Here is a 138,930-nt window from a genome sequence, read left to right on the forward strand (position 1 = left end):
TTGCACACTGATCCTTAACCGTGTGTTTATCTTGGCTTGCAGGAGAGACCCAGCTTGCTGCGGACAGTCCGGCAGCAGAAGCCGGGACAGAGGGGGACAAGCCTCCCCGCACAAGCGCGGCGACCTTGCAAGGTAATCACCCAGAACTCCCTTGCGCTCATCGTGGGGTACCCCATCTTAGCTTCGAATACTCATTCTACTCTTGTCGCAGGTCCCGGTGCGCCCACCACGGGGGCAGACGACACTATGATCGACCTCACCTCTGACGTCGAGGACGCAGAGCTGAGGGACGAGCCAGAAGTGGCTCCCGTGCCAAGCCCTGCCGCCCTAGATTTGACAGTGGTGGCATCCACCGCCGCTACTGGAATGGGCTCAACGGCGCATCCCCGGCCCCACAGGCCAGAGGCGCGGACCCCGCAGCTGCTCAGTAGGAGGCGACTCCTGCTGGGGGCGTGGCCCCCCCACCAGACCCGCAACCCACTGGCACGGGTGCGGAGGAGGACGTGGCTGGGGAGCAGCAGGCGGCTCCCCTACAAGGGGACGATGCTCCCCCCCGGCCAGACCATGGCAGCGGGGGTCTCGTCCTCGTCTGCCGCTACTTCCAGCCCAGACCCGCCTGGCTCGGCAGGCCAAGGACGAGGCCGCAACGCCGGTTGTCCCCGAGGCAGAGCTCCCCTGGCAACTGGAGGCCCAACGCGCCGAGCACCAGCAAGTACTAGACTCGCTGGCCGTGGCGCGGGAGAAGGCCAACAAGGAGCACGAGGAGGTGCTCACAACAGCTCAGGCTCGCCTGAACGAGAAGAGTGAGCTGGTCAGCAGCTACTCCTCCCAGCTCCAGGCGCTGCGCACGAAGGTGGAGGAGCAGGCCAAGGCCATAGAGGACGCGACAGCGGCATTGGCACGGCGGGAGAAGGAGCTCAACTCCGCCAAGGAGAGGAGCGCCCATCTCGAGTCCGAATTGTCCACCGCCCGGGGTGAGCTCGTCAAGATGGGCGAGGACAACGTGGGCAAGGCCAAGGAGATCGTGCGGATCACGGATCCCCTCCGCAAGGCCAAGCATGCGGTGGCGTTGGCGCACGGCAACCACGAGAGGTTGGCGGAGTAGCGGCGGAGGAAGACCGAGAGGCTGCACGAGATCGCCCAGGCCGTACGCGAGCTGCTGTCGAGGTTCGAGCTGCAAGCGGCGAAGGTGGACGGTACGAACGTCAACACCCTGATTCCGTTCTTCTCCGACATGGTGGGGAAGCTCGGGGCGCTAGACGTGTGGATCTCCAAGTTCTGCGACGGGGAGATAGCGTCGTGCGCTAGGGAGATTGCCGAGACAATCCTCCCCTGGGTGCACTACCACCACCCCGACTTCCCCTTCGAGACGCTGCTGGACGCGTGGTCGGACAGCGAAGACGGCCCGTCCCACACCAGGGCGGTAAGCAGATTCGTCGAAGAAGTCGTGGAGCGGATGCAGAGGAAGCCGGAGCCGGAGCCCCCAGCGGAAGCCCCCGGCAACCAGCCGTCTTAGTCCCCTGCAAGCTTTGTTTTGATTTTGCTTCCTGCAAGTGGCGTTTGGCGCCATTAAACAATTATGGTTCTATTATTCCATGTAATCATTTGCTACTTCTAGAATTTCGTTTTCTGGTTCTACTCGGTACTTGCTCCTGGAATTGATTCGCGGGGTGGATCCTCCAACCCTCGTGTGTCGCGCTTTGTGTTGCCGGGGACTCGCACGCTACCCACGTAACCAGATCAGGGACCCGAGACGGACCCGCGGTGCCAACCTGGGGCCAAGTAGCAGTGGCAAGCCACTCCGCTTGCAGGTTAGCTACTCCCAAGCACGCGCCTATGGGACGGATCCACAAGCCACATGAGGAGCGCACTCCCCCCGCAAACGTCCTTCTAACAATCCAGCCACACGCCAGACCCGACCCACACCAACGAGCCAGCGTTGAGTATTAGAAAGCTAGGCGCCTAGGATAATGCACTTAGCTGTCTGTTCTCATGTTGAACGTATCAGTTCTGCACTTGGAACGCCTGCTGGAGGGGTGCGGCAAGGACGCTGGGGCAACCCTCGCCTTGGAACTGCCTGCTGGAGGGATGTGGCAAGGCCACGGTGGCAGTGCACCCATCGGCATTGAGCACGGATGGCATGCACCACCACCGTGTCTCTGTGGCCTCCCTCGCCTTTGTAGAAGTCTCCTTAGCTTTGCGCTGAGTTGCTCCGTGGCCACCATGCCCTTTTGTAGGCACGGCGAAGAATCCTGCCACCGTGCGCGCCGAGCCTCCATGGCACACGTGGCGACACCCTCCTGCGGTAAGAACCTTGATGCGGTCGCCATGCACCAGTGGCTACCCGCTAGACGACATGGCCCGTGAGTACTCCACGAGTATCATAGTGTGTCTGACCCCTAACTTTATCCTGCACGTCAGATCCTTACCAAGCCCGAGATGCTGCAAAAAAAATTGAAATGCATGAAAAAAGGTACAGCACAGATAGCCCTCCTGCCTCCCACAAAAAAAGGTACATCACAGATAGCCCTCCTGCCTCCCACAAAAAAAGGTACATCACAGATAGCCCTCCTGCCTCCCAGCCCCCGGGCACAGAAGGGTCGATACCAAACTTGGGTGTGAGCACTCTCCTACTCCCAAGACGCAGCTGCTGCGTGGTGCGCATTGCGGGGAACCTGCAACGGCACGACCCCGTGCCGAAGTGATCCGGCAACGGGATTTTTGTTTTCAAGGCTCCGGCAGCCCCCTACTCACAGCCAAGGATGGAAAGAGACTTCTGTGCACCTAGAGCAGGAGACAGAAGAAAAAACACGCAATAAACGAATCAACTTGAAATTCAGAGGAAAACACTTATCTTTATTCACAGAAACTAGCGGATTACAATCGGGGTTGCCCGGCTACGCTAGTTCGAGAGGCATGCTACAGCAGCATCACCCGTTGGTTAGGCTCCGCCGCTTCACGGATAGAACTTGTGCAAGTGCTCAAGATTCCAGCTGTTTTGCACCGGCAAGCCTTCTTTGGTTTCCAGCCGGACAGCCCCCGGCTTGGTCACCTGCACTACCCGGAAGGGGCCCTCCTATTTCGGAGCCAACTTGTTCCCGGCCTTCGTTCCCTTATCTGGTCCAGGACAAGGTCTCCGACCTCGAGCTCCCGGGTACGGACCCGTCTGTCATGATAACGGCGGAGCCCCTGCTGATAGCGCGCAGCTCGTACAGCAGCCCGGCATCGAAGTTCTTCGATGAAGTTAAGATCGTCAATCCTCTGCTCGTGTTAGCTATGCTTGCGCGCGTACTCGAGGGGATCTATGCTTGAGCTCGAGGGTCAGCACCGTTTCTGCCCCGTAGACAAGGGCAAAAGGAGTTTCACTCGTTGCCCGGCTAGGTGTGGTCCTGATCGACCACAGCACGGGCTGGAGTTCTTCAACCCAGTGTTTCCCGTGGCCTTTGAGTTTTTTAAAGGTTCTGTCCGTTGCTCCTCGGGTGAGCAACAGAGGCGAAGTGGATCTTGGTGCCCATGCCCTCGCAGTATGCTTGGAACACGGCGCTGGTAAATTGTGTGCCATTATCGGTGATGATGCCGTTAGAAACACCAAACCGGCACACAATGCTCTTGAAGAATTTGATGGCCGCCTGAGCGGTCACCTTCCGCACTGGTTCCAGTTCTACCCACTTGGAGAACTTGTCGATGGCCACGAGTAAATACTCGTAGCCGCCAACCGCTCTCGGCAACTTGCCGACGATGTCCAGCCCCCAGACCGCGAACGACCAGGAGGATGGAATGACTTGCAGGGCTTGTGCCGACTTATTACTCTTCTTTGAATGGAACTGGCATGCCTCGCACGTCTTGACTAGTTGCTCAGCATCGGCTAGCGCTGCAGGCCAGTAGAAGCCGTGCCGAAAAGCCTTGCCGGCTAGAGCCCGGGAGGCCACATGGTGCGAGCATGTGCCTTGGTGTATGTCTTCCAGAAGTGCGCGCCCTTCATCTTGGGGCCCGCAGAGGAGCTTTACCCCATTTGCTTGCCTCCGATAGAGATCTCCGTCTACCAGAGCGTACATCTTGGCTTGCCGGGCTACGCGCTTCGTGGCAACGTCGTCTTAAGGGAGGGCCTCCCCCTTGAGGTAGCGGCGATGTCCACCGCCCAAGGAGGGGTTTCCCTGCTCATGCATGCCGCCACATCGGTGGCATGGACCCCTGCCGCTGCGGGGTTTCCTTCGGTTGCCGGGGGGGCTTCCCCGGCAGCCGGCTTGGGAGTGACTGAAGGCACAGTCTGCCTGTGCCAGAACACTCCTTCCGGGACTTTCCGGCGCTCTGCTGCCCACTTGGACAGTTCATCAGCCGCGAAGTTGTCCTTGCGCTTGATGTGCTTGAATCGCAAACCCTTGAACTTGCGTTCTAGCTTGCGGACTTCATCCACGTACGGTGCCATCTGCGGGCAGTCGTAGTCCTTGTTAACCTGGTTGATCACAAGTTGGGAATCCCCGCGAACAACCAGGCGCTTGATCTCGAGGGCGATCGCCGCCCGCAACCCGGCGAGCAACCCCTCGTACTCAGCCGTGTTGTTGGTGGAGTTGGGGAAGTCAAGTTGGATGGTGAATTTCAACTGGTCGCCCGTGGGTGACTCGATGACGACTCCGGCGCCAGCCCCCTGCAGGCTGAACGCGCAGTCGAAGTACATGATCCAATGGCCTTCATCCATCTTGCCGGGCAGGCTGGTCTCCGGCTCCTCTTCTTCTATGCCCGTTGAGGTCCACTCTGCAACGAAATCTGCCAGAGCGGCACTCTTGATACTCTTGGTATTCGTGAAGTGCAGATCAAACTCTGACAACTCCATCCTCCACTCGGCCATCCTCCCGGTGGCTTCACCGTTGGTGAGGGCCCGCTTGAGGCAGAACCCGGACACCACCGTGATGCGGTGCGCCTGGAAGTAATGGCGCAGCTTGCATGATGCAAGCAGAATCCCCAGCAAGAGCTTCTGTACTTGCGGGTACCGCATGCGGGCCTCGCGCAGCACTGTGCTGACGAGCTACACAGGGTGTTGCACAAGCCGCTTGCGTGATGTCGACGCCGCCGGCTCGAGGGCGGTTCCCGGGCCCGAGGCGGTTGCCGGGGCTTACTCAGCCCCCGGGAGATCTTCTTCTCTCTCGGCAACAAGCACCGAGCTGACCACTTGGTCAGTCGCCGCTAGGTAGAGCAGCAGCGGATCGCCCCGCTTGGGGGCGACGAGGATCGGCGGCGACTTCAAGTACCGCTTCAGGTCCTGGAACACCGTCTCAGCCTCGGGGGTCCAATCAATTGGGCCCTTTTCTTCATTACCTTGAAGAAAGGCAAGGTGCGTTCGGCCAGCCTTGAAATGAAACGCCCCAGCGCGGCTACACAGCCGTTGAGGCGCTGGACGTCCTTCACCCTGCGGGGAGCCTCCATCTTCTCGATAGCTTCTATCTTCTTTGGGTTTGCCTGAATCCCCCTATGTGAAACCAAGAAGCGCAGAAGCTGCCCCGAGTCTACATCAAATATGCATTTCTCAGGGTTCAACTTGAGCTTAATCCTGCGGAGATTATCAAACGTCTCCCGCAAGTCATCAATAAGCGAGTCCCCGCGCTTCGACTTGATGACGATATCATCCATGTAGGCCTCAACGTTTCGGCCTAGCTAGGGTCCCAAACACTCGCGCAATGCACGCTGGAATGTTGAGCCCGCGTTCTTCAACCCAAAAGGCATGCACGTGTAGCAGTAGCAGCCAACCGGGGTGATGAACGCCATTTTTTCCTCGTCCTCGACTGCCATCTTGATCTGATGGTAGCCGGAAAAAGCATCCAAAAAGCACAACAAATCACAACTGGCAGTGGAATCTACTATTTGATCAATGTGAGGTACGGGGAAAGGGTCTTTTTATCGCACCAGTGGCACCCGAGGTACCACCGTTGCGCGACGTGTGGGCTTCGTCTCCGAGTTCCCGGGAGGGTCTCATCTCGGGCTGCAGCCACGAGCAGCCCGGCAAGCTACCAGCCTGGAAGGGCTAGCGGGGCTTCGGGGAATATTCCCGTCGGGACACCTCCCGGGAAGCCACTTGCCGGGAGGGGGTTCCCAGATGTGGTCAGGCCTGGGCGCCTCCCGGGAAGCCACTTGCCGGGAGGGGGTTCCCGGATGTGGTCAGGCCTGGGCGCCTCCCGGGAAGCCACTTGCCGGGAGGGGGTTTACCGGGCACAGGCTCCCGTCGTGAGGGCGGAGCCAAGCAGGCAGAGCAGCGGCGCCATGCGGGCACGTGCCAGGCGTCGAGTGCACAGTCTCGCCAGGGCAAGGAGTGAGGCGCACGGCGCATTAAATGAGCCGACAGGAGGGAAGTTACCCGTCTAGTCAGGTAAACAGTGGCTATCCAGGGCTAGTTCTTAAGCCTTAGACCCCTATCGAGGGTTCGCAAAAGAAGGGTTCCCACAAGCGCAGCGTGAAGCAGGTTCTCGCTGTAGACTCGGAGGCTCCTTTCGCGAGGCCTGCAAAGAAGGCCTCGCCGGGTGGCGGGTCTGGTGGCAAGCAGGGTGATGCGCCCCGCTGCCCCATCCACAGCAACTCCACCCACGACACGCAAGACAGTCGCATCCTGCAGGGAATCAAGCAGCGGCGCGAACAGCGCCATGAGGAGCGCCGCGCTGCTGGTGCCTGCTTCAACTGCGGCGACATTGGGCATCTCTGCCGAGATTGCCCGAACGACCCCAGAGCGGGGCCGAGGCCTGCCGACGGCGGTGCCGGCAGGGACGAACCCTAGGGGGGACGCGGCCAGGCCCGTGCGGGCAGGGAGCTCCCTCCCCGGGGTCGCGACAAGGCTCGCGCTGAGGAGCAGCGCTTGTCCGATTGCACTGGCGGCGACGAGCCGGGCTTCCAGGAGCCTCGCGGCGTCACCTGCATCCATGGATGTGTGCCTCACCATGGATGTGTGCACGCTGTTGCCGGACGCGGAGCCGCAGCACCCGCTGAGGTGGTCGCACGTGCCGATCACCTTCAGCGCTGATGATCACGCAGCGCGGCAGCTGGGTTCAGGGGTAATTCCCTTCGTCGTCTCACCGATCATCAGCAACATGACGGTGACCAAGGTGCTGGTGGACAACAGAGCGGGGCTTAACCTCTTGTCCGCTAGGCTGGTGGAGAAACTCCAGTTGCCGGTGGAGCAGCTGAAGCCCACCGACCCGTTCCGGGGGGTGAACCCCGGGATCGTGCGCCCTCTGGGGCGCATCACGCTGCCGGTAACCTTCGAGTCCCGGGAAGCGTTCAGGACCGAACACATAGTGTTCGACGTGGCGCACACCCCGTTACCCTACAACGGAATCCTTGGTCGGCAGGCGCAGATCAAATTCATGGCGGCTACGCATGGCGCCTACGGCGTGATGAAGATGCCGTCCGTGTATGGAGTTCTCTCCATCAGGTGCGACCTCAAGGACGCGGCCTGGTGCGTGGGCGAGGTCGTCAAGGCCCCGCCGTAGCTGACGTCGGCGACGAAGATGTTGCCGGAGACGACAGCTCGCCGGGCGATGCCCCGGCAACTAAGAAGGCCCACGCTACCCCACAAGAGCTTGTCAGGGGAAGTGCAGGCTCGAGCTCATGCCCCGGCAAGGGCCAGAAGCTCTGGGAGGAGGCCGCCAAGGTGAAGAAGCTTCCCCTCCAAGCCAGCAACAAGGAACGCACCGTTACCGTCGGTGCGAACCTTACTGCCGAGTAGGAAAGCGCCCTCATCACTTTTCTCAGGGAGAATGCCGACGTGTTCGCTTGGGAGCCGTCGGATATTCCCGGAGTCCTTAGGGAGGTGATTGAGCATCGGCTCGCGGTGCGCCGGACGCCTGCCTCGTCAAGCAGAAGATTCGTCGGCAAGCACAAGAGCGTAAAGATTTCATCAAGTAGGAGGTGGACAAGCTCAAGGCTGCCGGGGCTATGAGGGAAGTTCTGTACCCCACTTGGTTAGCTAACCCTGTAGTAGTACCTAAAGCAGTGAACAGGCTTCGCATGTGCGTAAATTTTACTGATCTTAATCGTGCATGTCCCAAGGATCCCTTCCCTGTACCCCGCATTGATCAAATAGTTGATTCTACTGCTGGCTGTGACTTGCTGAGTTTTCTAGATGCTTTTTCCGGCTACCATCAAATTAAGATGGCGGTCGAGGACGAGCAAAAAACAACGTTCATCACCCCGGTCGGCTGCTATAGTTATACATGCATGCCTTTCGGGTTGAAGAACGCGGGCTCAACATTTCAGCGCACGCTGCGCGAATGTTTGGGACCCCAGCTAGGCCGCAACACGGAGGCCTACATGGACGACATCGTCATCAAATCGAAGCGCGGGGACTCGCTGATTGATGACCTGCGGGAAACATTTGATAACCTCCACAGGATCAAGCTCAAGCTGAATCCCGAGAAGTGCACCTTCAGTGTGGACTCGGGTCAGCTTCTGGGTTTCTTGGTTTCACACATGGGGATACAAGCCAACCCGAGCAAGATAGAAGCCATCGAGAAAATGGAGGCTCCCCGCAAGGTGAAGGATGTCCAGCGCCTCAACGGCTGCGTTGCCGCGTTGGGCCGCTTCATCTCAAGGCTGGGGGAACGCGCCCTGCCTTTCTTTAAGGTGATGAAGAAGAAGGGTCCAGTTGACTGGACTCTCGAGGCTGAAGCGGCATTCCGGGAACTCAAACAGTACCTGAGGTCGCCGCCCGTCCTCGTCGCCCCCAAGCCGGGCGAGCCACTGCTACTCTACCTAGTGGCGACTGACCAGGTGGTCAGCTCGGTGCTGGTTGCCGAGAGGGAGGAAAATGTTCCAGGGACTGAGGCTGCGGGGCAGGGGGCTAAGCGGCCCCTAGCAACCGCCTCGGACCTAGGGACCACCCCCGAGCCGGCAGCTCCTGCACCGCGTAAGCGATTAGTGCAGCACGCGGTGTACTTCGTTAGCACGGTGCTACGCGACGCGCGAGCGAGGTACCCACAAGTGCAGAAGCTCCTCTTGGGGATTCTCCTTGTGTCCCGCATGCTGCGCCATTACTTGCTGGCGCACCGCGTCACGGTGGTGTCGGGGTTTTTCCTTGAGCGAGCCCTCACCAACCGTGAAGCCACCAAGAGGGTGGCTGAATGGAGGATGGAGCTATCGGAGTTTGACCTCCACTTCACCGACTCCAAGAGCGTCAAGAGTGCGGCTCAGGTGGACTTCGTCGCCGAGTGGACATCGACGAACGCCGAAGAGGAGGAGACGGAGACCAGCCTGCCCGGTAAGCTGGACGAAGGCCACTGGGTCCTCTACTTCGACGGCGCGTTCAGTCTCCAAGGAGCTGGCGCCGGGGTCGTCATCGAGTCACTGACAGGAGACCAGTTGAGGTTCGTTGTTCAACTCGATTTCCTGAACTCCACCAACAACACGGCGGAGTACGAGGGCTTGCTCGCCGGGTTACGGGCAGCAATCACCCTCGACATCAAGCGCCTGATTGTTCGCGGGGACTCTCAGCTCGTCATCAACCAGGTGAACAAGGACTACGACTGCCCGCAGATGGCGCCGTACGTGGAGGAAGTACGCAAGCTAGAACGCAAGTTCAAGGGTTTGCGGTTCGAGCACGTCAAGCGATAACTTTGCTGTTGACGAGCTGGCCAAGATGGCAGCAGAGCGCCGGAAGTCCCCGGCGGGGGTGTTCTGCCAGAAGCAAGTGGCTCCTTCAGTCGCCCCCGAGCCGGTCACCGGGGACGCCCCTCCGGCGACCGAAGGAACCCCCGCAACAGCAGGTGTCCATGCCGCTGACGTATCAGCATGCGTAGGAAGGGAGACCCCTCCTTGATCGATGGAGATTGCCCGCTACCTGAAGGAGGGGGCCCTCCCGGAGGATGATGCCGCCGTAGAACGAGTGGCCCGGCAAACCAAGATGTACGCCGTGGTGGACGGGAACCTCTACCGCAGGCGTGCAAATGGAGTCAAGCTCATCTGCGTGCCGCAAGACGAAGGGCGCGTGCTGCTGGATGAGATACACCAAGGCACATGCTCCCACCATGTGGCCTCCCGAACGCTGGCTGGCAAGGCGTTTCAGCACGGCTTTTACTGGCCCACGGCCCTGGCCGACGCGAAGCAGCTGGTGAAGACGTGCGAAGCATGCCAGTTCCACTCGAAGAAGAGCAACCAGCCAACGCAGGCCCTACACGTCATCCCCTCTTCGTGGCCGTTCGCGGTCTGGGGGCTCGATATTGTCGGCAAGCTACTGAGAGCAGTTGGTGGTTACAAATATTTGTTCGTGGCCATCGACAAGTTCTCCAAGTGGTGGAAGTGGAACCAGTGCAGAAGGTGACCGCCCAGGCGGCCATCAAGTTTTTCAAAAGCATTGTGTGCGGGTTTGGTGTGCCTAACGGCATCATCACCGACAACGGCACGCAGTTCACGAGCGCGGTGTTCCAGTCCTACTGCGAGGTTATGGGCACCAAGTTGCACTTCGCGTCCTTTGCTCACCCAAGGAATAACAGGCAGGCAGAGCGAGCCAACGCAGAAGTGTTGCGGGGGCTCAAGATGAGAACCTTTGACAAGCTTAAAGGCCACGGGAAACACTGGGTTGAAGAACTCCAGCCCGTGCTGTGGTCAATCAGGACCACACCTAGTCTGGCAACGGGCGAATTTCCTTTTTCCCTTGTCTACGGGGCAGAAGCGGTGCTGCCCCTCGAGCTCAAGCACGGATCTCCCCGAGTACGCGCGTACGGCAACACCAGCCAACACGAGCAAAGGGTGGACGATCTAAACTTCATCGAAGAGCTTCGATGCCGGGCTGCTGTGCGAGCCACGTGCTACCAGCAGGGACTCCATCGTTATCACGACAAACGAGTCCGTCCCCGGGGGCTCGAGAGCGGAGACCTTGTCCTGCGCCGGATACAAGGAACGAAGGCCGGGAACAAGTTGACTCCGAAATGGGAGGGCCCCTTCCGGGTAGTCCAGGTGACCAGACCGGGGGCTGTCCGGCTGAAAACCGAAGATGGCTTGCCTCTCGAACTAGTGTAGCCGGGCAGCCCTCGTGTGTAAACCACTAGTTATTGTGAATAAAGATAAGTGTTTCTTTCCCGAACTTCAAAGTTGCCTCGTTTATTTGTGTGTCTCCCCCATCTTCTGTCTCCTGCTTTTGGTGCACGGAAGTGTCTTTCCATACTTGGTTGTGAGAGGGGCCTGCTGGAGCCTCGAAAACAAAAACCCCGTTGCCGGATCGCTCCGACATGGGACATGCAGTTGCCGGGTTCCCCGCAACGTGCAGCACGGGACGTGCAGTTGCCGGGCTCCCCGCAACGTGCACCCCGCAGCCGTTGTGGCTGGGAAATAGAATGCTCACATCCAAGTTTGGCTTCAACCCTTCCGTGCCCGGGGGCTGGGAGGCAGGAGATTACTCATGTTGCTTTCTCTATTTTCGTGAATTTCGAAAAAAAATTGCAGCACCTCGGGCCTGGTAAGAATCAAATCTGCAGGAAAACGTGGAATCTTGCGCACGGGTCGTGGCATGTAGCAGTGCCTTGTGGTGCGGAACGACCGTGCCATGAGGGACTCACCGCACTCCGAGGCTCTTGACTCAGGAGGGGGCCGCCACGTGTGCCACAGCAACTTGGCAAGCAAAGTGGCGAAGACTGCACCACACTTAAAGGGGAGGGGTGCCACAAGTGCCGCCCTGATCTGTCACGCGCGGTGGCAAGCCCTTCCCCCGTGCCTATAAAAAGCGCGCCCCAGCCATGGAACGGCTCAGAGCGAAGCCAAGAAAGGGGCTGTTAAGGCGGGCGGTGCCGCGGAGGCGCGATGGTGGTGCATAACATCAGCGCCTAGCGTCGTCGGGTGCATTGCCATCGCGCCCTTGCCGCATCACCCCACCGAGCCCACTTCGAGGGGCGTCGCAGAGACACGGTGGTAGTGCATGCCATCAGCGCTCCGCGCCGACGGGTGCACTGTCACCATGCCCTTGCCGCACCTCCTCTAGCGAGCAGCTCCTGGGCGAGGGCTGCCACGGAGGCACTGTGGTGGTGCATGCCATCGGCGCTCGGTGCCGACGGGTGCACTACCGCAGTGCCCCTGCCGCATCCCTCCAGAGGACATCTCTGTAAGGAGCAGGGGTTGCCCCGGAGACACTATGGTGGTGCATGCCATCGGCGCCCTGCACCGACGGGTGCACTACCATAATGTCCCTGCCACCTCCCTCTAGAGAGCGCCTCTACAGGCGCCATCACAACGTCCTCGCGACAACCCTCGAGCAGTTTCGCTCCCAAGCAGCGAGGGCTGCTATGGGGACATCGTGGCGTCCTTGCCGCCCGCGCTCGGCGATGGTGGCGAGGAAGCCACGATGTCTCTGTTGCGCCCCTCAGGTAGATCTTCTCCCTTGGAAGGCTGCTGTGGGGACGCCGCGGCGTCCTCGTCGCCCTCGTTCAGCGGCGGTGCCGAGGAAGCCACGACGTCCCTGCCGCATCCCTTGGAACGAGCTCTTCCGGAGGCAAGGGTTGCCGCGGCGGCACGGCGGTAGCATCGTTGTCGGCACTTGACGCCGGCGGCGATCCTGCCGCAGCTTCCCCGCCGCATCCCTTTACCAGGCATCTGCAAAGGCGGCAAACCAGGAGTGCACCTCCGACGAACGCTTCAAGCGTAAGACTGAACGAAAAGCTAAGTACTGACACCTAAATGGCAAACCCACTAAGAACTGAACGTAATTGAACGCCGCGTCGCCAAGTGTGGCCCCGGAACCCGTGCGTGGCCGGAGTGTTAGAAGGACGCTTGCGGGGGGAGTGCGCTCCCCGTGTGGCTCCTGGGTCCGTCTTGGGAGGGCATGGCTTGGAGTAGTTACCCCACAAGTGGAGTGGCTCGCCGCTACCGCTTGGCCCCAGGTCGGCACCGCGGGTCCGTCCAAGGTCCCTGGTCCGGTCAAGGGTGAGGCGTGCGAGTCCCCGGCAACACAAGGTGCAGCACGCAAAGGCTAAGGAAGCTGCCCCGTGAGGCAGCCCCGGGAGCAAAGAACAAGAATTGAGCAAATTAAAGAGCTTGATCAACTACGTACTGGACGATTACATGAACTAATGGGAGTGTAATTGTTTAAACGGCGCCAAGCGCCACACTTGCAGGGACAAAAACATCGGAAAGTAGCAAGGACGGCTGGGGGCCACGGCAACTAGTGGCCGGCGTCTTCTGCCGGGGGCTCCGGGGATGGCTCGGGGTCCGGCTTCCGTTGCATCCGCTCGACCACCTCGTCGATGAACCCGCGCACCGCTTGGGTGTGCGTGGGCTCGTCCTCGCTGTCCGACCAGACGTCCAGCAGGTACTTGAAGGGAAACCCCGGGTCCCGGAGGTGTATCCTCGGGAGGATTGTCCCGGCAATATCCCGGGCGCAGTTGGCAACCTCGTTAGCGTCGTACTGGGCGATCCAGACGTCGAGAGCTCCAAGCTTCCCTAGCAGGTCGGAGAAGAAGGGGATCAAGGTTGAGACGTCAGTGCCGTCCACCGCCGGGGCCTGCAGCTCGAACCGGGGCAGCAAGTCGCGCAGCGCCTCGACGATCTTGAGCAGCTTCTCGGTCTCTATCTGCCGCTGCCTGATCTGTGTGCCATGGTGGAGCCAGGCATCGTACGCGGCCTTCTTGGCCTTGCGGAGGTTGTCCCCCAACGCCGCAAGCTCCGCGGTCTTGACCACGATGTCATTGCCAGCCTTGGCAAGCTCTTCCCGGACGGCGGCCAGCTCGGTTTTGAGCTTGTCCATCCTGTCCTTGGCGGAGCCAAACTGGATCTCATGCCGGGCCGCTACTCCCACCGCGTCTTCGGTGGCCTTGATCTGCACCTCCAGCTTGACGCGAAGGCCCTGAATCTTGCCGCGGTAATTGGCGATCAGGTCGCTTTTCTCATCCAGCCGGGCCTGGGCTGCTGCGAGCACCTCGGCGTGCTCCTTCTTGGTCGCCTCGAGGGTTGCCGCCAGCGAGTCTAGCGCCCCCTGAAGCTCCGTGCGCTGAGCCTCCGGCTGCCGGTGGAGTTCAGCCTTCAGGACGATCGGTTCCTCGGCATCCTCCAGGGCTTGCCGGGCAAGGCGCTCCTCCTCTCTGGCGAGGCGAGTCTCCTTGCGCAGCCGGGAAAGCTCTTGCCGCTCCCTCTCCACAGCTTCCCGCACCTTGTCAAGTTGGCTCTTGGCGATGGCGTGGTGCTCCCTCACCTCGTTGAAAGAGGTGACGAAGGCTTGCTGTTGGTCCCTGACGGCGTCCAGGAACCGATGCCCTCACTCGAAGATGCTCGGATCCCAGGTGATGAGATTCCAAGCCACCCCGGCAAGGGTGCCGAGGTCGGTGTTGGGGAAGGCAGCCGAGGACGACGAAGCCCCCGCTGCCATTGTAGGGCTGTGCGGGGGGTCGTCTGCTTGCCCCGGGGGATCCTGTCGCCCGTCCCCGGCAGCCTCTCTTCACCCGCGCCCGGGGACCCCTGGGCTGGAGAAGCCAAGTGCCCCCGGCAGGAACCGTCACCTGTCGGGCGGCAGGCGAATCCACGCTAGCCGCGTCTGCGGCTGCTGGCGCGTCGCCGAGTGCGGTCCCAGTGGTGACGGTGGCCACCGCTGCTGCCGTGGCCGGCGCCGCCGGGCTTGGTGCGGGAGCCGATGTCGGCTCCTCTACCGCCCCCGTGATCTCGACATCAGGGTCGAGGTCAACCATGGTTGCGCCCGCCCCCGACGCGGGCGCGTTTGGGCCTGCAGCAACAAGGAGTGTGAGGATCGACAAGTAAAAGAGTTATCGGAAGCGGACAAGGGTAGCCGGGGCGGTTACCTTGCATGGTAGATGGACTTGCGAGGAGGTGTAACATCCCAAAATTTCAAACCTTTACATGTGCATTGCATCCATGAGCATCATGCCACAATTGCATGTTTGAATTCAAATTTGAATCACAAAAGGCTTTAAAAGATTTTGTTTACGCCTAATTGAGCCTTGGATTTTCAAACCATTAAAGTTATATATAAGGGGTTTATTGCACATATGAGCTATCCCATAACTTTGGGATAATTATTTGGAGTTGAAAAAGTATTTTATTTAAATGGATATATAGCCCTAAGGGCATTTATAGGGCAAATGTATTTTTATATATTTTATTTTGAAGAGAAACTACTTCCAAAAGTTGTATCATGGTAGAACAAGATTTTACAAATTTTCTAGAATTCATTTGGACCAATTTGGAGTTCAAACTCAAAAGATATCAAAGAAATGGGAAAAACAGAAAAAGAAAAGGTCTAAAAGAAAAAAAAAAGGGGTAAACGGACCGGCCCGGCCGAATTGGGCCGAACCGGCCCAACTCCCCCGCGCGCGCCACAGCCCAGCCGGCCCCAGCCGCCCGCTCGCGCGCGCCCGAGCCACCGACAGGTGGGGCCCAACTGCCGGGGTCGTCCCCTACCTCGGGCAGGCGCCCGAAATCGCGCCGCCGTCCCCGCGCGTGACCGCCGCGCGCCATCACCGGGATCCGCCCCTCCCGACCTTCCCGAACCGAGCCGCTCGCGTCCCTTTAAAGCCCCGGCTTCCCCCTTCTTTTCCCCTCTGTTTGCCCGCACCCGCACGCGCCCACGCCGCCGGTTTTCGTCGCCGGAGTTCGCCCGCGCCGCCGCCGTTCTCGCGCCGCGCCGACCACGCTGGTGAGCCCTCGCGCGCGAGTCTTCAAATTTCCGGAGCCCCTCGCGCTTGCGCACGTTTTGACACGCTCGATTTGTTGTTTGATGCACCGTAGCGCCGCCCCCGTCACCGCCCGAAGCTTCGCCGGAGCCCGCGCTCGCCGCCCGCTCGTCTCCGACCTCGGCGAGGCCCCCGACCTCCCGACGCCGCACCGACCCCGTCCCCGTCTCCGCCGCGCCGACCCCGGCCATCCCCGCGTGGCCCGCGTCGCCGGAGCACCCCGCGCCGCCGCCGCCCGTGCCGCGCCGTCGCCGGAGAAGGTCGCCGGAACCCTAGGTAAGCCCGAGAGTCCCCGTCCGTCCGATCGTGATCAACGGTCCAAATTAGATCCCGATTTTTTTTTCATTTAACCGAACCGGTACCAACGAATAGGAATGCGCCACGTGGCACCCGAGTTATAAAATAAAAATGTAATTTTATTTCCCCGGATTAATAAAAGGCATTTTTGCAGATAGGCCCCTGTAACTTCAAATGATCACAACTTTAAATCTGTTTGGCCAAATTTAGTGATCCACACCTTTTTGGAATCCTTAGGAAATGTAGAATCTTTTGGCACTGTCCAAATTCAAATTTGAATATTTGAATCACATTCAAATTACAGATTAGGGTTTTATGCCATTTAAATCATAGTTAATTATTTAGAAGTCCTTTTTGAATGAAACCAGTGCCCAAAATTTTATTTTAATGTCCTCTGTCCAATGGGGCAGAGAAATAAATATTATGAATTAAATTGTTTTGCAGATGCAAATAAAACCTCATTTTAGGTTTTAAACCCTAGCTTTTGCTTTTTCTTAAAAACCCTAATTACATGTGTTTAATTCTCAAGGCATTGGATCAGCAGCTCACCCAAATAAAATAAACCAAACTCATGTCACATGTTTTGCATCGCATCATGGCATACATATTCTTTTGTCATGTTTGTATTGTGTGTTTATGTGTGTGTATATGTTTGTTGATGGTATAGTATTCTCGGAGAGCGAACCTTGCGATTGTGACGAGTGTTTGAACTCCAACTACTATCAAGGCAAGTTCACTTTGATCATCTACCATATTATCTTATTATGCACTAGATTTTATTAGTTGCATTGTCAGGATTATTATTGTATCTATGCTAGCTATGATCTATCATACTAGTATAGGATACCTTTGCCATGACTTCACCACCAATTGCCATCGTAGTAGTAAAATGCTATGCTATGATAATATACGAGGGTGGTATTATTACAATGTGATACTATTGAATTACAAATATAGTTTTCCTAGTGTATGGCAAAACAAGTAATTCAATGAACCGTCCTGGGTGGGCTGCTTTGAGTTTTCGGATGTCGTGACGTTAGGTCCATTTCTATGGGGCCCGCTGAGTCGTCTCTCCGTGTGATTCGGGAGCGTCCATGGTCGCCTCCCCGTGCGATTCGGGGAGCGCCTGCGTCACAATGTGGGATGCCACCCGGGATAACCGGAGACTGGACTAGTTTCCTGTTTAGTAGCTTCCAGTACAACCACATGGTATTATGGGCTCTGCCAGGATGGACGTAAGAAATATGAACCTGGATCCGAGGTGACATCGGTATGTAGCAGTGTAGGTTGGAACGCGTCCCTCAGGTGGTTTGGGGGAATATGTTCTGAAAATTCCTGTAATCGATGCCGTTGCTACTCCATCTGGAGGACAGCAAGGGATTAACACGTCGATTTCTTGTGGCTAAAGTGTACCACCTCTCGAGAGTGTCAAACTAAGTACTTAGCCATGTCCCCGGTTACGGACAATTATGAGCAACTAGATATTGGAACTTTAAGGAAAGTCTCACTCATTCAAATTTCCAAATAAAATGAATGGTTTGAACTGGCTAGGAGTATTGATGTTTCTACTCAATGTGCCTAGGTTAATAGGAGCATGGGTGTTTCTACCCCGTGTCCAATAGATTTCAAAACTATTTGTTTAAAAATAATAGGATTTGAATAATGATGCCTTTATGCAAAATAGCCAAACCCCACTTAGCCAAACTATGCATGTACTTGGTAGGTCCTTTATAACTCTAGTGAGCTTGCCAATACATTCAAATGTATTGACCACGTAGTGGCTGCAATTAACAATGCAGGTGGATCCGACATTGAGTGAGGTTCGTCGTTTTGTCATGGGTCATGTGCTTACATTCCAACATGCTCTCACCTTGGAGTAGTGTGGCCCTTATGTTCTACCCTTTTCCGCTGCAGTATTTTGAAACATTGTTTTATGATGTTGAAACAATATTTGTTTTATACTGGCCCCAGAGGTCATGCGAGGTTGTAAGTACTATTAAATTCTGGATGATGCGATGTAATAAAGTACTTTGACCTTTGCTTCTGTATATTTCATCATGAAACTGTGTGTGCTAGTGAGTCGATCCAGGGACTAGCACAGTAAGCACAGAGATCGGTCCCTAGTAAGGGGGAGGGTCGCTTCAGGGGGGCTCCCCCTGCCTCACCCGTGCCGGCGGTAGCCTCTGAGAGGCTTGCCACGGGCGAGCTGCCGCTTGCTGAAAAAGAAGGTACGTTTGTATGGTTAACTGATAACTGAAAAATTCAACAAAGGAGGAGCAAAGGAGCCGTACCTGCCGCCGGCCCGCCCCTGTTGGGGCTGGGTCGTCGGCGGGCGCGATGACGACGCCACTAGCCCCTGTGACAGCCGGATCAACGGCGCCGCCGGCGTCCGCACGCGCCCTCTTCCTCGGCGTGGCGGACGGGGAGTCGCTTCTTCCCCTCTTGCTGGCGCCCGCCGACGAGACGGTCCTTGGGGGGTTGTGCCGGAGCGCGAAACCCCGGAAGACGCCCCGAACGGGCGGCACCGTGGGTGCCCGCGGGGTTGCCGCGACCCGGGGCGTGAGGGGCCGATCCCGGGAAGGCTGCCGCTGCGGCCCCGGCAGCTGCTGCTGCTGAAGCCGTTGCCGGGTCGCGCATGGTCCCCGTCGAGGCATCGGCAGATGCCCCCGGGGCAGCTGCCGCCGCGGTGCTGGCGGCCGCTGCTAGGGCGGATGTCACTGCCGTGGCCCCGGTGACCCCTGCGGACGTGTGTGCTGCCGAGGTACCGACGGGCACCCCTGAGGTGGCCGCCGCCGCGGTGCTGGCGGCCGCCGCTGGGGCGGATGTCGCCGCCGAGGATCCGGCGACCCCTGCGGACGTGGTCGCCGCCGAAATACCAACGGGCGCCCCTGAAGCGGCTGCTGCCGCGGGGCCGGCGGCCGCTGCCGGGGCGGATGTCGCCACTGGGGAAGGTGCCGCCGCGGCCGCCGAGGAGATAGCCGCAGCCGCCGCATACGCCTTGATCTCCGAACGACCGGGGGCGCAACGTCGCTGTCCTCATCATCGTCGTCCACGGGGACGACTTCCAAGGACGCTGCAGCCTGGCCTGCCTCGTCATCTAGGGACTGGAGGGAGGGCGAGCTGATCTCCGACTCGCCTCCGCTCTCCTCGATCACCTGCTTCCTGCGTGGTGCTGGCAGGGGAGCGCGGGGGGTCCAAGTGGGGGTATCGTGCATCAACCCCCACTCGTTGCAGGGCGGGAAGGCAGCGACGATGTCGTTGAGCACCGCAACGCCGGCATGGAGGGAAAAGACCACCGGCGGGAAGCTCGTTGATTGGAAGGATTCGCCGGAGATTCCCCTCACCAACACCTTGAGCGTTTCCAAATCCACGCCATCCTGGTGGAGGCGTGTCCTGTCCCCGGGACCCGTGCACATCCACACGGGCCGGGAGCGCAGTTGGAGCGGCGTGATGCACCGGTTGATGAAGGTACGCGCCACGTCCACGTCGGTGAGCCCCGCTGGCCGCAGCGCCTTGATCTTCTCCATGATGGGGAGGAGATCAGCGTCGCGGTGGTACCTGTCCTGCCAGCCGCTGTGGGGTTGCGGCAACTCCGTGGGCGAGAGGATGAACTCTTGTGGGTCTTCCACTCGGACCCAGCACCAGTCGCCCCGCCACTCCTTCTCAATCTTCTTCCCTGACCGGATGATGAACTCGGACTTCATCTGGTCACGGGCGCGGAACACCACACCCGACGACATCGCTTTCGCGTTGTCAATCCGGGGGTACAAATAGTGACGGAAGAGCGCAACCGACGGCATCACCCCCACGAACGCTTCGCAGAGGAATTGGAAGGTGGCGAGGAGGAACAGCGTTGTGGGGTGAAGCTGCGCCACCCGCAGCTGGTATGACTCCATCAGTGCGTGGAGGAACAGCGAGAACGGCGGCACCAGCCCGGTGAGGATGAAGCGCCCGAACACCCGGAAGTCCTTGTCCTGGTGTTCGGCGCCCGCGGGGAAGATCAAGGTCTCCCCGTGCTTGTTGAACCTGGAGGCGACGGCGTGCCGGATCTTGTCCAGCGCCTCGCCGTTGTAGCCAGGCCGGTAGAAAGCGAGCGTGGCCCGCATCTCCCGCTTCCTCTGGTCTTTGTCGGCGGCTGCCTTGGTTGCCGCCTCGCTCCTGCTGGCCGCTGCTCTCTTCGAGACCTGCACCTCTTTTCCTTTCCTGGTGGTGGGGGGCGCCATGGGGAACGGAGGTGGAAGTTAGCAAGAACACTTGGATGCGAGATGCGAAGGAGGTTGAAGGCGAAGGCCGTGGGGAGCAGAGTGTTTTCCCCTTTTGGCAACAGCAAAAACTTTATAGCGCCTGGCCGTTTGGTAATGGACGGTTTCATACCCTACGGGTGCACGGGGATAACTCCTAATCAAAAGGAGTAATGCGGGGAGTGGCCTTAATTTCCCTGTTTAAGGGGGAGGTTAGGGCGGAAATCACGCACCCACTACTCCGTCTGTAACGGCGAAGTACTAGGGGCAGCGAAGGGACGCGGGCCCGAGGCGGATCGGGGACCACGCGTCGGTTGTGGGCGTAGCCCGGCAACCGACCTGGGGAAAGCTCATCCGTGAACAGGTGTTCCCGGCCCACGCCCGGGGCTACTGTCGCACCAGTGGCACCCGGGGTACCACCGTTGCGCGACGCGTGGGCTTCGTCTCCGAGTTCTCGGGAGGGTCTCATCCCAGGCTGCAGCCACGAGTAGCCCGGCAAGCTACCAGCCTGGAAGGGCTAGCGGGGCTTCGGGGAATATACCCGTCGGGACACCTCCCAGGAAGCCACTTGCCGGGAGGGGGTTCCCGGATGTGGTCAGGCCTGGGCGCCTCCCGGGAAGCCACTTGCCGGGAGGGAGGTTTACCGGGCACAGGCTCCCATCGTGAGGGTGGAGCCAAGCAGGCAGAGAAGCGGCGCCACGCGGGCGCGTGCCAGGCATCGAGTGCGCATTCTCGCAGGGCAAGGAGCGAGGCGCACGACGCATTAAATGAGCTGACAGGAGGGAAGTTACCCGTCTAGTCAGGTAAACAGTGGCTATCCAGGGCTAGTTCTTAGGCCTTAGACCCCTAGCAGCGGAGTTGGCGCTCATGCACGCCCACCAGCACACCGAGGGGGAGTTGCCATGTCTCCCTGCTCGACACTCGTAATGCATGCACCGTGGCACCTGTGGTATCCCCTTCGTTATAAAAGGAGGACCCCCGCCGACGGTCAGGGGGGTTGGTCGGTTGGGTCTTTGGTTGGTTAGTCCGAGCTGGGCTCAGTGGGATCAGCTCACAACTAGCTCCTAGCGATAGCAGAGAGTAGCAAGGAACTCTTAGCCAAAAGGGAGAGAGTGTCCGGGAACCCACCCGGCAACATGTAAACACCTGGCTTTGTGGTAATACAAGCTCAGACAAGCAGGACGTAGGGTTTTACACCTCCGGGTGGCCCGAACCTGGGTAAAAACGTGCATGCATGTGTCCTTAGCTTGCATGTATTCTGGGTACATTATTTTGCAGTTCGTGTACGCCATCGGTCACGCTGGCGACCGCCGGAGTGAACCCCGACGCCCATGCCGAACCTAAAAGGGGGTGTGCCCGCATGCCCCCGGTGTCGGAGCCCCGTGCGACGACACTTTTTGACATGCACGATTAAGATCGGTAAAGTCTACACACATGTGTAATTTATTCTCCCCCTTGGGCACTACAACTGGATTTGCTAACCAAGTGGGGTACAGTACTTCCCTGATAGCCCCCGCAGCTTTCAGCTTGTCCACTTATTGCTTGATGAAGTCTTTGCGCTCCTGTGCTTGTCGGCGGATCTTCTGCTTGACGGGACGGGCGTCTGGACGCACGCAAGTCGATGCTCGATCACCTCCCTAGGGACTACGGGAAGATCCGACGATTCCCAAGCGAACACGTCGGCATTCTCCCGGAGGAAAGTGATGAGGGCGCTTTCCTATTTGGCATCGAGGTTCGCACCGATGGTGACGGTGCGCTCCTCGTTGCCGGCCTGGAGGGGCACCTTCTTCACCTTGGCGGCCTCCTCCTTTAGCTTCTGGCCCTTGCCGGGGCGCAAGATCGAGCTTGTGCTCCCCCTGGCAAGCTGCTGCGGGGTAACACGAGCCTTCTTCGCTGCGGGGTAGTCCCCCGGCAGCGAGCCTTTGCTTTCGGCGATGCCTTCGTCACCGGAATCGGCTACGGCGGCGGCCCTGACGACCTCGCCAACACACCAAGCCACGTCCTTGAGATCGCACTTGATGGAGAGGACTCCGTAAGTGGACGGCATCTTCATCATGACGTAGGCACAATGGGTTGCGGCCATGAACTTGATCAACGCCGGCTGACCAAGGATCCCGTTGTACGGCAACGGGGTGTGAGCCACATCAAACACGATGTGCTCAGTTCTGAACGCCTCCCGGGACCCGAAGGTAACCGGCAGCGTGATGCGCCCCAGGGGGCGCACGTTCCCGGGGTTCACCCCCCGGAACAGGTCCGTGGGCTTCATCTGTTGGGGAATGTGGTAGGTACGCTAGCACAAAATAATCATTCTACCGATTCTGCCCGGATCAATGCTGTAGATAATGGATCACGAGATTACCACTAGACGCGCAGTCCCGTAGCGGAAGTAGAGTCGATGATGCGTGTCGATGCCGAGTAGTCGTTCGGCCTGCTCCTCCTTGCCGATCCCACGAGCAGTTCGTCCAAGCGCCGCAGGTGCAGCGCCTCCGAGGTATCCACACGTACAGGGAGGAACTCCGTGCGGCGGACCGCTAAATCCGATCACAAGGTTTTGGGCGTGGAGCTGTGACGGCCGAGTATAACTCGCGTCTGGACTGGTGTAACCCTAGCCGGGTTGGTCTCCTCCACTTATATAGACGTCCTAAGTGGGCTCAACACTTGAGGCCCGTTAGGAGTCTAAGCCCGATACGAGTTGGATCCGATCCAACTCGGTCCCCACCCTTAAGCGTGTGACCCTTCAGGTTCACGGTCAGTTGGACACGACTACGAGCTCGGACTGCGGGCCCGAAAAACACCTTACTCGTCCACTGGCACCGACTCAAGTCGATAGTTGGTAGCGGCGCCTAGCAGCACGTGCCAACTCCCGAGTGACCACAAGGTATATTGACGAACCATACAATGTGTCATATGCAACATTCCTTTTGCCTCACGATATGTGTGTCGAGCTCAAGGCGAGTGCTTGTCATCCTTGTGGATAGCTCGACTCTCTTCTCGTTCCTATGATACAGATTCCCGAACGGGTTAAAACTTAACCCAAGTCGCATGGCCATGCTTTCCGAATCTGATCACTCGAGAGGGACCAGAGATATCTCTCCGAATAGGAGGGGCAAATCACATCTTGATCAACCATGACACGTAGCATGCTTCTCAGCAATCCCGAAAGCTACCTTTATAACCACCCAGTTACAGAGTAGCGTTTGGCAACCCCTAAGTAGGCCGATTCACATACCAAGCTCATGCGATGACCTCAGGTTTAGGACTGGCATATACATCGTACTTGAGACTAACAAATGACAATCATCTCATTGTGTCTCACTGCGGGTCTGTCTGACTCAACAATCTCATTGTCGAGTCCATACTACCAATCGGCAACACCTTGCCCTATGACTTGTGAAACATAATCATCATACTGATTCACATTGCTAGTCTAGGTTATGTGCCCGCAATGACCATGGACCATTAGAACAACATCATAGAATACATAGTCTCACAAACAAATCACGTATTTATTGATACATATCAGTGATGATGTTCAAGGATAATAACAATAACTCATGAATACATAGGAAATAGCATCATCACATGATTGCCTCCCGGGTGAGGCGCTTCACCGCGCTATAGGATGAGAGAGCGTAAGCCCCCCCCCCCCATGGACGCAGGCGACGCCGCAGGGCTCCTGAAAGCCTGGCTCGTCGCCCTCACTGTAGTCGGATCCGCGCTGCTCCTCAGCGCGAGCCTTGTCTCGTCCCCGGGGAGGACGCTCCCTGCCGACGCGGGCTTGGGCTCGACCCCCCTGGGCTTCTTCTCTGCCGGCATCCCCGTCGGCCGGCTTCGCTTCAGCTCTGGGGTCGTTCGGGCAGTCACGGGAGAGATGCCCGATGTCCCCGCAGTTGTAGCAGGCGCCAGCTGCTCGGCACTCCTCGTGGCGCTGTTCGCGCATCTGCTTGATGCCCTGCAGGATGCGACAATCCTGCGTGTCATTGGTGGCGTTGGCGTGGATGGGGCAGCGGGGCGTGTCGCCCGGCTTGCCACCAGACCCGCCAGCGGGTGAGGCCTTCTTCGCAGGTCTCAAGGCAGCCCCCGGTTCCGTGGCAAGCACTTGCATCCCGCTGCACTTCCAGGAGCCCTTCTTCGGCGAGCATTCAGCGGGACCCGGCAGGCAGGTTGAACAGCCAGGTCCTCGCTGATCCTTTGAGGACCATCGGGAACCAGTTGGCCGTGACCTTGTCGTCGACGCCGATGGCATGCATCCCCACCGTGTAGGTCAGGAGGAAATCCTTGGGGTTCACGTTCCCGTCGTACGTTCCGAGCACCGGTGCTCGAAACTTTCGGGGCCATGTCACCCAGTGCAGCTCGCGGCTGAACGTGGTGCAGCCGTCCTCGGCGCCCATGGGAGCATCCTCCTGCTCCTCTGGGCGTTGGCGTTCTACCTCACGCCTGCGTCGGTGCTCCAAGCGCTGGCGGAGGTCTTCTTGCTGGCGGGCGTTCAGGACGGCCCGCGCATCACCCCGCGTAACGGTCGGTGACGAATCCGAGGACCCCTCAGGATCCTCGCCTCCTTGCCCTCCCTGCGGGGGATGGTTTTCTCCCTGCCCCAAGACGCGGGGCGCGTCTCCGCGTCCCGGGTTCTGCCCTCAGCCTGAACCAGCCGGAGCGCCTTCGCCTTGCGGCTGCTGGGTGGCGAGCGCAACGAGCGCGTCCAACTCCGCACTCCACGCCTCATGCGCCGACATGCCTTTCGGTGGCTCGTAGCGACACGCATGGCTATGATGGCCTCTGTCGGGGTTTGGGCGGGAGGCTGCCGATTCTCTGACCGGCTGCCCTCCGCCCTGCCCCCCGGCGCCCCCGGGTGAGTGGGGCGGGATTCCGTCGGCGTCGCACGCGACGCGTTCTGCTTTTGGCGCAGCTGCCACTGTGTGTCTTCGGCCCACGAGTGGACTCGCTGGCCGGCGCAGGTGGCGTCATGGCCGCTCGTGCGACTGGCTCTGGCGCTGGGAGCCGCTGGCCCCCTCAGCCGGTTGTCCGCCGACGGCCGAGGAGGCGGAGGTGGCAGCTGCGACTGCTGCTGCACCTGGGAGGCCTCAGGGTTCTCCTGGCCCTGCGACGTGGACTGCACGTCGTGTGATCGCGTGTGCGCCGCTGGGGCACCACGCGGGTCGATCCGGGAGTCGCCAGCCCGCTTGGGAGGCATAGCGACGGTTTCTGCCGTCGGAGAAGACAGAGCTGACGTAGCTGTAGACGACGGCACCGACGGTCTCCGGCGAGCTCTCCACACGCTCCCCTACCTGGCGCGCCAGATGTCGTAGCCCGGCGAACCCCGGAACGGCTGATGAGGCCCTGCGGGGCCGGCGAAATGAAGTACTAAAAGTGCGCGCTAATCAAAGAACAGGTACACGCACGTTTTTACCTAGGTTCGGGCCACCCGGAGGTGTAAAACCCCACATCCTGCTTGTCTGAGCTGGTATTGGTTTTGAATCAAGTGTTTACAGGTTGCCGGGTAAGTTCCCGGGTACCCTCTCCCTTTGGCTAGGTACTCCCAACCATCTCTGCTAATGCTAGAGGCTAACTGTCGGCTGATCGAACTCAACCGAACCCTACCGTCTCCTGGAACCAACTGAGATTCCAACCCTTTGACCGTTGGCGGGGGTCCTCCTTTTATACTCAAGGGGATGCCACAGACGCCACGGTGCATGGGCTACAAGTGTCGAGCGGGGAGGCATATAACTACCCCCCCCCCCCGGTGAGCTGGTGGCGCGCATGGACACCACCTCCGCCGCTAGGGGTCTAAAATCCTAGAGTAGGATTGGACAGCCACTGTTCACTTGATCGGACGGGTAACGCCCCATCGGTCGGCTCATTTAATGAGCCGTGCGCCTTACTCCTTGCCCCGGTGGGGCCGCGCACCCCACGCCCGCCACGCGCCCGCGTGGCACTGTTGATCTGCCTACTGGGCCCCACGCTTGAGGCGGGGGCCTGCGCCCGGGAATTCCCTGTCCCGGCACGTCGCTCCCCGGGAAGCGCCCGGGCCCAACGCACCCGGGAACCTCCCCCCAGGAAGCGGCTTCCCGTGAGGTGCCCAGGCGGGAATATTCCCCGAAGCCCCGCTAACCCTTCCGGGCTGGTAGCTTGCCGGGCTGCTCGTAGACGCTGCCCGGGATGAAACCTTCCCGGGAACTCGGGAATGGGGCCCACGCGTCGCGCAGCGGTGGTACCCTGGGTGCCACTGGTGCGACAGTAGCCCCCGGGTGTGGGCCGGCATCACCTATTCCCGGATGAGTCTCCCCCAGGCCGGTTGCCGGGCTACACCCTTAACCGACGTGTGGGCCCCGATTTGCCGCGGGCCCACGTCCCTTCGCTGCCCCGTGTACGGCGCCGTTACAGACGGGGTACTGGGTGCGTGATTTCCGCCCTAACTCCCCACCCCCAAATAGGGAAGTTAAGGCCACTCCACGCATTACTCCTAACGATTAGGTGTTATAAAGCTATTACTGTTGCCAAAAGGGGAAAAACACTCTGCCCCCATAGCCTTCGTCTTCATCCCCTTTCGCATGTTGCATCCTTCCGCTCCTGCTAGCTTTCGCCCTCGCTTTCCATGGTGCCCCCACCACCAGGAAGGGGAAGGAGGTCCAGGTCTCAAAAAGAGCCGCGGCCAGCAAGAGTGAGGCGGCAACCAAGGCGGCCGCCGCCAAGGACCAGAAGAGACGGGAGATGCGGGCCGCGGTCACCTTCTTCCGCCCCGGCTACAACGGCGAGGCGCTAGGGAAGCTCCGGCATGCCGTCACCTCCAACTTCAACGAGCACGGGGAGACGGCGATCTTCCCGGCGGGCGTCGAGCTCCAGGACAACGACTTTTGGGTGTTCGCGCGCTTCCTCCTCTGCGGCCTGGTGCCGCCCTTTTCACTATTCCTCCACGCGCTGATGGAGTCTTACCAACTGCGAGTGGCGCAGCTCCACCCACGTCGCTATTCCTCCTCGCCACCTTCCAGTTCCTCTGCGAGGCGTTCGTGGGGGTGATGCCGTCAGTGGGGCTCTTCCGCCACTACTTCTACCCCCGCATTGACAACGCGAAGGCGATGTCGTCGGGGCTGGTATTCCGCGCCCGCGACCAGATGAAGTCAGAGTTCATCGTCCGGTCGGGGAAAAAGATCGAAAAGGAGTGGCGGAGCGATTGGTGTTGGGTCCGAGTGGAGGACCCCCAGGAGTTCGTCCAGTCGCCGACGGAACTGCCGCAACCCCAGAACGGCTGGCAGGACAGGTACCACCGCGACGCCGACCTCCTCCCCATCGTGGAGAAGATCAAGGCGCTGCGGCTAGCGGGGCTCACCGACCTGGACGTGGCACGCACCTTCGTCCATTGGCGCATAGCCCCGCTGCAGCTACGCTCCCGGCCCGCGTGGATGTACACGGGTCCCGGGGACAGGACACGCCTTTAGCAGGAGGCGTGGACTTGGAGACCCTCAGGACGTGGGTGAGGGGGATCTCCGGCGAGATCTTCATATCAACAGAGTTCCCGCCGGGGGTTTCCTCCCTTCATGCTGGCATCAAGGCGCTCAGCGACATCGTCGGCGCCTTCCCTCCCTGCAACGAGTGGGTGTTGATGGACGACACCCCCACTCGGGTCCCGCACGCTCCCCCGCAAGCACCCCGCGAGAAGCAGGTGCTCAAGGAGAGTGGGGGCGGATCTGAGCCCAGCTGGCCCTCCCTCTAGTCGCTGGACGACGAGGCGGGCCAGGCGGCTGCGTCCCCGGAGCTCGTCGCCGTGGACGACGACGACGAAAGCAGCGACAGCGCGCCCCTGATCGTGAGGAGATCGAGGGCGTTTGCAGCAGCCGCGGCCATCTCCTCGACGGCGACGTCCGCCCCAGCAGCCGCCACCAACCTTGCGGTGGCAGCCGCTTCAGGGGCGCCCGTTGGCACCTCGGCGGCATCCGCGGCCACAGGGGCCGCGGGTGCCTCAGCGGCGGCCTTCGCCTCTGCGGCCGCCACCAGCACCGTGGCGGCAGCCGCTCCCGTGGTGCCCGCCGGTACTCCGGCAGCGCCCGCGTCCGCAGGGATCGCCGGAGTCTCAGCAACAACCTTCGCCCCAGTAGCGGGAGCCTCCCCGAGGTCGGCTCCCGGCACCGCGGCGGCATCACCGTCGACATCCGGGACTCCCCGGATCACGACGACCCCGCGGGCGCCTACGGCGCCACCCGCTCGGGGGGTCTTCCGGGGCTTCGCGCTCCGACACAACCCCCCGAAATTTAACTCGCCAGCGGGTGCCAGCAAGAGGGCGAGGAGCGATTCCCCGCCCAGCACACCAAGCAACAGGCGACGCGATCGCGCCCCCTGACCGCCCAGCCCCCACGGAGGCAGGGCCGGCAACCGGTATGTCTTCGTTACTTCTCTGCAACTGCAATTTTTGTTAGCCAAACTCATGAACGTACCTCATTTCGCAGTGAGCGGCAGCTCGCCCGCGGCAAGCCTCTTGGACGCTCCCGCCGACGCAGGCGAGGCAGGAGAGGCTCCCCCCGCAAGCCCGACAGCCGCGCGAGGTAACCATCCTGGTCACCCTTGTCCGTTTTTGATAGCCCCATTACTCGCCGATCCTCATGCTTCCCATCGTCGCAGGCACAAGTGCGCCCAAACCTGGAACGGGTGCGACCGTGGTCGATCTTGACCCGGTCGTCGACGTCGCGGGGGCGGAGGTAGAGCAGGAACCGGCTCTCACGTCAAACCCCGCCGCGGCGGAGGCAGTGCCCGCGGTGGACACCGCCGCCACTGAGACGGCGCCTGGTGACGCGCCCGCAGCTGCGGACGCAACTGGCGCAGGCTCACCTGTTACCCAGCAGGGGACAGCCCCCGCCGGGAGCAGGGAGGCTTCCCCAGCCCCGTGGTCCCTGGGCGCAGGCGCAGGGGAAGTTGCCGGGGAAGGACAGCAAGACCCCCGGGAGCTGGCTGGCGACCCCGCGCATAGCCCCACATCGGCAGCGGGGGCTTCATCGTCCTCAGCTACTCTCCCCGGTACCGACCTCGGCACCCTTGCCGGGGTTGCTTGGAACCCCCTCACCTGGGATCCGAGCATCTTCGAGCGGGGGCACCGGTTCCTGGACACCATCAGGGACTAGCAACAGGCCTTCGTCACCTCCTTCAACGAGGTGAGGGAGCATCACGCTGCCGCCAAGAACCAACTTGGCGAGGTGCGGGAGGCTGTGGAGAGAGAGCGGCGAGAATTGTCCCGGCTGCGCGAGGAGATGTGCCTCACTGACGAGGAGGCGAGGCTGGCTCGGCAAGCCCTGGAGGTCGCCCGAGAGCCGTTGGTCCCGGAGGCCGAGCTCCACCGGCACATGGAGGCCCAGCACACGGAGCTTCAAGGGAAGCTCGACTCAATGGCGGCCACCCTTGAGGCGACCAGGAAGGAACATGCCGAGGTGGTCGCAGCGGCCTAGACCCGGCTGGACGAGAAGAGTGTCCTGATCGCCAACTACCGCGGCGAAATTCAAGGCCTTCGCTTCATGCTGGAGGTGCAAGTCAAGGCCACCGAAGACGCGGTGGGAGCGGCGGCTCGGCACGAGACCGAGCTCGGCTCGACCAAAGACAGAGCGGCCAGGCTTGAGACTGAGCTGGCCGCCGTCCGGTAGGAGCTTGCCAAGGCCGGCAACAAGATCGTGGTGAAGACCGCGGAGCTCGCGGCGATGGAAGGCAACGTCCACAAGGCTAAAAAGGCCACGCACGATGCTCGACTCCATCACAGCACGCTGATCGAGCAGCGGCAGATCGAAACGGAGAAGCCGCTGAAGATCGCCCAAGCGCTGCGCAACCTGCTGGCCAAGTTCGAGCTGCAGGCGGCGGAAGTGGACGGGACAAATGTCACGACACTGATCCCCTTCTTCTCCGATCTGGTGGGAAAGCTTGCGGCGCTCGACGTCTGGATCGCCTAGTACGGCGCCAACGAAGTCGCCAACTGCGCTCGGGAGGTTGCCGGGACAATCCTCCCACGGATTCACCTCCGGGACCCGGAGTTTCCCTTCGAGTCCCTGCTGGACGCTTGGTCCGACAGCGAGGACGAGCCCACGCACACCCAAGCAGTGCGCGAGTTCATTCACGAGGTGGTCGAGCGGATGCAGATGAAGCCGGAGCCCGATCTCCCCACCGACCCCCCGGCCGAAGACGGCGGCAACTAGTTGCCGCAGCCCCCAGCCGTGCTTGTTGCTCCCCGATGTATCTTCTTTTGTTTGCTTTCCCTGCAAGTGTGGCGCTTAGCGTCGTTTGAACAATTATACTTCGGATTAGGCTATGTAATCGTTCGACTCTTAGTCAATTAAGTTTTTCGGCATGTTCATTGTTCCCGGTGCTGTCTAGCAGGGTGGCCCTTTTAGCCTTTGCGCATTTTGCCTTGTGTTGCAGGGGGCTCGCGCGCCTCACCCTTGACCAGACCAGGCACCCAGGACGGACCCGCGGTGCCGACCTGGGGCCAAGCGGTAGCGGGGAGCCACTCCACTTGCGGGGTAACTACTCCAAGCCGTGCCCTTCCGGGACGGACCCGCGAAGCCACACGGGGAGCGCACTCCCCCCACAAGCGTCCTTTTAGCACTCCGGCTACGCGCAGGATCTGGGGCCACACCCAACGAGACAACGCTCAATTTCGTTCAGTTCTTAGCGAATTCAGCATTCATGTTCAGGCACTTAGCTTTTCCGTTCGGTCCAATGCCTCGTGGCGCTTGGCGGAAAAGAGCGCCTGGAGCACTCTCTTGGTAGGGATCCACCTCGGGTGCCTGTCCAAAGAAAACTGTTTTTGAGGGATGCGGCAGGAACGCGAGGGCAGGATCGCCGCCAGCGGCAACCGCCGACGACGATGCTACCACCATGCTCACACAGCAACCCTCGCCTTCAGGGAGGAACCCTGGCCTGGGAGGACTCTGCCCCGGAAGCACCGCAAGACAACTATAACGTCCTGCCGCCAGCTGCACCCCACCCTGGCGGCGGGCACGGGTGGCGAGGAAGTTATAGCCTCCCGGCGACAGCCCCTGCAACTGGGGAGACCTGATTTTTTTGGGGAACTCATCCCAAGGGGTGTAACAGCCCTTGTTGCCCAGGAGCAAAATTGCTCGAGGGCCATGGCAGGGACGCGGTGACGGGCCGGAACGGGCGGCGGGCGCCGACACCGGCGCCATCACAGCGTCCTCGCAACGACCCGCGCCCGAAATCAGGCTCTCTCGAGGGGAATGCGGCCGGGACACTATGATAGTGCACCCGTTGGCACAAGGCACGGATGGCATGCACTACCATAGAGTCTCCGCGGCAGCCCCTGCTCCTTGCGGAGGTGTCTTATGGAGGGACGCGGCAAGGGCACTACGGCAATGCACCCCGTCAGCACCGGACGCTGATGGGATGCACCACCACCGTGCCTCCGCGGCGACCCTCACCCAGGAGCCACCCGCTTGAGGAGGCGCGGCAGGAGCACGGCGGCAGTGCACCCGTCGGCGCAGAACGCTGATGGCATGCACTACCACCGTGCCTCTGCGACGCCCCTCGGGGCGGGCTCGATGGGGTGATGTGACAAGGGCGCGATGGCAGTGCACCCGTCGGTGCTAAGCACCGATGGAATGCACCACCATCGCGAATCCGTGGCACCGCCCGCCTTAACGACCCCTTACTCGGCTTCGCTCTGAGCCGTTCCGTGGCTGGGGCGTGCCTTTTATAGGCACGGGAGGAGGGTTTGCCACCGCCGCACCCGTGGCACCCCTTCCTTGAAACGCGGTACAGTCTCCGCCACCATGCATGCCAGGCAACTGTGGTACACGTGGCGGCGCCCTCCCAAGTCAGAAGCCTCGGAGTGCGGTGAGTTTCTTGTGTTGCGGTCGTCCCGCACCACAAGGCACCGGTGCATGCCGCGACCCTTGGGCAGCCCATGGGCATCACAGTGCACAAGATTCCACCCGTTTCCTGCAGGTTAGATTCTTACCAGACCCGAGGTGCTGCAAATTTTTTTTGAAATTCAGGAAAATACACAAAGCAACACGGACAAACTCCTCCTGCCTCCCAGCCCCCGGGCACAAAGGAGTCGATGCCAAACTTGGATGTGAGCATTTCATTCCCCAGGCACAGCGACTGTATGGTGCACGTTGCGGGGAGCCCGGCAACTACACATCCCATGATGCTCGTTGCGGGAAGCCCGGCAACTACATGTCCAGTGATGCACATTGCGGAAAGCCCGGCAACGGCATGTCTAGTGATGCACGTTGCGGGAAGCCCGGCAACCGCATGTCCCGTGCCAGAACGATCCGGCAACGGGTTTATGTTTTCGAGGCTCCAACAGCCCCCGGCTCACAACCAAGTATGGAAAGACACGTCTGTGCACTTAAAGCAGGAGACAGAAGAAAGAGGAACATGCGAATAAACAAGACGAATTCAAAGCTCGGGAGCGAAACACTTATCTTTATTCACAATAACTAGTGGTTTACACACGGGGGCTGCCCGGCTACACTAGTTCGAGAGGTATGCATCGGCGGCATCACCTGAGGGTCGTGCTCCGCCGCTTCACGGGTAGAACTTGCGCAAGTGCTCAATATTCCAACTATTGGGCACCGGCAAGCCTTCTTCGGTTTCCAGCCGGACAGCCCCCGGCCTGCTCACCTGCACTACCCGGAAGGGGCCCTCCCATTTCGGAGTCAACTTGTTCCCGGCCTTCGTTCCTTGTATCCGGCGCAGGACAAGGTCTCCGTTCTCGAGCCCCCGGGGGCGGACTCGCCTGTCGTGATAACGACGGAGTCCCTGCTGGTAGCGCGCGACTTGCACAACAGCCCGGCATCGAAGCTCTTCGATGAAGTTTATATCGTCGACCCTTTGCTCGTGTTGCCTGGTGTTGCCGTACACGCGTACCCGGTGAGATCCGTGCTTGAGCTCGAGGGGCAGCACCGCTTCTGCCCCGTAGACAAGGGCGAAAGGAGTTTCGCCCGTTGCCCGACTAGGTGTGGTCCTGATTGACCACAGCACGGGCTGGAGTTCTTCGACCCAATGTTTCCCGTGGCCTTTGAACTTGTCAAAGGTTCTCGTCTTGAGCCCCCGCAGCGACTCTGCGTTGGCTCGTTCCGCCTGCCCGTTACTCCTCGGGTGAGCAACGGACGCCAAACGCAGCTTAGTGCCCATGTCTTCGCAATAGGCTTGAAACGCCGCGCTCGTGAACTGTGTGCCGTTGTCGGTGATGATGCTATTAGGCACACCAAACCGACACACAATGCCTCTGAAGAACTTGATGGCCGCCTGGGCGGTCACCTTCCGCACTGGTTCCACCTCCACCCACTTGTAGAACTTGTCGATGGCTACGAACAAATATTCGTAACCGCCAACCGCCCTTGGTAGCTTGCCGACGATGTCGAGCCCCCAGACCGCGAACGGCCACGAGGAAGGGATGACATGTAGGGCCTGCGCCGGCTGGTTGCTCTTCTTCGAATGGAACTGGCACACTTCGCACGTCCTTACCAGCCGCTCCGCGTCAGCCAGGTTCGTGGGCCAGTAGAAGCCGTGCCGAAACGCCTTGCCGGCTAAAGCCCGGAAGGAAACATGGTGTGAACATGTGCCTCGGTGTATTTCCTCCAGTAGCGCGCGCCCTTCATCCTGCGGCACGCATATGAGCTTGACACCGTTCGCACGCCTGCGGTAGTGGTTCCCATCCACCACAGTGTATATCTTGGCTTGTCACGCTACCCGTTCCGCGGCGACGTCATCTTCCGGGAGAGCCCCTCCTTTCAAGTAGTGCGCGATCTCTTTGTTGGAAATATGCCCTAGAGGCAATAATAAATTTGTTATTATCATATTTCATTGTTCTTGATAAATGTTTATTGCCCATGCTATAATTGTATTGATTGGAAACTCAAATACATGTGTGGATAAATAAACAAATACCGTGTCCCTAATACGCCTCTACTAGATTAGCTCGTTGATTAAAGATGGTTAAGGTTTCCTAACCATAGACATGTGTTGTCATTTAATAACGAGGTCATATCATTAGGAGAATGATGTGATGGACAGACCCAAAACTAAACATAGTTTTTGATCGTGTCACTTAAGTTTAAGTTGTTTATGTTTTATTATGTCAAGTATTATTTCTTTAGACCATGAGATCATGCCACTCCCTAGTACCGGAAGAATACTTTGTGGGCATCAACCGTCATCTCGTAACTGGGTGATCATAAAGGTGTTTTTCAGGTATCCCAGAAGGTGCTTGTTGGGTTGTATGGATCAAGACTGGGATTTGTCACTCCTTGTGACGGAGAGATATCTCTGGGCCCTCTCGGTAATATAACATCCTAATGAGCTTGCAAGCATGCGACTAATGTGTTTAGTTGCGGGGGTATTATATTACGGAACGAGTAAAGAGAACTTGCCGGTAACGAGATTAAACTAGGTATGGCGATACCGACGATCAAATCTCGGGCAAGTAATATATCGCGAGACAAAGAGAATTGGATACTGGATTAATTGAATCCTCGACATAGTGGTTCAACCGATGAGATCTTCGTGGAATATGTGGGAACTATTATGGACATCCAGGTCCCGCTATTGGTTATTGATATTTGATCATGTCCACATGTTCTCGAACCCGTAGGGTCACACACTTAACGTTTCATGTTGCTTGGGTTAGATGAGATAAATGATGATGATATCGAATTATGATTCGGAGTCTTGGATGGGATCCTAGACGCAACGAGGAGCTCCGGAATGTTCCGGAGATAAAGATTTATATATGGAAAGTTGTTTTCAGGGTTCTGGAAAGTTTGGAATATTTCCCGGTTTTGACCGGGAAGCTTCTAGAAGGTTCCAGAGGGATCCGGAGGGTTCCACCTTGAGGCCCACCTATCCCTGGGCTAAATGGGCCTGTGAGGGAGCACCCTGGCCTTAATGGGCCGAGGGGCTAGCCCACGTCCTGGCCGCATGAGAGTCCTGGCCGCGGGAGAGTCCTGGCCGCATGAGAGTCCTGGCCGCCGGAGAGTCCTGGCCACGGGATAGTCCTGGCCGGCCACGCCTCCTCTACCCCTATATAAATAGAAGGGGGGGCAAGGGAGAGAGACACCCCAAGCTTTCAGTTGGATCTCTCTCCCCTGAGCCCTCCTCTCCTCCTCTTCTCACGCGCACGGCGTAGCCCTGCCCGTGAGAATATTCACCATAGTCACCACGCCGTTGTGCTGCCGGGATCTCGTCTACCTCTCCCTCTCGCTTGCTGGATCGAGGAAGGAGGAGACAACGTGAAGCTGAACGTGTGGATACCAAGGAGGTGCTGTCCGTTCGGCACTGAGATTGATCTCATTGAAAGTTCCACTACACCAACAACGATCTCGTGATCGTAACGCTTAGCGGTCTACGAGGGTATGGTGTTCATGATCCCTCTCGTTACATACATCTAGTATATATATTCTTGGGTTTCTTCCGCACTTCTCGTAGGAAAATTTTTGTTTCCTATGCAACGAACCCAACACTCTTCCGCCCAGAGAGGGACCTCCCTGCCAACGCATGCCGCTGTGTCAGCGACATGGACCCCTGCTGCTGCAAGGGTTCCTTCGGTTGCCGGAGGGGCGTCCCCGGCAGCCGGCTGGGGGGCGACTGAAGGAGCCGCTTGCTTCTGACAGAACACCCCCCCCCCGGAGGTTTCCGGCGCTCTGCTGCTATCTTGGCCAGCTCGTCAGCAGCGAAGTTATCCTTCCGCTTGACGTGCTCGAAACGCAAACCTTTGAACTTACGCTCTAGCTTGCGGACCTCCTCCACGTACGGTGCCATTTGCGGGCAGTCGTAGTCCTTGTTCACCTGGTTGATCACGAGCTGGGAATCGCCGCGAACAACTAGGTGCTTAATGTCGAGGGCGATCGCCGCCCGCAACCCGGCAAGCAGGCCCTCGTACTCCGCCGTGTTGTTGGTGGAGTTCGCAAAGTCGAGTTGAACAGCGAACCTCAACTGGCCCCCTGTCGGTGACTCGATGACGACTCCAGCGCCCCCTCCTTGAAGACTGAACGCACCGTCAAAGTAGAGGACCCAGTGGCCCTCGTCCAGCTTGCCGGACAGGCTGGTCTCCAACTCGCTTTCTTCCACGCCTGTGGACGTCCATTCAGCGACGAAGTCCGCCAAGGCCGAGCTCTTAATGCTTTTGGAGTTGGCGAAATGGAGGTCGAACTCCGACAACTCCATCCTCCATTCGGCCACCCTCCCGGTGGCCTCACGGTTGGTGAGGGCCCGCTCAACGCAGAACCCGGACACCACCGTGACGCGGTGCGCCTGAAAGTACTGGCGCAGCTTGCGGGACGCAAGGAGAATCCCCAGAAGGAGCTTCTGTACTTGCGGGTACCTCGTCCGTGCATCGCGCAGCACCGTACTGACGAAGTACACCGGGTGCTACACCAACCGCTTCCGCGGTGCCGAGGTTGCCGACTCGGGCGTGGTAGCTGGGTCCGAGGCAGTTGCCGGGGGCCGCTCGCCCCCCTGCCCCGCCGCCTCAGCCCCCGGGGCATCTTCCTCCCTCTCGGCAACCAGCACCGAGCTGACCACCTGGTCAGTCGCCGCTAGGTAGAGTAGCAGCGGCTCGCCCGGCTTGGGGGCGACGACAACGGGCGGCGACCTCAAGTACTGTTTGAGTTCCCGGAAAGCCGCCTCGGCATCGGGAGTCCAGTCGACTGGACCCTTCTTCTTCATCACCTTGAAGAAAGGCAGGGCACACTCGCCCAGCCTGGAGATGAAACGTCCCAGCGCGGCAACACAGCCGTTGAGGCACTGGATATCCTTCACCTTGTGGGCGGCCTCCATCTTCTCGATGGCTTCTATCTTGCTCGGGTTGGCCTGTATCCTCGTGTGTGAAACCAAGAAACCCAGAAGTTGCCCAGAGTTGACACGGAAGGTACACTTTTCGGCGTTCAGCTTGAGCTTGATCCTGCGGAGGTTGTCAAACGTCTCCCACAGGTCATCAATCAGCGAGTCCGCACGCTTCGATTTGATGACGATGTCGTCCATGTAGGCCTCTGCGTTGCGGCCTAACTGGGGCCCCAAACATTCGCGCAGGGCGCGCTGAAATGTGGAGCCCGCGTTCTTCAACCCCAAAGGCATGCATGTATAACAATAACAGCCAACCGGGGTGATGAACATTGTATTTTCCTCATCCTCGACCGCCATCTTGATTTGATGGTAGCCGGAGAAAGCATCCAGAAAACTCCGCAAGTCACAACCAGCGGTAGAATCAACTATTTGATCCTTACGGGGTACAGGGAAGGGATCCTTGGGGCATGCGCGATTAAGATCAGTAAAATCTACACACATGCGAAGCTTATTCCCTGCTTTAGGCACTACTACAGGGTTAGCCAGCCAAGTAGGGTACAGAACTTCCCTGATCGCCCCGGCAGCCTTGAGCTTGTCCACCACTTGCTTGATGAAATCCTTACGCTCTTGTGCTTGCCGCCGAATCTTCTGCTTGACGGGGCGCACATCCGGGCGCACCGCGAGTCGATGCTCAATCACCTCCCTGGGGACTCCGGGAAGATCCGACGGTTCCCAAGCGAACACGTCGGCATTATCCCGGAGGAAGGTGATGAGGGGGCTTTCCTATTCAGCAGTAAGGTTCGCACCGACGGTAACGGTGCACTCTTTGTCGCCGGCTTGGAGGGGCAGCTTCTTCACCTAGGCGGCCTCCTCCCGGAGCCCCTGCCCCTTGCCGGGGCGCGAGCTCAAGCTTGCGCCTCCCCCGGCAGGCTCTGCCGGGGTAGCGCAAGCCTTCTTCGTTGCCGGGGCATCGCCCGGCAAGCTGTCGTCTCCGGCAGCATCCTCGTCGCCGGCGTCAGCTGCGGCAGCGGCCCGGACGACTTCGCCGACGCACCAGGCTGCGTCCTTGAGGTCGCACCTAATGGAGAGGACTGCATAGACGGACGGCATCTTCATCACGCCATAGGCGTAATGCGTGGCCGCCATGAACTTGATCAGCGCTGGCCGACCAAGGATCCCATTGCGCTAAGCGCCCTTCCTCGGCCATGGCGCATTTGTGCGCCAGGGCGTACAGGTCCTGCATCGCCCGGATCCGATGCATGCTCAGCTTCTCGCGCATCTTGAGATCGCGGATGTTGATGGCGAAGGTGTTGATGATGGCAGTCGCCTCTACCTCTGGGATGGAATACGAGAGGTTGGAGAAGCGGTTGACGGAGGCCCGCAATGTCTCTCCCAGCTTCTGCACAATAGTGTGCAGCTCCGCCATGGTTCCCGGGCGCTTATTGCCGCCCTGGAACGCGCTCATGAACTGCTCGCGCAGGTTCGCCCAAGTGGCGATGCACCCGGCGAGCGAGTTGAGCAGTCAGGTTCGCGCTGATCCTTTTAGGACCATCGGGAACTAGTTGGCCCTGACCTTGTCGTCGGCGCTGATGGCGTGCATATCCAACGTGTAGGTCAGGAGGAAATCCTTGGGGTTGGCGGTCCCGTCGTACGTACCGAGCGCGGGCGCTCGGAACTTACGGGGCCACGTCACCCGCCGCAACTCGCGCGTGAACGCAGTGCAACCATCCTCGGGGCCCATGGGAGCGTCTTCCTGCTCCTGTGGGCGCTGGCGCTCTACCTCGCGCCTGCGCCGGCGCTCCAAGCGCTAGCGCAAATCCTCTTGCTTGCGGGAATTCAACATGCCGCGCGCATCGCCCCCCGGAACGGTGGGCGACGAGTTCGAGGACCCCTCCGGGCCCCCGTCTCCTTGGCCTCCCTGCGGAGGGGGAGGGTTCTCCCCCTGTCACGAGGCGAGTGGCGCGTCCTCGCGCTCCGGGTTCTGCCCGTGGCCGGAGCCTACTGGGGCGCCCTCGCCTTGCGGCTACTGGGCGGCCAGGGCGAGAAGCGCTTCTAACTCCTCGCCCCACGTCTCGTGCGCTGGCGTGCCTTGCTGCGGTTCGTACCGCACCATGACGCGCGCGGCGATGATGGCTTCCGTCGGGGTTCGTGCGGGGGGCAGCCGGTTTCCTGAGCGGCTGCTTCCCGCTCTGGCCCCGGACGCCTCCGGGTGCGCAGGATGCGAACCCCCAGGGGTCGCCCGCGACGCGGTATGCTCCTGGTGCCGCTGCCGTGGAGCATCCTCGGCCCGCGACTCAACCCGCTGCCCGGCGCGGGCGGCACCGTGAGTGCTCGCGCAACTGGCCCCGGCACTGGGGGCAGCCGGTCCCCTCGGCCGATTGTCGGCCGACGGCCGAGGAGGCGGGGGAGGCAGCTGTGTTTGCTGCACCCTCGAGGGCTCGGGGTTCTCCTGAGCCCCCGACTCGGGTCGCATGTCATGCGACCGCGTGTGCACCGCTGGGGCTTCACGCGGGTCTATACGAGGATCACCAGCCCGCTTGGGGGGCATGCCGACTAGTCTCGTCGGCGAAGAAGGCGAGGCCGACGTCGATGCAAACGATGCTACCGGCGATCACCGACAAGCTCTTCTCCCGCGCCCCCTACCTGGCGCACCAGATGTCGTCGCACGGTGCTCCGACACCGGGGCCGTGCGGTCACAGCCCCCTTTTAGGTTCAGCAGGGGCGTCAGGGTTCGCCCCGGCGATCGCTGGCACGGCCGATGAGGCCCTGCGGGGCCGGCGAGATGAAGTAATAAAAGTGCGCGCTAATCAAAGAACAGGTACACGCACGTTTTTACCCAGGTTCGGGCCACCCGGAGGTGTAAAACCCTACGTTCTGCTTGTCTGAGCTGGTATTGGTTTTGAATCAAGTGTTTACAGGTTGCCGGGCAAGTTCCCGGGTACCCTCTCCCTTTGGCTAGGTACTCCCTACCATCTTTGCTAATGCTAGAGGCTAACTATCGGCTGATCGAACTCAACCGAACCCTACCGTCTCCTGGAACCAACTGAGATTCCAACCCTTTGACCGTTGGCGGGGGTCCTCTTTTTATACTCAAGGGGATGCCACAAGCGCTACGGTGCATGGGCTACAAGTGTCGCCTACTGGGCCCCACGCTTGAGGCGGGGGCCTGTGCCCGGGAACTCCCTGTCCCGGCAAGTCGCTCCCCGGGAAGCGCCCGGGCCCAACGCACCCGGGAACCTCCCCCCGGGAAGCGGCTTCCCGTGAGGTGCCCAGGCGGGAATATTCCCCGAAGCCCCGCTAACTCTTCCGGGCTGGTAGCTTGCCGGGCTACTCGTAGACGCTGCCCGGGATGAAACCTTCCCGAGAACTCAAGAACGGGGCCCACGCATCGCGCAGCGGTGGTTCCCCAGGTGCCACCGGTGCGACACTTTCCGGTCAAATTTATACTTATTTGGGACGTGATTTAAAAGAGGCCGAAGCTAAATTCGAAAGAGTCAGATGTGTTTGACCAAGTATGTGTATCTTAGAGTTGGTTAGTAGTGGCCTTGTCGACTACAATGGTATTAATAGTTGAGTGACCCGACTCAACGAGGTTTGTAGGAAAATAAGATTTGCATCTCCCATGAGTGCAGACAGTATAGAGCTCTTCGACTACATGTCTACATCACCACAAGAGGTCCAACTCTATGTTGTTAAGTTAATTGGATCTGTGTTGGAAACAACGTCGTAAAAGTCGGAAAAAAAAACACTTCATGAGCCGTGCTTAAAAGAATGAGAAAATAAACAAAGTCTACAAAGAAAAATGAATTCGCATGGTAAAAAAGTCAGAAAAAACACCTCATGAGCTGTGCTTAAAAGAACGAGGAAATATATGAAGTTCTCAAAAGAAAAACAAATTCTTACATCACATAATTCTGAGACTACTTTTTTTTCACGTGGGCTGGAGGGGTCTCTTTTTTCCTTCCTTATTTTCCTTGGCAACCTTCACTCCCTCTGGCCCATCTCGCTGCCGAGCACCCCAACCCCGTAGCTCGTCTTCCTCCTCCCGCGAGTGCCGCCATCCCTGCGTCTCCATCCCGCTGCCGCTCGTCTTCCTCCTCGCTCGAGTGCTACCGCTGGGTTGATCTCTCATTTGATTCTCTCACTCCATGCCGTTTGGTAGTGCAGCCGCCCTACCTTGCCCTACTGGTTCATCCGCCCGTGAGACCGTGATACTATATGTTTGAGAGTAAAGAATTCTAGAAAATGCTAATATAGCGAGCTGCATTTATTATGCTATCTTGTATAATTGGGTGACTCTTAAACACACAACATGTATGATTCTAAAATTCTTTTTAACAGCATACCATTAGTAAAAATTATGAGAAAATTGGAAAAATAGAACTCCATTGTCGGTTGGGTTTCTAATCCAAGTATCCAACAGCCCAACCCGATACTGTTTGCCTTCTCCTCTGATCTTCTTCCGGTCCGTTGTTGAACCAGTACAATGCCTTTTGTCACATTCAATATTGAGCCAATTACAGCATAGCCGGTCACAAGAAACTTTTTTTTTCCAAACGCTCGCAACCGTGGCCGTATTCCATTATTAAGCATAAGAGAGCGCGCAAGGTTCACAAGGTTTCTATGGTACATAACACAAACGGAAATCTGAAAGTAAAGCAAATAACCACACAAACAAACAGACTTGTGAAAGGCAGAAACTAAAACAAGGCCAGAGTTTTCCAACGGTGAACATTACCGGGCACCATTCTCCCGTGAATTTGCATCGCCTCTGGGGCCCTCAATACGAAGAACTTTTCCTCGCCTCTCCCCTGTTCATGAACTTACATAGTAACTGCTTGCAGACCTTTGCAGTTTGCACCCTCCAACACCATGTCTTGGTCCATGGGTTTCTGCAATCCTGCCTAGTAAGTGAGAAAGGCACAAGCATAACATAAGCGCCCAGCCAAAGATTTGATCAAACTATGTTCAAAACACACTATATTTCTTCTTTTCCAAATACTCCAGCTACAAGACCCACCAACTGAATATTGGATGAAACCACAGGGTATGGGAGGAACCATCTGAAGAAATGAGAAAAACTATGCGGTCTAGCTCTAGCACCAGTGACAGAACTAATTACACTCTAGACATAGCCAGCAGACACCCAAATGATGAAGAATCGATTCTTCCTGCTGACAAGGTATTGTTCGATCTATTTTCTCTTATTCATATTGTCTTAGCTAGTTTGGTAGCTAGAAACCGGATCATGCCAAATCAACAACCAGATTTTAATGCATAGGGGAAGTTTAGCTTTCCACAACGGAGAAACAAGCTAGAGATATATGAACGATTGATCGATCCATCCACGAAAAAGTTGTCAAATGCTGGGACTCGGGAAATAAATTTCTCTAGTTTGATTTATAAGACTGTAAGTATCTATAGGTAGAAGCAACACACACGCACGTATACAAACCAATCCAGCATTTTTAGGCCATCACGCAATGCAAGACATCAATAATTAATATACTTTGAAGGATTCTCAAAAATTCTCAAAAAATAATAGGAACTTGAAGAGCTTCAGTAACAAAGCATGTACGAGTATATTGTCCAATTGACGATGGAAACGGAGACCTATACATTACTATACTTATGAATGACTAGTCGCTAAATCCTGAACGATGGGATCATATCGTTGGTACTATATCTGAACAAATCGGTACTCTATATATCTGAACAAAACTAATCGAAAGTCTTTGGGTAGTCCTCGACGAAACCATCATCCTGTTGCTACTATGGTGATCCCTCTGAAAGACAAAATCAAAAGGGAATTAGAGGACAAGTCATAACATTGCACAGAATTAAGCCAAGTATATATATATATATATAAAAAAAATGATTACCTGGAGGTGGTGACACGGGAGAAGTAGCAGGCGCTGCTGGAGAGGCAGGAGTCGTCAGCGGGGGCGCGGGTGACACGGGAGAAGCAGGAGAGGCAGGCGGCGTCAGTGGCGGCAAGGGTTGGGCTGTCAAATCCATCAACAAGTTAACTCCTCGAAACAGATATAAGAAAGAATCCATGCACATAAAGAAACTGAGCGAAACTCTGCAAATATGCAAGACAGAGTTATAGGATGGTAACTTACTAGCGCACATGAAGAAGTTCTGTATCGGTATCACGGTGCCGCATCTGGCCGGAAGGATGAGCATGCGGATCGGGTCGATGGGCTTGGGGAAGAGCTTGCTCATGCCGCCGTTCATGCCGTGGCAGAGGCAGATGGGCGCCTTGCTGACGACCGACTTGAGGCCATTGCAGCACATGCCCGGGGGCGCCGGCACTGTGATGTTTGTGAGGTAATCCATGCATGGCGCCATGGCCGTCAACGGCGTCAGGCACTCGGCCGGTGGTGGAGGTGGCGTTGGCAGACCGGGGGACGGCGGAGCGCCGCCCGGCGCGCCAAACAACGGTGGGAAGCCAGGGAACTGAGGCAGTGGCGGGAAAGGAAAGCTAGGCAAACCAGGGATCTGAGGCAACGGCAATGGGAAGCCAGGGATCTGAGGCAATGGGAAGCCAGGGATCTGAGGCAATGGGAAGCCAGGGATCTGAGGCAATGGAAAGCCAGGAAAGCCTCCGGACCCAGCGGCAGCGGCAGCTTGAGCTTGGGACGATAGCTCAGGCACTTGGTGATCTGCGGCTGCGGCAGCTTCCTCGAATCCTTGAACTCTCGCTGCTGCCACGAAGGCGAAAACAAAGAACAGGGCGGTGAACTTTGACAGCGCCATGGCCGGCTTGCGCGGCGTGTGGTGGAGGCCGGAGGGAGGGAGGGTTTAGGACGATGTGAGTTGTTCGATGGTGGAGGACGAGGTGTTATCTGGTGCTCAATTTATAGTGCTCCAGGTCCTGGCCCCTCCTGGGTGGAGATAGAATTTTAAATCCGTGCAATACTTTGAATCTCGTATCCTTACAAGTTGTGCCTCTGGTTTCCATCGTCTCTACGAAAATAGACAACAGTCCATTCACCTTAAGGCTTAAGCACCTGATTATCTTTCGGTTTTCAGATAAAGTCGTAGAGATTTAAAGAGCGCCAGTCTGAAGACATGGGACTCTACTTTAGAGATCTGAAAACCACCAAACCTATGCATCCTCGTGACTTGCGATAGTGTGTCTTTCAAATTTAAAGCAGTGCTGCCGTTCAGATTCAAACCCCCCTGATGTAATAGATCGGGCAACGTGTTAAAAAAAACTTTGGTTGATCATGGCACTGGGTTTGGACTTGTGAGTCGACTAAAATCAAAATCAAGGGTTGTCACTGGTCATTAACAAACAAATCTTCATAGACATGAAATGAGGAAAACGCATGCCAACCACTAGTGACTTTTGGTTAATCCAGCTGTGCACGAAGAGCTTTAGCGAGATGTATGCAGTGTGCAACCAGATCGAAGCTGCGAGACAAGTTACTCTAAAGAATTGTTGCTAATCATCATTACAAAAAAGAATTGTTGCTAAGCTAGGCTGACCAAGGTTGTGCTACCAGGGTGCACAGGACAGCTGGTTACAAATCATTCTCTATGATACTAGATGCGTACACACAAATTAAGTGAGGAATATGTGTGATTGTATAACGTGTGGCAACAAAAATTAACTGGGCAATATGTGTGGTTTGCACGAGGATACCTGGCCATTGCCGTACCCATGGTTCAAAAAAACGTCGCTTAAGCGAGCAAAAGTTTTAATCAGTGGGAAAACGCCTCGTTTAGGCCCTAAGGGCCTTCACAGTGTGCCAAAAGCCAAACCGGCCAGGTAAGCATCATTTGGCATCGGAGTTAAATTTGGCTTTGTGCTCGAGTGTGAGAGATGCCTAATTGACTGACAAGAAGGACCCATTATAAATTAAATATTATTTCTTTCTTTCTTATCTTTTCTTCCTCACGAAGTCACGAACGCAACATCTTGAACGCCTCTGGCCTCTGCCCAGCCGTCCAGCGCCTCCGCCCAGACCACCTCACAGCGCCTCCGCTCAGCCTCTGGACCGCCGCCACCTCCACCCGGCGCTCCCGCCCGGCGAGCGCCACCGCCTCCACGCCCCGCCTACCCTCTGGGCCGCCGCCGCTTCCACCCGACGGCTCCGCCCCGCCCAGTCCTCTGGGCCCGCCGACGGCACACCTCGCGCAGATTTGCCGCTGCTCTTCCCCAACCGCCGATTATTGTATTGATGAAAATTAATTTGGCATCGGATCACCTTCGTGCTCCGGTTCCCTCTTTCGGTAATTTGGCAACACCTCTCCAGTGATGTTTGCCGGTGCCAAAAGCTATTTGGCACACACTGTGGAGGCCCTAAGCGCCTAATTAAGCGGTGATAAGGCCCATTAGCAAAATTCTCTTCTGCAGGGTGGCTTCTCTCTCTCCCGCCTGATTCCCACCAAGGATCCCTCCAATTTCTTCAATTCCCCTTCATTTCCTCCGAGGACCCGCCAATTTCTCCCGAGCGAACAACAAAATCTCACCAATTTCTCCAATTCCCCTTGATGTTTTCAAGGATTCCGCCAATTTCTCCAATTCCTCTTGATTTTCTTCAAGAATCCCGCCAATTTTTTCTAGGCGGGCAACAGAGTCCCTCCAAATTCTCCAATTCCTCTTGATTTCCTCCAAGAATCATGCCAATTTCTCAAAAACAGAGTCTGTACGAAACACTTAAACTTCAATTCCTCTAAGCGGTGCCTCACTGCTCGCTTAACGCTTAGCGCTTTTTTGAACCATGGCCGTACCAGGTCCGCCTTGGCATGTTCTCAGATGGTCATATAATTATTAGAGTAATATAAAGATCTCTTTCCCCCAAAACAAAGATCTGTTCAACTTAGTTGTCGCTTCAATCAGATGTACCTAGGAAAATTCTCAAACAAAGAAACAACAGATCTGTGGACGCACTACCTGGCAATCCTTCGATATTCTTCTATAAATGGAGAAACATGTTTTTTCTTTACAATTTTGAAAGAAACGATCGCCGATATGCAGCCAAAGTATACAAGTTCAAGCCGGTCTGCAAGATTAAGAGGCTATATTTTTACAAGTTTTATACAAGAAACTGTCCCACCTCTGAACGCACTGGGTGGCGGGGAGCGAACTAGTTTTGTCAGTTTTATCTCAGCTGGTAGAGTATTCACAGTCGAGCAAGCGGGTAAGTATTTCCTGGCAGCTCGGCCGATCTTGGGGTTCTGCCCAGCAATCTGCGGTAAGAGAAATAATTGTTGCTAAGATGGAACTACATGACAGCACATAGCAGACGAACATTGGCTCAACTGAGTCTAGTTTTGCTCCATAGAAACCACACTTCAAAATTAAAAGCCCCATTACCTGCAATTAACTTGCCAAGAGGTCCTTCAGGTATTTCAAGCCGTGACCCTTCATTAGCAACTGCGTATACCACCTTGAAAAGGCAAGGTCATCAAGGTCAGTCAACAATTCCAAGCCAAAACAATGCTTGCCCACTAACATATACAATAACCATAGAGAAATAGGCAAGCACCATGAAAGATTAACAATGGTAGATGAGCTCATATGCTCATTTAAGAGAAGATTTCAGGATGTTCATGCATGTTGTGGACATTTTGAAGAAAGTGGACGAATGCTTACTTGAACTGGGGAGATCCCATCCCATGGGCGACTCAATGTGCACAGCTCCCACATTATCACACCAAGGCTGAAAATGTCACATTTCTCTGAGAAGGGTTCATTCCTTATTAGCTCAGGGGCCATCCATTCTGGTGTGCCAGCAGAGGAGTTATCCGTCATAGGACTATCTGTCATCGCTCGAGAAAGACCGAAGTCACATATCTTGACAGTCCAATGCTTATTCACCAGGCAGTTAGCACTTTTCAGGTCTCTGTGAACTATCTTCATCCGGTGTATGCACATCAATCCCCTTTACCAAAATAATTTCTTTCAGATGATCAATTAATGATAATAGGTCAGAGCTGGAACAAGATTAAGCTCCAGATGACAAGAGAATTGCATCAAATGTATTTTGTTACAAGTTCCAGGATATTAAATAACAGCTAATAGATAGTATATAGTACTCCCTCCGATCCTAAATTGTTGTCGAAATATTACATGTATCTAGACACTTTTTAAGAATAGATACATCATATTTGGGAAATTTGAGTCAAGAATTTAGGATCAGAGGAATAACATTTATTCTATGCAGGGAAAGAGCCAACCTGCATATATCACGAATAATCTTCAGTCTCCTACGCCAACTGAGCTTCTTTTTCTGACCACTCATATGGATGAGATAGTACAGTGATCCCATTTCCATATATTCAGTAACCATTGATAGGTGTGGAGGTACCATGCATGCCCCAAGAAACAATATAACTACAGAAGAGAATACAGAAGTTGATATCTAGCCAGGACATGCTGAGATTGTAGTTTCAGATTATAGTTTGCATTTGTTAAAGTGAACTCTTACCATTTGGATGTCGCAGCCGGCTGAAAGGAAATAGTAAAATTATTAAAGTAATCACAAGGATGATGAAAAACAGAAGGTTAACCACATTATTGAAGCAGAGTAGTTAGGTACCTCAGGATGTATATCTCATTGCAAAAATCTTCCATGTTTTCAGTTGTCAGATCCTGCTCTAGAAATACTTTGATGGCGACATCAGTGCCATTCCATATACCACGGAAAACCTCTCCAAAGAATCCTGATGAAGCATTTCAACAAAAGGTGAGTTCTGTAAGCTTTTGTCAGGCTTAAAGAAATTCTGAAGGACAACAATGCAAAGTAAAACAGACCATTTCAAGCTAGAGAATTTCCAGTTGAGATGAAAACAGAAGATTGGAAATATGGTGACTATTAAATGGTCAAACAGGTTTCAATGTGTATCACCATGCCGGTTAGCATGCCTACTTTATTGTTTCTAGCTATCAGGGGTGAATAGCCTCCATTTAATGCCCTCAATAAAGATGGCAAGACTACTCTACTGTTCAACTTTAATGCTCTAATGAATTTTGAGTAAAACAGTAATAGAATTATATGATAGCTTCAATAAAGTCAAAATATAAAGAAGGGTATAACAGTATCAAGACATAGCGTGTAATACTTGGGAGACACTGGATTCGATTGATTTGATAATCTTAAGCACTTAACGATAGCTAAGGAGTAGATAACAAAAAAAAATTCAAGGCACAATTATAGGGACTTGACAATTATACCCGATTTTCAAACTCCGTTGATTGGAATGCATATTGGAAAGAGATCACATCATAGTAAAAGCAGCAAATGCATATCATTGCAAATTATAGAAGCACAGTACAAGAATGGGAGAGGTCCACTTCAAAGAAAATGGATCAGCAAGTCTACAATACTCCCTCTGATCCATAATAAATGTCTCAGACTTTGTACAGCTTTGTACTAATTTTGTACTAAATCTGAGACACTTATTATGGATCGGAGAGAGTAGTAAATTTATCTGAGGAAGTTTGAGATGACTTGCCTATTCCAACCCGCGTACCAATTGTCAGCTCAGAGAAATCTATGTTCCACTCTTGAAAAGGCAATAAAGGTTTATTAAATGGGGAGCTTTGCAAAACCTTGTTCCATGCGAATACCATCTTTTCTTTGCTTATAAAATCACAATTATCACTTGTTTCAGAAATTCCACCCTCATAGTCATGAGGAGAAGTAGGCAATGACATAGCTTTCTGAGTAGAACAGGTTCGGTTTCTCAAGCCATTATTGGTAGCAACATCTCGACCAGATTTATCATCCTAAGGAAGAAAATGAAATTATAAGCCCAAGCTGATGACGTTCAAATGACACTTACATGCCACAAGAGAAAAAAGCCAACATAAAACAATGAAACAAGAATGTACTTTGTTTGGGCAGTCATGTGCATTGCTTGTGTCCTCACTAATATATGAGCATGAACCATCATTAACATGATCCCTTTGGAGGCGATTCTGCTTTAATGTTTCATTCATAGCCCGAACTGCCCTGTCAGGATTTAAGATTTGAACAATAAATATTTGATGCTCACTGAGGATAACTGACAGAACACATACGCATACTCTAGTATACTCCCTCCGTTCCTTAAATTGTGGCCTATATTGTTTCCTTTGACCAAGCCTTTGACCAAAAAATAGTCTATTAATATATACTTTTTGTGAAATAAAATTTATACTCCTTCCGATCCATATTAATTGTCTCAAATTTGCATAAATATGGATGTATCTATGCCTAAAATGTCTCTAGATACATGTAATATTTCGACAATTAATTAGGATCAGAGGGAGTAACATTGTATTCGTATTCAAAAGTACTGTTTATAGTTATGATTTGTATCACACAAGTCACACGTCGATAGAGTAATCATTGGTCAAAGGCTCGGTTCAAGAAAACATATATACGCCCTAATTTAAGGAACGGAGGGAGTATCTAGCATCTAAACACAGCCATGACCAAAATGTGCACTGACTCTTGAATCTTGAGTCAGTGAAGGCAACGGGTACACCTACACAACTTCTGATACAGTTATGCAACTTGCCTTATAGTTCAAAATAGGAATTACCTCACGATATCATCTCCAATCTCCGGTGTGATGCTAATGCTTCTTCTTCTAATTCTTCGAGGGGTAGGTATAGTAGTGCCACCTGGATCATCTGATCTGCAAGCTTGTAATGCTTTATTAAAAAATGGAGTTGCTATTCAGACAATTTTTTACTTTTTTTAAGAAACTTCTCAAAAGGAAAGGAAAACCGACAAAATATGAGTTCTTGGTCCTTGCAAAGCTAGAGAATGCAGATTAATTTGGTTTCCCAAAAATCAATTTACATCACAGAAAACCAGAACCATGATGTATTGGTGGAGATCAAAATTATATCAAAACCTTCTTTCAAGCTAGTTTTCATTATGAGAAGCACACAAAAATAGGTATATTTCAATGACAATTGCGTGCAACACTTGCATTCACTTCCGCTTTTTCTTCTTCTTTTAGAGAACTTACATCACTTCCTACATATATATCGAACCATATGGTTGCCACTGCTAGTGCCTGCTAGCAGCGAATAAGAGAGGAAAACCCCCAAAACACAACAGAGTAAAGAAGCCAGCAATAGTAATTTATGACAGTAGGCAGTCAAGCTGACCAGTTGAAACAAAGTGTTGAATCAATGCACTATGGAGATTAGTTTTGACGGCAAACACATTAAAAAAATGTAACACTGCACCCACAAAAGAATAGCTGGCAAACCTTGATGTAACTCCATCAGTGTATTCTTGAAATGATTGCCTCTCACCACTAAGTATAGATCTTCCCTTTGCCCTCATTAATGGATGCTCAGGACTACACCAGGGAAAAATTTGATAGAAGTATCCCGTAAGAACACAGATACATTGTGAAACTGGTAGGTGGGCACAAAGAAACAATAGAAATATGCTTGTGGAATTGTGGTTCCCATCATGTAAGAGAATACAGAATACTCACTACTAAGTACATTTGGTAACACAGGAAGGCATACCGCATATAAACTGTAAACGTGTAAAATTGTGAAGTAACATGGAAATAGTAGTGGTAAGTTTTGATATACAAACTAGTGATGATTTTTGGAAAGTATGTATGAGTACATTTTGCAAATCAAACAAACCAGCATGTCGATCCTCCACATGTAATCCCCCAAATCTATAAACAAGACACAGCACCTAAAACCGATGTGCTCAACCATCGGTGAAAATACCACAGTAGTTTTCTTCAATAAGGTTACAGGGAAAGAACAACAACACGAGAGATTATAGAACATTACTAAAGGTAGAGTTTGAATGCAAACCTTGAACTAGCACAACGAGGTTCTTCAGCAACTCCTTTCCTCTGGCTTCGCCTCCAAAATGCATTTGCGATATTGGGCTCACTACATGATGTGCTGGTTTAAACAACCAACAATTTCTCAGAAAATGCAATGAAAAAGGCAGTCAAAACTATCAACACAGGTAACAGATCATTGTATACATTCTGACAAAACAAACAAGAGATATACTTCGGACCCCACCCCCCACCCCTTTTTTTTTTGAATTGTTTACAAGTTTCAACGCAGATCAATGGTGGGAGTTAGAACAAGTGAACAACTGAAGTTATGAAGGGTAATATGATTAATTCCAGGTTTACATTACCACTCCCCTCCCCATTTCTCTCTCCCTAGTCCCTACACCTCAGAAATTCCCCACCTGATCCCACCCCTCAGCCTAGGAATCCTTCGGACTCTGACTCCAGACTCATACCAGCCACACTGATCTACTTCCTACTGCCGGACGTGATCCATAAAGTGCAAGATCTTGCACCTCCTGCTGCGAGGCACGGATCTGGCACCAAGTCTCGTGCCTCTTCTACAAGACACTCGATGTGGTAAGTGCTGGCCCAAGCCAAGATGGCATTGCAGCGATAAGATGCATGTCGTGATGACCCTAGAGTATGATGTAAACATATTTTTTTTCATCAAACACGCCTGCTAGTGCATCATTTTCACCAACAAATCACTAACGACCAAAATTTACAATGATGTAACATTGGCTTGGAACATTAACTTGCTTTCTAATTCTGCATGCAGGCATAGAAACATTCACTGCATGCATGTACATAGATTTATGCATAATGTAGCGCTCATGTTGCAATAAAAACGATTATTATCCTTGTAGTGATACTGATATAATCAGTAAAAAGTACCAAACTGCCCTTTGTAAGTGACGAGATACATAAACTATCTTCCATAAGTGGTGTACTGAAGTAATTAACAGTAAATAATGTTATATCATGAGGTGGTACCTTAATTTCCCCTCTGAAAACGTTCTTGATCTCAACATCGTATTACGCAATGAACGTCCAGATAGATTTGATGAAGCTTCAATTCTGCACTGAGATAGAGAAGGAATGTTTTTATCTTGCTAAAGATATGCACTCTAGAATGTTAAAAAAAAGTAAATATAAGGATTGCAAGCAACAAACAAAAGAAATGACCAATACAACTGACAGATGGTTTCTTTCATATATGATATATCCGAGCATGTCAACTTCTCTATGTTATTACAACTATTTTACAAGATCTCTCTGCCTTTCGAATGGAACATTTACCACAACAGCTATATGATAAAAGTTGCCCATGATCGGCTTTCTTCTGTATAATTTCTGTATTTGGTTGATGTTATCAGTTATAAACTTCCCATCTAATTGTTCTCGGATGCTCTATATTTCCTCTTCATGCCAATAACCTATCTCAGCTTCTATTGCTGCCAGTGTGAAGATTCACTTCTGTCTGTATCTATCATGCAACCCATGATGTTCCAATCACCATCTGTCTTACAAAATATCATTTGGTTTCAACAAATCCTACGATGGAATAATTATCAATATTACACTTCTATTGCATGGTTATGTTTGAAAATCCCTCATAGGCTCCTAGCCTACCCAACAACACAAGCTATGACGGTTGTTACGCTTAACTATATTAATTTTTTTGTCTTTAACCATATGATCCTAGTATCCATACAAAGGTTCAAGATAGAATGTCATCCGATGTTCCCATTACCATCTGTCTTACCAAATACTACTCCTAATTGGTTTCAACAAATCCTATGCTGGAATAATTATAATGTTACACTTCTAGCATGATTATGTTTCAAAATCCCTCATAGGCTCCTAGCCTATCCAACAACACAAGCTATGACGGTTGTTACCCTTCACTATATTGATTTTTTTTTCTTTAACCATATGATCCTAGTGACCTAGTATCTATTCAAAGGTTTAAGATAGAATTTCATCCGTTAAAACGTGTGAACCACTCAATATTAGTAAGAGCCATCAGTGACAAAACAATATTTTCTCCAGGGAGGGAACTATTAATTATCTATCATGATACTCATTGAGATACTGGAAAAAAAATAACAAAGGCCTGAGTCACACAGCTAAGAGGAGAAATTTTATGCATAAACATACCCTTCAGCTTCAACTTTATCAGATAATCCATACAGAGGGCTATTGGGCTCAAGGGGGGAATCACATGAGTCATTTTCAGCTGAATCACTCTCACCCGCAGCAGAGATATGCGAAGTAAAGATAGCCTTGGCTGAAAAAGGAATCAACTGGCCTGGAAATCGCATAAGATCAACCAGCAGCTCCATAGAATTCAGAGGAACTACCACAGACATATGTTTGTACGAATCGACAAATCCATCTGCACCGTCATCAGGTAGACCCTATGAAAGACATGGTTTAAAGTATTTGAAGTTATTTTTATCATATATTTAACGTGAAGAGAATATTATAAAAGATGTACAAAGAAACACCTGAAATAAACAAAAGAACAAGAAAGGGTGTCAACATACCACCACAAGTTTACTCTCAAGGCCAACAGCATCTGCAAGAACTTTAAATAGGATAGCTCGGGGTCGGCATGATCCATGCCTTATCTGTCCAAGAAGTTGTGGTCCTTTATTTCCAAAGAAATGAGTATCTTCGGTTGCAGCTCTTCCTGGACTAACATCAGGGTTTTGACCCTTGAAGCAGTCAAAAACCTGTTTGGGATTAACTTGCTAAATGTTAAATATGCATAAACCGATAAGCTAATACTTTAAAACTCAACCTTGATGTGATTGATGCAAGGGCTAACTTAAACTGTACCTCTATGCAATTGTTTTTAACACAGATTAGTTTTACAAATCCATTAAGCATCAACAGTACCCAAGAATCATGCAATAATAATGACCAAGCAATGACTATGATGTTTAGCTCCAATGAGGAATTGAACATGCGAAAAATACATAGTTGTATCCAGTTTGTGAAACTTACCAAACCTGCTATCTTCTTTATCACTAAAGCTGGACTAGAGTTCAATCCTTTCACAAGCGCAGCACTAAGCTGCTTTAACATGAAAATCTTCTTATCCTTCTCAGCGTCTACAACAATTATGTCAGTCCTAAGCCCATCTGCTTCGAGAGTTTGAAGCTCATTCAGTGATGGTATTGTTGGGAAACACTCCTTCAGCTTTTTATCCTGTATGAATTGCATTACAGGTGGAAAACATAACCACAGAGAAATAAAACAAAAGCAAAACTTTCTCTAAATTATCCAAGACTTAATAATGTGGCTAAAAGAAAAACATCGTTGCTAAATCAGAATTCCAAATTATAGCACTTTTCCAGTGATCACTAATTTGTTAGACCTAGGAATCTGACTCCTCACACAACAAATACATTTGGAAGGTTGACATGTTTCATGTACCATGAAACTGTGGCGCTTCATAACCTAGTGAGGCTTTAATAATTAAGCATCTTCTTCAGAAAGTCCTTGACATGTACCACCACTGTTCCTAAAATCTAGCTTTTTCCTACATCAAACCTTTTAAAGTTTGACCAAGTTTATAGAAAGATGTACTAAAGTACTAAACCATATCAAATAAGCATACTACGAAGATATATATCATGACGGATTTAATAAAACTAATCTAGTGTTGTAAATCATCTAAAAAACTAGAGTTAAAGATGTTAGAAGTTCTACCAAGGACAAAGGTAGAACATCTTCTATTTAGGAGCAGAGTGAGTATTTGGGAAAATCTAACTCAAAAGCCGCATGACATGCACAAATAATCTACTGTCGTTATTTTACAGGAAGTCAGGAATATGTCTGCAAAGAACAAACAACGGTTACTGAGAGGGAGACCTCACCGGAATGATTGAATAGAAACCATTGGGTATAAACCCTGAATAAGTTCCTGTTGACCACAGTAATTGAGAAGCCTTCCAGGACGAGGACCTTGAATTAGCCAAAATGATTCGGGATTCTTTATCAACCAAAACTTCTTGTTTTCTTGATATGGCAACAGATTCTATCTTGTCCAAGAGGTCTGGCGGCCACCAACTAGGTTCACATGAAGTAGCTTCAGATTGCCCAGAACTAGTTGGTGCTTCATCCATTGCTCGGACGGTGTAGTCCCTCATTTGAATCCCATGCGCACCATCTTTTGCATGCTAACATAAGCTATACGACAAAACTTTGTATTCAGTATGACCACTAATCAATATGGTTGATATCTGCAAGAAGTTAAAACTTAATATAAATCTCAAGAAAATCAGAAACCACTCAGACAAAACTCTTGAAGGAGGCTTATGCAGAGCTTTTCTTATATCTAATTATTTGTACAGGAATTCTTCATCCCATCTACAATGCCACCAAACTGGTTGGCAGCTCTGCAAGAAAAACCAAATACTTAAAAAAATACTTTCAGTGATAAGCAACTCAGGTTTGCTTACTCCAAACCCATCTATACACCCATCTGTACACTTGGTCCAATAGAAAAGCTAATTGTGCAGAGGGAATTGTCTTTTTAGCACAAAAAAAATGCACGATAGATTAACAGACGTTTTGAAGTACAGCAATATCTGCAGAACTTCAGAAGGAAAAGCAAAGTACTTGTTAATCAACAAAACCACTTGATAGTAACATCCAACTGAAAAGAGTGAGGACATGTGAACTGCGTGAGGCTTTGGCCTTGCCCAAGACAAAGGGCAACCTTCATCATTAGTAAAGCTCAGTCCGCGGTGTACAATTAAGGACTGGCAACTAAATAGAACTCAATCAAATATCATCAGCTGATGTGCATCCTGATGGAAATTAGCTTCCAGAAAAGAATCCAACCCGAAATGTCATCACGTGAAAGTTTGCCATGTCTCGTCACAAAATTCCAAGGTAACCTGCAAGCCTGTTGCAGCAACAGCTGCAATTCTAGTTACTCACATTTTATCCAACTAAACGTTATGAGCAACACACGCTGTTCATGTTACCAGCAAAAAATTGTCGTGAATTATTCTAGCACGTCAATAACAGGATCCTCCCCCAGTACAGAATGCATCGCTGCATACACTTTACGTTTCTAGATCCAGGCTCTTATTTACCTGAACTTGGGAACTCACAGTAAACCTCCAGTAAAACAGGGAAAAAGTTAAGCAGATCACTCACACCAACGTACAGTAACCATAGTACTGTCCACAATTGCATAAACTACCATGCAATGGCTTAGAACTATAGCTCACGCCTTAGCTCCCGCAGCTATTTATGGCCAAAATGGGAACAACAAGGGGCGTCTGCACCTCGAGTTCAATTCTACGGGGTCACAGGACAACAACACCGTTAAGATCTCGCGCGCGCTGAACAAACAAGAAACGAATCATACGAATGGACGGTGTACACTAGTGGACTAATGGAGTACTAGCAAACGAATCCGCAGCTGCAGTGAGTATTCCAGTACGGACGCATTTACCCTAAACGGACAGAACATGCCAGATATATTCGGATTCGATTTCTCACAGCGCAGACCCGAACAAAGAGGCTAGATCAGAGCGAAACGAATCCCAGAGAAGTGAGCGCCGGCTTACCAACAGGAGAAGATAAAGTCAAGGTGGATCTCCTCCCCGCTCCACGCCAATCCAGCAGAGGGCAGTGCCGAAGGAGGAGAACGCGGCGGCGGAGAGTCCGAGGTTGGGCTGCTTCGCTTCGGTGGAACTGGAAGGAGGAGCGGCGCGTCCAGCGGCTTCGGGATTTGGGAGCGGCAGCGCGACGCGGGCTCGATTGCACGGTGGATTTAGAGAGGCGGTAGGTGGGCTGGTACGGTAGGTGGGCAGCGAGCCAGCGATCGAGCAGCCTGCGCGCGGCGCGGCGCGGTGGAGCGGACGGAAGAGGAAGAGGAGGAAGTAACTGGGAGCTGAGACTTCAAACCCGGTAGCCGGGAGGGACGACGAGAGACGAGAGCGGAGGACGCGGGTGAGAAGATTAAAAAGTACGGCGGCTCCAGCTGTGGAGGGGAGGCGTCGCGTCGGCCCGCACTGCCTTTGCCTGGCTTTGTGCGGGGAATGGCAGAGCAGCCAGGAGCCCAGGGGGGTTGACGGTGGCTTTGTAGGCACACTTTGTTCCTGTGTTGTGTGATGTGTGTATATGGTTTTTATTGCAAGTAAACTGCATTTACTGCGAGATTTTCATTTATAACATGGTTAATGTTGAACCATTTACTCGTGTGCTGTATTATTATTATTATTTGAAGGAGAATTGGAGCTACTAATTTTATCTTATACACCCTCCGTCCAATATTAAGTGACGAAATATTACATTATCTAGACTTTTTTGTGTATAATACATTCATATTTGAGCAAATTTGAGTCACTTAATATGGGACGGAGGGAACACTCTATTTGTTCCTACAAAATATGGCGTGTTTTGTTTTCTTTGACCGGGCCTTTGATCAAAATTAGTCTATTAATATATATATACTTTTTGGGAAATAAAATTGATATCATATTCGTATTCAAAAGTACTTGTTATGGTTTTTGATTTATATCACATAAGTCACACGTTGATGGAGTAATCTCTTTTTTTTGCGGGTATTGATGGAGTAATCTTTAGTCAAAGGGTGGAAACAAAATGTGCCATATTTTAAGGAACGGATGGAGTATCTTTTTTAATTTGATCTCACTTATGTTGTGTGCGAAAAATCTCACTTGATTTTGAAATCTTATCTTCATGGCATTATGAGGATGAGGATTATGTATTGTTATTGTTATTTCATTAAATACCATTTATACAGTTATCAAGAAGATTATGTTTCACATTGATTATAAAAGTTTAAAGACATTAAATATATACATACAAATCGATTTCTTGTTTATCTCCTATTAATTTGATGGAGTATCACAACCAATATTGGGTCACGGATACCTTGCATGTTTATGCGAATTGATATTTGTTGATTTCATATTCATGCACTGCTTTCTTCCGTTGTCGTGTCTTCTGACCTCACACCGTTGTATTTTTTTTCTTTTTTCTAGAATACACCGAAGCAAGCTTGTGCCAACTGCCAAGACATGTTAAAGATAGTAACCGAATTTTGCATCGAACATTGGATATCCTGACATAGATACGAATTGATGGTTTCTATCTCATATCAGATAATACACTAGCTAAATGTGTGTGTTGATACGGAATCAAAGATGTACTATATGTACATAGATGTGATTTTTAAACTACTTATGTGCTCGTAATTTTCATTTTATGATATGATAAGATTTTTCTCAAATATTTTTTTTGAGATAATAATTACTCAAAAATATACGTCAAACCAATCAACTATGATAAAGAAATCACATAACATACAAGTACCACATTGAATGGGTGGCATGCTTGCAATCTATCGTGTGGCAGGACTTACCTTGTATGCGGTTGGTTCTCATGACCCTACTTCATACCACTTTCACTTTTTATTTTATTGAAACTGAAAATAGAAAAGCATAAGAGCCTCGAGAGATGAAAGATTAGAGAATTATTAGGACGTTGTTGACCGTTCTTAACCTAAGAAGAACATACGGAACTGGTAGATTTCCTAGCGTGTTTGGTGTTGATCGTTACCTTCTGTGTGAATCCGGTGTATCCATAATGTGTTTGAGGCTTTTCTCGGAGAAGAAATTAAACAATGACGGTATCTCAGCATGGGCTAACTCTATGCCAGCCGACACAGTAAGACACGTGATAATGCATAGCCCCTGCTTTAGGGAGGGCTAAACGGGGAGACCCGAGAACAGATAGGCATGTCTCATCTTTTCCTCGATTGGTTGCGTTTAGGATCCTCGCGCTCAAGATAGTAATATCGATCGTGATGGCCATTTGCCTACGTGGCTAGGTAGCTCTTGTCCTGATTTCATGGCAAGGGGTTTGACCCAAATGCATGCATGCATGGCGAGGCCAACTCTGTGAAGCAGAAAACTGATCGCCGTACGGCCGTACCACGCATGGGTGCTGAGTGAATTCATCGTTGCACATGCTGATCGATCTCCCTTTTGTTGTCGTTGGGGCCAGCGAGGCATACGGCTCACTACTTATCCATTTAATTACTTCACGGGCCTTTGACCTGATCGATCCCAAAATATCTCAACAACACGGGGCATCTCACGTTCCGGCCCCCAACATTCACGGCCGGATCAATAGTCGAGATAATCAATGGACAGGACTCAGGAGGAGTCGGAGAAGCCACCAGTGGCGTACGTTGGTCCAAAAACTGGAGAGCCGGTGTCGTGTCGAGCTCCGTGTCGCCCGTTGCGCACGAACCACAGGTCCGGCAGGGAAGGCCCCCTTTGACGTGCGCGCGGCCGTGGTGGGCGCCGGCGGGCGCGTAGTTGTCAACTTTGAGGCGGTGCACACGCGCGGATGGAACAGAAAGCAGCGCACGGGCCCGCGCTTTCATGTTGCGCTTGCGCTTGCGCGCCGAGGCCTTGAGATGCCGAGCTTTACATTATTGGATCACGGCTCTCCGTCACTCTCTTTTGGTTCGGATTTCCTTTTCCCACCTCATCACGTGCGGCGGACGCGGGGCGGAGGCAGGTGGCGCCTGGCGATCGCCGGGGCCGGAGCGGAAGCGGATCGGTTGCTGTTCAATCATAGGAAACGGGGGTAAACTGTCGGTGTGGTCGCTCGAGGACTGAGGTGTAAAGGGGCACGGGTGGGCTGCTTGGGGCTGATGGGTCTCGGTCATTCGGTGCGGATCCAGGTCACGTGTGGCCGTGTGGGTAACCTTCCCTTTAGGCGAGGGAACGTGGAGATGGGGACGCTGTCCAGCGGATTGTGCTCTGATTCGCGAGGCTACCTCGAAAGATTGGAATATTTCCGGTCGGGGCCCAAACAAAGCATCATCCTAAACTCGAGACCGAAAGAGCGACCAATCTAAACTTAAGCTGCAGCTTACTCCTGAAAGAAAAACTCCAGCTGCAACTTGCAAGTTCCTCTGTATTGTGCATATAAAAAAAATTCTTTCACATGAAAACAATTCGTAGTGCAATTCCAGTGTTATTAGTACTCCTCTGACTCTAAATTCTTGAACTCAAATTTGTCAAAATATGGATATATCTATTTTTTTAAAACGTCTAGATACATATAATATTTCGACAACAATTTAGAATCGGAGAAAGTACATGGTATTATTGTACAATAATACGTAGTGAACAGGAATACAACATAGCACGAGTATTCCTCTGTAGTACATACATAGTCTGAGTGATCGCGGAATCACGCGGAAAAAGACCACGCATTTAAACATGGCCCATGAAATAAATACAAAAGCTTTCTCTAAATCAAAGGCGATCGCAGTATATACACTGTACATATGGCATCTCGCACCGCGGCATTTTGTGCAATCATAAGACGGCATATGCATAGGCCCCTCGTGGCTCCTCATGAAGAAACACCGTGTTTAAGCTGGCATTCATTCCGTTTAGTCAGTCACTGTAGCTAGTAGTGCTCATATTTGGTTGTCTTGTCACGTGTGAAATCTTCAAAATAATTCCGTCGGTACGCTCATATGGAGTATCCTCCAAAATTATATACGGTACGTGAATTTCCGTTTGATCAGGACACGTAGCAAAAAAAAAATACTTGATAGGACGCTAGTGAGTAGTGACACGTACTAGTAGTCTTTGGTTGTCATGTCACATGACACGTAACTTGTCAAACAAAAATATTACGGCTGGTTTGGCACCCGTCATTTTGGTATAGAATTTTTGAATTCATTTTGAAATAAAAAAACAACTTGTCTGGTTGGCACGGAATTAGCCACAAGAATTCAATCTCAAATTTCATGGAATCACACTATAACTAGCCTCAATTCCTCTCTAAAAGTCATCATTTATGTAGAATTGTCTCGCTCTTCAATTCCATGTGGTAGACAAACATGATTTTTCAATCCGGAATTCAAATTCAACCAAATGAAATGCTATCAAAAATTGAATTTCATTTCGTTTTGATCAAAGGAAATGAATTCTTGGTTGCCAAACGAGCTGTTATATAAAAAAGATCCCTATAGAACATAGGTGAACCGGCTGATCAGCTGATGGATCGTGTATTACATACTCCCTCCGTCTGATATTAAGTGACTCAAATTTGCTCAAATATGAATGTATCTATTTCTAAAAAAACGTCTAGATACATGTAATGTAATAGAAAGTCATACGAGACGTATCGTGCGGTACATGCATGGGCATATGATGTGTGGCCTCTCCCGCTGCAACTCCCCATTGGCGCATCCATCGCGTCGCCGGTCGCTCCATGCATCTCCATCCACGGGCCAAGCAGTTGAATGATCGAAAACCGAGTTACTGTATTCATCGACCATGTGTGCTTATATACATGAGAGTTTACAGCAGTTTGTTACAACAGAATCCTATACAGGAGAGGCTACGTGCGGGATAAGGACGCATGCATGCGTACTGGCCGCGGTGATCGCGCTCTGGGTGTGGCCAGGTGCGCCACGATTTGGCTGCCGGTAGAATCAGGAGGAATCCATTGAGGGGCGACGCCTGTAGTTTGCCAACACAAGCCTGCCGGTAGACTCAGGAGGAATCCGTTGAGTTGCAGGTGCGGCTTGCTCGGATCGTGCATGAACAGGCAAGCCTGCTGTACATCATGGGAGATGTCGGGGCGCATGAGAGTGAGGTACTGGAGGGCACCTGCGAGGCTGCGGTAGTCAGAGGGATTTTTGACAGGAGATCCCTCGGAAGCGGACAGCTTGGCCTCGGCGTCGATGGGCGTGGAGATGGGTTTGCTGTTCAGCATGCCAGCGCGCGATCTAGGATCTCCAGAGCATATTGCTCTTGGGAGAGGAATAAGCCATGGGGGGAACGCTGAACATTGATGCCGAGGAAGTGGTGTAGAGGACCAAGATCGGTCATGGCGAACTCCTGGTGGAGATTACGGATGATCTGGTGGAGCAGCACGGTAGAGCTGGCGGTGAGGATAATGTCATCGACGTAGAGGAAGAGGTATGCGATGTGGGCGCCTCGTCGCAGAATAAAGAGCGAGCTGTCACACTTAGAGGAAACGAATCCCATCGTGAGTAGATGAGAAGTAAAACGGGTGAACCAAGCCCGCGGAGCCTGTTTCAGCCCATATAAGGACTGATGGAGGTGGCAGACATGGTTGGGATAGTTGGTGTCGATGAAGCCCGACGGCTGCTGCCCGTAAACGATCTCGTCCAAGTGCCCGTGGAGGAAGACGTTCTTCACGTCGAGCTGGTTGATCGGCCAATTGTTTTGAACGATGATGGAGAGAACAAGCCGAACAGCCGCCGGTTTGACGACGGGACTGAACGTCTTGCCGTAGTCGGCTGGGAATGGTGGTCTCACCGAGGCCGGTGTGTGTCAGCGGCCGGCGCCATCGCCGGAGAAAAGGGGTTGAGAAACGGCGTAGTAGCCGCTCCTTGAGCAGTGAGAGAGGTTTTGAGAGACCTCAGTGTCGCCCATTGCGGAAGCAGGTAGAGGAGCTCGTGGCTCTGATACCAAGTCGAATGATCGAAAACTGAGTTACTGTATTCATCGATCATGTATGTTTATATACACGAGAGTTTACAGCAGTTTGTTACAACAGAATCATATACAGGAGAGGCTACGTGCGGGAAAAGGACGCATGCATGGGTGCTGCCCGCGGTGATTTCGCTCTGGGCGTAGCCAGGTGCGTCACGATCTGGCTGCCGGTAGACTCGAGAGGAATCCATTGAGGGACGGGGGCGACGCCTGTAGTTTGCCAACACAAGCCAGCCAGGGGCAAAGGGAACCAACACTGAACCGAACCGGCACCCCTGCCACAAACCTGGCATCAATGGTCACGTACGGAGGACGTTGTCCGGATCACGATGCATCTTCTCCTTTGTTGCCGCGCGACAAACGCTAGTCCCTAGCTGTCCTCCGGCTAAGCTAGCTCGCGATGCATGCGCGGAGGCTACGAGAATAATCGGACGTCCCGCACGGCCCCCGAACGCGCTTTTGCTTCCTGGTCGCAAGGCACGAACGCATGAACCGGGCAGGGGGCTTGATTATTTTGATCTTGCTGTTTTGGGACCAAACTAAAGGTAAGCGCCGGCCGGCCGGAACACCTTGCGTGCAGTACTACCTGACAGACAGTGTTGGTGTTCCGTAATTGCTCGGTTGCTAGCCGCGACGCCGGCCTGACAGCTTTGCTACTAGCGCTGATCCACAGCCGGCCCACGCACTGTTCGGGGTCTTGGGAGCTTGTCTCGTTTGCGTGTCGGGGCGGTCGATGGACAAACGTTGTTGGGCGAGATTTCAGATCTCGATCACAACTGGTAGGACTAGTCCAGCTAGCAAGCAAAAGGTGGCTGTGGGTGTTGCTGGCAGAATTGGATCGATTGATGGATGTCGTTTGGATCCATCAGTTTGGTCTCCTTTTTTAGAACGCGTGCCGCGTGCGTGCGCGGGAGATTTTTTTTTTTGAGGGGAATTTTTATTTTTATTTTTCCCGAGATGTGCGTGGGAGATGTTGGCCATGCTTATTGGGCTCTTCATCGCCTGGCACTATGGGGCCTATAGCCCCAGCCCAGTAACCCACCATTGCCTGGCACACTTACGGAAAAGATTTGTGTAAACAGCGATATGTGTATTGGCTGGTCGTAATCGATCCTGCTTCACACATAGTTTAAGCTCTCGTGAATTGAGTCACTTTGATGTGTGATCATGCACCAAAACGGACCCTGCAGCGTAAGTTAAGCAAGCTGTAAAAAAATACCCGCCAAAGAAATTACTGGTAGTCAATGCGATCCACGAGCCGTGCCGACCCATGCGCATGCAGTGACGCAACAGCGCAAGGCCAGGTACCTTGCACATCGACCCGGTCGCAACTTACATCACGTCCCTAGTTCACAGATCCCCAGATGACGCCCACACGACCGAAGAGCTCGATCCATGTTTTGGCCATTCCTTAGATTTAGCCGGTGCTGATGCACGATCATTCGTGGAACGAGCGACGTCGTCTCCAATTCATTCGATCTGTCGACGGCGCGAAGAGAGAATCGGGAAATCCGTGTAACCGTCATCGCCAGTCCCGTAGCTAGTTTTTTTTTAAGGCCAGTCCCGTAGCTAGCTAGCTAGCCAGGAATCGTTGATCTTTCGGGTCGGGCGGCCAGCAGCATGGGTGGACGACATGGATGCATGGGTCGGGTCGGGTCGGGGGACTTGGGACCGTCCAAGTCGCCGGGTCGGACTCTTGACCCAGCATATTTGACCACTACGAACCCAGCTCGATTGATCGTTGCGGTGACCTCTCGGCCAAGGCAGGCAGGCAGGCACTGACCCGATCCATCCGCGCTCCGGCAGTTCTGCCCCTTTCCCAAGTCTCCCAGGCTCCCAGCGCGTACAAAAGGCCTCCACAGCTCCTCCAGCCAGTCCCAGCTCACCGGTGCACCACTACGTACCGCGGTGCAGGCCTGCAATCAAATTAAAACACAGGAGCTGTAGATCGATCAGTAGCTAGCTAGGCAGGCAGCCATGCTCGGGAGGAAGAGAGGAGGGTCGTCGTCGTCGTCGTCCAGGCCGCACGCGGAGGACGCAGCCCCCGCCGGGGGCACCAAAACCGTCGTCGCCGATGGCGGGCGGCAGGAGGTGACCGTGTCGCAGTTCGTCGCGCAGCTAGGTGAAATGAAAATCATACAGCACTAACCTCAGTCTACATTATTTCTAGCGGAGTTGAATTGCGGGGAAACATAATAGACTCCGTATATGTGCTGTATTCATATATGATTTCCCTTGTGTAACGTTCGGCAGATGAGGCGGCACGGGAGAGACTGGACCGCATGAACCGGAGGCTGAGGCTGCTTGAGCAGCAGATGGAGACGCTGGAGGCGGAGGTCGGGAGAGCCAGCACTACAGACAACTGATCCATTTTCCTTTCTTAATCTCCGGTCGGAAGATGCTTTATGCTTAGTTAGCTAGAAGCCTTTCTGTTTCTCCTTTCGTACTGATCGACGAAAGGATATGGTGATCTCTTAGGTGCTTGCTTGTTTAGGCTAATTTTCCTGCACATGATTAGTGGTTGATGGTATTGCTCCGGAAACTTTGCCACGTTCGGGGGCGGGATTCCGATCCATGCTGTGAGGGGATTGACTTTTGGGGTGGCTTGGAAAAGTATGTGAACGGCGATGAATTCATAGTCACTTTCATCCTGTGTGGAAAATGGGTGCCGTTTCCCAAACATGCATGCTGGACCTCTGACTTCTATACTCACTGAAATAATAAATGGATTGAGTTGATCAGTTGATCTAGGATATTTCTATAGCAAGTTTGTATTGATGGAGACAGCCTGAAATTTGAAATTTTGCCAGTAAGTACTGCCTACATAAGATTATCAGTAAAGCTGCTCCAATAATTTGCATTAAGACTACTTCACATAGCTCGTTAAAAAAGACTTGATGGCAGGTTTAAGCTTCACCTTTCCCAGGCGTGTTCTGAGCTGAGATGCAGGTAAAAGGAGAAAGTGCCACTCCCCAAGAACTTATGTACATTGAACCCTGGCTTTTGCATCAGTTCTGAGCAAAACTTTATACAACACAAACTCCCTTCTCCGGACTAAATCCATTCAACGAACCGTAGACCTCTTGTACAAGAGCATGATACAATAGTAGTTTGACATGCAAACTAAAAAACAAAAGGCAAGAAAATGGCGAATTACCGAGACACAACAAGACACACAGATGCATCCACCAGCGCAACCAGATATCAGTACATCGAGCATCTTTGTATTGCTATTCACAAGCTAGCTTGGTACCAAAGCTGCTGAGGCTGATGGCAAAGGCTTGAAATGCTGAGAGTGGCTGCCGATAATCCATTGTGAAGATATCGTCGTCGACCTTACCAAACTGCAGCAGAACTGTATCCTCATCCCTGGAGCCAGTAGGGTCATTGGGGTCGGCAGCAGCAACCAACTGGAAATTCTTGACAGATGCAACTGTTACCCGCCCATGGAAGTTCAAGCACCAGCACTGCAAGTGCTCATGCCAGCGTGGGGCTTTGTTTCTCAAAACTGTGGTTCCCATGGGCTTCTGGAACTTCGACTTCAGGGAGTTCTCCCAAGTCTCTTGAGTTGAAGGGCACTCAAGTGCACAATACATTCTCCTGGGCCCTCTGGATTTGAGGAGGTTGTATTTGTATGAAAGCTGTCCAACTTCATAGTTGCCTGCCGATACTTGTGGACTTATTCTTCTACTTCCAAAACGCCGACTAGATCGACTACTTGATGCTTTCGCGCCATCATATGGTGGCTTGCTATCATATACTTTGAAGTTTGTTCCCCAAAAATCAGATCTGAAAAGGGTACAGAAGAAGCACAATCATATCACTGGGTAAAATATTAAATATCAATGTAAGCATGAAAACATAACATACAGTTAGCTTCCAAATTGTCTGCAAGCCAAACAGAGATCATAGAAATGTCATGTAACCCCCCAGCCTAGGACACTGAAGTCCTGACTTCAGATTCCAATAACTGCCACAATACTTCACTTCAGCAACCAATTGCAGTTTTTTTTATTAGAAAATATCAATAGGGAGGGCCTTACTGAAAATACATGCTAGCAATATGGAAATGTACCATTTACCCTGCCCAATTAGCGTCAGTATGAATGCACCCTCAAAACACAAACAAATCAAGTGTTTTTTTATTGCCTTAATTAATACCAGATCTGCTATGGCCAGTCCCATGAGAGCGGACATTTCAAAAATAGTATTTGAAAGTTTCAACCAAATTGTGTAAACAATTATGTGTGTAGAAATGCCAGGTTTGCTGGAGCGACCGCCCCGCACCGCGCCACACGACCCCGCCGCACGGACCATGAATATTAATCTGCATGCGACGTAACAAATTTACGTCGAGGAGTAGTAGCACCGAGCGCACGTCTCGTCTCGGTATCTGCATGCAACGTAACAAATTTACGCCGGAGTAGTAGCAGCGAGCGCACGTTTGAGGCAGCAGCAGCGAGCTCACGTCTCGTTCGGTATCTGCATGCACCGTAATAAGTTTACGTTGAGGCAGCAGGGGGCATAATTTGTGAGGAGTGTCCACTGTGTTTGGATGAGACATAAGAAAGTTACGTTGCAGCTTATAACAACGTAGGATGCTAGTCAACTAGTACGACCTTAAATTACGGCAAGCGATCGAGTGGTTCAGAAGGCTCTGTTGCTTGGTCACGTTGATTCATAAATCACCGGATTGCTATTTTTTGAGTGGTTAAAAAAATTACGTCGCTGGGGTGCTCGCTCGGTCGGGTGGCCAGGTTGGTCCGGTCGTCCGGCTAGTCAGAACGACCAGGGTGAAGAATAGTTATTCTACACCATGGGTATCTAATAGAGTTTCTATGTGTGTAGATATATATGTATACTACATATGTGTAAATTTTTTTATTAAGAAATAATTTAATGTGAGCTACACAAAGAAAAAGAAAAAGAAAAATATGTGCATCTACCCTAGATAAACAGTGCATCTATTATAGATCCACATATTTTTGTTTTTTGTGTAGCCTACAAATTAAAATACTCCCTCCATCCCATATTAAGTGTCTCAACTTTGTCTAAATACGCATGCATCTATACACTAAAACGCGTCTAGATACATGTAAAGTTGCGACACTTAATATGGGATGGAGAGTAGTTCTTAACAAAATTTTGCAGGTAGATATATTAAACATTCAAATGTACGTGTAACTTTTTTTTTTCAAAATTATTTAAACTTCTAGATATGCTTTTCGTATTTTTGAAAATTTCGCCCCAAAGGTGCACAAGCTCCATTATGCATTTTCACAGCCCCATGCACTACACGAATTCAAGCACTATCACAGGCGATGTGTGGATTGGACTTCATATGCATACAAAGGTGAATCTTCTCCTTTACATGTGTCCACCTCACTGATACCAATGTCAGTAAACAGAGATCACGGCTACCTTCGAGCCAAGGCCGATGCACGATGCCGAAGCACGAGGCCAAAGGAAGCCGAATCCTGAGCCACCGACTTTAATCCCGGTGCCACCAAACTTGCCAGAGGGACCCACCTCGTTGAAGTGCACTGGAGATCAAAAGGAAACCCGGCACCATCGCCGCAAAACACCAAAAGCACCGACATCAGTGAAGTCGAAGCACGAAGCCAAAACAAGTCGGTGCTACCGAGTCCACCGCTTGCCACACACACCCACCCTTTCTTTCCCTCTAGACCCAGTTTAGACTATGTTCTGAGCGTTTAATTCGTGAAGACTGGGCAACAATCCGTATCAGGATCACTCCACTCCCGAGAACAAGTATTTGATAGTGGTTGTCTAAATCAGGACACGTCATCCAGTTCTGTACATGTGGTGCCTACATCACTTTCTTCCATGGGTCTGCTGGATCTGCTCCATGGCACCAAGGATTGCATTAATTTTACATATCTAACCCGTTCAGAAATTAACTAATCCATCATTGTTTCCATCACTATGGCCCGTAAAGCACCTATTGGTAGTAGTACCACTGTTTTCTCTGCCTCATTTTCTGGGCCGACTTTGTCTAGATCCCTGCAACTCCTTGATCATCGCTAGTGTTCGGCCAAGGGATAAACGTCAGGGATCAAATGTATTTTGAGATGGCCGGTCAAGGCACTGATTAATCACAAGGCTAACTCCTGTTCGTTTCTCTAACGACTACTTTTATAACTCCTGTATGTGACTTTGATTACTACTTTTATGCGCACAAGGCACGTACCAGAGTCTAGTTCTTGATTGGGATAGCACCATGAGGAAGTAGCTGGGCATGAGGTTAAGATAGGAGACAGGGGGAGCGGCAGCATGCAGAACAAGTGGATTTTTCTTTTCTTTTTTTGAAAAGAAAACTCTCTTCCTTCACTTCGAGCAGGTGAGGAAGATGAGCAGCAAAAGGCAGTAATCTGATTTGATTGCCATGTAGAGATGAGAGGTGAGAGAAGATGTTTCTTTCACGTAGGAGATACACCAATGACATGGCTGCGATGTATGCAATACCGCCTTCAAAAGCGGCTTCAAGGGGTTAAGGTCTGTTTGGTTGGAGACCTGAAGACTGCCTGACAAAATATGTTGCCTGAAAGTAGCCTGTGAACTCAAGTATATTTGCCTGGCCAGGCACATATTTTGTTTGGTTGATACCCTGTGCCTGAGCAAAAATGTTTAAAGAAAGGGTGAAGTGCAGGTTCAGGCACACTCACTTAAAGAAGCTACAAGCTCAGGCGCGTAATTTTGGTGGCCTGAGTCAGGCAGCTTGTCCGGCAGCAAGCAAACAATTCAGACGCAGTACTCAGGGAGGCTCGTGGCCAGGCACGTTTGCATCAGGTTAGCAACCAAACACGCTCTAAGTGATTAAGTATTCAAAGTCCAGGGAATTAAGTAAGCCATAAAAAACTTCAGGGGATATTCAATAATGATAATAATAAAACTTAGGTCTATAGAACTCCAGAAAACAAAACAAAAAAGGGAACACAAAAGTTAGCGAATGTGAAACTATTATAAAACTGAAAAGCTTGCAAACTCCCGAGCAGCAAAGACCAAGTCTTAAGACATGATGGAAATACTTCAGCGGTCAATCACTGAATTGCAAGGATGCAGGGGATTCCATGTGACTTGCAAACCACCAGATCAAGGATGAGCAAAGCAGCTTAGACATGCGGCATGGCACCAAGTCAAAGGGTTTGTAGTAAAACACTACAAATTATACACCCTTTGACTGAACCATCAAAACATAAGTAGCGTACAGAAGACTAATACAATGTGAAAAATGGTGCTAATTGTAATTCAAGTTGTACAGTGTCTAAAGGTTTGGTCACCCCACGGCCCTAGGTCTGTTTCATGAATCAAAACGTGTTGAACCAATTATATTACTGGAGCCAATTTGTTAGCACTTAGCAGAATAAAAAAAATAGCGCGGTAGTTTAAAGCGAACTCCAAAGCGATGTAGAACCTCACCTTAGTTTCCCCATATATGCATTGCTCCCCTGTGACAAGTCATCAGCATCAAGGGATATAATGTATTCAGTATGGGGACCACGCCTAAATCTTCTCGCGGCCATGAGAAACTTCCCTTTATCCACAGTGGCTGTCAGACATGAATAATATGTATTGGATTATTAAGCATCAAGCACATTCGATAGTGAAGGAAATTAGCACACAGCCACGCAACAAACTTCATCCTTCCGCAGTTGAGGTTAAAGAGGTGAAGAAAATCACTGCTTATAAATGCATAAACAGGTACCGCCTAAGCACATAAGTGTTACAGGTAGTAAAAAAGATCAAGTGTTAAGTTTTAAACTACATTATCACCACTAAATCTGTAAAACTATCTGAGCTCCAAAATATCCAGGCTAATCTTTTTTTTTACTTGCGGACTCCAAAATATGCTCAAACATGCAGCCGTAGGTGTGCCTCAAAACCCTTGTAATAATTATTTAGAACCAACTGATACAAATAGTGAGCAGCAGCATTCATTTCTTAGAAACACACGCCAACTATAACAGTCCAGAATTTAGTAGATTTATGAACACTATAATTCATTATTCAGTCCACTTGTCCTCCAACAACCACAATTTAATCATAGTCATGTTATTAGTCAAGTTTACTCGTGGAAAGGATGTCCGTCTTACATAATAAATATAACAGAGAGTATTTTGAGATGAAAGAACAGTTGATTCTCTTCAGACGAAGTTCAATTAATGTTTAGATCCTAGACATATGCAACATTAAATACATATGAGAATATCAAGGCAGTAGTTACATCAGACAGACTTACCAGTTGTCAAGCCAAGGTAGAGGTAGAACGTAGAGTTCTTCTTATTCCGCTTGATAAAACACTGCATTGGGAACTCCCTTGTCCCAGGCTGTTTCACAACATGGTGTAAGATTACGCATACAGATGCTGCATAAGAAACTTTTGCACTGAAATCATACATAACTGAGTCACCCCCCTCAAACACATAAGAAAATAGCTTCAACCAACACATAATTTGCAAGCAATTTCTGATTGTGGAAGAGTGATATTAAAATCCCAATTGACCTAGTCTTCTCACAGGGTCACGACAAAATATGCAAGCCTAAAATTTCTGATTGTTGAAGATTTTCCCAAGCCGCCAACAGGTCAAGCTTCATTGAAACCACCGACCAAAATACACCTAATTTAGTGTCCCCGAAACCAAGAATGAGAACTTAACTGTACTTTAGACCCATAAACTTATCTAAAATGGCACAAGAACTGATTAAGGTCCTATCTGATTCGCCTGCAGGAACAGGACTCTTCCTTGTGTAATTCCTGTGAATCTAAAGAGACCTTGAGAATTAACTCGGCTTCAAAAGTTTATGGACCACTCCCACAATCTTTTTTAACGAATCCAACAAAACATCGCAGCTAAATTTACAAGTCCAACCCTCCAAATCGCAGGAGTAAGAAATCTCAGCACCTACGGAAATGGTCCGTATGCAGGTGAAATTTGCCGCACAGGCGGTCAGCCCTTGCGCATTAGTAAAAGAGCAGTAATCCGATGCCCCAGTCTCAATCTCATCTAAGAGTGAAACCTTCGAAAAATAACGGACCGAAAGGAGGAAATAGCTTCACCGGTCCAGCAGTCCTTAAGAAAAAAAAAGTACTCGACATAATGGGGATCGCCAGTTCGCCACAGCCCCTACACCAGCATACACCGAATCGGAAGCAGAGATCCCCATGAATCAACGGGTAAGAGGGCCTATGGACCAGGCAGAGCTCCCATTCTCACCTGCTTGAGCGAGGACGGGAAGGTGATCTTGCCAGAAACCGCTGGCGGTCGCACGACGGCGACGGCGGCGTCGCGCCACCGGCGGCAGACGCAGGCGCATGAGACCACGTCCTTGCGAGCCGGCCACCGCTCCCCACCGGACGCCTCCACGCGCCGCACCACCTCCGAGAGGAGCTCCGGCAGAAGGCGCGCCCACCTCTCCTCCTGCTCCTCCGCCTCCGCCTGCCCGCCCTCCTCCGCCTTTTCCTCCACCTCCACCACCTCCGGAACCTCGCCGCGCTCCGCCGCTGGCTTCTCCCGAGGCATGTCTTCCGCCCACCACTGTACTGCCTCCCCACTAGGTCGCGGGGCACTTTCTTCGGTTTTGGTTGTTTCTCCCTTTTCTTTTTTCCAACTGTAATCAAAACCGCGTTTGGCGACGATAGAGAGGACATTGAGTACTTGTCTGGAAAAGTGGATCTAGCACTAACAGACAGGTAGTACTGTGCTGCGGCCTGCGCGTGCGCTTCGTTGAATTCCACTTGAATTCCATTCCTTTTCCGCAGTGGTATCATATAGTCGCGGTATAGTTGTAAAACAATCATGGGTACACAAAATGTCACTCCCTTTTCACCGTGGAAGCCAGTCGCGGCAACTCATTATCACAAAACACGAGGACAGCTGATCGAAGAAATAAAGGACAACAAAGGTTTGGGTAAACTGAAAGTTACTTCAAAAAATCGAAATTGCCTGAAGCCTGGGAGTAGACAGATCGGGCCCACCCAAAGACAAACCCGAAATACTTAGTGTCCCATAAGAATGTCTCCACAACTCCTCTCTGGCTAACCTTTTATGCCTCTTTCTCTTCCTTCCTCTTGTTGATATGCAAATCAATCTAAGTCAGCTGTAATCTGCAGCACTGCATGTAAGTCGGATCGAAATGGCAAATATATGTGACTGAAAGATGTTCTGAATTCTCATTCAATTAGTAGCTCTGATTGGAGGGGGAAACTGAAGAAATGGTGCCATTTTTTTCCTAACAATTATGAACTACAGTACTGTAATTCTTGCCGAATACTTGGGTTTACAACTGATAGCTCCATGAGCTACTGAATTTTCAGAGAACAATTCAACAAGCTTTGCATACATACACATTATGAAAGCATGTAGAGCCACTGTATCAAAAGCAGAGCTAATAAACAACCCGTATGTTCTACTTTGCAAGCCAGATTTCTTGCCATTGAGATTCTCCTTAGACTCGGATGAGCACATCAGGATGACTGGCGATGCAGTATTGGCTGTACGCGTGGTCGCCCGCGACCGACCAAAGACAAGGACGGGATGGTCGCGACGCGACGGCTTCGAGGATGAAAACGGGATGGTTACGGCAGCGACGACGGTGAGGAAAGACGACGACGACGACATGGTTGTGATAGAGGCAGCGACCAAAGATGAGGATGGAGATCCATGATGTTGTCGGAGAACCAGCAGCGACAGCAATCCAGAGCCGGGTCGCAGCCTTGCAGGCACGAGAAAGAAGACGATGAATGGCTCTGACCGATTGGTTTTGGGCTTGCCTGGGCCTGGACTTTGGGTAAACAAAGGCGACCAAGGGAGAAAAAAATTAACAGCCAGCTCGTAGCCACGTACAGGTAAAGTCATACAAGCATCGGATGGAAATTGTCTTACGCATAGCACGTCCGTCAAAAAATTTGGAGTCAACTTCTCTAGCTGGGTCATTTGCGTTTTGATATTTTTTCAAATCTTCGATAACGAAATAGTATAAGACCAAATCTGCATAAACTGGACGGACCATGTAGGTTTTACTGCGCCGTCCACCTCAGCTGGTGAGAACTTAAGATCGTTGAACGTGCGTTGGCGGGAGACGCACCTCTCGTAAGACAGGCTGTCGAACCATTAAATCATCACCGGACCGATGAGAAAGAAGACCAAAATCACGAAATTACGAGTCGAAAGATCCGCAAACTCCATTGAATAGACCATTATAGTCACGCCAGAACGAAAATGAAGCCAGGAGACTCCATTGCCGGAACTCCGTCGTCAAGAACACGCAAAACCTTACCACAAATGTAACAAGACGATCGTCAGTTGTTGATCTGTCCCCTATTGATGGCCAATAGGCTATTGCAGACAAGGGGACCCACGAAGACGGAAACGATGGTTTTTCTCCCGGCGGCCCGTGCCCTCCATCTCCGACATCCTCCGACCATCGCCCCCACCAGATATGGCACCTCCACGGGAGAATCTGGCCGGTCAACTCATTAATCGTTGCGGCCGCGAGGCGCTGGAGGTCGCTCCGCGCCTCTCCGCAGTCATGGAGCTCTAGTCAGGCACGGACAACTCTTCGCCGCTAGCAAGTCCGATAGGAGCGCGCACGGAAACGCGACAGCCTCACCCGGTCCCGTCTGGGCTAGCCTTGCAGTGTTGTGAGCAAGTCGTTGCCGCCCGCCGCATGTAATCGGAGAGCTCACGGGTCGGAATCCACCGGGCACCCCACCCTTTGATGACGAGGCGAGGCTACGGGCGCGAATGAAGCGGCAGTCAGTAGTCCCCGTTGTCACCGACGCTAACGCGACAGTGCGTGGAGCACAAGATCAGGCGGCGGCGTGGCGCACGAAGGCGTTTCTCCCGCCATACATCGAAGTCTCCTCCGAGAGCGAGTGAGCTCGCGTTTCCACCGCGTTTGAAGGCTCCGGTGAAGTATCCCGATAGCACCTTTTGCTAGTAATTGTAGTTAGGTTAGCGTTCACGCGAACCGTGTGTGTGCTGAACTATATGCTAACACATATCAGATGATCACTATGTGCTATCTATGGTATCATGATCAAATTCTCGTGCGACCTGTTTTTCTTACAAGTATCTATGCGATCCGAGCTCATGAGATACCGTATTAAATCAAATTTTACGGATGGCTACGTAAGGGATTTGCCAGAGATATCCTAAGGGCTTGTTTGGTGTTAGTGTTTTTTTAGTCACTACTGTTTTGATATTTGAGGGTTTTGGGTGTTTATCCAAAACTCTCAAAAACCCAAGACATAGTGTTTTTTAGAAAAACACTAGTACGAGAAGTGTTTTAATTTGGTACAAAATTGAGTGTTTGTGGAAGAAAATTAGGAATAATCGTCTCTAAATCTTTCCTAACAAATAACAATTTGAGATTTCTAATATTTTTCAATTTAGAGTGAATAATACCTTAAAAACACACAAGTGTACTAAACAAGGCCTAACAGTTCTATTTCCAGTTTTGCTGGTAGGTGCCCTACGGATCCGAGGAGGCGAGGATCGTATCATCGATAAACTTTTAAAATCGTCGGCCTCGTGTAGCTCATCTGCCATTCTTTAATTGCACCTATCCTGACAAAAATCAACACCGCGGTTCCCGTCGTTGGCGTGTAAAGTCAAACGAAGCTGCGGAGATTAGCACACTACCGAACTGGTTAGCGACTGGCGGAGTGGCATGGCAGGGCGCGCACGGTGAGGCGGAGAGTCGCACTCGGGACAGTGACGGCCTCCTGCACCTTCTGTGCAGGTTGCGGACTTCGCTGGCTCTGCTGGGCCAGGTTTGGCCCTGCCGAATCTTCACCTAGACTTCTTCTTCCGACAGCAGGCTTTGCCACTTGAGCTTGCGCTGAGCTTTGCCTACATCCATTACCGATCGTGGTGAATAGTTGCGCGGGGCTTCGTGCTGACGAGAGATTACAGGAACAGACACTAGGGAGGCATACATCGCCGAAATTAAATGCGGTTGGTCCAGCAAGGATATAGATGTTCCTCCTGGAATCACCGTGTGTTTTAATTCCGAGGTACGCATGTGGGATTGGCTATCCTGATCTTTCCACAGGATGGTTCAACTATTGCACGAACGAGACGCGTGCTGATTGCAGATTTGGCACTCATCACGCACTAACCACAATTATTGCTTTTGCCGGTGTAGCTATACGCACGAGGGGCCTAGATGTACATGCCGCACGTACGGTGGTAGGCCGATGGATCATCGATGGACACTGTTCATCCTTGGGTCCATGAGGCCAGGACCCGTGCGGCGCGGCGACTGCTCGAGAAGGAACGGGCCACAAGCCTTTGCAAGGAGCAAAATCCGAAAACACTAACTCTTTAACCGGCTCTTGTTTAAAATACTGGAGGAAAAAAATTGAAGAGAGAACGGAACTGGCTTTTCGTGAAGGACTAAAAGTTAGCTAAGAGTTAACTAAAAGTCCACCGTTTAACCGTTGTACCACGTTGCATTTTAACCTAACAAATTATTTAGGATTACTTTAAAGACACAAGTCATTGCACATGTTATCTGACCGTAGAGTCTAGATGACATGGAGTACTACGGATGCCCTAAAAGATGTGTTGTGGGGTAACTTTTGTTTAGGAAAAGTTATCATGACAACTTTGTTGATAGTTAAAAACAATTTGATCATTCACTATTATCAAGAAAAATACTTACGTACTCCATAGTTCACAAGAAAGGAACCGGTAAAATTCGAAGAATCCACGTGCCACATTACTAGTTGGGACCCACCGTATGGCCAGCTAAGGTATGATCGACAATTTTACTTTTCCTAAGACAGATAAAAAATGATGTGACTAAAACCACGAGATAAGAAATACTCCCTCCATTCCTTAAAAATTGACATATTAGTTTTCATTAAGACAAGACTTTGATCACAAATTACTATGTTAAAGTGTTGTTTATATGACATGAAACCACAAGTATTATGAAGTACTTTTGATAACGAATCTAGCGATACTAATTTCATGTCATATAAACCACACCTTGACATAGTAATTTGTGGTCAAAACCTTGTCTTAATGAAAGCTAATATGAAGGAACGGAGGGAGTAGCATTGTTCATAGATAGCCACTGTCAAACCGATTGAATTGCCACTAGTCTGGGGCGAGAAGAACCAAATCTCAGCGACTAGACTTTGAAAAAACAATATTTCCGAAGACCTATTGGTTGTTTATTTTAGTAGCAAGACTTTATGATTTTTGTCAGATCATTATTTAGTCTATTGTGTTTTAAGAGGAGAATTTGGTTCTTCTGACACGCGACTGTGTTAAATGACTGCGACACTTTCCGAAGAAGATGGTTAGATTTTTTTTCTTGAGAGGAAGAAGATGGTTAGATGGGCCTCACAGGCGAATTATCACAGTCTCCAGCAAGCCCATTTAAAGTTTTGAGGTCTAACAGAAAGAAAAAAACAATTTCGAGTCCATTTATCCTTGAAGAAAATTTTAAGCCCGTTTTGCCCGGCCCATCGGAAACAAATAACATCATTCTCCACGAACCACGGTCGAGCACCACTTCTGATATGCTCTCAATTATAGATGTCCATCAGGCCGGGCCGGCCCGGCACCGTCCCATCTAAGGTTAAATGGGCCCGGCCCGATGAAGCCCGATTTTAAACGTGTCAGGCCGGGCCAGCCCGAAATCTCCTGCTCCAGGCCTAGGCGCGGCACTGAACCCGGCCGGACTAGCCCGGGCCCATTAAGGCCCGGCGGGGTCAGCAAGGCTTTGTAAGCCCCCTCAGCCAAATGTAAAAATAAATAAAAAGACATGGATTTGGGCCAAAACCGAAGAGTTGATGAGTAGTTGATATGATGGGACCAATGTAAAATTAAGTTGGGTTGGAGCAGTTCCCCGTAAAAAAAAGTTGGGTTGGGCCAGATTTTTTAGAGTTGACGGGTCATATGTAAAAAAAATATTAAACGGGCCGGGCCTGAGGAAGGCTGGCCCGGCCCGATTAATTTTGTGCTGGCCGGGCGCAAACGGCCCAAGCCCGGTGGGCTTTCGGGCTTTTTGCAATGGCCCGGTCTGATGGCCATGTATACTCTCAATCCCTCTCCCCCCTCTCTCGAAAAAAAACCCCTCTCTCCCCTGCCTCTCCAAGAGATAACACAGGACAGGAAAGCAGGCGCAGGTACTCGCGGTCCGCCTTCTTCGAATCCATCTGCCTTCCCTGAGCTAGCGGGTTTCTCGGTGGAGATTGCGCCCGCAAGATGCAGTAGGGGTTGCAATCCCACTGGCCGACCAGGGGTCATGGCGGCGCCGCCAAGCGCGAGCATGGGTCTGCTCAATTTGGGCGGGTGCGGAGTTTTGCTCCCTTCCTTGCAGCCTAGTTCAGTCCCACACGGGTTTTTGGTCCTTAGAAGGGACATCCCAGTGTTGCCTTTGAACTGGGGTTTGGTGAGAAGAGGTAGGGTTCTCGATGCTGGTTTCGGGGCTGCGAGTGCGCTGGCTGGCGAGGCTGGTACCGGTTCATCGGAGTTGCGGCACATCGAGAAGGAGCTGACGTTTAGCCCGACATTCACCGACTATGTGAAGATGATGGAGTCGGTGAAGTTGGACAGGAGCAAGAGTTCCCAAGGAGGTGATTCGGACGGCCGGAGCTCTAGGAGGAGGTTCGTGGGTGATGGTGATGCATCAGTTGGTCGGCGAGTGGATAGGGAGTTGGGTGATCCAAGGAATCAATCATTTGAGAGAAAAAGAGGGGCTCATAGGGACAGAGGGAGTGAGAGAGGTAGGGAAGAGAGATCGGCGAACAATGATATTGCAAAGAATTTTACTGGATTGGTGGAGAGAAGAATGTCGACTGATGCTGAAAATAGCAGTTATAGACAGGGAAAGGTTGAAGAATATGTACAGAGAAGAATAGTTAGAGGCGAGCGGAGCAAAACTGGAGATAGCACGGATAACAATGGCCGCAGGCAATTTGCATCATATGTGAAGACTAAAGATAATAGAGATAGCATGGTTGAATCAGCAGGGAACAGGCATGCCCATTCAAATGCACGGAAGGATTTACAAGAACGGGCAACTTCTATTGTAAGTCGTACTTCTGTCACTCGGGATAGCAACATTTTATTGGAGAACCCAAAGTCCACATTAAATGAGGGAAAAGGAGATTTTACCAACAGAAGAATTAAAAATATACACGAACAGGACTTCAAATATCCTAGAGAGAGAAAAATTTCCAGTAGCAAGGTCAATTCTGACAGTAAGTTTCAAAGATACCAGCATAAAGTAGAAAGTGCAGGAAGAAATCTTGTAGTTGGTAGGTTTAGAGGTAGTGACACGGGATATAGCAAACCTACTGTAAGCATGCAAACAGTGTCTGAGAATTATGGTCATCCAAGATATGGTTTGGAGCATGGAAAACCTGAAACAATTCGAACACAGAAAGGGGAAAATGTTCAGTTGGGGAAGTTTGTTAGGAGAGATTCAGAAGCCGTAATTGATGACAGGGCTGCTTTCAAGACTTTTGAGGTATTCACTGATGTGAGGAACAGACCACGGGTTCTTCAAATGGAAATAGAAGAGAGAATTCAGAAATTAGCTAGCCAGTAAGTCTTCATATGCTCCCTCCGTCCCATAATTCTTGTCGAAATATTACATGTATCTAGACGCTTTTTAGGAATAGATACTTCCATTTTGGGGCAAATTTGGGACAAGAATTATGGGACGGAGGGAGTAATTGATTTCATTCTAATGCTTGAATTATCTGAGTGTTCTGCTGTACAAGTTGAACATAGCAGCCTCTTCTAATTTGGAAACATATGGCCCATGATCGCAGGTTATATTTACTCAGTAACATAATCATCACTTCCTTTGCTATTCTCATTTTTTACTTAAATTGTATGTATCAGATTAAACTATTGCATTGCCTTCAATTTGGCGAACTGCTTTAGACAGCTTTTTATTATTACCGGTTGTGCAATTTACCATCATTATTCACATCACATATATCATAACTCTGACTTACTCAGTGCATTTCCCGTAATCCTCATCAGATATGCGATAAATAATTCTAATTATGATACTAAGCTTCTAACAAGATCACTGCTCAAATGTATTCTTTCAGCATTTATTGGTTGGTCACAGCTTATAAAGAAGGCATATGTACGCTTTAATCCTTACCAGAGTATCCCCTCCTAAAAAAATATTACCAAGCTTCTTTTTATGTCAGGATGCCTAGATGCAAACTGTTATTTGCAGTTTTTTAGAGAATTATTTTATACATTTATGCAGATAGTTTTTTTGGAAGTTCATTAGGGATTGTATTGGAGCAATGGAACCTTTTAGCTGATCTGATTAAGATAGCACTTTTTTTTTATCTGTTTCTTCCCACATAGCCGATCAAGATTAATCATGTGGAGTCGCCATTGTCGTATTTGATTCCTTATAACTATTTATTTTTTTGAAGGCTCAATGCTACAGATGTAAATACTCCGGAGTGGAAATTCTCTAAGATGATTCATGATGCACAAATCAAATTCACTGATCACTCTATACTAAGAATTGTTCAAATATTGGGTCGATATGGAAACTGGAAACGTGTTCTGCAAGTTGTTGAGTGGCTTCAATCACGTGAAAGATTCAAGTCTTACAAGAGCAGGTAAAGTAGTTGCCAACTTATATACTTCTATCTTTATCAATCTTAAATGTTATGATGTATATGGCACCAGTGTATTGTGTAATGTGTTGTTACCGGTATGAATAATTTTATTGATGTATTTGTCTTTGCTTAAAGTAGTTTCTTTGATTAATTTTCTTGGTTACCTCCCTGTGACTTAATTAAATGGGTATAATGTTTAGTATATGAAGTTTATATGTCATTCATGAGAAGTATCTTCTGATGTAGGTATATTTATACAACAGTGCTCGATGTTCTTGGGAAGGCGAAGAAACCTTTTGAGGCATTGAATGTATTTTACACCATGCTGGTATAACTACTAATTGTTGTCATATCTTCATTTTACAGTCATCTATATTAATCAGCCCTTATTTAGATGCTATCCGGGTATTCATTTGTAGGACCAAATGTCTTCTTATCCTGACATCGCAGCTTATCATTGTATTGCTGTGACTCTTGGGCAAGCTGGTCTTGTGAAAGAACTATTTGATGTGATTGATTGCATGCGTTCTCCTCCTAGGAAGAAGTTTATGGCGGGCCCTGTTCAGAATTGGGATCCTCGGTTGGAGCCAGACCTCATTGTATACAATGCGGTGAGTTTATTTGTAGCAAATGTGATGCCATTGGAACCAATGCACCATGAACCAGGTATGTTGTTTAACGGTCATCTGTTATTCAGTAGAACGTAACTGCTTCTACTGCTATGTAGGTTTTAAATGCTTGTGTGCAACAAAAGCAATGGGAAGGAACATTCTGGGTACTGCAACAGTTGAAAGAGAAGAATATTCGCCCAACAAATACAACATATGGTCTTGTGATGGAGGTATGCTAACTGTGATACAAATACAAGTATAACATGACCCATATTCTCTGTTCTCTCTCACCCAACTATGCTGGGTTTGAAGGGGCTTCTGTAAATCTCTTTAGATCTTCTGGAGGATAACTAAGCACTCCTCATTGTACGTGAAAGTTGGCGAGATCCTTTTTTCGTGATGTTTTTGTTGTCTTCTTTCCTAAGAGCAGCTGATTATACATATTGTTCTGTGCCATATGTTTCCACTTATAATTTGGGCACGATCTTTTGGTCTAGTTTAATTACGTGATAATGCAGGTAATGCTTGTTTGTGGCAAGTATAACTTGGTGTATGAGTTCTTCGACAGGGTGAAGCAAAAATCAATTCCTGGTGCTTTGAACTATAAAGGTATTAACTTGAACTTGAATACAGTAGTAGGTAAAAAGTTCATGTCTCAGACCTGATGCTGGCTGCAGTTCTCGTAAATGCACTTTGGAGAGAAGGAAAGATTGATGAAGCAGTGATGGCCGTGAAGGATATGGAAAAACGTGGAATTGTTGGTTCTGCAAGTCTCTATTATGACCTTGCTCGGTGCCTTTGCAGTGGAGGGCGTTGCAAAGAAGCACTTCTCCAGGTTTGGTACAAAAGTGCAGTTTATATGTAATCACTTGCCATAGCTGACAATAGTGAAATTTCCTTGGCTAGCTATTTTCATCTTTTTCATCTTGATTTCTCACAATTGTTGATTATGTTAAAGAATAAATGTGTCGAAGATAAGCTTATGCTGGGCACACTGCTGGCTAAGTACTTCAACGGCACACTAAGTTATAAATCAATATAATTTATATATTCTGCTGATTCAACTGATTTATCATGCTTTTACATACTCTATTTGCTGTCATGGCCTTGGGCAGAGTTAAGGTTACACTTGATTATGCACTGGACGGAAGATATATGGATTCAGAGATTTCGTATTTAAGCAAGACAAGACCAGATTGGATAAACCATACTTTGGTTGAAGTAGGCACTGTGTCTTGTGACATAGGAGTAGTTATATTTAGATATGTGATTGCATACTCTATTTGCTGTCATGGCCTTGGGCAGAGTTAAGGTTGCGCTTGATTATGCACTTGATGGAAGATATATGAATTCAGAGATTTCATACTTAAGCAAGACAAGACCAGATTGCATTAACCATACTTTGGTTGAAGTAAGCACTGTGTCTTGTGACATAGGAGTAGCTAAACAAGGCTCCAACTCTCTACCTATCACTGCAAATCTTTTTATTTGAGAAAAGTTTCAACAAGCTAACCAAGGCTCTTTACGAAACAAGTGGATGCATGATAACATTTGAACTTGCCATAAAAACCCAGAAGAGTTTGACATTCAACTAATTTGGGCTAACGCTCGACTAGTGACTACAATTACTATTAATAACCCCACTGTCTGTCTATGCACTATTTGTGTAATGTCCTCGGACTGCTTCTTTCTCTCTCTCTCTAAATTTATCTGATAGCATTTGTATTCCAGGTTGAGAAGATATGCAAGGTTGCAAACAAACCCCTGGTTGTTACCTACACAGGACTTATTCAAATTTGCATAGACAGTGGAAGTATGGAAAATGCTAAATATATATTCAACGAAATGTGCAGCTACTGCTCACCTAATAATGTGACTTGTAACATCATGCTGAAGTCATACATTGAACATGGAATGTTTGAAGATGCAAAAGATCTACTGGAGAATATTCTAAATGGCAGGATAGGGAGCAAACTGGATTCTAGTCAAACAGCAGAAGCTGACAAGTTTACTTTCAATACTTTCCTGGAGGCTTGTGCTGAAGCAAAGAAGTGGAATGACTTTGAGGATGCATTTCGCAAAATGTTATCTAATGGCTACCACTTTGATGAACGAAGGCACCTCCGTATGGTACTTGATGCCTATAGGAATGGGAAGGTACTTATCCCATATGCTCAAGGTTTTGATTATTTATGAATGTAGTCTAACTTATAAAGCTAGAATATCCATTGCATATAATTATTCAGGTCTAAACCTGAAGTTTTTTGGTTGACCCTACAGTAATAATGCATGTCGTATCTTTCATGGAGTTAGGAGAATGTTGGCTTACCCTGGCCTGACTAGAAAGTGTCCATAGTCTTGAAAAGTAAATTTGAAGTAAAACAGCAGCATGATAAGCTAGCCCCAGTTCGATATGAATTTGAGCCATTTCCCATCTCTCCACATGCGTTCCTGCTGGTGCTCGCGGGACTTTATTTAGAATTAAAATTACATTTACATTAACAATGACCACAGGCAATTTTTAACAACATCCTTTCCGCGTTGATCAGCTTCATTAATTCATCTTCTGTGTGTATTCTCACCCTAGCTGTATGTTACCCATCATTATTCAGGAACAGCTTCTGGAAAATATATGGGACTACCTGTGTCACCATGGCCGGGTTCCACCTGTCCCTATGATAATGGAAAGATTTTGCTTAAAATTGAGACAAGGTGACACAACGACAGCACTCTCCTGCATCAGCAGCTTCCAGGAGAGCAAGATACGCAGGGTTTCCTCCATGTCATGGTTCAATCTGCTGAACCGTAATGCGGATCGCCTGAAGGAGGAAAGCATCGCCAAGCTTGTCCACGAACTCAACAACTACGCAAGCTCAGGGAGTACCTGTGATTCGTTGTACCAAAACATTCTGAGCAGTTGTACAGAATTCCTTTCTGGTGGAAAAGCGCCTTCTGATGCACAGATGCCTTTATGTAATCCTTAACCACTATGTTGGCCTATTGCCATGTAAGTTCGGTTCAGTGGGAACCACTGGTTGACTTCATGCTCTTTTCCAAGGAACTGCTAGTGGAAGCAGGAAGCTGAAGGCTAACTTGATTACAGTACAGGAGTAGTAGCACTAGCATCTGGTTGGTTAGCTGTTGACTTTTTGTTGCGGTTGGATATTGGCAGAAGCAGCATTTGACAGCATCTCGTTGGTTCCTACCCTTAATAGGGATTCATCAGTATAACAGTGACAGTCTCAACAGCTGGTATCCCTAGATTTAGGATACATGGATGATAGATACATGATAGCTACATGTTTGAAAATGTCTGGACCAATCACACATATCTCCAAGTCTGTCCAGTTATCAGTCACCCTGGAGCCAGTGAATTTACGGAGTTCGAAACTTTGCTTGGTTGTCTGACACCGGAACGGGTCCAAAACAGCTCTTATCCCAAAGGCTCCATCTGGAGAAATTTGTGCCCCTGCAGAAAGAGTTTACCTCTGTTTCTACGCTGGCTTCTATCGACACCACGCACCAATCGCTCGTCGCGGTCACTTGTGGCGGATTCAGAAATAAAATTACTTCGTATGTGGATTATTGTGTTGAAAACTTGTGTAGTTTCATATACTCCTTCCATCCCAAATTAAGTGACTCAAATTTATCCAAATTTTATCTAAAAAGCGTCTACATACATGTAATATTTCGATACTTAATATGGGACGGAGGAAGTATATTTTTACAAATATTAAACCCCCTAACTTCAACGTGGATCCGCCACGATCAAGGGATTGGTGCTCTAAAAGTACAACCCACGTAGGAGACGTCCATGTTGTGGCGGGAGGAGCAACATGGTTCACCAGAGCCATAGAACAAGTCAAAATAAGGATACAAAATGTCAAATTGATTTTATTTTTTTAGTTTGTACTCCCTCCGTCTTGTATTATGTGCCGAAATATTACATGTATCTAAACGTTTTTTAGGTAGGTACATCATATGTGACGGAGGGAGTACATGATTTTGTCATTCGCTGGCTTGTATGTTTCTAGAAGAAACATATTATTTTGGGAAAGGCTGGACGAATAATATTGTTTTTTTAATTTACTAATGTCAGCAAGTGGCCCAAACCGCTGCAAAGAAAAACTTGCCAAAACCTATATGGAAAATTTCTAGCTTCAGAATAAAGCATTGAAAATTTGCACCGAGCACAAGTTAACCATTGTCGTCAGTTGACCGTGAAGTGGCTATTGAGATTTGAAAAGACTATTTTGCCCTTGGTCTAATATGGTGATTTTTCCTTTTAGGGTTAATTTCATTTGAGAATTTTAGCAAACAACAAACAATTCTATAATGAAATATCACTAAAAATAGCAAAATAATAATAATATATTTTAGCATGAAAAGACACAAAATTTCAACAACATAACCCCTTATTTAGCTTAAATATCACAATTTTCATGACAAATTTTGGCAATATATACTCAAACTAATCATAGTATAGCAAATAGCAGAACAATCATATATGCTCATAACATCCCACATATATATAAAAAAGAAAACATCACATTACCTGAGCGGCTGGGCCGGCTGGCCACCGGGAACTGCGCGACAGGCTGCCACTACACTTTCCTAAGTGCTGCCAAGGAGGGTCACCAACACCACGCCCTAGGAGGATGGAGAAGGGGATGGGGTGTCACCGTACCGGTTTAGGGAAAGAGGAGTGAGCTGCGAAGGGTGTCGAGCATGTGGACTCTTATTTACTTTTTCAATCAATTACTCCTAAAGATATACCCCTTCAAATGCATAATAAGTGTTTTGAATTTAGTACAAAATTGGTACAACTAATGTCGGTAGTTAATTTATATCCACTGAAAATGATTTTTTAGATAATGAAATCTTTATTACCTCCGGTCTCTGCATTCAGAATGCATACAGCCTAAAGTCATATATTGTTTTTAACAATTGAAAACATATGACCACATCCACAAATGTGACAGGCCACATGAGGAACCAATCTAGAAACTAAGAAGTTTAGATCTAGCACGCCACTCAAACCAGGACATAAACTCCTTGATCCATTGTACTCGTTTGGAGCAAGACTCCATCGGTTCCTTGTGCTGCATCTTCTGTATCAACGCTCATAATCACAGCCAGTTGATACATAATAGCAACACCTGCATGGTCGAAAATGATAGTGGTAGATTTAAAAATCAAACATATAAATTGTACTCGTACTGTATTTGATCATGTTACAATAATTCCGTCTTATCTCTAAAACTTCGCCATTTCATGACATGCAATCTGGACAGAAGATGGGGCGAGGAGGACAGGGGCAGCAGCCTGGAGAATGGTGCGCACGACTAGCGGCAACGCCACACAACGTGGGAGAGTCTACCTTTCCAAACAACAGAAAAGGATCAGAATAGATAAACGATTAAACTTAAGCTGGGAAAGAAAAACAAATAGGGGAAACAACGAGGATACGGGCGGACATCTGAAAAATCATTGCAACAATTTTTTTTTCTGCCCCTTCCTTTGCGCGTCCCACCTGTCCCGGCGGGGCCCACCGCACGTCTCCTCTCCTCCTCCTTCCCTCAGCCATTCTCGCCCTGGCAGGCTCGCGCGCCGTCTCCTCCGCTTGCCGCCGGCCACCGCCTCCGCCCCTGCCCCATTGATCCGCGCGCGGGAGGGGAGGGAGCCTCCGACCCGCGAACGCCGGCCACGGGTATGAATCGTTCCACCACATTGCCTTCGTCTCAGATGGGCTGGCTTCCTCTGAATTTGTTTTTTTAGCATTTTGTTTCTGTTAACACCTTTGCGATTCTCGACCTGGTTTAGGTATTGATTGTCCCTTTTGGAGAGAAAAAGAGTCCTGCTTGCAATCGCATTTGGCGTCGCTGAGAGGCCTGATTGCAATTGGTAAGGGGAGGATTATAAAATGTCAATGGGGGCATATTTTAGTGGCATCTGTGATGATGAGCACGAAAGTGTTTTTTTTCAATTAATAATGTTTTCGGATTTTAAAAATGGCAAGCGCCGAATCCGTCGCCGGCGACGACGAGGCTGCGGAGCTGTTGTCCTGGCCCTCGACAACGACCTCCCTATCCGATTCTTTATTCCGAACTTGGTACCCCAGCGTGGAATTGTCTTCCAGATGGCCGTGGAATTCTTCCACCTTCGTTCCTTCCTTTTTTTTTTCTTTATAGAAAACGCAATCTTAGACATGGGGAGATTAGGTGGAAGAACGCACCGTGAAAATTTCTTTTTCTTTATTTTTTCCTAGCTCTGTTGTCGTTGTTGATTTCTCCAACTACTACTTGTTCCTCCAAGAACGGACGACCGCTGTTTCCTTCTCCATCTGTCCTCCTCCTCTCTCCGTTCCCCAATACCACGCTCTTCTCCGTCGATTCAGTTGCTCGATTCGAATCGCGTATGGCGTAAGCGAAATCGGCAGAGGCGAATCATCAGGCAAAAAGCTAAAGCTGCTCCTTTGCTTTTTGGCGATGCAAGCCTCGTCTGCTCCTCCACGCTTTCTGAGCTGTTTTTCTGTCTTTCTTGCATGCAGCAGGGGAAGCGTCCTGAGGCTGCTGCCGTGCCAACAAAGGTAGGCGCAACAGAAATGGGTGTTCCTTGCGCGTGACCATGCATTCCAGGCTGCTCAAGAGGCTCGCCAAGAGGATCATGTGAGCAGTCGTGCGCCCGTCGAAATGTGGGAGATGGATGCGTTGGGCTACTGCGTGCTCGTCGTGCTGGCACTCCATTGTGTCGTCGGTGGCTGCTCGGCAATCAACCTTGAAGGTAGCGGCAGGCAGCCTGCCGGTGTTGCTGCCGATGTTTTGCTTTTCGTGGTTGAGCACAGCTCGCGGGGTTCTGGTGTTGTTGATGGATTGGAGCTTTTCTCTTGTTGTTGGTGATGCAGGCTCGGTGCTGCTCAAGTTCAGTTCGAGGGTCGAGGAGGATCCACTTGGCGCCATGGCAGGTTGGAGCCTGCAGGATGGCGATCCTTGCAGTTGGAACGGCGTCCGCTGCGCGGATGGCAGGGTTGTGATGCTGTGAGTCGGAATGTTGGTTGTTGTCTTTTTTTTTTGTATGGTTCTATTTGGGAAATGGAACGTTGTTCATCAATTCTCTGATGAACCACTATCAGAAAAATCAGCATTTAGTTCTTCTGTTTAACGGGTCTTCCATCTGACCGCATCTTTCCGTGTTCAAGAGTAGTTAAAGTATTGATTTATTGTTAAATGGATGTTGCATCGGCAACTGTCTTTTATATTCCTTGTTTTCTCCTTCACAGTTATCGTGGTTTGACTTATACGAAATGAATGTGTATTGTGTCTATTGAGTTTCTGCTGACACAAGCATCTCTCCGCTTGGTATAATTTACAAAAGATAGGCTAAAGGGTAGGGGCTCGACGATCAACGCACTGGAACTTTTGTCATAAAATTTCATGCAACCAGCCCATGAATGCGCTATTTTGCTAGTAATTAATAAACATAGTATACAGTTTCTTTGTTGATTTGAGCACTTCAGGAATCTCCTTTTTCTTGCATTCTTTGAATTTACAATGTATAAATTGTTCACGATTTCCCAGAAAAATATGTTCTTTGGGAGCTAGAGGCATGCGCACAATCGTATTATATGTTTTATCATAATTTTAAATCACATTATTTGCCTTATTAGAATGGTTTCTTGATGACCAACAAAAACAAGTTTTTTTTTCGAAAAAACACAAACAAGTGGCTACAGCTAGGTTAATTCAAACAAGTTTTGTTATGTTTGGTTTCTTCTACTGGTGATATTATTCTGTGTTGGGGATTATTGACTTAAAGTGAGACAACTGGCAATAACATGTTTGGCATAGTTTTGCTCAAGTGAATTACTGTTAACTGAATGTTATAATCTGCTATATTATAGAGTATGTTGGCTTGATTTATCATAATAAGAATTCTGAACAATTTGTTTGCAGGAACCTGAAGGATCTCTCATTAAGAGGAACTCTGGGTCCAGAATTAGGAAGTCTTAGTCATTTGACAGCTCTGTAAGTATACATTTTCAGATTTACGCCTTGCAAGAATATAAATTGGCATTGCATGGACAACATTATATGGTATTTTGATACATGCTCTATATTCAACATATTAAAGAGAACATAGTTTGCCTGGCAGGCAACAATATCTGAGCAAAGTCAGTTTAAAAAAATGAGTCAACCACCATCAGTTAGGACATTTAAAGTTTATATATCTAACCAACCGGTGATTACTGAGTTACATCCTTCATAGTTACAATGGTATGTGCATATCAGTCAAACAAATATGAGACAAAAAATCTCATACGAAGTGTTGGTTTTACACAGTAGCATGAAAATTTGGTCCATCAGTTAATCAAGGACTTGTTGCTTAAGTAACTGCTTTTGGAAACTTTGATCATGTAATTTTACTTCTGCATGCGATTTGAATATTTGGTACAGCCATTTTAATGTTTTGGATGTTGCTGTCCACTTCCAGTGTATTATCCAACAACATGTTCAGTGGACCGATACCTAAGGAGATTGGCGGTCTTGCAATGCTGGAGATTCTTGATTTAAGCAATAACAACTTGACTGGGGAAGTTCCACAGGAGATAGCAGAAATGCCATCACTTAAGCATTTGTAGGTCGTCTGACTGATTAACTCTGAATTTTTTACCAACAAGTGAAATGTCATGATACGATGTCTCTTATTTGGCAGATTGCTTTCCAACAATAGATTTCAATGGCCTATGATCCAAAATCCATATGGAAACTTTGATCAGGAAACTGATTTTGACATCTATGATCATTCCGGGAGGGGTAATATGAATCAGAGAGCTGATGATGGGTAAGAAAACTCAGGATTTTCTCATTAATTCTCCTACAGTTATCATTGGATATTTTCTATAACTTAATTTAGAAAAGGATTTATCAGCAGATGCTGATGATAGCAGTTTTTAAATGTGGACCTTTGTAGGTTCGGGTCTGGTTCTTCAACAGAAGAGAACAAAAAAGACACAAGCAATCTCTCTGGTATCTAGCCTACTGTTATCCAAGTTCAGTTTGTGCCTAAATAATCAGCTAGAAACCTAATATGCCTTCTTCTTTTTCCCAGCTCGTCTTCCTTCGCAATTTGCAGCAAGAAACCCAGCTGCTCAGCTTAGCCGGCGCAAACTACTTCAGGATAGCAATCTTGCTGCTGCGCCTTCTTCTGCAAATGCTCCTGTTCCAGCTGCTGTTCCTGTTCCTTCTACTGGAAGTGGCTCATTTTCAGCATTTATTCCCAACAATGCACCTCCACCAGCTGTGAAAACTCCAATTAGTCCACCCATTCACTCTGACACTCCTTCAGAAGCAGTGTCAAAACCAAGATCTAAAAAGTGGTTGTATGCAATTGTGATTCCATTGATTGCTCTATTGATTATTGGCATCACATGCATGCTTTGTCTATGCCGCAACAAGTCGGTAGCGACAATAGGTCCATGGAAAACTGGACTCAGTGGCCAGCTACAAAAGGCATTTGTGACAGGTAAATATTTTGCTTGCTATGTGAATAATGTAAATTTTGGTGCTTGGATTTTATATCATCATCCAGTAATTTGTGTTCCTTATGTTGAAATAATTTCTCCCCTGCTCCAAAATTGTCAATTACCTGGTTGGTTTGCCTGTTACTTAGAATCTGTTATAAGTTTTCTGTCCTACTGTACTGCAGGAGTACCCAAGTTGCAACGGTCAGAGCTGGAAGGCGCTTGTGAGGACTTCAGTAACATCGTGGCAAGCTACCCACACTACACTGTCTACAAGGGAACCTTATCAAGTGGCGTAGAGATAGCAGTTGTATCGACTGTTCTTGCATCCAGCAAAGATTGGTCAAAGCATTCCGAGGGGATATTCAGGAAAAAGGTAATCCAATGTTACTTTATTAGAGGAATAACTCACTCTGTTACTACAATTTGCAATGTGGATCTTAAGCAAATTCTTCTTTAACTTCTTTTTGGGAACACATAGATAGACTCGCTCTCACGAATTAATCATAAGAACTTCATCAACCTGCTTGGATACTGTGAGGAGGAGGAGCCTTTCATGAGGATGATGGTGTTAGAATATGCACCCAATGGAACACTCTATGAGCATCTCCATGGTAAAGCTGTAATGCTATTCTATTTCAGTGTACTGTTTGATCTTTGCAGTCAAATTAAAATGTTTTCTTTACTTTTTGCAGTTGAGGGATTTGATCATATCGATTGGAATGGTAGGATGAGAGTAATTATGGGAGTAGCATACTGTATCCAACACATGCATGAGCTCAACCCTTCTATAACACACCCTGGTCTACAGTCAAGTGCCATATTGTTATCTGAGGATGGAGCTGCAAAGGTATAGTGCATTTATTTCTTTGAATATCTGAAGATCATGAAAGGATGCACCATAACTTATTTATTTGAATATCTGAAGATCATCAAAGGGTATACCATATTTTCTGTCTTACCCAAAATTTTAGTAATATGGAAAAATGGAATTATATTACATGACTGATACTTCATCATTCTAAACGCATTTTCTGAACATTATACCTTATAGAATGAGAGGAAAAATATAAAAACGAGAGGAAAAATAACATAAATCAAATGTGCTCTGTCTGCCCCACAACAATTATAGAATATTGCCCAGTTCATCTGTATAACATTTTTTTTCTCAACAACACACCAAGTCATTTTTGATGGAGTTCATTTTATCACACTGGAATAAGATCAGGCATGAGGATATCATAATATGCTTTTCCCTAAAACCGAGCCTTTTCACAGATAGCAGACACGAGTGTTTGGCAAGAAGTAATATCCAAAGAAAAGATGCCCAAGAATGATGATGTCAGCGAGCACCATGAGCCAATGCCTGCTGACCCAGCTGGGAATGTAAGCAGTTTTGGTCTACTCATGTTGGAAATCATCTCAGGAAAGCCTCCATATTCTGAAGACAAAGGCTCTCTTGTGAACTTGGTAATGACAACAAAGACAAATGTGTACTCAAATCAACTTGCAAAATCCACAAAATGACATCTTGAAGTATCAGTATTTCACCTTTTTGTTTTGTTTCTCACAGGCTTTGGAGTGCATAAAAGATGACCGAAGTATATCTTGTTTGCTTGATCCTACCTTGAAGGCTCACAAAGAAAACGATCTAGAAATCATCTGTGAGCTGATTCAGGATTGCATCCAAAGCGATCCAAAAAGGAGACCAAGTATGAGAGAGGTCGTCACTAAACTACGAGAAGTGCTAGCGATTTCACCGGAGGCTGCAACGCCGAGATTGTCTCCGCTTTGGTGGGCAGAGCTCGAGATACTTTCAGTTGAAGCAACCTAGGAAGAAACATGTCCATATGGTATGGTTCTTGCAGCAACACTGAGGTTATGTGTATACTGTCTTGCAAACTTGTACATCTTTGTTGTGAGTATCTGCTTTTCTGGCGATTTTCAGTGTCTGCCTGTGTTACCTTCTCCTCCTCCCGCAAATTTAAAATTTCCGGGTTGTTTTCTTATTTCTTCTTGACTTTTCTCTCTATACTGAACGTACATGGTGTGGTTGTAGAATGATCCAGGTCTTCTTAGAGTTGATTGTAATCAGGAGATGTGTGATTGTGTAATGTACCATGGGGTTTTACGGAAATATTCTTTCATTTTTTTTAAAGGGACAACAATCAGTATGGAGGGCGTTGATAGCTTCTTAAAACGCTGTCCACCTTGTTACAATGGCACTTTTGTCCTCATTTTTTCCAGATCGTCTTTCAACATGAAATCACGTAATTCTTGCAAACACTCGCTTTAATATTGGATCATGTTTGTATGTCATTTCAACACAATGAGTGCAATCGCGAGGCAACATTCTGACACAGGCGTGGCATTGGCTGTTTGCTGGGCTCTCCTAACTTGTTTTGTGAACGGTATGCCGTTAGCCTCTGTTTGATTTGCTCCTGGTCATGCTGCTCGGCCTCAAGCCCAAGTTCCCTGGTGTTGCTCAGTCTGTCAGTCATCGCTTGACGTAAGCAAGATCCGATACAACAAGATACAAACAGAGGCAGAACGTCTCATTTACTCTTTTCGTATTTGCTACGGTGCTTCTTCGATCATGTCACTGTGCTACATTTTCTGAGAGGTAGCAGTACCTGTGAGATAGGCATTTTGCACGCATGGGTACTACGGTGGGAGCTATCGTGAAACTGTACTAATCCCGCGCAAATTAACATGGAACGGAATGAGTAGCATTTTACACGGCTTGAACAGCTTTGGTAACTGCTGTTGCGCAGTGACCACCAAAATCTAAATAATTCAGAGCACAAATAACTAAGCACATAGAAGCCCAGGAAAACCTCACCACGAAGAAGCCCTAGGCAATTCGCAAGTGAAGTGTCAAATGACTCAATATGAACTGGCACTGGCACTCGGAAAGGTTACACATAGTATCGAATTGATCCCACAGTAATGATCACCACAAATAGTTTTACACAAAATACATATTTCTTTCCTAAAAAAGGGATCTTCATTGATTCTTATCGCATTACATAGAGCAAGGTAGTACACATCGATAATTTATTCGCACAAGCAGTTTGGCCGACAAGTTCAGACACCAGATCAGTGGGGTTCCACTGGAAGCGTTCCAAAGAGTTGAAGGTCCTACAGTGCCTTTAGGATCTCCTCGGCACCAGAGACTGTGAATTGACCACCCTCCTCAATGTTTGCAACAGTGACCTTGAGGTCATCAGCAAGAAGCGCAAACCGCCTCGAGCGGAGACCCAATCCTTTCTCTGTAAGATCAAGCTCAAGACCAAGCACATTTGTGTATTTTCCTGCTCCGTCAGCAAGGAATTTGACATGCTTGTTCTCAGGGTATGTCTTCGCCCACGCCTTCATGACAAAGGGGTCATTGACTGCAAAATCATACTAGGATAGTGAGTGAATTCAGTGTTATTCTGGCTTTGCTTAGGTCAAGACTATATGCGAAAAGGGGATATAGTGTGTCGATCTATCATCTATGTATGAGGACAGAAGGTACCATAAGAAAAGAATAGGTGCCAGTGTCTCAGAGCAGAACTTGGTTAAACATGTATACTAAAGTGCTAAAAAACACAGGTTCTAGATGTCTCTATGCGGTATTCTAGCCACATTAAAACAATGATATATAGGTACACAGGGTCTGTCTGATAAAATTACTACTCTATTATAGCGCGCACTCGTATTTCGAGATTCAACTTTTACCATCAATCTGACCAATAAAACGTGGGTTACGTGCCACAAAATTATTAACATTGATTTCGTATCTGAAAAAAGTTTTCCATGTTATAATTTTTTATAGCCAATAACTCATATTGATTGTCTAATTGGTAGCCAAGTTAAATCTTGGAATGTGTATAATATGGCATAACAAATACCTGTCTAGTAATCTTGCGAAAAAATTATCGTTCTAGTACAAGATATACTTGTGTGTTAATGTAACTCATTGAGCAGTCAAAATCAGGCATCTCTTAGGACTTGGCTGTTTTCTTTTCAAAAAACATTCAATAATGCAGGCATTCAAAAAACATGAACTGATCTTTCAATGTTAATTACAATGGAGCTACCTTACCATTATGCAGAGAACACTGAAAGCTCAAAATATCCGATATGCAGTTTTCTGCCAATAGCTACTTTCAGAACATGATGGGAAAGATAAATAAATGCTGGAAGCATACCGCTGACAAGCAGGATCTCATCTACACCCTTGGCTTTCAGCTGCTCAGCCTGACTAATGAAACCTGGTACATGCTGATTGCTGCATCCAAAGAAGAAAACACAGGGAGGACACAATGTGACTATGCTGGAGTTTCTTTCAGTAATACGAAAACAGAAATCTGCAAATCGGATACCAAAGAGCAACAGAATCCCTTTTTCCCGGAAAAAATATTAACAATGTCATATACAGACGACGTGGAGTTACCAACATAGGGTGATGATGAGTGAAGAACCACTTGAATATCTCAAACTACTTCCAAATTTACCAAATTTCGAACATCTCAAGTAAAAAAATCTACTGAAGTACTGCTCGAGTAAGCTCTACTAGGTATCGACTCAAGTTGACAGTTTAGAGCACCCGCCGTGAACAAGTTCTGCAAAACAGCATTCCTGAAGTTCAGTCGGATGCATCCAGGTTTACAAAATCTCTTTCACTGGTGAAAATCAATAACGCAACGCTGTCCATTAAACGAAATCCTCCAAATATCTTTCCTCAAAACAGTTTTTTTTTCACCTATACTTCCACGAAAGTAAATCAAGTCCGGAGGAAGAGGGGATCCTGGCAAAAAGCAATTCCAGAGACCCTATCCACAAATTTGCAGGGTCCAGGTCCGCGCTCCGCAACGACTACATCTAAATAAAACATGGCGGATCCTGTTGCAACCGCTCAGTTACGAACAGTCAAACGCTCACATCGTTTTTCGTCGATCTGTTGAATACTCACAATTTCAAATCAAAGAAGAAAAAAGAACTGGGGGAAGGACCGAAGGACGAGACCTGCAGGTGGGGGTGAAGGCCCCAGGGACGCCGAAGAGGATGACCTTCTTGCCGGCGGCTAGGGCGTGGATGGAGACCTGCTGCAGCTGGTCGTTCTCATCGAACCAAGCAAGCTGGCCGTCGGGGAGGGTGCTTCCAACGCCAATCGGAGCCATGGATGGTCTTTGCTATGGGTTGTTGGGACTTGGGAGGGGATTGGAGAAGGGTCTAGAACTATAGAACGGAAGGCAGTCAACAGGGGTGGGAAGGAAAGGCAAGCGAATAAATACGGAATTTGCAATTGATTGTGGGTGGCCTTTTACTATGTCGTCGCCTCGTCGGTTGTTGGGAGGAGAAGCATCGGTTATGTCACCATGTGTGAACGCTAAATTTTCGGAATATCCCTGGTCGTAAATTCCAAATTGGATTATTTATCTGCGACGACACAAACTGATTATTTTTTTGTTCAGTCGGGTAGGATAATTGATTCTTTTTAGTGAGTAGGATAATTAATGTTTTTTTAGAGTGGATAATTGATGTATGCAGGGGATTTAGGGTGGGCTTGATTCAGGGGTTGGGCCACCGGCAGGGTTTAAATGGCCCGAACCGATTCTTCCATGTGTTTGGTTCACGGCTTCGTTTAACCGACCTAAAATCAGCCCAAAACAGCGGTCTTATGCGCTTCACACGGGGTGCTCATCTCTCCCGTCTCTCTCGCGGGACCTTCTCGCTCGCTGCCATCACTCGTGTTGCCATGAAGACGGCAGCCTCCTCCTCCTCCTCCTTCGAGACGCGGCGGGCCTGTGCTGGAGGGGCCAGGGGAGTAGGCGTCCATGGCGAGTGACTCAGCCGAGGCGGAGGACATGCCAGAGAGGCGGCGGGAGGGAAAGGGAGGCATGGCGGCAGTAGGCTTGCGCTTGAGGGGCCAAGGGAGTAGGGCGTCGGGGCAGCGCTGGCGGCAGATTGTTTTGAGGCGGAGGATGCGCCGGAGACACAGCGGAGAGGGAAGGGGAAGGACGATTGAGGCGGGGAACAAGCGATAGATTGACCTTCCCGACGACGAACGACGTCACGACGGGCGAGCGCGGGGGGGGGGGGGGGGGCAGTGAAAGGGAGGCCATGGCGGAGGCCTTGAGCGCGATGGCGAGCGGCGACGGGTTGAGAGAGAGAGAGGCCATGGTGGCAGAAAGGGAAGGGAGCCACGAGGGAGAGGGGACGCAAGGAGGCATCACGAGAGGAAGGTGATGACGACCTCCTAACCAAACATGAAACTAGTTGTCCCCACCTTTTTTAACTAAACATGAAAATTGTTGGCCCCTACGCTAAAATCTGATTAGGGCCAACCCTTCTTCTCCACTCACCAACCAAACACACGGTTTAATGTGTCATCAATTAGACAAAGGCTCGTCCTCGAGCCACCTAGCTTCTCAGGTTGGACTGCTTCTGGTTTTGACTTCGATGGGTGGTTCAAAGATTTGATAAAATTGGTTGGACGTGATGATGTTCTTTTATTCCTTTGTAGCTTTTGTTTTGCCTATGTGGCTTCTTTGATACCCATAATATACAGGTATCTCCCTTTCAAATAAATAAATAAAATAGAGGTATATAATCCTTTCAAAATAAACAAATGAAATACAGGTCTATAGTCCCACGTAACAAACAAATTTGTAATTAAGAATTGAAACCCGCCGTGATGCCGTTATTTTGTAAAAAGAATTGATACCTGTCAGTTGATCGCAGGATGCCGTTATTTCGTCAAAGAATGTAAATTTGTAATTTCTTAACTGAAAAGCACCTAAACACTTATATTTTCTGACTCGCTGGGCCGAGTAAAGACGCAAAAAAGATGGAGCGAAGAAACGCAAAAGCGTCGACAGCAGGATTCGAACCTGCGCAGGCAAAGCCCAACAGATTTCGAGTCTGTCTCCTTAACCACTCGGACATATCGACTGTTTATGCTCGCTGGGGCTGCACAAGTTATTTATTAGGAATCCATAGATTGAAATGTCTTGCTTTGATCTTTTTCAATCGTCAAATGGTCTTGATCAAGAACACGGGAAATAGTAACAACTCCTTGAATAACTTTCTTAACACACAGGTCCTGTATGGTGCAGTGTTTTTGCACGGTCCGGCTGTTTGGCCGCCGTCAGAAGCGGGAGGAGCCGTCGGTCGGAGACGGAACCGGTTCTGGTGCCTGCAGAGGTCCGTCTTGGTCACGGTCTTCTCGTCGATGAAGACGACGGGCATGTCGCCGCAGAGGTTCAGTCGCGTGAGGAGAAGCTCGCGTAGCCAGTCCGGCAGCTCCCTGCATGTGTCGGCTGGCTCAATTCTGCCAGGACTCGGACCCGGAGCGGCGGCAGCCAGAGCAAGAGGGGCGGCGGCGTATATGGGCTCAACGTAATCTATAGCCTCGACCTGGTTATCCGCCGGCAGCAGCGTCCGCCTCTTGGCCCGTTGCTCTGCGGCGTCACCGCGTCAGAGTCCGGCACGGACAGCGTGAGCTCGACCGCTTTGTGTTCTGCGCCGCCGCCGCCGCCGCCGCCACGGGATTGCTCTTCTCGGCCTCCACCACGAGGCACACATGGTAATCGAACCGCCAGGCATTCTCGATCTGCACGCTTGCTGCGAATCTCTCGGCTTTGGCGACAAGTCCAACTCGCGATTGAGGGGCGTGTGAAATACTATGGGCAATGCTATGGGCAACCCTGATCAGGACTAGCTCCGGGCCTCCGGCCGGTGGAAGCCTGGAGGCTGTCGTGCCTGCCATGGGAATCGATTAATTGGGGAAACCGATGTGAAATTAAAACTGGCCGCCGGACTCGATGGCATTTCTTGTCACGTCAGAACTGATTGGTTAGAAAGCATGCATCCAGTCCGGCTCGTGCACGAGTTGCTGCCACCCTCAACGATTGAGGGTTTTCCCCCGAAAAATAAATAAATCCGGACAGGCGATTCAACGCATGTTGTCCAACAATCAGAATGGGGGTACGAGTTGTACTATTACTCGACTTGTTGATAAGGTATTTGCGAGTAGACCGTTAGCGGTGTTTGTTTGAGACACGATGATTCATGATTGTTGTGCCTTTCCTAGAATGCCCTTAATTCTCTCTTCAAAACATTCGTTTTCGTACAGATTTCCTAGCCCCTAATTCAAAATCGATGGTCCCATCCCATTTAAACGAATGCAAGGTCAGATTCTAGCAGAGGCAAAACAAAAAAAAATTCTAGTATAAAAAAGATGTAAACTACAGTGTAGAAAGCCCCCTTAAAACTTGTTCACACCATATAATTTCTTAATGTCGGTTTTTTCTCCTTTTTGAAAAAAGGGGAAAAAAATCTTAATTAAATAAATTCAAAATTGTCTGAAATGAATTCATCGGAAAGATACGTGCAAAAAAAATGTGAGAAAGATTTGTGCATTTTGGTGGATCCATGTGTGCAGTGCAGGTGGTTCCTATAAGTTTTGTGCCCAATTGTTTTACTCCCTCCGTCCAATCAAAGATGTCTCAAGTTTGTCAAAATTTGCATGTATATAGACATGACTTAGTGTATAGATGTGTTGTAGTAAAATAAAACCTTTATATTGGTCGGGCCGTAAATCCTACGTGACGGCGACTAAGTCAACTTTCCAGCGTGAGTCAAGATGCTCACGTGGCGTAGTCAATCCTACATGATAAAGGAAGACAAGTCAACAATTCAAACCTCTAATACGATGGTCAAAGAGTGAAATGAGCTAGAGTAAGGGGCAAGAAAAGTGTGAGGACCAACCATCATTTTCTCCCACATGGTGCACACAAAAGTTATGTACCAAAAAGATACTTTTACCATTTTGCCCTCACTTTTCTCTCTCTCTCAAGAGTAGCCATGGTCTTTTGTCATGGATCCCTAGACTATAAATACCCCCCATGAGGGCATGTATCATTCACTCTCAACTTGAATAAACTCAAGGGGAGAGGCTAGAGTGCTCCCTCTAAGGTTCGCTCTCGAGCTCCGCTTTCGACTAAAAGTCGACCGGCATCGAGGAAGCCTTCTAGAAGACTCTAGTTTCGAGGCTCCGAACTAACCTTGGTTAGCACGGGCTCGAAGGAGAAAGGGTTGGGTTAGAGTTCCAAGGTATCATAACCTCGATACTTGGAAAGACGAGTTCGGTCCAAGTACGAGACGGCCCCGATGAATCTCTCGCTAAAGATGTCTTGGGAAGATCCGCTCAGCCCAAGCAGTTGGCTAACAATCCCCTCGAAGCCTTTCCTAACATAGGATTAAGTCGTACCCGCAGGGTCGACCAAACCTATTCAAAAAATATCGACGTGTCAACTTGTCCAAATGTACGGCAACTTTCGCTATAAGGCCGGCATACACACTCTACTTTTATACTCGCACTTGTGCAATCGAGCATTGGCACCCTTTGCTCTAATTGTTGTCGAGAACAACAACAAGATGCATTCAAATTTGGTCAAACTTGAGACATTCTTTGTTGGACGGAGGGAGTATTCATGTTCTCCCCCGAATTGGGGATTTTGGTTTACGTATTTCAATCCTTGTAACCGCCAGATTATTTGAAGATTTCAATTATAATTCTTGAATTTTAGGCTCCATTCATGGGAGGCCAAAACAAGGTAGTATCAATGAAATTGTCAAACGTATGCAGAACAACAATCTCACCTGTGAATTATACAGACTTATAGATTGGTACATTCGAATCTAAAATCTGAAAAGCGTAGGCATGAATTTCATTTGATTCTTTGCAGATGGTAATTAAAAAACGGTTTTACGAACGATCTCGTATTCCAACAATTCAATTCCAAAATTTGAATTCTTGGAGCCAAACACAAGGCACGATTGATAGATTGAAATCCGAAATCAAGAAAGAGTATAGACGTGGATTGCGAAATCTAACAATTCTGCAAAAGCAAGGCCTCGTACGTGTATGTAGCGCACTTGTTCGGTTCTCTTCTTCCTTCTTCCCTATCTACGCCGCCGGTTGCCGTTCTTTCTTGGTTAGCAGGACAAAAAGTGGGGTTTCTTGGCACAAGTCGACGCCGAAGTAATGAAACGTGCGATCCCTGAAGGCCCAGATCTGGACGACTTCGTCGTCCTCCGCCTTGAAGCTGCACTGGGTGATGTATTGACTGTACCCCTCCCCCTTGATGACGATGACGCCGCTGCTCTCCCACCGCGTCAGCTGCAGCTCCTGGATGCCGGCGTCGAGGTTGACCACGAGCACGGGTAGCCCGCCGTGCTTCTTGCCCATCCTTTTCCTCCTCCCCTGCAGTTCCTCTTCGGTCGGCGGCGGCCTTGGCGCCGGGGTCTCCTCGCGCGGTATGCTGGCGGCCTCGAGCTCCTCGTCAGAGAGGATGGGGCAGAGGTTGCGCATCACGTCCGGGATCGGGAGGCGGAAGCGGCTCTGGCGCGAGTCGAGGTCGGTGGCGGTCACGGGCTTCTCGGCGATGAAGTGCACCGGCAGGTCGAAGCGGAGCCGAAGCCGCGGGAACAGGTGCTCGCGCAGCCACCACGGCTCGGCTGGTTCGCCGGCCGCCTTGGAGGGAGCGGCGGCGGAGAGCGGGACGGCGTCGATGATGACGGGCGGCGGCGCCAAGAACGGGACCGGGGCGCCGGCATTCGCCGAGTGGCTGGCCGCGTTGGCGCGTTGCTCTGCGGCGGCGGGGTCGTACACGGCCAGCATCAGCGCGTGCGGTCTCTTGAGGCCGGCGTAGCAGCACGGGGGGTTCTTGGTAGGGAGGGGAAGGTTCTTGGCTCGATCGGTGGAGCACATGGTGTTCTTGGCTCGCTACTCGATCGTTGGGAATTGGGATCTCCTACGTACGTGTTCTTGGGCGTCTAAGCTTATCGCGGAAGGCTAATTCGCTAGTGCTATCGGTTGCAATCGCCAATGGTTCATGCCGACCTCCCGGATTATATAGATGGGATGGGATGGGATGCTCGTCGGAATTGGGCCGAGTCGGTGAAAGAGAGGGCTTTGCCGGCTCCGGGCTCGGATCTCCTCGTGGCAGGGGAGGACACGTCTATCGAGATGGAAGCATTAAATGGTGCGTATCCGAGTACAGCACTCAATGGAAGAACAGAAAGATGGCTGGTGGGCCCAGGCTGCGCTGAGCTGTCTGCCCCCCACCCCCTCCTACGCCGGCAGCCAATGGCGGCCTCCTCCTCCTCCTCCTCCTCCGCGCCAGCACACCCCGTGCGTGAATCCTCTCTCCGGCAGCGGCGCATTCCCTCCGCTTCTTCACCCTCGCCTCCCCGCCGCCTCCTGTTCGGCGGTGAGCCGTGATGGCCTACTACGGTGGCTATAGATCATGGACACCATCAACCACGAGAGGAGATGGTGTTGGGTGCTCTTACTGTGGTTCTTGCAGCAATGGATCATGGGTCTCATCTTCCGCACAGGAGGCATTCAGTTGTGATGGGCTGCAGTTGCTCTTCGGCAATCGGCATCTTCCGACCTTGAGGCAGGAAGGGGTGTTGCTTGCTCCGCAAGACAGAAAGACGACGGTTGCTAAGCTGATCCTCACGACCAGAGTCCCAGCAGGTGCATCTTCACCGGCCTCCACACCCCTGCAAGGACCAACACGGCCAGCATCGGGCTTGTACCGACTCTGCTTCAGCGACGCCCACCAAGTGTTCGATGCCATGCCCCAGTGACGGGTCTGCGGGATTGTGGCGAAAACCACTGTGTGCCTGTGTCTATTGAGTGCCCACTAAAGAAGACAAAGGACCGGTGTGCGGAAAGTTGCTGCTTGACTGTTTGTCAAGTTCTGGTGCCTTTTGGCCTTTCCTGCTACAGTCGTGATCATTCGTTTCGAGCTCGTTCGCTAGTGATGCCCATACTCAGAAGGTGCTCGATGAAATGCTGAACAGGAGCAGGAAGATAAATTCAATGGCTAACAGGACTTGGGAGCTGCTCACATGTTGTGCTGAGCCGTGTGATGTAATCAAGCATGATCAAGTGTTCTGTTTGCCATCGGAGTATATGTGATTACCAGTGACAAGACCTGAGGATTGTGCAATGAAAACATTGGTGCTGCTTATTGTCAAATGGTATCAGTCGATGTTGAGGAGGCTGGCTGAGGTGTTTGTGGAAAAACACTTTTATCTTCCACATGTTCCCTCTGCTGTGTTCCCCATTGGATCTAACAGCTACATATGTTTTTCAGATTTACTCAGTGAAGGTGCTGACATAGAGTGTTTCAGATTCTTTCCACCAAAGAGGGCACACTGTGTAGTTTCACTGCTACTAGAGGTGTGCAGATATTTTGTGAGACTCGAAGGTATTCTCTATTGGAGGCGTCATAACGCATTTTGGCTTGTGGTAGATCAAGTGTAGACATGCGGTTGACCATTACCTTATAAATGCAGGGAAGATTTATTCAAGCGGAGGCCAATTAACGGCAGCAAATGGAAAGGTGATTACAACTCTTGCATTGTTAATTACAAATGGAAAGGTGATTACAACTCTTGCATTATCAATATGCGTCAACCTGTTAATGTCAATTTGGTGGAACTAGAGGGCATTGTTAATTATCCTGATGTATTAGAAGGACGTTGGTCATTATTCACGATGCAAGTGTACTTGGATATCCCGATATGCTGACAATTCCTCACATCCTTGTGGACTATCAATTGTCACCAAGAGACTTCGCTGAAAGTAGAACTACTATAGTGGGAAGTCTGAGTCTGAAAGTGTGAGTGGTATATACAATGGGACCCTGGAGTTCTGAAGTTCATTCATCTAATATCACGTGGTGGGTAATTTGTCGGAGGATGAGATTGGAGGGCATAACCGGGGTGAGTAATGCGCCGAACCCCTGGACCTCTGCGTCGTGACTCCAACCAGGGAGGGGACTGTCGCACTGCAGAGGCAGGGGAAGACGCATTAAGGGGGGTAATTAGATTCTCTAATGCCTGCTCGATCTGATCAGGAGGTTGGCATTATAAAGCCATCATACAAGACTTGAGGCCTAATGCCAGAACCCTAGCAAACTGAAAAAACTAAACAACTTGGAAACAAACTCTAGAAATGCTATATAATACTAAATTGAATGGATGTGAATTGATTCCCTTATTCACTCGCTGTTCTGTCTGCACCAGCTGAAGCCCTTATGTGGCATCAAAATAAGTGGATTTCATGTCAATCGGTAAGGCACCTGAGGCATTCCAAACACTTCAGCATAAATATGAATTTACTAACTAGCTGGATATACTGGAGCTGATGTATTTCTCAACTCTGCCATTTCTACTTCCAGTTCCAGGAGAGAGAAGGTGGCCACTGGATTTGAATTGAATCATAATACTGATATTTTTGTTTCATTGTTTGCAACTTTGCAAGATACTACTCCCTCCGTTCCTTTTTATAAGATGCTCTAGCTCTGTCCTAAGTCAAACTTCTTGAAGTAAGTTTGACCATAATGTCTACATTATCCAATAGTCTTGAGTTCTTAACCAAAGACAAGCACCAAATAGGCCGGTGGTCATTTCTCTTTCTCCAAAATCAAATTCCTGCGAGCTATTATTATTCGTGGTGAAACACTCATCCGCATGCACTTTTTGCCATTTTTTTCTCCCTCACAAGGGCCAAGAATGTAGGCTGTGGTGGCTTACTGTACTCGTGTATTTTGGATTCGGAACACCACGCAAGAACATATTTTGACCGAGTGATACAATTACACTAATTTCACTTTCACCCGATTGCGGCTCTATTTTTTTCTCAAACGCGCACCAAGGTTTGCATCATTTCCATTTGATGAAACACCAAGCAGTCGACAGGTCTTACAACCACAGAAACGAAAGGTGAACCAAAACCAGAGCCAAGCGGTAAGAGAAGAGAAAGCTAGGAAAAAGCTACAAAACCTATTTCCTAAGAAAGAAGCTATAAAGCCGAAATCCAAAAAAACTGTACAACTACAGTACTGCTCCCTGTTCCGACTGAATTACTGCTCTAATATACACATGAGTGACTCCTGTTTACGCCTGGCAAAGTTGTGCACGACTGCACGGTTAATTTTCAATCATAGAGCAACATGCCTTTCATTGAACACTACAATGGGATCTTGTGACATTGCTAGCCATTTGATGGTCTATAATTTCTTTTGTTCTACTTTCCCTCCAAGATACTTATCGAAAATTGAAAATAATCAGCCTGAAAAAAGTACATAGTGCTGTGGAATATTATTATTTGAAATCATTGTAGTTAGCGATAGTTATCATGGATGATGGTAACTATTTGATGTAAAATAAGTTGGAACAATCCATCTTACAACTCAAACTACAATCAAATTGCAAATATTTCTCATCGCAAGCCCCAACTATTGTGCCTATTTTAGAACACTTGAATGTTAGCGTGTGTACTTCTATTGCATGACTTCACTTGGACAATCCAAAGAAGAAAGCATGCCAAAAGATACATCCTTTCTGCTCATCTGTTCTTCTTGGCTGCTTGGCCTGTAGTACGAATCTGGTTCACTGCTTTAGGTAATACTTTTTTGAGTAAAATACATCATAGGTCCTATAACTATTCGAGGTATGTCAACTGAGTTCTAATTCTATCAAAGTGCATATTTGGATCCTAATTCTTTGTAAGTTGTTCACGCGTGGTCCTATTCGAACCAGAGCCGCTGCTGACCGGCCTTGTGGCATGTTGACCGCCACGCTGGCTAACTGACAAGTCGCTGAAAAGTCCAAATAAGCCCAACCTTTCCGTTTTACTCATTCTGCGGTCCTTTCCCCTGATTCTCCCCACCTCGCTCGGAGCATAGGAACTTGCAGGGGCTGCGGTGTTGGAGGGAATCCCTTCTTCTTGCCTCTCTTCCACGCTGCGGAAGAGGCACTTGCGGTCGAGACATGGCAGCGGGCCGGCAGCACGGGCAGCTCAAGCAACGGGAAGAAGAAAGAGAAGAATGATAGAAAATTTGCAACTGGAGTCTCCATTCTTTATAAGGGGATTTATGCAAAATTCCAGACCACAGGAACGGTGGGACCTTGGCCGACGTGGCAGCGGTCAACATGCCACCTGGCAGGTCAGCAGCGGCTCGGGCTCAAATAGGACCATGCGTGAACAACTTACAAAGAATTAGGGTGCAAATATGCACTTTGATAGAATTAGAACTCACTTGACACACCTCGAATAGTTACAGGACCTGTGGTGCATTTTACTACTTTTTTTTGCGCATACACTGCTTTAGGTAATACAACTAGCTGTCGCTCTCTTTTCACCCTCTATCATGTACATATCTTTCTGGCATCTATACATGGCCTAATTCATATTTTTATCAATTATTATTGAGATTACATGGCTGTGGCATAACTGTTCCCAGTTTCCTCCATTGTGCATTGTGGCAAGTGCTCTTTGCATCACCACTACCTCGTTTTAGAGTAAGCCTGACATTGTGCAAGGCTATGCCATGGCAAGGTACAGTTGGACTGCAATTCAGCTTGATAGCTTCTCTTGAGGCACTTGTACCCCTGATGTTCTTAAACAACACATTACTCACCTCCACTGCCGATTGCTGCGACAATTGCACAGGTCATATCTATGCACATAACAAATGAACAAAACCAACTTGGTTGTCGAGTTTGTACCTGTTTCTTACATGGTGTAGCAGAGTCGCAATAGTTCTGGTTGATAATGATTGGGTTCCATACATTATCCATGATTATGTTCTGGAACACGATATTCTTTGCATAACCACGTCCCCCCTGCCATGTCTTGATACGAGCTCCATTTGTCGTGCCATGTAGTCGCACACCGTCGATGGTGATATTTGCAACTTCAGCTTCAGAGTTGCGATCACCTAAGCTCCCAATGCTGATCCCATGACCTGGTCCACACACGATGTTCTTCACATGTAGGTTCTTAGTTCCGTCCTCGATTGACATGCAGTCGTCCCCAGTCTTGATTGCGCAGTCTCTGACTTTCACATCCTTACTATGGGCGATATGGATGCCGTCAGTGTTGGGGCTAGTGCTGGGGGCTGTGATTGATAGGCGGGATATCCTTACATCACTGCAACACTCCACTGACATGTGGATTTGTTGGCTATTTAACAGTTCTAAATTGTTTACTTTCAGGTTTGTACAAGAGTAGAACGTCAAAGCCTGCAAATTGAAAAGAAAAATAGTCGATTTGTAATGAAGAAAACAAGGCTAGTTCACTGTGATAAAGATAAGAAGATTGTAGAAGTGCACTCACTGCTGGAGATTGTCTGCAAGGCTGAAAGGAAAAGAAAAGAATAATTTATATTGCTTTCAGAAAATATGAATCTGTGCTTTTCAAACATAGCACTAATGGAAGCTGTATTAGTTAACCTTTAAACTTGAAAGTGACATCACATTTTCACAGTGCTAGGAGATACATTTCATTAGTGAACAATTTAAAAGTTCAAAATACTTACGAGTTCTGCATTTACTTTGCAGGAGTTCTGCCACCATATCTTGCCATTTCCATCAATGGTCCCACCACCAGTGACAGTCAGACCTCTCACAGCTTTGAACAGAATCCAGTGCCTAATGGTTTGCTCGATCCAATATGATCTCTTTTGAGGAGCCACCAAAGTACCCTCTATCTGGAATTTGGTGGAATTTGAGATCTTTGTTTGGAAAATTTCTTATGAAAACAAAGAATATATGCATTGTTCTTGTTATCCATCTATCTCACCATTAACTTAATATTGGATTTGCATGGGCCAGAAAAGGTTACATGCTTCGTGAGGTATTTATTGCCCTTGGGAATGAGCAGAATGCCAGGATGAGAAGAGGAGCAAGCTGCAGCCCACGTCTTTTCCAGTGCCTACAAGAAGGGGATGCACAAAAAACCTGTGGTAAGCATTCCATGTTCACTTTCATGTCTAGGGAAAGAAAAATCATGCTCTATATTTCAAGGTGTTGTTGCATTTCACGTACCTTTGTGTCATCATGGCGTCCATCCCCATGAGCCCCATATCTGAGCACATTGAAGACATTATTTGAAGCTAGAAACCGGCCTCTGTGATCAACCCCATTTGTCAAAGGGATCACTTCCATGTGTCCCTTGGCGAGTACACAGCACACTAACAATGGCACTATACGGAACGCAGAGAAAGCGAGCACATTGGAGGCCATTTGTAGAAGTAGAAGAATGCCTCCTTAGGTATGTGGTGTTGTATGCAACGACTGATGGGATCAAGCCTAACATCGGTAGGATTATTTGTAGGTGCCAAGTTGGGTTGGAAATCTTTGGATCTTCCCCGTTCAGGTTGCTTCGGGTTGATTAGATAAGTTGGCATATATGTTTGGAGTGTAGCAATAGAAGATTCTACTGGGATGGGAATCGAGAGAAATGTGCTTAAAAAGTTGTGCTGCCCATTACTTCCAGCTAACCCGTTTGGCTCTTGAGGTTGCAGCACTAAGATGCTAGTAGTAAAATTTAGAACACCTGGAGCACTCGCTATGGAGAAAAATCACGCAAAAAATACATGCATTTTTCGGTGCTGCACTCTTCAGGCCCACTTTACATGACAATTTTAACCTGACAGATGTGCGCTATGCAGGTTTGTGGAAATGGTGAATCATTTTGCACCTCATCAGTGCTAATTACAACTCTTTAGGGAAAGAAGGCATGTTCATGTGAACATCAACTTTTTCAGGAAGGTCTCTGAATATTGCTGAACAGAACTTTCATTCAGTTATAGGATCTTAGCTGAAAAAGGAAAGACATGGGGCTCGATCCAAGGGTGCCGGTCTGATGGAGATTTCTTGCGCTGAAATTTTTGTACGGGTTGTGGGATCCTTGCGAGCATGAAGAATATGTGGAGTAAGGAGGTGAACAACCTTTGTTGAAGCTTCCAAGTATAGAGGCTAGAAGAACATTTTTTGGTTGCTAGAAACAGCAGGATGTGCTTAAATTTGGCCAATTAGATTTGCTGCGCTCTGCAAACACACCAGAGATTTGAGGACCCTGAGAGATGTATGAGCCACATGTATGCCAACAAATGTAAACACAGTAGAGATTTCAGGCCTGAGAGATGTATGAGCCGCATGCATGCCAACAAATGTAACCCATTCACCCCGTGAAATTGATAAATCGTTGAGGCCACAGCTAACCAAAGCAATCAAGTACCAAGCTGTAATGAAAAATGTCATGTGAATGTGCATCTACATTTGCCAAGAAGGAAGTACATCTATTCGTGTCCCAGTAACAACCAATAGTAATTACAGTACATATTGGTTAACTGATTATTCACATCTATGCACCGGAACCCACTCTTCAGATGCCACCAGTGCGGTAGGTGCACATCGGACCACAGCACCGAAATGCCGTGCTCCCAGTAGTGCTGGGCAGTACGCACGTCAACGTACTGCCGGCCTGGGTGCCGCACCGACGACGTGACGCGGAAGGGTGTCGCCATCGGTGCTGACTGGACCACGGCACCAGAATGTCGTGCTCCCAGTAGTGCTAGGCAGTACGCACGTCAACGTACTGCCGGCCTGGGTGCCGCACCGACGACGTGACGCGAAAGGGCGTCGCCATCGGTGCCAGTCAGCCGCAGTTGCGTGACCCCAACGAGAACCCCGCCTCGTGGTCGTGCTTGCACGACGGCCACATCTTCTTCAGGGCCATGGCGGACAGTTGCCGGAGAGCTAGCCAGGGTTTGGGCTGGGGTTTTGGTGCTCGGCGGCAAAGTGGGTGGGTGCACGAAATGGGGACGGGGCCGGTCCCCATTTAATATGACCGCGACAGGGAGTGTTGGGTGGGGACAGGAAAGGCGAGGGGGTCTGATCGCGCGCACCAACCGGACCACGCGGCGCTCCATTTGGCGTCCATGGAGACGCAAACCCGCCTCAAGTTTGGGGCCGGACTGCGTTTAGGCGGACCAAAATCCGGACCGCGGCGCAAATGGGTCGCCCTGCTGGTGACGCATTTTGTCCGTTCCGACCCGAACGGACCGCGCCAAACCAAATGCGTCACCCGTCTACCACGATTTGGCGATCCGAGAAGGCTAGCTCTTCTGTCTTGGTTTACGGTGCACAAACTTCTTACTCCTTGGGAAAGTCACAGCAGGCAGAGCTCCGCATTTTGCACGGTAAGTCTTTACGGATTTTGCACAAAACAGCATACATGATGCTCATGGACAACTCAAAACAGATACAAATACGATGCCACAAGGAGAATTATGAACTGGGAAGAAAACAGAAACCAAGCAGGACAGCACATACTGTCGAATCCAATCTGTGATTTTGATTTAGCTTTTGCTCATGTATCAAGAATATAATATGTCTTTGCTCTTCAATAGTTGCAATGGGGCAAAGTTACACATCTGTAAGGTGATATATGCATGTAAAACAGAGAAAAAAGATGTACATGACTAAACCTAGCCGGATGAATATGGGTAAAATATGAGCATCGAAAAAGAATGCAGCAGAGGGGGAGGGAGAGAAAGGGGGATGTTTTCTTTTGTCAGACTTCTTTCTTTCAACTTTTTACTAGTATATGGCATTATTTTGAGCAAGATCTTGGCAGAGCAGCTTCGCGTGATCCTGGACGCGGCCAAGTTCAGGAAGGCATCACTCACTATAGTATGAGCAAACAAAAAGCTGGTGTGGCAAGACAGTTACGTTATTGGCACAACAGCATCTAGGTTCTTCTGCAGCAGCCAGCCAGTAGGGTAGTTGAGTTGAGGAGGTTCCAAATCAAAATTCCAGACCATAATCCGAGTGCAATTGTCTGCTAGGCCTTCCATTTGACTCTCATCCTCCACAAGCCTCTCAATAAATCTTGACTCCTGCAATGCCACCATGTTTCAGTATATTGATGCTTTCTTGATATGCTAGTGTATATATAGTAAGCATTGCCTTAGCAGGTCATGTATATCATACACTACAGGAAATGGTATGCAACTCTGGTTCCTTAAAAGCACTGTGTCGGATATACTTGCTCTAATAAATATCCCAATGATTACAGATGTTCACTTCAACAGATTGTACCTTCACAGAGCCTACTTAATATTAATATTGCAGAGTTTCAGCTAGGATGGTAATTTCTTCACAAAGAGTAGAATAATCGCATGCTCAGGGGATATTTTCAAACTAAAACTTAGCTAAGCTGAAATTAAGATATCAAGTCAATTCATCTACCTGGGTATTCTGACATTTACTGAAGAAAGAACTCACCTGCAATCCACCCCTGCCACCTGAATGGAGTATAATAGATTCTAGGGTGGGGCTCTTCCATCTCTTCGGATCCCAAAGTATAGTGCTATTAAAAGCAAATCCAGAGAAACCAATTGGAAATCGTCGAAGTACACCCCTTCCCTGGTTTGTATGCCATCCCGTGACCTGGTCACCCTTACAAAGGGGCCCTTCTAAAGCCACTCTGTACTTGGTCCCAACATGTGTTGCTACTGGCCATGTACCAAAGCGCCTGCAGAACATAGCACAAAATTATGAGGTTCATCTTAACTGTTACAATGAGAAACAAATGCTCTGCAAGAATAGGTCGCATTTCATGTTATTGGGTTCAGTAACAGACATTTTGATGTAAAATTTCAAGCAGAGATTACCACCTCTCTTGGTTTCACCTGAGAACAAACACCATTTCGCATCCTCTATAATTCTATCACCACTTAACTGCGATTATAGAACCGCACATCATGATACCTATAACTGACACATCCCTAGAACTAGTTCAGATAAATAACTCCTGACAAGGGATATCATTTGGGCCCTCTGTACTTCTATCACCACTTGACTGAGATTACATCACCACCCATCATGATACCTATAATTGATGCATCTCTAGAACTAAATTAGATAAAAGACTCCTGGCAACTTTTATTTGACCATCTGTAGAATGGAGAAATGGATTCGTCTAGGGTCAGGACTAAATCCCAGGCCTGGCAGATTAGGAGTTCAAACCTATTTAGCATTCTAGGATATCTCAGCAAAGAACATTTATATAAATAGAGTTCAAGTTTGTCAACCTGTTGTCTCACCGGGACGCACAACTACTTCTCTGTATAATTTGTAATAAAGTGGTTATCTCAAAGCCTTTATAAATTCTGTAATTATTAGGTTAGCCGGCAATAAAAAAATTCATCTCACACCTGACTAGACAAACAAGACGTTTTGATGGGTCTCTTTATAACGCCTGTAAAGTAATCATCAATCAAGCTTTTATTTAGTGGAGAAAACTTTGTGTCCTACTACCACTACAATGCTTAAAATAGTCCATGTTTTGCTACGTGGGACATCTTTTAGCACCAAACATCGGGAACAGGAAATAAACACAAAGCTACTAGAAATAAAGAATGGAAAAGTGGAACAAAAGGAGGAAAGAAAACATGCATCTCTGTGTCAGACTCCATCCAACCCAATAATGTGTACTTTAGCTTCAAGAAAATAACCTATTACCATAGTTGATTGTAAAGTTTAGAACATTACTCAGTCTCAGCAGATTTGACAAGGAGAAGAATATTTCATACTAACTAGCAACCGTGGACTCAGTGTTCAATTGTTCATAAGCAACAAGCAGTTCCAAGATTATTTTACATCATCGACATGCAGTGAGCAATACGAAGGTCAGCATAAGCCGAGAAATAATAGATTCGTCAGCATAAGCCAAGACATAATAGATTCTAAAATTTGATGACAAGGTAAAATGATGAAGACGCGTATTAACACTGAGTTTTGTGTCAAGATTTTAATATTTTTTGCTACAGGTTCGTAATAACTTGCAGCAAAGAAAATGCTAGTACAGAACTGTCACCTGATTTTCCGCATTTCTTCAAATAGATCAACTGAGTATGCTCTCTCCTCATCAGCGAAATGCACTATCCCATCTAGACGGTGCTTCTTTATATGAAAAATTGCATTATTCTTTTGGCAGACAATAATCTTCCTAATATTTGTAGCGTTCCTGTTGCAGACAATATGTCTGTACATGATCCCAGATGACCTCAGGATTTCTACTGTTTCACGGGACTGATATGGCCACTCTGCTACTATCCACAGGAGAGGAGGCGGTACATCCTTCAAAACATGAACCAGACGGTTAAGGTAATATGCCTGGTGTGGTCGAACGGTTGTTGCCGTGACAACTATTAGCTGCTTTCTCATAACAATACCAGAATCATTAACAGAACGTAGAATGGAGGAGGCTTCCACAAAATCTGCCTCATCATCCAACATTGCAGGAACTGGAGGACTGTCCTCAACCTGTGGCTCATTCATTGGTTCAGCTTCAGCCTCTGCTACGAATGGCTCCAACTCGGTGCCTTGATGTTCTATCATCTGCCGTCTATCAATCACATCACCGTCGAATGGAAGCACCGCCTTTTCAGAAGGCATGTTCTTTGATAAATCAGCAGGGAAGAGCGGGGTGCATCCGATGAAAATGCCAATCATGAAACACACAGATAGACGGATCATGGCCCTTTCCCAGCCCATCCCCTTTGACTTTGGTCTCTCCAAGGACCTAGCATGCTTGTGGGACAATATAACTGCCCATGCAGATTTAATGCTGCTCGACATCAGGACAAGATCAAGTGAAGCCAGTGAAGTCAGCAGCCCCCTCATTGCAACATAGGACTGTGAGTACGCCATCTTGGGAGACGGAGAGGGATCAAATTCTGACCAGTCCTTAACCGACCCCTCTCGCTGCATTGCCCCAGCATTTCTTCGGGCCATTGCACATGTACAGCTCTAGAGTCGCAGGCACAACCTTTCTGACCCAATAATGCCGTTTTACCAACAAGATGGGCTCCAATCACTTCATCTGATACCAGCTCAGACGTAAACCGATCAGTTACCCAACAGGAACAGGCTTCGCAGCACAGGTATTGTGATTCTGTCCGCAGAATTCCAACTGTACACCGAAATAACGCTTCAAAACTTCAGCCTTCTCTCCTGCTGTGACCAAAATTGGAACATATTAGAGCATGAAAATCACGGGCGGAGGGCCGCCCTACCTTGATTTTTGCCTCAGTTACGAATTGGGGAAGATTATGAAACGGGAAGCTAAAGGGCGGAATCCGTTCGTGGGGTGATGGGAGGAGAAACGGTGGGGAGCGAGAGAATCGAAGGGGAGACCAACCTGCGGTGGAGGCGCTCGCGCGAGGAGGAAGACGAGCTAGGGTGCTCGGCAGCGGGATGGGTGGCGGCTCTCGGGCGAGGAGGAAGAAGATCCACGGAGCGAGGGGTCTGGGTCGCTCGGCAGCGAGATGGGGGCAGAGGGAGGGAGGGGAGGTATAGCTGGCCAACAACCGAGGGCGAGGAGTGCCAAGGAGTAAATGAGCTTGAAAAAAGGATAGTTTTAGAATTGAGTAAAAAAAGATGGAGTAGTTCACAAACTTATAAAATGCAACAATAACATCTTAAACCTTGATTAATGATACTGTATAAGAATACATGGATGAAACATGTTAGATGTCGTAATTGTTGCATCAAATTGTTGGCTATTCGAATTAACTTTAAGACAAATTAATAAATCGATAAATCGTTTGTTAGATGTACATTTGTTTCGGCCTTCGGAATGTGTACATGCGTCTCTGTATAAAATAAATCTGCAAATTTTTTCAACTAATTTAACTCTAAATCGTTAGAGGAAGCGATGGCGATGACTTGTCAAGCTAAGCATTTGGACGGTGTCCGACAAAAACATCGTAGGAGGCAGCGACGACGGGTCAATTGTCGCCTACTTCGACGGCCAGTTTTCGACGACGGCGCTCGTGTGAGGCGGTGCATGTGGCGTTCCAACGTGCCTTTGCGGAATCGACAACGATTGGCCTGCAAAGACCGGCTCTTCCGGAGACGCAACTTCTCGCACTTATAGTTATTTTAGCTATCTACTGTTGATGTACATTTACGGTTGGTCACTGATGTCTCAATTGTCGTTCATTTACTCATATTTCTTGCTTAATGAAAGTTGATATGAAAATCATCTTACTTAATGACAGTAGATATGATACATATTTTTTCTTCGTGTGATATGTTTAGAACACTTTCAAAACAATTTACGACCACCACCCATTCCTGTCACATGCTACACACGTCTTTTTCATGTGATATGTTTAGAACACTTTCAAAACAATTTACGACCACCACCCATTCCTGTCACATGCTACACGCGTCTAATGTGGCAATCTTAAAGGTATCCAAATTGATGTCCCTCTCAGCCACCAAATGTTTGCTTCAAGTGCTTCCTAAGAAATAACCGAAAAGCTTCCTCCCAAAGTTTCTATTTAATCCTCCAGAAATGAAAGGAGCCCTGGGGTCCTAGGTGCAAAACAGACGGCAGCCTTGAACTACGGAAAAGCTTGAGTCGCGAGGGAAGCCAGGAGCGACGACGCCCCACCCGCCGTTGGTTCGCGCCACGGGGGTTCATCTGAACCACCCCTCTCTGCCGGCCGCACGACGCGTATCACGTAAAACTTGAGCTCAAGTACGTCATGTGAGTATTGATGTCTTCTGTGAGCACACGAGTAGACAAACAGGTGGTCGAACAAAACAAACCACGACTGACTTTTCTCAATTGTACTCTCCTACTTGCTTCGATCCTCTGAATATTCCATCCGATCTTCCTGAGTTACACCATGTGCTGGTACCAGGAACTAGTATTAGGCTGCCGTTTGTGAATTGGTCACGTGGATTTTTCTTAATTCCATCTATGTTTACGTTTGGCAGCATCTATACATCTATACTGTTACTAATATTCTCTTTCTGATTTTAAATTCTTGACTCAAATTTGTCTAAATATGAATGTATCTATTTTTAAAAAAGTCTAAATACATGTAATATTTCGACAATAATTTAGGATCGTAGAGAGTACTTTTAATCAGCTATCTAGCTGGCACTAGAATTAAATAATTGCATTTGGTCAGAATTTTCTTTATTATTTATTTAATCTAACCATCCGTACCTCTGGAGTTAGGTATATTGTGAAACAGCTTGCATTGAACGTCTTTCTCCACTTTTTTTTATAAAAACAACAACATAAGCGTATCCGAAAACCTTGTATCTTTTCGTCCCGAAGAAAACCTTCTACCGACAGAGTCTGTCTCCAGACAGGCGTATATTAATCGGAGAAGACCGATTCAAATCACACGTCCACTCCCACAAATGAAATTCTAACATTCCCCACCGCGCGCGCACAGTATCACGACAAAGCTGGTTGGTTGCTTCGTTCTTCGATCGATGTTTCAGTTCTCATGTTCCTGTTCCTACGAGCAACGGAGCAAGCACGCATGGCAATTGCAATTGCACTGAGGTCAACACCCAACAGCGCCCACCTCGAAGCCTCTCTCCGACTCCCCCCCAAAGCTCCTCCCTGTACGGAGAAACTGCAGATGCGTGCGCAGCGTGTGGAAAGAGCTAGCCGAATGCTTTAGACACGAGCGCGCGTGCCGGTTCGTTGGTGCCGCGTCTTCGTAGGAGTTTGGTGCCTGGCTCTGGCTCTGGCACCGGCAGCGAGTCGCGTGAAAGAGATCGTGCCGTTGCACGGTCCCTTTTTTACGATCCGGCGGGGGTCTTTGACGACAAGCGCCCGGCACCGAACCCCTGGCGCTCGCGTCGACACCTCGGTCCTTTTTTAGTTTTTGTTGTCACCTAATACACGAACCATCCTCCTGACGAGTACGGACTACCTGACCGCAGTGCAAAGCAACAGGGGGTGTAGGAGACTGACTGTTCGATGTGGCACGTTTTCGCGACAGACAAACTGGGGGCCTCGCCTATGCTGTGCGTGGGTGTCGCTGTTATGCACTTAAATATGGTACTGCATCGTGGAATGGAAAATATAGGTTTGTTGAAATCTTCGGCGTGTGTTGCTGTAGCTTGATTTTGAAGAGTAAGGGGTGATTTGGTGCACGCGAAATTGAACCATGGCACGTGGAGTGCACATCAAGCAAGCCGTAAGGCACATCTTCGGCTCTTCGCTGCTTCTTTTTTTAGAACTTTTTTTAGAACTAGGCAGACCGAAAACGTGAATGTGGGTTGCATCGCGACGGGCGACCAGGGGATCTCGGCCCACGTGCAATTGCCCGTGCCTCCGCCTGGGCTGTTCCAGGCCCAAATAATAGATCTCCACGGATGCTGAATGCATCTAGGCCCAACTGCTACCATTTCAACCTTCCACGCTTGCTTCGTAGGAAATTTAGGTTTGTGACCTACCCTTGTTCCTCTTTCTTATCGGTGGTGCCGCTCACAGTGCATATTGAGGTTAGGGGGTGAAACCTTTTATATTGCTAATTCTAAAGTCCTAATCTGTATGCATATAAGATTCCAAGTTTAAACAAACTTGTTTTAGATTGAGTCAAGGTTTAATCAGTAACCGCAATATAATTAACCTTTAATCAGACACTTATCTGTGACTTCCCAGGACACACATGTGTGAGTCATGCGAGTCATGCGCCATCAGATTAGGACAATCAACTTAGGTCGTTTCAATTAGTATTGTACCCGGGTGATCTTTCTAGTATATTAATATTGTATTCCAAAACTAATCTTCATGAAGTATTTACTTAAGTACACCTTGAGTATGTGTAAATTCCTCAAGTACAAATACCATCAAGTAATCATTCCAGATCAACAATAATTCCACATTAAGGTATTATTTCCAAATGAGATTAAATAGTTGCACGACATAAAATTCCTACATCCCTCCCACTTGTCCAAAACATTTAATGAAATAACCAAAAGACCATTTATGTCACTGAAAATAATTCTGAGAATAATTCCTGCCTAACTGGCTTAGTCAGTGCAATAATGATATACTCATATGGGACAAATAATCCAAAAACCAACAACATGAATGTGGTATATATTCCCTCAATGTGTTTACCTTATGAAGATCTTGATCGCTTCAGCACTTCCACATTATTAACATAACAGTACCAACTTCCGATGTACATTCCACAACCTTAAGTGGAGTAAGAAATTCCCTTAGCCACTACTCCCTTCAATGCTCAAGATGCATCAAAATATTAACCTTTCATAAAAGAACAACCGAATCATGTTTCCATTTACCGCAAAAGATAGCACCTCGTTCCAAAGTATATATTGGTTGAAAGTTTTCCAATCATCCAAATCTTTTTCCCTTATAGTATAATAAATAGCCGAAGATTGTGTCCATCAAACATAATGAATAACCCATATAGTTCCTTTGACATTGTGCAGTAAATGTGTCATATAATTCCAGTGCTCTTTTCCAGGATTTGTTTGACAGTTACCAATAATTCCAGGAAATGTCGTTTTCCATGCTAATCAAGATAGCAATAATTCCAGCAATATGACTAAGGTTTGGTTGCAATAATAATATCTCAAAATAAATAATTATGAGATGTCAATTATTCTTCCTTTCCTTAGGAGTTCAAACATTATTCCTCGCTAAGTGTAATTCACTTCATAAAGGTATTTTTGTTCCAACAGGTTTGCAAATTCCATAGATAAATAATTCAAAACTATTATCTAAGTATTTTCATTCCCTAAGCATGATAAAATCATAAACATTCCTTTCATATGAAAGTTAGGAAACAATAGCGAAGCTTTCACTTCATCAATGTGACTTTGAGTTTACAACCACTAACAACATTAGCATATATACAACATAAAATAATTTATACATACCTCTGTACGTAAGAGCCTTCCGCCATTAAGATAAATCATTATGGCATTAAATTCCGTTGACGTGAAGCTTATTGTAAGACCATAAATTGATCCATCCCATTTAGCAATACCTGTTTTTATTTCCACTTTATCCAAATTCCAAAGAAGCATGCAAGAGGAGAAAGAGTTTTCACAAAGTACATGAATTCCCTTTGTGTGAATCGTTTAATAAGAAGACCCGCATCAACAACTTCCACAGAGCCGTAATTTTCTTGTAAATAGAATTTATTTACAACATATGAGCTTGTAGTAGTCTGGTAAAATGGTAAGTTCCCAAACTTTATTTTTCCTGCATTATTTCCACTCATAGTTCACATATTAAGCTCTAGCTGATTCACATGACTTTAGTCCTTTCTCTAAAATTTAGAGTGACTTCCCCAAGAACACAAATGATAGTCCAAATTAATTCCTCCGACTTAACATGCGGCCTAATTTCAACACCAGCTACTAATTAAAAGCAAATATGAATGAATGATTTGCCCGTAAACCAAACAATTACTAATAAATACTCCCTCTGATCCTAAATTCTTGACTTAGTCCAAATATGGATGTATCTATTATTAAAAAAACGTCTAGATACATGTAATATTTTGACAACAATTTAGGATCGGAGGGAGTATCTTGTAAAGAAAATAAATTGACTTGATCTTGATCTAAATTTTTATGCGAGTATAGATAGAAGAATTACGGAGAACTGTAAACTCGCGTTATGTTTTGTTATTTAAACTATTAGATTGTGTATTTAACGATCAATATTTAACGAGCATGGCATATAATTTGACACACACATGATCTATCGTGCAAACAATTGATCCATCAAATTCTCATATGACTTTAATTTTGTGTATAGACGGATTATAACGCGTAATTAGTCATATGAGATAAAGAACAAAGATTGATAGGTGATCTGAACTTTAGTTACAAATTGTTGTAGTAAAATAAAACCCTTATATGGGCCGGGCCGTGAATCCTACGTGGCAACGACCAAGTCAATATTTCCCTACAAGGGCCAGGATGCCTGCATGGCACGGTCAATCCTACGTGGCAACAATCAAGACTAGTCAACAAGTCAAGCATCTCATGCCTTGGTCAAAGGGAGAAAAGAGCTTGAGTAGTGGGCAAGAAAGGTGTTGGGATGGGGCCTTTAGTCCATGGTGGACCATGGACCAAACCCCCACTTTTCCCACTTGGTGCACACAAAAGCTATGGACCAAGAAGCTACTTTTACCATTTTGCCCCCACTTTTTTCTCTCTCTCAAGGGTAGCCATGGTCTTTTGTCATGTACCCCTAGGCTATAAATACTCCCCCATGGGGGCATGTACCATTCACTCTCAACTTGAATAAACTCAATGGGAGAGAGCTAGAGAGCCTCTTTGAGAGGAGCTCTAGTTTCGGGATCTCGGGAAGCCTCGTTCGGCCCGAACCCGAAGGAGAGGGAATCGGGTTAGAGTCCTAAGGGTATCTCGACCTCGCTACTTGGCAAGCCTCGCTCGGCCCAAGTACGAGGCGGCCCCTTTCGACCTCTCGCTAAGTGTTTCGGAGAGTCTTGATCGACCCGAAACACTTTGGCTAACGATTTCCTCGAAACCTCTCCTAACATAGGACTAGGTCGCACCCGCAGGATGGACCGAACCTATTCAAAAAATATCGATGTACCAACTTGTCCAAGTGTACGGCGACCTTCGCTATAAGGCCGGCGTACACGCCCTACTTTTATGCACTTGTGCCATCGAGCTTGGACACCCCTTACTCTAATTGTTGTCGAGAACATAACACAAATAATAAGCAAATATCACCTAATTTTGTTTTGCGCCATCTGAATTATGTATGCCATTATATAATAAAAGCACAATACATTATCATAGAGAGAAAACTGCACGTTGATCCACATGATCAACTAAATTATTTAAAATATTTGATTCTATATTTAGCAGTCAAGATTTAATGATTTATTATCACGGACATCCAACCTTCTAACATAAGCAACTACGCGCGATTTGCAGTGCAAACAACCAATCCATCAATTTAACGTTTGAATTTGAGCGTTGTTACAAATGTGATGTACGTCACATATGACCAATTATCTCAGGTACAGACCAGTGGTTGATAGGTGATCCGAACTTCAATTACAAATAATGCTAATTTAATATCTCGTGTCAAACAATCAACGATCTGATGCGAAAGTTGATCAACCATCCAATATGCGATCTACTCCGTAACTTTTAGTTCTAGATTTTAATAAAAAAGTCACTGAAAAAAGACATTTGTCTCGTGTTTAAAACATGTTTGACTCAATATTAATTTCATACTTATAAGGTTATGAGATTAATTAATTCTACTTTTCTATACCAAGGTTGATTAATCATATTTTCCTAACGACCTATTGTATAAATAGTAGAACGATACATATATTCAGTTAGACAATTGGATCATTAAAAATGTTCCCACAATTGCGCGGTACACCATGCTAGTTTAGAGACAAAAGGAGTAGTTCATATAAAAACTAAACGGGATTTGTAATGAGCGAACGTTTGCTCTTTAGTCTCTCAGAATGAACGGTCTACTGGCCATCTGATCGGGAAGACTGTACTCGAGATTGCGCCACGTGTCTTGGAGTGTAACAACTTTAGTTATGTGGAGTGACAACTTTAGTTTTGCGAGGATGACAATTTTAGTCTGTGAAAATAACAACTTTAGTTCTGTGCGGTGGCAACTTTACCCCGTCGCGCTGGAAGACTAGAGAGCAAACGTTTAGTTAAGTGAGGTGGCAACTTTTGTTCTGCGGAGATGTCAACTTTAATCTGTACCAACATTAGTTCCTTATGAACGACAACTTTACCCTCAGGCCGAAAAGACAGGGAGCGATCATTCCAAAACTAAATACCGGAACAGACCTCTCGCTCAAACACCTCAAATTGGCTATAACACAAAGTTTATGACTGATCCCCTGTGCTTTGACATGGAGTGGTTCTCGTCGAGACCCGTGACCGTGAGGTATTGGAGCACCTCATGTCACACTCTGCTTTTTCCAGAGTTTGAAAAACAAAGAAGAGAGGTTATCTTGGAGTTGCAAAGTTTTCTTTTTGCGAAAACGTACAAAGTCTTGCACGAGACAAACAGAGAACGACAGTGCCATGTACTCGCTCGTTGTTTGACCCTAACCTTCCTTGTCTCCCGGTCTGTGTTGGACTGACGTGTGTGCGTGTTCCTGACAGACAGACGGATGAAAGGCGCTAAACATACGTAATTAGTCATCAGCATGCCCAGGTTGGATAGACTACTCATAGTGGGAGGAACATTGGTAGTAACATAAGTCCCAACAAATCAATTTGATGATGTGACATGCTATTAAATGAAGAAAGAGAGACTTGTGGTAGATATGTTACCATCACATCACACATTTTAAGATAGAATAAGTCTATAAGATAATAAATAGGATTTTTCATGTTACCACAAATAACATATGCATGTTACTAGTTCATGTTACTTTCCATTATGACTAACCTAATTACTTGGACTCTTGATTTTGGGTTGTTCTTATTGGCGAGTTCCTTGTATGCACATTCGGCCCATGCTAAAGCTGTCCTACGAGCTGGACCATTAGCAGGCCTGATTTAATCGCAGCACTTAAAGGCCGAAATTTGAAGACTGTGACCATTAGTTTGCTCATGGTGTTCTTACTCTAGAGCCTGGCCGGTATTTTTGGCCTGTAACCCTCCATGATGAATCAATAAAGCAGTACTTACGCTCAAAATAAAATAAAGCAGTACTTTCCCCTGAAAAAATAAGTAATCAAAGTGGGTTCCTTAAAACGAAAAATGAGGTTTGAACCCTGACCTTGTGCCTATGGAGTCTAGACTTTTTGCCAATAAATGAACCAGGGCCAACGGAACAAGTGTAGACAGGGCAAAAATACGCATTGCGATCCACACTTAGCTAGACAGAAGTACGTACACACAGACACAGTGCCATAGTTTGATGGAGTATATCTTAACTCCTATAAAAGAACCATTTGGTGGTGATGGTACGTCGTCTATTTTCTGTCTCTTACATGTGGGACCTACCCGGTCTGTTCCGCTTCCATCGGGATATCTACCTCTTCCCCCATCTGCCATGCCTTCCACTCCCTGCTCTGTCGCCGGCCTCCCCTCACCGCGCCTCCCTCCGCCCTAGCCTCCCCTCACCACGCCCCCTCCTCTCATTTGTAGAAGGCGACGCGGCTGGCCCGCCAAAGAGCAGATCGTCCAGGCGCTGGCCAAGAAGGAATAGCAAGCGGGGAGGACAGAAAGGAGGTCGCCGGCGCCTGTGAGTTGCCGTGCGGTGGGTGCGAACGGAGCAGGATCGGGCTCCCTGCCCCTCGCCCGGCAGAAGACACGCAGCCACGGAGCTGGCTCACCTCCACCACCGGCGCAAGTGAGTTCGCCGCCGCCTCCACCTCATCCGCTGGTCAAAGTTCTGTTCCTTGCCCCGCAAAAAAAAGTTCTGTTCCTTGGTTTGGCTGCCCTAATATTTCTAGCATGCCAATCTATGCCGCTGTTCAGGTATCTTTTGTGATAACAGTACCAATTCTACTTGTCTCACCTGAATTGCTAATAGCCCAACACCAATACAAAGGTGAGATCGAAACTCCCAGGAGCACGTCCACACGATTTAAGGAGTGCAGAGGGTGTGTCCCAATAATTGGTTGCCGGTGTGACCAAATGTGCAAAAAGAATATCTTAGCCTGACGGAGTCCATATATCGATCTCAAGGTTGCAAGCAGGAGGCCTTTATCCAAACATTCTCAAGTTCTGCCATGTCCTTCTTAGTACTGTGTGTTTTGGCCTGAAGAACAATTTGCTGCAGCTTATCATTCTCGACCAACAATGCTCTCTTTTCTGCCTTGGGTCACTCAACAGCATCACGCAAATACCAATTGAATCATTCAAAATTTGCGTGTTTGTATTGTTGTACCAGCAATAAAACCATAATCCACACCAGGAAAGTTAATAAAGTTGGAACTAAAATCTGACCAAGACAGAACAAAAAAGACAACCAGGAACTTATCCTTGTTAATTTATTGGAAGTTCTGCACAAATGAAAAAAGGTTCCAAGCAGGAGGCAACCGTTGCTGGTGACAGAACAAGGAGAAAAGGAGCATGTAAAGGAAATTACCAGCCAGTATCGTGTTGTTAGTTCGTCAGTTAGCAAGCTTTCCAGTTGCAACGGGGTCAAATGATTTGTATGGCTCGTGTAAAAAAGAGAGAATGTTTAATCTCCGACTTAATAGAAAGAACTGCCGTGGTGTTCTAATTCAAGTAAGAATGAGCAAATAATAGCTATATGAAGTGAGAGCATCACTTTCAATACTCACAGTTAATAGAACATACATGATTCAACAGCATCACCTTTTAGGCACTTGCATGTATATATATTAGTGCTGCTATAGAAAAGTGCAGTACTCGCACATAATAAAAAGAAAAAAAAATGATGTTGTTTGCAATACTGGTAATTCCAGCAAAATTCAGTTTTTTTTTTACGAACGATTCAGTTTACTGATTTTGGATAAAGGCTTTTTAGCCCTTAGAAATGACACGACAAAAATCTTTGCTCGTGAACGCTCCAAAAAAAGGGAAAAAACTTACTGATATTTATCCATATATGCACAATCAACTTTGCTCTGTCATTAGCATTTTTTTTAACCTACGAGTGATGTTTTTTACCGTGCGTTATAACACTTGCATATTTGTTTTTTCAGTTTATAACATGGTTCATGTCTTATTTGGGACAACTTCTTTTTCTTGCAGAAGCACTGCCTGCATATTGGCATTTCTATTTCTCCTTGGTGACTTGTGAAGGCAGGTAAAGGTAAAGTCAAGGTTAGGGACAAGGAGTTATCACAGCAACTAGGCTTTACAAACTAGACATACAGTTGGTTACATTGTATCTTTTACTTGGTTACATTTGCTATTTGGTACACCGTATCAGCAATGATGTCCGCCTCCTATTTGTAATTTCTTCATATATATACATTTTTAATCGTGCAATTTATTGTATGTCATATTTTGTAGGCCTGTATGAGCAATGATCTCCACCTCCTATTTTTGCGTTCACTTAAAGTTTCTTCGAGCATGATTCACTGAATTTGAGTATGTAGGTCTGCTAGGGGGCTAAGAAGATGAGTGGAGTTTATTTCTGGCATTGAAGTGCCAGAGGGAAGAAGGATTAACAGATATACTTGCATAGGTATTAGCATATGAGAATTATACTTGCATAGGTACTAAGTATTCGTTAATCTGCTGCTCTCAAGAAGGTATCGTTTTCTCCTTTCCTCGTCTCTGTAACACTGACATATTCATTTCTAATTTGTAGACGTATCATGATTACTTCTCATACTGATTAATGACAGTAATGCTTTACATGACATTACAAATGCAAATCAGTTAGGTATGCAAGACAACTTTTTCTCTTGTCTCCTCAAGCTGTTTCCTGTGTCATCTGATTGAAAGAGACCCAGTAAGGAATTCATACTGAAATCCTTTAAGTGCTTCATTTGAAATCCTCCAGAGTGCTCTTTTCTGCATTAACCGTTTGCTAGGGGAATTTGTTAAACAAAGTGTAGTCTTAGTGTTGCAATCCCAAAACACACCAGCAGAAACCAGAAAGAAACATGGCATTCTTATTTAAGTATCTTGTTTTTCTTCTGCAAATCAAGTTGGTACCAAAAAAAAATGTCTTTTATAGAATGCATATAGCTCTGTTTCCTGTATCAAAAAAGAAAAGAAAAGAATGACTACAGCTGTGATCTGATTATGGGATGGAATGCTTCGATATTTTCTGATTATGTAGGCATCATTAATCCTTTAACTCTGGATGTGGTTGAATTCTATAATACGTGTTCTCTCCATTGCTACTTGTATGTTATTATAGATTGTCATAATGTTTGCGGCTAAATTCATTCAATTTGGGAGCAGCTTTGTTGGATGACTTCTTCACTTCTTCACCATGTATCTAAAATAGAGAGTCGCAGTGTTGAATGGGATGTGCATCTGGGGTTGGTGGTTCTGAAGCATTTGTTGTGTTGGCAAACTAATATGAGATTGTGTTGGGAGTCTATTCATTTTTAACCTTTTCTATCTCATGTGAACTATTAGGCAAATCAATACGAATTTTGAGAAGTTTGACTGCTGAAAGATTTACTCACCATATTCACTTAAGTGTTCACCTGGAGTCTTTCTACACCCAAAATTGAAGCTAGCAGTTTTCTTTAAGAAATTCTTTTTGCGCAAAAGTTTTCTTTAAGCAATTATAAGGGCTTTATGCTTTGTGTTGACAACAACTTGATGATTACCAGAAATATCTCAACATGTTAAGTCATTTGAACTGATTTTATTACAAGCACCACACTCTAAAATCTCGTCCTTTCAATGTATGTGCTGATCGAACATTTTATGCTTTATAATTAGTTAAAAAAAATATTATTATCAGTTATGAAGATTGAGAACATCAACATGATACTACTAAATCTAACACGAAATATATTTTTATAATGCTTATTGTTTGACTTAATCAATGTATTTTTAAATAAATTGGTGGCCAGAAATCACATTTGAGACCATGTCAATAATCAAAGGAACATATTTTATAGCAGAGAGAGTGTTATGACTTATGATTCGGTAACACAAAAGGAAAAATTAATTAGGTTTTTCAAACAATATCCGACTACGTATGCGTGCTTTCGTTGCACCGTCACTTTGCTGGTCTGTGTATATATACTTTCTGCATCGACATACTGCCATACTGGTACTGTAGCTAGTCCCGTTGTAGCCAAACCAATGGTACCGAAGTAGCAGATGGACGCAAGTTGACTTGGAGTCGAGAGGAGCCCACCCTGCCACTGCAGCAGGCAGCAGCCCGTAGTCCCGATCCCCACGGCACACCCCGCTAAACACTGCTCGTGCCGTGCAGCGGGCCATGGCACGGGAGAACGGCCACTGGTACTACTGCTGGCTAGCGTGCGCGGGTGTACTAGACATGGGGCACCTTTTGGTCATGCTTGCTCGCACACGGCCACGGGCCGCGCAGCATGTCCCTACCGGAAGAAACAAACAAACAATTAGTGGTGCCTTTAGTTTATTTACGGTCCTTTCTTGCGTGTTTGTGTGGCTTTTGCATCTGCCTTCCTCTGCTGGGCGGTGTCTGTGGCCGCTGGGGCAGGGGAGACACGGGCGCTAGGAAAAAGGAGCGGGAGAAAGAAGCTCATCATGTGAACCCCCTTCCATGGGCCATGGCTGCTCTGCACAACGCACGGGCTCCTGTCCTGCTCCTCCTGCTGTTCCCATGCATCTCTCTTCCTGACACCAGTAAAAAACTGTGCGTTTATAGTACTTGCTGGCAGTAAAACAAATCAAGTGCGGAGAGTGCATGCATGCTCTCGGTGTGGACCGCTTTTTATATTTGTTCAGACGAAGTTCTGTGTATGTATGGTACTAGAGCGAATAAGACAGGAAAATTGAATGAATTATTGGAGTTTGGTACGTGTGCAGAATCTTCTCGCGCAACCGTAACTATAGATGATACTGATGTTTTGCTATGCAGGAAAGCACTCTTGGCGAGGAGAATATATACATGCACGACGATGGAGCCGCTGGGAAAAAAGCGTGGTAGTGAAGCGTGTCGTGTTTTGCTCCGACAAGAGGTACTAGTGCCGCTACAAAGTGCAGCAGTACTTGCTTATCCTGCAACTAGCTAGCTATAGCGAGTGGAGTAGCGCATTTGAAACAAAAGCAGGTTCATCTTGACGCGCCACGGACGGACTGGGTGATGCGCGCAGGCAAGGGGACCCCGTCCGGTTGCTTCTCGACTGGTTTTGCACGACGCCAGGAAATCTTCCTTTGATCGTGGCAACAATGAGGAGGCAGACAAAGCCAGAGCCGCAGAGGAGAGATAGATGAGGTAGAGCAACCACTGGTCTACTGGAGGTCGAAGTGTGATGATGCATGCGATGCGCATGGACGGAGAGCAGAGGAGAGTGGCAGCGATCGTGCTAGTAGGTTCGTTCAGGCGCGCGGCATGCATGCATCCACCGGCGGCAGCCAGCCAACCCACTACGGCTGCTCCGCGCGCATGTGGCCGGCCTCTGGCTTTGCTTTACTACAGTTGCCTGCCTGCCTGCGCGGTTCGCCGCAATTGTTGTGGGGGTGGGAACTGAACTGGCAGCGGCAGCCCTCGGGAATCCAAGAGGCAATGCGATGTGTTGACAATATTTGTTCTCTTGTCCATAGGTCAGCGATAATTGCCATCCGCATTTAACCCACTGCATGCATGCACTCATTTTTGTAAGTACCGGTTTAATAATACAATGGCAATCGGAAGCGGTCTGGCGTGTCTTTAAGCTGGAAACAAGAGTGACGTCAAACTGATTAGTATGAGTAGTTCTGGATTTCAAGATACGTAAAACCTGAATCACTGTCAAGGAGGAGGTGTTTAGAAATCGTTAAATTTGACCCCCATCATCGTGGTAGGGAAGAGAGCGACGTCTCCGCGGCCTTGTCGGAGGGCGAGGCTCCCCCGGCCGTTTCCATGTCCACCGCGCTGCGCCCCAACGTCACAACCGCTTGCGCCTTCAGATTCCTCGAGTCCGCGGACGCTTGCCAAAAGCTAAAACAAAGACACACGAAACCCAACCCAACCTGAGTCAGCCTCAAGTACGGGAATGAAATGCCTCACGATGCATTCCGGCGATTCAGTAGCGAGTAGCGACTCAAGACTTTTTTTCTAATTATTACTACCCTTTTTTTACACACAAAAATTGTTGGTTACTGGAAAATGCACTCGGAATACCAGAATAGAACAACGTTATCATGGGGCATAGAAGGTGTCGGACGTGCCAATGATCATATGTGCTTTTAGCCCGCAAAAGAACAATACTACTGCCATGATACTACGTCTTTTGGCTATAGTGCTAACGGACCAAACGTGCAACTCCTAGTGAGTAGTCCTAATAAAAAGGGAACGTTCCATATGTAACATCGCGTTTTCGCTCTCTCCAAGTTGTTTGCTGGGGTACTCCAAAGCAAATTACAAGACAATTCCCTCTTTGGGGGAAAGCTGTATCCCCACCTTCGCTGTCGGACTCTCTTGTGACACCAAGGCTAGGACCGTGTTTCCATCCATGCGTGTGATTGGTCTAAGTCGAGTTACTACTACTAACGAGCAGTGCAATCCGGTGGCTGCATTTGGCAGCAACCAGGAGACTAGCATAATTAATCAGCCACCTCCAGCTTTGCTTTGACTTGTTGCTCTGGAACCGCGGTCGAACTGTACTCGACGCAACGCACAGGCCAGGGCGCAGGGTGGCGACCAAAATACAAACGCCAGGAGACAAGAGGACAAGCAGACAAGGACGCACGCAAAAAAGAAAGGAAACCCAATAACAAAGAGCAAGGAAAATAACCCGTGAAAAATCCTCCCGGTCGGCCACTTTTATTACTAGCTGTGTGTGTGAGTGTTTAACAAGTCGTCTCCCCCCACCCACTCGCCTCCGATTCCAGACAAAACCTCACCTCCACTCCCCCCCGGCTCTTCCCCACCGGCTCCAATGTCGCCGCCCCTCGAGCCGCACGACTACATCGGCCTCTCCGCCGCCGCCGCCTCGCCGTCCCCAACCTCTTCCTCCTCGTGCTCGTCCTCGGCCAACCCCGGCGCCGAGGTTGGCCCCCGCCTCACCCTCCGCCTCGGCCTCCCGGGCTCAGAGTCCCCCGACCGCGACAGCTCCGCGGACGTCGCCGCGGCGCTCACCCTCGGCCTCGTCTCCACCCACAAGGCCGCCTCCAAGCGCGCCTTCCCCGAGGCCTCCCCACGCCGAGGAGGCTCTGCCGCCGCTGCAGCTGGCGCGAGGGGCGAGGAGAAGGCGCCCGCCGCTGCTCCCCCTGCCGCCAAGTAAGATTCGATCCGATCCGCTAAGGCGGATGCTTTGCCCCTGAAATTGGATGTGGTGTTGGCCCGCCAAGTACTGATCGACGGCGTGGTATTGTGGAGCGCAGGGCGCAGGTTGTGGGATGGCCGCCCGTGCGGAACTACCGCAAGAACACGCTGGCGGCGAGCGTCTCCAAGAGCAAGGGGGGAGAGGAGGGTGCAGCAGCCCAGGGGGGACCTCAGTATGTGAAGGTGAGCATGGATGGTGCCCCTTACCTCAGGAAAGTGGACCTCAAGATATATTCTAGCTACGAGGACCTCTCCACGGCACTCCAGAAGATGTTCAGCTGCTTCATCACTGGTTAGTACGTCACTGCCGCTTTCATTGTTAGGAAGCTCGTTGAATGGATCCAATGCTGCGAAAGCAGAGTGTTGAAGATTCACCTCCTAAAAATCTGCAACTTGGTACTGATGATTGCAAGTCATTTAGTATCACGCATCCAAACTCATAGTTAACCACCCAAAACTTGGAATAAAAACTACTTCCTCCGATCCTAAATTCTTGGGGGAGTAAAAAATTTCCCTTCCTGTCCTGATGATTATTCACAGGAAAGTACTCCCTCCGATCCTAGATTGCTTTAGTATTTGGGGAATAGCATTTATATAGTAAAAGCATATGTTGCAATCATCATAGTTAGCCATCCAAGATTTGCAGCCAAAAAAACATGCAATTAATCTTATATCACTGCATAATCTAGGCTTCGTCTTTACTGGATCGTTGCTCAATGTTTTGTCGATCTCTGTCGATTAACTGATTAGCTGTCCTGGAGACTGGAACTACTACAATTTCAACAAACGCACATAGTTCAAGTTCTTAAGGATGAAATAGTACACAAGAATAGTATCATACTCCTTCCGTTTCAAAAGCGATGCCATATTTAAGGTTGGGGCACAAGACTTGGAGCATGAGTTAGATGTCAATGTCGCCCTTCAATCTTTTTCACGTCCATCACTTTTTCCTCACCAAAAATATTGGTTGGCACCATGGAGCGACACTCATGCCCACCGTCGGATGTTCTCATTGGGCTGTGGAGCAATCGTTCCATGGTGCTGAACCACACATCTATATCCTCATCAAGGCAGTTAGCTCTTTTTCCAAAAGCAATAAATCCAAGTAAAGGCAGGAGTATTTAGCTTGTTTTTTATGATATTGATGAAGGACGAAACAAGAAAAAAATGACTAAAACTGCATTGAAATGTAGATTGTAAAGAACATGTATTTTGACAAAAGTTGAAGAGGCTGAAAGGACATCTATTTGAAATGGAGGGGGTATGATGTTTTAGCAGTTTATTTTCATATTCCTTAGAAAGACTTGAATCCTCCCTCCTTACCTCCCTCTCATGAAATGTCTACTAAGACTCTGATTTTAAAGGTCAAAGTGCTATGCGGAAACCATCTAGCAAGGACAGGCTTACCAATGGTTCAAAGGCTGATTCCCTCCAAGATCAAGAGTATGTCCTTACATACGAAGACAAGGATGCGGACTGGATGCTTGTTGGTGATCTTCCATGGGAGTAAGTTTCTATATCTTGTGCATTCTTCCCTTGTCAATACTATTCCTGGTGTTTTTGGAGAAAACTAGGATTGATGTTCTTTTGCCTTGCCCCCTTTTGCCATGTTATATCACCATATTTGGGTGCTCTAAATACAAAAATCGTGGAACTTTAATCTTCTAGTGCAGATGGAGTTGCTTAAGTTCATTTGTTGTTATGCTGTTCTGGGGCTCATTATGAAAAATATGTGGTACAGTTCGATTTACTGTTGAGCAGATATTAGGATATCCACTTTTTTTCATCATTTGAACGTGTCGCCTCAATCTCATATGACGCTAATAGTCAGATAAAAACTTAACAATATTTCTTTATTGGTTTTGCACTAGCATCACTGCAATGAATTTTTTGATGGAACTTTGAGTAAAGCTTGCAATCTAGCATAATACTCATGTGTTGCTACTTGCTACTGGCTTAAAAACACTTGTTTAATGAGAATGTTGTACTATTATCTTGGATCATATACTCCATATTCGTTCATATCTCAATGACTTGTGCTAAATCAACAAGTGATGCAAAAAAAAAGACATGGCCCGAAGGTCACGTACCGCCGTGACCAACTGAGTCTTTTATAGGAGTAAAGACAAGGGTGTGACTGAATCTATTAGTTACTTAAAGAGTAACTTTGAACAAGGATAAGCTTGTCACTTCCTTTACCCTGAAAATGCAATGAATTTGTTGGGCTGGAGTTGGGACTTGCGAGCACAGTTGAGCTATATCTAAGATGCGCAATTTGTTATTGCTTCTGTCTCTGTATTGTCGATGACAAGGCCCAAGCTTTGCAAAATTAACTACCGACTTTATGCAGGCATGTGCAACCATTTGAGGCAATGTCAATCGATGATCTCTAGCCTGAATGCACAAGATAGCCAGCTTAGATTTGTTAATTCATCACTACTAACAGATATAGTTAATTGCTTTAAGCCTTTAAGATTCATGAATTTTTGGTTCTTATCTTGTAAGAGGTAGTATGAAGGTCCACTTCTATGTACCATCCCCTTCATGTTTTTTTAATAAAAAAAACATGCATATGCTGTTGGTGTTAAATTCGCTATTGAAGTTTCCTGGCATCTCGTCTAATGTATAATCTACAAATAGATTGCCATGTAATATTGCTGTTTCTTTCATACATGTATAGGTTATCACTCAATAGTCAAATACTTAAAATTTGATAATTCCTGACCTTAGTTCTCCCTTTGCAGTTTGTTTACCACTATCTGCCGGAAACTGAAAATCATGAGAGGATCTGATGCAGCTGGAATAGGTATTTGCAAATTTTACCAGTAGATATATTGAAAGTACCAGTCTTTGTTTTGAATGCTTCACCTGAACAACTTTAGTTTGCAAGATCATTACTACAGTATAAAATTATGCAACGACTATGTTTCCCAGTGTTGCATATGATTTATGGTCACTAGTGTTGATCCTGTCCTTATGTACATGAGAACAAAATGTACAGCATTAGATGATATGAATGGAGTCTAAATCCTGCCCACCGCCAAACTATAGGTTGCATGCCACTTTCATTTACAAATACTCAAATAATTTCTCTCAGTTGACGCAAGTCCAAACCGTGGCTGATATGATGATAAAATTCGGACAAGCAGAAACCAATAGCTGGGATCTGTTGAAACCTGAACTTTTAACTTGGAATCTGCTTTCTTTGTCAGCAACTAAAACAGTTACTGTTAAATGGTTAAATCTTATGCCTGTTTCCAACTTCTGAGCATTAGGTTTTTGTAGATTATTTCACTCAGTTGTAGGATTGATATTCTACACAAATCTAATGCTCAGAGGTTGGCACTCCCAACTTGTGGCTACTGAAACATATCCCAACTACTTACTTGCAGCTCCAAGATCCCTAGAGCAGACAGGTCAGAACAAATAAGATTGATCTTTATCTGGAGCAAAGAAAGACAACCGAGCTTAAGCTGTGAGATGATGTTGCAGAAAAAAATGATTCATGCCAAGTGTCTCAAATATCCGAAATGTTAGTGTAGTTTCATGTGTTTCTGTGACCTGTGCGTTGCATGTCTGTAATGTGATCTGTTAAGATATTGCAATTGTGGGTTGCCCTATTTCCCCTAGTAATGTCAGTAAGCTCTGTGCTTTCTGTACTCATATATATTTCCAGTGTTGTACTAAGTGTTCTACTCAATTGAAATTATCCAAATGCTGCATGTTCTGTTCAGTTGGAACTTTTTATTGACAATATTCTGCTCTGATCAATCAGCTTGAAACACGTAAATTGTGTTTTCAACACATTAGAAAATAGCTACACTATAGTACAATTTATTGTGCACCAAGAAGTACACAATCGGGCAATCCAAATATTTACCATTCTGTAGCTAATCAATGCGCATAAGGAGAACGAACAGTAAATTGCTCTGAAGGTGATGTATACAAGCAGTCATGGATCTTACAATCGACGGTGTTTCTTCATTAACCATTTCCCTTGCCTGGAAAGCATCCTGGTAAATTTGAGAGCTCGAACTAACGAGCTGGACTAGACGAAGTGGTAGAACGTTCTACCACTTCCTGAAGATTCACCCCTTTCGTGTCCACGGGGCGCAGCAGACTCGTCGGTCAGCGAGTCGTTCTCGAGAAGACCCGTCTCCGATCCTCCTCGGGTCTCGTCTTCCTCACAGGCCGTCCCACTGTGCGACTCGGCTGTCTCGATGCGGCACCGAGTGCACAGTTGCGGGGGACATGCCGCCGCGCCATAGCTCTTGTCGTCCGTCTTCTTGCGTCCAGAAGCCGCCGGCGCCGTGGATTTCTTGGTACCGCGCGCGGGACTTTCTGCGCCGGAGTTCTCTTCGCTGGCCTTCCTCTTGCGCCCAGAGGACTCAGTTGCCGCGGTGGAGTCCGCATCTGTTGCGGGCCCGGCGCGCGGACTCCGGTAAACCTTGTACAGCACGAGCTCGTCCGATGAGCCCTTGTGTTCGCCATAGTTGAGGCCGAGCTCAACCATGATCCATCCCGTACGGAGACTCTTGCCACACTCCTCGTCCTTCTTCATGAAAGAGAAGAACTGACGACAACCTATCTGGCGGTCGCCGTCGACAACGTCCCTCACGCCGGACTCCGAGTGCCAGCACCCCTGGCCGGAGCCCACCGTGCGCGGCCTCCGCTGGCCGCGGATTCTCTTGGCCGGCAGGGTGGTGAAGAAATACCAAGCCTTCTCGCCGTCGCTTGCCGTCGCCGGGGAGTACTGGCCGCTGAGGACGGCGGGTTCGGCTGCGTAGACGTCGACGTCGTGGGTGAACTTGCAAGGATGCTCGCCGGACGCGAGCCGCGGGATGAGGTAGGACTTGATGAGATCTTGGTCGGACGGATGCTTTGCGAAGTCCGGGCGCGTTGGGGGCGCGGAGGAGCCTGAGGGAACCGCCGCGACCCTTGGAGCGGCTGACGTGCGGCGAATGGGCGAAGAAGGAAGAAACGGAACCTGAGGAGGTCGGCAAGCCTCGGCGCGGGGAGTCAGCGCTGCGTCACCGGTGATGACGCGTTGAATCTGGGTCCGAAGTGGAGCCGCAGACAGAGACGTATCAATTACGACATGGCTGGACGAATCCTGGTCGGAGTCGGACTCCGTCGCTGCCGAGTCAGTGGAGCTGGAGGCTCGAGCGGGCTGGGCCGAATAGACTGAGGCCTTTGCAGGCCCAGCTCCTGACGCGTTCTCTTCAGACGAGGCAGAGCATTCCCCGGCTTTTCCCCTTCCAATCTTGGGCACAACCCTCCTTGCCGCCGCCGTAGATCCGGTCGGGGGCGCCTCGCGCGGGGTCCGGTAGACCTTGCACAGGACAAGCTCCTCCTCCGAGGAGCCGGAGGGCGTGAGGCCTATCTCGGCCATGAGCCAGCCGGACCGGACCAGCCGGCCGTCCACCTTGGTGGTGAAGGAGAAGGCCTGCCGGTAGCCGATCTGGCGGATGTGGACGATGCCGGAGAAGAGGGGCTTGGCGGCGCGCTCCGAGTGCCAGCACCCGTCGTCCCCGGATCCCACCGTGCGCGACTTCCGCTGGCCGCGGCGGCTCTTGGCACGGAGGGGGGTAAAAAAGTACCACGCCTCTTGGCCGTCGCTGGCCAGCGCAGGGGAGAAGGTGCGGGCGAGGTCTTCGGGGTTGGCGGCGTAGACATCCGCGTCGTGGATGAACTTCCAAGGGCGGTCGCCGGTGGTGACCCAGGGCTTGAGGTAGTTGTCGATAAGTTCTAGGTCGGTGGGGTGGGAGGAGAAGTCCGGGCGCGGCGCGCCGCGTCGGATGGGAGCCATGGCGATTTGGGGGGAGCGAGGGATAAATTGCCGTGTGGAGGAGGAATGGGTGGGGATTGTTTTAGCCGGAGGAACGAGGTAAAGCATATATAGCACCAGCAATGACGCGTTTAAGCCTGAGTCCGAGTTCGCATCGGGGTCGGAGACGTACTAATTACGCAACCGCAGGCTGGATTACAATTAATTCCTGATGAATCCGAGTTCATGATGGAGACGTACCAAGTACGCCAACGCAGGACTTCGACTTTGAGTCGGTTTGGCTGGGATGGGCTGGGCTGGGCCGAATATAACTCAAAGCCAGGTGCGCAATCATGTGTTGCTATCCTTTCCTGGTCACTTTTTTTCCTTTTTTTTTGCGGATCTTTCCTTGTCACTTTCAAGCCCAAATAAGATTGAGAAAGAAAAAAAATGAACGAACGTATGCACATCGGGTCATCGGCGTTAAGAAAGCAGACGCGCTCCTCTCAAAAAAGAAAGAAAGGAGACGCTAATTGAGAGTATTTGCAACGAATATGTTCGTTGCAAAAAAAATGTAATATTTGCTGCTTTTGGTCTTTCTGACATTCTGCAAATGATAACAAAAATGACGAGCAGATCCAAATGTCATAAGAACAATGAAATCTAGGTACAATTTTCCACAGATTACGAAATTAAAAATCAAGAAAAAAATCAGGAAGGCAAAACAAGATTTCAATGGAAAGCAATTAAATCTCAATAAGACTTGGAAATCAGTTATGATGCCAACCTGTCCTTGCCGCTAGCGGTGCGCAACAGGAGAGAAACAGACGGGGCGGCAAAAAAAGACGCCGCGATGACGTGTTGACAGGCTATGATAGCGTAATGTCACGCGCTCGCTAGTAGAAAGCAGGCCCGAGATCACCCAAACAAAATAAGAAATGGAAAGCAATTAAATCTCAATATAGATTTCTTTGATTAGGATGTCAGCCTGTCGTTGTCGCTGGTGGTGCGGAACAAAAGGAATGTGACAACAACAGATGAGCACCATGATGACGTTGACAGGTTATGATAGCGTGATCATCGTGCACAAAAAATCATATGAAACATTAAAAATATGCAATTAAGTTCTAAAGGATTAGATACGTCTTTGACATATCAAGGCGAATGGGGTGTAACCGAGACAATCTGGATAGGAAAACTTCCAGCGCAAATCAGCAGGTCAAGGATGGGAAATCTGGTTTGGTAAAACATGAAGCTACCAAAGCAACTAAGCAAGGACAATGCTTCCACGAGCAATGACAAGGCTTCCTCGAGCATTGACAGAGTATGCAAGAAAATTTCCCGAAGACATTCCAGTGAGTTAATGGAGCAACTACATATGCCCAAAAACATCACGAAAAACTCGAGTTCACTTACTCCTATGCTCCATCGACGTCTATGTTTTCCGCATGACCAACCATTGATGTGGCTATAGTAGTTTGTAATTCTAGACGTTTCGGTTGTTGCCTCCGGTGTACCAATCTGACATTGTATTTGACCGGATTTTTCTTTGTGGGGAAACATGTCTTTTCATTCATGTGGGACTAGTAACACACCCTGTGTTTCTATGGAACAATAAAACTTGTTTAGCCACAATTTATAGAATTTATAAAGGGTCTGTCTAGATCTCAAACGACTGAGGAAAATGTACTTCTCAGTCGATTCATCATCCGCGAGATCGATCGATATGTAGCACTGCCTAGTTCGTTTTTGTCCCGCTATGTTATGGTTGACGGACCCAAATTATAACCCACCTGATACTACTAAAGCAATACAAACAAGCCCACAAAAATAAAAATTAACACAACCCCAATAGTTCAGTCCACACTTTGTGTTTCATTAGAAAAATACTCCCTCCGTCCAACAAAAGATGTCTCAACTTTGACCAAATTTGAGTGCATCTATACACTAACTCATGTCTCATTTTTTGTTTGACGGAGGAAGTAGTTGCAACCTCATGGTACTAAGAAAATATAGCTGCAACCCCATGCAAAAGGGAAAATTATAGTTGCAATTTGTTGTGCAACTGAAAAAAATTACAAGCTGAAATGAAAAGGTTACAGTTGCAACATGATAAAACAGAGAAAATTGCAGGTGCAACTAAGAAAATTACAATTGTAACCCCTTGCAATGGGAAATATTACGGTGTGGCTTCAAAAATTGCATTTGCAACATCTATGCAACTAAAAAAATTTACAATTTCAACCATGATGAAATTGAAAAAATTATAACCAGAACCATTGTGCAGCTGGAAAAATTACAATTGCAACCCACATGCAAACAATAAAATTGCAATCGACACACAAAGAAAAAACCAACAAAAGCTTAGTGCCACTTGAGTTATCTTTGGGATTTTTAAAAATCTCAAGACAAGCAAGCATGTTGAATATTAATATTGAAAACAATAGAGTAAGAAAAAAAAAGTGCAATAGTTTGCCGATTGTATCAACCTGTAACAGAACTCCCTCAATGCCTCGACAAAGAACCCCACGAAGCTTTTGGTCTCCCCACCAATCCCACCCTAATAAAGAAAACAAGACCCACAAAAGAGACCAAAAAGCTCAAGCCGCAGATATACAAAAGCTTGCGCCAGCCCTCAAAGCAAACTCAGGACACGAGTCCCAAAAAAGGTCAAAGCAACCAATGTGGGACACGATCGATCTCCTCGCGACCTGAAGTTCAATGACCCACGCATCAACTAAGAAAAAAAAATCTCAGGTGACTGATCTCTAGCAAAACCGATTTATAAATGATGGCCAACCATTTACAACTCAAACGAACAATGTCCTCTCTATGCAGATGTGACTATGCACCATTGCGCTCTCTTATGTACCATGGCACTCTCTTCCAGCTGCCTTCCTTACTCTTTGATGTGCATTTTCTAACTCCACTCTCACGTGTAAGAATACAGAGAATATGAACCGGACAAAGTATCTACCTGAAAGCCCCAAAGGGTGAAAATTATTCTCCCTGTTCCCATACAAAGAACGTATATATGTCACTTAAAGAAATGTATATATGTACATCACTATCATATATGCACGTTTCAACAGCTTATATATGCTTATACAATTGAGTCCCCAAGCGGGTGTATGCAGCGGGATGCATATCCATCCCCAACTTTTAGTGGACAATAGCTAGTGTTTTTTTGTTAATCGCCACTTGTGTTTGTAGGCGAGAAACGAGCAACACTGATATTTTCGAACTGATACAACATGTGTGTTCTGAAAATTAGGTTGACAGTCATGGATCTAAACTATGTGGGTAGATATATGCTCATGGACAGGGTAGCATGCACGGTCCATGCAACAAACAACTCAATTGCATTAAAACTGAAGCCATAATCTGCTTGTTATCCAGATTTGCTTACACTTGGTTTTAGTAGTGATAGCATTTGGATGGATTCACGATGCTCAGAAAGCAGCATTGCAAAACTAGTAAAAATGCTTATCCCCTGTTAGTATGAATGCACAGAACACAAAGCAGCAAGCAAACCGTCAGATGCATCTAATTTACTGGAGCAAATTGCAGAGTATTCAGGCTGAAACAGATGCTGGCAGAGAGCGTAGCGAGGGAGGCCAGCGAGTATCCATGCATCGACTTTCCCTCCGTCGAGTAAGTATATATTCAAACACTCCAGCATATATGAAATTAAAAGTATGTGTCAAATCTAATTAGCTTAAACATGCCGCGAGATACTTCAAAAGAGCAGCAAAATTATGCTAAGAAAAGGAAAGATTATAAAACAAAGGGAAAATGTATGATATGTCGTGAATAGCTCCGTGGAATAAAATAGAATTTCCTTATGCATAGAACTTTTTTACCCATCGGTCAGTAGAAATTATGAATTGCTGTAATGGATCTTTCTATTTTCTATTTTTCTATATAGTAGAATATAATGGCTCTTTCTTACGATACAAGAGTTTCTTACAGGAGTGAAACAAAACCAAAGAAAAAGAAAAAAGAATAACGTTTGACAAAATGATCGATGCAAAATGATCAATTAAAGAAAAGACTTGATACAACAATTCGATTACTCAATCAATTAGTAGTAGTATCCCTAGAGTCCACTCCTCCCCCACACCACTAGTGAAAGAGAAAATGTAAAGACTACCATTAAAGCAGCCCAAGCAAGACTTACTATATCCATCTAAATTACGTCTCCTTTTTCTATGAAGGTTTTTCTACTATTGATCAATAATCATAGCGGAATCAAGGGTACAGAGTCAAAAAGGGATTCTGCCCTAAGGCTATGGATCAATCAGTTCCAAGAATTTACTCCTAACAAATTATTATAGGAATTCTGGTAGAATTAGAGAACATTAAATATAAATGCGATACATAGCCCTTTCTTTTCCGTAAAAAAGAATACGGGAATGATGTCCTGAATATAAGAAGCGGGAATAGGAAGATTTTTTTATTCCTTTTGTTACTCTTTTTTTA

At 48.5% G+C, this 138,930-nt stretch overlaps 11 protein-coding genes, 1 long non-coding RNA gene and 1 other non-coding gene across 19 annotated transcripts; 5 read left to right on the forward strand and 8 right to left on the reverse strand.

The window, feature by feature from the left end:
• Positions 1-42,534: 42,534 nt before the first annotated feature.
• On the reverse strand, positions 42,535-43,774 carry LOC104583315 (vegetative cell wall protein gp1). Its single transcript, XM_014898635.2, has 3 exons — positions 43,084-43,774; positions 42,841-42,963; positions 42,535-42,744 (listed from the first exon to the last, which is right to left on the reverse strand). The coding sequence occupies exons 1-3, from the start codon at positions 43,718-43,720 to the stop codon at positions 42,731-42,733; spliced, it is 774 nt and encodes a 257-aa protein (XP_014754121.1). The 5' UTR covers positions 43,721-43,774; the 3' UTR covers positions 42,535-42,730.
• A 2,074-nt stretch (positions 43,775-45,848) lies between these two features.
• LOC100829184 (serine/threonine-protein kinase EDR1) lies at positions 45,849-56,837 on the reverse strand. Of its 2 annotated transcripts, none has more exons than XM_010233832.2 (17): positions 56,350-56,837; positions 54,643-54,955; positions 53,768-53,971; positions 53,305-53,493; positions 52,916-53,175; positions 51,749-51,832; positions 50,760-50,852; positions 50,186-50,278; positions 49,505-49,600; positions 48,810-48,930; positions 48,431-48,704; positions 47,515-47,638; positions 47,404-47,423; positions 47,153-47,309; positions 46,569-46,857; positions 46,290-46,362; positions 45,849-46,162 (listed from the first exon to the last, which is right to left on the reverse strand). In XM_010233832.2, exons 2-17 carry the CDS (start codon positions 54,913-54,915, stop codon positions 46,080-46,082), a joined length of 2,433 nt encoding a protein of 810 aa, XP_010232134.1. In that variant the 5' UTR covers positions 54,916-54,955; positions 56,350-56,837; the 3' UTR covers positions 45,849-46,079. The 2 variants fall into 2 exon arrangements, with proteins under 2 accessions (XP_010232134.1, XP_010232133.1); XM_010233831.2 differs by having other exon boundaries at positions 54,643-55,008; positions 56,350-56,713.
• A 7,205-nt stretch (positions 56,838-64,042) lies between these two features.
• On the forward strand, positions 64,043-65,060 carry LOC100829484. The gene is made up of 2 exons (XM_003566939.4): positions 64,043-64,429; positions 64,561-65,060. Exons 1-2 carry the CDS (start codon positions 64,285-64,287, stop codon positions 64,671-64,673), a joined length of 258 nt encoding a protein of 85 aa, XP_003566987.1. The 5' UTR covers positions 64,043-64,284; the 3' UTR covers positions 64,674-65,060.
• A 191-nt stretch (positions 65,061-65,251) lies between these two features.
• On the reverse strand, positions 65,252-71,994 carry LOC100833695 (tubby-like F-box protein 1). Its single transcript, XM_003569501.4, has 4 exons — positions 71,544-71,994; positions 70,568-70,655; positions 69,748-69,877; positions 65,252-66,096 (listed from the first exon to the last, which is right to left on the reverse strand). Exons 1-4 carry the CDS (start codon positions 71,847-71,849, stop codon positions 65,538-65,540), a joined length of 1,083 nt encoding a protein of 360 aa, XP_003569549.1. The 5' UTR covers positions 71,850-71,994; the 3' UTR covers positions 65,252-65,537.
• A 5,406-nt stretch (positions 71,995-77,400) lies between these two features.
• On the forward strand, positions 77,401-83,805 carry LOC100829792 (pentatricopeptide repeat-containing protein At1g30610, chloroplastic). The gene is made up of 9 exons (XM_003566940.3): positions 77,401-78,896; positions 79,757-79,948; positions 80,195-80,276; positions 80,368-80,559; positions 80,676-80,789; positions 81,078-81,168; positions 81,237-81,394; positions 82,291-82,716; positions 83,172-83,805. The coding sequence occupies exons 1-9, from the start codon at positions 77,593-77,595 to the stop codon at positions 83,541-83,543; spliced, it is 2,931 nt and encodes a 976-aa protein (XP_003566988.1). The 5' UTR covers positions 77,401-77,592; the 3' UTR covers positions 83,544-83,805.
• A 2,317-nt stretch (positions 83,806-86,122) lies between these two features.
• Positions 86,123-92,325, forward strand: LOC100834007 (protein MALE DISCOVERER 2). Of its 2 annotated transcripts, none has more exons than XM_010233833.3 (13): positions 86,123-86,269; positions 87,110-87,342; positions 87,464-87,596; positions 88,512-88,583; positions 89,050-89,193; positions 89,272-89,400; positions 89,530-89,585; positions 89,668-90,081; positions 90,265-90,455; positions 90,561-90,693; positions 90,775-90,929; positions 91,358-91,549; positions 91,653-92,325. In XM_010233833.3, the coding sequence occupies exons 2-13, from the start codon at positions 87,252-87,254 to the stop codon at positions 91,911-91,913; spliced, it is 1,971 nt and encodes a 656-aa protein (XP_010232135.1). In that variant the 5' UTR covers positions 86,123-86,269; positions 87,110-87,251; the 3' UTR covers positions 91,914-92,325. The 2 variants fall into 2 exon arrangements, with proteins under 2 accessions (XP_010232135.1, XP_024314854.1); XM_024459086.1 differs by lacking the exon at positions 86,123-86,269 and adding an exon at positions 86,399-86,463.
• Positions 92,326-92,949: 624 nt separating this feature from the next.
• On the reverse strand, positions 92,950-95,377 carry LOC100834317 (peroxiredoxin-2C). The gene is made up of 3 exons (XM_003569503.4): positions 95,093-95,377; positions 94,276-94,355; positions 92,950-93,474 (listed from the first exon to the last, which is right to left on the reverse strand). The coding sequence occupies exons 1-3, from the start codon at positions 95,245-95,247 to the stop codon at positions 93,221-93,223; spliced, it is 489 nt and encodes a 162-aa protein (XP_003569551.1). The 5' UTR covers positions 95,248-95,377; the 3' UTR covers positions 92,950-93,220.
• Positions 95,378-96,939: 1,562 nt separating this feature from the next.
• TRNAS-CGA lies at positions 96,940-97,021 on the reverse strand. The gene has a single exon. It is a non-coding gene; the product is annotated as a tRNA-Ser (tRNA).
• Positions 97,022-100,688: 3,667 nt separating this feature from the next.
• Positions 100,689-108,442, forward strand: LOC104582835. 3 transcript variants are annotated; one of them, XR_002962876.1, is made up of 5 exons: positions 100,689-102,155; positions 102,241-102,354; positions 102,443-102,489; positions 106,151-106,899; positions 107,608-108,442. It is a non-coding gene; the product is annotated as an uncharacterized LOC104582835 (long non-coding RNA). The 3 variants fall into 3 exon arrangements; XR_730874.3 differs by having other exon boundaries at positions 100,692-102,155; positions 106,496-106,899; XR_002962875.1 differs by lacking the exons at positions 106,151-106,899; positions 107,608-108,442 and having other exon boundaries at positions 100,704-102,155; positions 102,443-103,165.
• Positions 105,239-107,570, reverse strand: LOC100830100 (polygalacturonase). Of its 2 annotated transcripts, XM_003566941.4 has the most exons (6): positions 106,982-107,570; positions 106,737-106,868; positions 106,474-106,644; positions 106,272-106,292; positions 105,662-106,177; positions 105,239-105,588 (listed from the first exon to the last, which is right to left on the reverse strand). In XM_003566941.4, exons 1-6 carry the CDS (start codon positions 107,177-107,179, stop codon positions 105,352-105,354), a joined length of 1,275 nt encoding a protein of 424 aa, XP_003566989.1. In that variant the 5' UTR covers positions 107,180-107,570; the 3' UTR covers positions 105,239-105,351. The 2 variants fall into 2 exon arrangements, with proteins under 2 accessions (XP_003566989.1, XP_024314141.1); XM_024458373.1 differs by lacking the exon at positions 106,272-106,292.
• An 828-nt stretch (positions 108,443-109,270) lies between the features above and the next one.
• Positions 109,271-113,325, reverse strand: LOC100834615 (probable glucuronosyltransferase Os01g0675500). 2 transcript variants are annotated; one of them, XM_014899824.2, is made up of 4 exons: positions 113,148-113,325; positions 111,822-112,960; positions 110,228-110,477; positions 109,271-109,839 (listed from the first exon to the last, which is right to left on the reverse strand). In XM_014899824.2, the coding sequence occupies exons 2-4, from the start codon at positions 112,739-112,741 to the stop codon at positions 109,669-109,671; spliced, it is 1,341 nt and encodes a 446-aa protein (XP_014755310.1). In that variant the 5' UTR covers positions 112,742-112,960; positions 113,148-113,325; the 3' UTR covers positions 109,271-109,668. The 2 variants fall into 2 exon arrangements, with proteins under 2 accessions (XP_014755310.1, XP_003569552.1); XM_003569504.4 differs by having other exon boundaries at positions 111,822-112,963.
• Positions 113,326-128,208: 14,883 nt separating this feature from the next.
• Positions 128,209-132,414, forward strand: LOC100834918 (auxin-responsive protein IAA5). Its single transcript, XM_003569505.4, has 5 exons — positions 128,209-128,636; positions 128,741-128,973; positions 130,046-130,187; positions 131,426-131,487; positions 132,074-132,414. The coding sequence occupies exons 1-5, from the start codon at positions 128,296-128,298 to the stop codon at positions 132,109-132,111; spliced, it is 816 nt and encodes a 271-aa protein (XP_003569553.1). The 5' UTR covers positions 128,209-128,295; the 3' UTR covers positions 132,112-132,414.
• Positions 132,415-132,579: 165 nt separating this feature from the next.
• Positions 132,580-134,577, reverse strand: LOC100830721. Its single transcript, XM_003566943.4, has one exon. The coding sequence runs from the start codon at positions 134,575-134,577 to the stop codon at positions 132,730-132,732; it is 1,848 nt and encodes a 615-aa protein (XP_003566991.2). The 3' UTR covers positions 132,580-132,729.
• Between the last annotated feature and the right edge of the window lie 4,353 nt (positions 134,578-138,930).

This window comes from Brachypodium distachyon, chromosome 2 (genome assembly GCF_000005505.3).
Source record: "Brachypodium distachyon strain Bd21 chromosome 2, Brachypodium_distachyon_v3.0, whole genome shotgun sequence".
Taxonomy (NCBI): domain Eukaryota; kingdom Viridiplantae; phylum Streptophyta; class Magnoliopsida; order Poales; family Poaceae; genus Brachypodium; species Brachypodium distachyon.

Excerpts from the sequence above, each read along its gene's own strand:
- LOC104583315 (XM_014898635.2), bottom strand. The coding sequence starts at position 43,720 with ATGGCGCTGTCAAAGTTCACCGCCCTGTTCTTTGTTTTCGCCTTCGTG. Across the intron at positions 42,964-43,083 it reads GAACTTCTTCATGTGCGCTA|CCCAACCCTTGCCGCCACTG; the intron begins GTAAGTTACCAT and ends TGGATTTGACAG.
- LOC100829184 (XM_010233832.2), bottom strand. The coding sequence starts at position 54,915 with ATGAGGGACTACACCGTCCGAGCAATGGATGAAGCACCAACTAGTTCT. Across the intron at positions 47,639-48,430 it reads TGGTACGCGGGTTGGAATAG|GATTCTTTGGAGAGGTTTTC; the intron begins GCAAGTCATCTC and ends ATGCTTCATCAG. Across the intron at positions 46,858-47,152 it reads ATTATTCGTGATATATGCAG|GGGATTGATGTGCATACACC; the intron begins GTTGGCTCTTTC and ends ATTTTGGTAAAG.
- LOC100829484 (XM_003566939.4), top strand. The coding sequence starts at position 64,285 with ATGCTCGGGAGGAAGAGAGGAGGGTCGTCGTCGTCGTCGTCCAGGCCG. Across the intron at positions 64,430-64,560 it reads GCAGTTCGTCGCGCAGCTAG|ATGAGGCGGCACGGGAGAGA; the intron begins GTGAAATGAAAA and ends AACGTTCGGCAG.
- LOC100833695 (XM_003569501.4), bottom strand. The coding sequence starts at position 71,849 with ATGCCTCGGGAGAAGCCAGCGGCGGAGCGCGGCGAGGTTCCGGAGGTG. Across the intron at positions 70,656-71,543 it reads TCCCGTCCTCGCTCAAGCAG|CCTGGGACAAGGGAGTTCCC; the intron begins GTGAGAATGGGA and ends GTTGTGAAACAG. Across the intron at positions 69,878-70,567 it reads CTACCTTGGCTTGACAACTG|CCACTGTGGATAAAGGGAAG; the intron begins GTAAGTCTGTCT and ends CATGTCTGACAG.
- LOC100829792 (XM_003566940.3), top strand. The coding sequence starts at position 77,593 with ATGGCGGCGCCGCCAAGCGCGAGCATGGGTCTGCTCAATTTGGGCGGG. Across the intron at positions 80,790-81,077 it reads CATATGGTCTTGTGATGGAG|GTAATGCTTGTTTGTGGCAA; the intron begins GTATGCTAACTG and ends GTGATAATGCAG. Across the intron at positions 82,717-83,171 it reads ATGCCTATAGGAATGGGAAG|GAACAGCTTCTGGAAAATAT; the intron begins GTACTTATCCCA and ends ATCATTATTCAG.
- LOC100834007 (XM_010233833.3), top strand. The coding sequence starts at position 87,252 with ATGTGGGAGATGGATGCGTTGGGCTACTGCGTGCTCGTCGTGCTGGCA. Across the intron at positions 87,343-87,463 it reads CTCGGCAATCAACCTTGAAG|GCTCGGTGCTGCTCAAGTTC; the intron begins GTAGCGGCAGGC and ends TTGGTGATGCAG. Across the intron at positions 90,694-90,774 it reads ACTCTATGAGCATCTCCATG|TTGAGGGATTTGATCATATC; the intron begins GTAAAGCTGTAA and ends TACTTTTTGCAG.
- LOC100834317 (XM_003569503.4), bottom strand. The coding sequence starts at position 95,247 with ATGGCTCCGATTGGCGTTGGAAGCACCCTCCCCGACGGCCAGCTTGCT. Across the intron at positions 94,356-95,092 it reads GCCTTCACCCCCACCTGCAG|CAATCAGCATGTACCAGGTT; the intron begins GTCTCGTCCTTC and ends CTTTGGATGCAG. Across the intron at positions 93,475-94,275 it reads TGAGATCCTGCTTGTCAGCG|TCAATGACCCCTTTGTCATG; the intron begins GTATGCTTCCAG and ends ATGATTTTGCAG.
- LOC100830100 (XM_003566941.4), bottom strand. The coding sequence starts at position 107,179 with ATGGCCTCCAATGTGCTCGCTTTCTCTGCGTTCCGTATAGTGCCATTG. Across the intron at positions 106,293-106,473 it reads GCAAAGTAAATGCAGAACTC|CCTTGCAGACAATCTCCAGC; the intron begins GTAAGTATTTTG and ends TTTTCCTTTCAG. Across the intron at positions 105,589-105,661 it reads CTACACCATGTAAGAAACAG|CAATCGGCAGTGGAGGTGAG; the intron begins GTACAAACTCGA and ends CAATTGTCGCAG.
- LOC100834615 (XM_014899824.2), bottom strand. The coding sequence starts at position 112,741 with ATGGCCCGAAGAAATGCTGGGGCAATGCAGCGAGAGGGGTCGGTTAAG. Across the intron at positions 110,478-111,821 it reads GAAGAAATGCGGAAAATCAG|GCGCTTTGGTACATGGCCAG; the intron begins GTGACAGTTCTG and ends TATGTTCTGCAG. Across the intron at positions 109,840-110,227 it reads GTGGCAGGGGTGGATTGCAG|GAGTCAAGATTTATTGAGAG; the intron begins GTGAGTTCTTTC and ends GTGGCATTGCAG.
- LOC100834918 (XM_003569505.4), top strand. The coding sequence starts at position 128,296 with ATGTCGCCGCCCCTCGAGCCGCACGACTACATCGGCCTCTCCGCCGCC. Across the intron at positions 128,637-128,740 it reads GCTGCTCCCCCTGCCGCCAA|GGCGCAGGTTGTGGGATGGC; the intron begins GTAAGATTCGAT and ends TGTGGAGCGCAG. Across the intron at positions 128,974-130,045 it reads GTTCAGCTGCTTCATCACTG|GTCAAAGTGCTATGCGGAAA; the intron begins GTTAGTACGTCA and ends CTGATTTTAAAG.
- LOC100830721 (XM_003566943.4), bottom strand. The coding sequence starts at position 134,577 with ATGCTTTACCTCGTTCCTCCGGCTAAAACAATCCCCACCCATTCCTCC.